The sequence below is a fragment of the Sarcophilus harrisii genome, chromosome 6 (genome assembly GCF_902635505.1).
Source record: "Sarcophilus harrisii chromosome 6, mSarHar1.11, whole genome shotgun sequence".
In the NCBI taxonomy this organism is placed as follows: domain Eukaryota; kingdom Metazoa; phylum Chordata; class Mammalia; order Dasyuromorphia; family Dasyuridae; genus Sarcophilus; species Sarcophilus harrisii.
This window is the reverse complement of record NC_045431.1, coordinates 33,406,116-33,550,294: the sequence shown is the minus strand read 5'-3', so window position 1 is coordinate 33,550,294 and position 144,179 is coordinate 33,406,116. Positions and strand designations below refer to the sequence as shown.

Below are 144,179 nucleotides of genomic sequence, written 5' to 3'. Positions count from 1 at the left end.
GTAGACCACACTTTAAGACTAAATGTTGACTTATGACTAAGACTAGATGTTGAGTTCTATTCACTTTCCCTTCATTTTGTTAAGTACTGACTTTATTTCATAGAGCTGCAAGGAGGAAACAGAGATGTTGTTTTGGGATGCCATAAACAAGCTCTTTACTGAGTTTATCCATAAACTTTTAAAAAATATTCTTTCACATTAGATAGATGAGACAAAAAGAACAATTAGTGAAAAGATAAAAGACAAATAAGAGGATCCATAATTATTAATAGGTCATAGTTGTTATAATATTCTGAGAACAAATAATATTATCTATTAACAGTACAAGATGTTTTGTTTCATTCTGCTTATAGAAAGCAAATATTATCATAGTCCAGAGTAGCAATATATATTCTACCCATAGTCCTTTGCAGTGATGTTCAACTATCTAAAAGCACAACAACATTATGCTTAAATGGACTTAGAGTGTGTCTGGCATAGGCTTTAGGAATTCAAGGTCACATTCATAAAATGACAAAGCATTGGAATAGAACATTAGAGGAGGAAAACCATGCACTTTGCAACAAAAAGGAGAAGCAACCGCAACAAATACACATGGGATGACAAACTGAGATTACCAAATTTGACAGCAGGAAGTTTGTCTCTTATTTTTATAAGCTTCTGGTGATCTGTCAGTGGTAGAAGTTCAATGCATACTTATTGATTTGATTGCAGTGGTTGATCTATCATATTAAATATCACCCTAAGAAAAAAGGTTTTAGAAGAGTTATTTAGTAAAAAGGAAAAAAAAGTGTCAATTCAACCCAATGTCACATTAGCCATGAAATAGAATGTGAGGGGATTTAAATAACAATTACTCTGTAAAAAGGTAAGCAGGATTACTGAATTCAAACCTAATGAGATGAGAAAAATACAAGGATTTAGTATTCCCTTACTGGGAAATAAATTTGGTAGCAGTCACACCACATTTGTGGGAAAACAGTTAAATAAGTGGATCAGTATTTCCTATCCTGCATCTAACCTTGAGCTTTCAGTAATCTTAAATCATCATTCTAGCAAGGTGACTTCCTTTTTATTGTGATAGTATTAACTCACAAAGGAAAAAGCTATCAAAAATATCTGTTAGAACAGCCTTAGATAAAAGAGAGTAGCAGATTCTGTCAGAGCAAGCATTCCAGATAAAGTCATGAGAGATTGCCTCATGTGAGAGAGTTGACTGACCCCAAATGCTTGAAAGAACAATAGGAGAAGAAGTTCTAAAGTTGGATGAATAAATTCATCTTGAAAGTACACGAAGAAGCTTCAAAACAGAGGCAGACTTCCAAGGACTCGGGGAATATTTCCAGAGTAATTGTATAAAGTGGAACCAGACATTTATCCTAATTTTCAGGCATATGGTGAGGGAAATGAGACCTCAAGTAGGGAGAGAAGAAAATATCTTTTCTAAGGCCTGCTTCATTTTGGGAAAGAAAGAGAGTCCTAGTGAGGACATTACCTCCAGCAATTCACTCTCTATGAATAACAGAATAGAGGTTGTGTAACATAAAGGATAGAGGCCTGGATGCAATAAGGAGAAAGCAGGTTCAAATCTTACTGTAATACATTTTAAGAGTATAGTAGACTCTTGGTTTAAGATAGGACGCATTAAATGGAAACCAAAACCAACATATTTTCTCAGATCAGTTTTGAGGAATGGAACAAAAGGCTTTAAGGTGAACATGGAGAAAGAACAACATAACTAGTTGAATAAAACTATTAAGCCATATAATATAAAAAGCAGAAATTTTGACATTAGTAAAATGGAGATGACAATTTTTAAGGAAGATGATCAATAATAATAGCTCTAATAAAACTTTGTCCCTTGTGCACCCATGCCAAAGGACACAGAATACAGATGGATGAGATCTGGAAATAAGATTTTTTAAAATCATTCTTGCTGCAGATTCTTGGTACCCTGGTGACCTTGGACAAATTACATGGACTTTAGTTTTCTCATTTGTAAAATGGAAAAGTACTAAACAATCTCTAAGATCTCTTAATGTTCTAAATCTAAAATTGTATGTTTCTAGGAAACTCAGAGAATCCAAACAAAAGTAGATGGAGAATTTTCTCCCTTTCTGCCTTGAGGAGAAGAATCTATCTATTTTAGGAAATCACACTTTTGAAAATGGATATCAAATTTAATTATTACAATGCCCAGAATTCCATTGCAGAGGTAGAAAACAGCATAAAATTGTTACACATTTTATTGGCTTTTAATAAAATCTTGAACCTGGTACTTCAATTCCCGTGAAATTTGTTCTTGGCTAATGTTTCCTGGGAAACTTTCTCTGCATATTTATTTTATTCCATTGGTTACCACGTTTTTTCATCCTGTGTGACTAGCCTCTAGCAGAATCTATCCCAACTTTGGTTATGCGATTCAATTATATAGGCAATCTTTATCTCTAATTTTGCAACATTACAGAGAAAGGCCATAAACATTTCTAATTTTGAAATATTATAGACCATTTCCCCCTTCCCCTTTCATTCTCTCTTTTATCACATGCCAACTGAATAAGGAAGGGGAAATAAATTCATTTTTAAAAGAAAGAGAGAACAATCTATGAATATAGGCCAATGGATTTCACTTGATTACAGACAAAATTATCCAACATTTTATCAAAAGGATAGTTTATAAGCCTAAAAGAAAGAAAGGTGGAAACCATGAAGATCATCAGTCTGGCATCAAACAGAATGACAGGTTCTGGGCAACTTACCTCAATTTCTTTTTAATCAGATTAGTTGAGATTGGAAATATTTTCTTGGAATTAGTTTCTCTCTGTCTCTCTTTCTCTTTCTAATAAAATGGAAGGTGATAAAAAGTGGCAGAGGTTTGCACAGGATCCATGGCTGACTGAAGGACTAGTCCTGAAGTATGTCTTAATCCAAAAATAAAAAAGAGATAATAACTGGAATATTTCAATAAGAAGTTAAGTTTATAAGACATGACTTAAATGGGGCAAAAGTAAAGTTTTACACTGAGGTTAATAAAATTGATTTCATGAGAATATAATGGGGGAAGAATGAGTAGACAATAGTATATTGTTTTATTGTTTCCTCCCCTTTTTATTAGTTATTTTCAACAAAAAATCAATATGTTTCTCAGATTCCATCAATCTTCTTTTGTGACTCAATGGTTCCAGGCCATGTATTCTTCAGATGGCCAACATACTTCCCTTTCCTCTGCAACAATAATGCTAGAATTCCTAAATCCACAATCAACATCCATTAAATGCAAGACTCGAGATAGGGGAAAAATAGAATGCAATAGGTTCTGGAACAAATTTTATTGGCATATTCATTTTGTTTCTGGCTCTATTTTACATTTTAAATTATCTTGGAAATGAAAATATAAAAATGATTAAGATATTGGTGGAGGCATAAATATAAGCTTTGTAGCTTTCTAATCCACTTCTATTACCACATTTGAGGTCATTGACACTTCACTACCAGATGTTGCAACAGTCTTTTAATAGATTTTTTTTGTCTCCAGTCATTTCTGTCTCAGATAAATATATGTACATACATACATAGCATTATCCTGTATTTATTCTCTTCTCTCATTTCCCTTATTATACTGCAGATCAAAACTCATCAGTGACTTCCAAATTTCTTTTCAGACATTCAAAGCTAATCTATAATCTGTTACCAATCCACCTTTCCAACATGATCTTCTTCAATTATTCTTCACATACATAGCTTCCAACCAAACTGTGACACTTCAAAGGCATTAAAGGGCAATGGAAAGAGTGCTACATTAATTCTAAAATACCACTTCATCTCTGTGGCCCCATGCTCTTTTTTGCTGAGTTTTCCTTGGAACATCTATTTTGAAGAAATAACCAGGTAAAATCATGTGCATTTCTTTACTCATCTCACTGATGTGCTCCTGATACTCACACTTCTCCTTTGTGTTTTCTCATAGCTATATTATCTTCCTTCCTTCTTTTTTTGTATATGTATATCCAGCCCTTATCATAATATTTGAAATATAAGAAGTAGCTAATAAGGATTCTTTTGATTTATTGTTAACTAGACTTGGAATGAAGAAACTAATTTCACTCTCAAAAGAGTAATTTTCTTTGTCACATATCTATTTATTTAATTTATGAATAATAATATTATATCTTTGACAGTCAGTTTCTTTAATTGTAAAATGGAGGACCTGGACTAGACTTATTGTAGACTTCTCCTGGAATTATATTTCTTGTTATCTTAAATGAGATAATATATTTACAACTCTTAAAATAAAAGTGAGTATTATTATGCTATTTTTTTATTATTTGTCATTCCTTGAGCATGTTATCCTAAACATTCCTTTCTTTTCATACTTAATCTATGTTACTACCTCTGCCTAGAAAGTATTTACTTACTCTGTGGTTATTCCTTCCAAAATAATACTTTACGTCTCTAACTTTTCTCCTTTTGTGTATATCTTCTCCCAAGTCCTCCAGAAATGATTTATCCGATCTACAATTATATTGAGGTATGTCCTATACTATTTTGAGCAGCTAGAGGCTGCATTAGATAGAGTGCTGGGCCTAGAGTCAGGAAGATTATCCATTTGATACAATAGAGTATAAATAAGCTCCACAAAGCTAGTTGGTAATGAATATATCAGGCCTGCAATCAGAAAGATTTCTTTTTCTGAATTCAAATTTGTTCTTAAGACACTAGCTGTGTGATCCATTTTAAGTCACTTAATATTGCTTAAGTTTCCTCATTAATAAAATAAACTGGAAAATTGCAAACTGCTCTATTTCTTTAATAAGAAAACCCCAGATGGGATCTTGAAGAGTTGGACATAACTAAAATTCATTGATAACAACAAATAGTATATTATATAAAATCTGGAGCTTCTCTTGGATCTCTCTGAAATTCGAAAACAACCTGTGTTCTTTGTTGTTGGATCTTTGCAGTTTCATTTGTTTGTTTTTTGCCTTTCGTTGTATACCCAGTCAAACATAGTATATTATTAACAAAAACGATTAAAAATTAGACAAAGAGTAATTGATTTATTTCACAGAAGGAAAGTTCTTTCTGCTCAGTGAATTGTTTTCTTCATTAGATAAATGTTAAGTAAACATAATCTAAATAGAGTTATCATAGTGTTGTACAGGAGTATCAGAAGATATAAAAATATATGGCAAAAAAAATGGTGATAACAACCTCTCTTCAAGTCACTGAAGGGAGAGAAAGACTGAAAAGAAGCAGCATAGGAGAAGCAGAAAGAAGTCTACATCACGTTCCTGTTCATAACTTGGGAAAGTTCCCTTTGACAATATGATTTGGATAAATTGGTTTCTTTCCTATTTGCTATGTATATTCATTGTGGAACTGGTATTTGGTGGTAAGAAAATTCACTCTTGGATATGAAGCTTGGTACCATCCTTGGTACACGTTTATATATTCATATAAATTAGTAGCAAGCAAGAAGTTTTCTTGAACCTAAAAATTAAAATTCAACTAATAATATTGAAATCAGCAAATTGGTATAATTCCAGGCCAGAATCTTCACTCCAAGAAAATGATAAAAGAAGGAGAAATTAAAAATATCTGTTCTTGCTTCCATGTAAGCCAAACCTGACATACCAAACTACAATACTATATCTTATCTATCTATCCATCTGTCTGTCTGTCTGCCTGTCTATTTGTCTATCAGGTTTTTATATATGTGTATACACATACAAGCAAAAATTACATATAGTGTTTATTTATAAATTTGACTAAATACATATATTTATACAAATTCACATATGTATGCATTTGTATACACATCCATATTTGTATATTTGCATATGCACATGTCTCCCCACATACAAGCATACATGCACATACACACACGTGTGTGTGTGTGTGTCACAGAGATAGATAAGAAAAGTGGCATGAGAAATGGGAGTTTTTCGCCTCATTTTTTTCTTCTTCCTATAAAATCAATTAAGATTTTCTTGGGGACAACTCTAAGATACCACTACACACCTGTCAGATTGGCTAAGATGACAGGAAAAAATAATGATGATTGTTGGAGGGGATGTGGGAAAACTGGGACATTGATGCATTGTTGGTGGAGTTGTGAACGAATCCAACCATTTTGCAGAGTAGTTTGGAACTATGCTCAAAAAGTTATCAAACTGTGCATACCCTTTGATCCAGCAGTGTTACTACTGGGCTTATATCCCAAAGAGATTATAAAGAAGGGATAGGGACCTGTATGTGCACGAATGTTTGTGGCAGCCCTTTTTGTAGTGGCTAGAAACTGGAAACTGAGTGGATGTCCATCAGTTGGAGAATGGCTGAATAAATTGTGGTATATGAATATTATGGAATATTACTGTTCTGTAAGAAATGACCAACAGGATGATTTCAGAAAGGCCTGGAGAGACTTACACGAACTGATGCTGAGTGAAATGAGCAGGACCAGGAGATCATTTTATACTTCAACAACAATATTATATGATGACCAGTTCTGATGGACCTGGCCATCCTCAGCAACGAGATCAACCAAATCATTTCCAATGGAGCAGTAATGAACTGAACCAGCTACGCCCAGAGAAAGAACTCTGGGAGATGACTAAAAACCATTACATTGAATTCCCAATCCCTATATTTATGCCCACCTGCATTTTTGATTTCCTTCACAAGCTAATTGTACAATATTTCAAAGTCTGATTCTTTTTGTACAGCAAAATAACGTTTTGGTCATGTATATTTATTGTGTATCTAATTTATAGTTTAATGTATTTAACATCTACTGGTCATCCTGCCATCTAGGGGAAGGGGTGGGGGGGTAAGAGGTGAAAAATTGGAACAAGAGGTTTGGCAATTGTTAATGCTGTAAAGTTACCCATGCATATAACCTGTAAATAAAAGGCTATTAAATTAAAAAAAAAAAAAGATTTTCTTGGGGTTGTGAGAAGACATAGTTAGTTGATCTATATGCTTAGTAATTCATTTGAGCCATCCTAATAGGTTCGTTAGTTAATTATTTTCCTTCATTCTTGAAGAGAACCAAAATGACATGACTATTTTAGGGTTACATTACAGTGTGTCTGACTATGGCTGATCAGATCTACACAAGCTCAGGATGCTAAACTACAAGTTGGAAATGCATTGTCCCCATTACCATTTGGGGTGTGCTATCTAACTTGGTGCATCTCACATTTTTTCTGAGCTACTTCAATTCTGCTTTGCTCACAGAGCACAACACTTTCTCTGATGAGGGCATGCCGGGCTGGGTGGTCCCATGCCAGTGTGTCTCATGTCATGCTAAAGTTCTTAAGAGATAGCTTGAGGGTGTCTTTGTATCACTTTTTCTGACCACCTTGTGAGCACTTGCCTTGCATGAGTTCTCCATAAAATAGTCATGCTTAGGAATTCATTTGAACTGCTCTAAAAGGTAATGGCATATTGACTATCTTGATGAGAGAAAGCTAACATTTTGTGCCCAGGATAAGTCCTGTGGGAGAGATGCTATGATCATGCTCTTAGACATGTGAACTTGGTCATTAACTTTTTGGGCTCTCTGTTTTCTCTTCATTAAAATGAGAGGGGTTGGTGGCCTGGATTATAATATGTATTGTTTTCTTCCAGCTTTGAATTGTATAACCTTAGGCAAATTTACTAGCCTTAATGATCCTAAGTTTTGTTTTTTTTTCCAACTAAAAATGTGGGAAGTATAACTATGAAAATCTCCCTGTCTTATTATTTTTCTGTCAATAATAATAAATTAAGTAAATTATTTATAAATCATAATAGGAATTATAATAGGAGTCCTTCTGACGTATTGGTGTGCCTGTATACACACACACACACACACACACACATATATAGATATAGATATATATACATATGTATGTATGTATATATACCCAGAGATACATATGTATATATGTATTTGCCCAATAAGGAAGCATTTCAATTCCTACCTGCATTGAAAATTGAAATTATAAAAATCATAAAAAACACTTTGATTGGCAGTAATCCTCCCAACTTTTCTTTCTCTGTGTTTTTGCTCATACTATTTCTTCTGCCTGGAAAAGCACTTATGGCCTATGGTCACTCAGCACTTAATTGCCTATCACCCTGTGACAGTTTTTAAGAGGTTTCTAAACTACTAATTAAGCCTTATACTATGTGTGAAAAAGAATACTAGACTCAATGTCTGACCTGGAATCCCTCCATGACTCTAGCACTTAACTAGTTATGCGACCCTAGGCAACTCAATTCATTCCTCTGGACTACAGAGTATTCATTATTAAGAGGAAAATAATGTTACTTTCCTACCAATAATAAAGAGTTTTTTGCAATGAAAGCATTTTTATATCTTACAGTGCTAATAGAAAGATGTTATCATTATTCTTCTCATCATCTTCATTTAACATTTTACATCTTGTTCAGATGATAAGCTCCTTAGGGATAGGTTTATCCTGGCTCTATACTTCTTGATATCCTTCCAGTGAGGTCGAGTAAAGTATCATGCACAAAGAAAGGATTCAATTAAGATTTGTGTCCCATTAACACAATCATTCAATTACCTGTCCCCATGTTTTTGCAAAACCCATGCCCTCTTGCCTGAAAGTGATTCCTCATTTCTAGCTCTTACAACTTCTGTCTTTAGAGATCATAAAATAAAGAAAAGTGCCTACATGTACAAAAATATTTTAGTGGCAAAATTTAGTGGAAATTGAGGGTAAGCTCATCAATTGGGGAAGATTGAAAAAGATGTGGTATATGAATTTAATGGAATAATATTGTGCAATAAAAAATGATGACCAGGTGGATTTCAGAAAAACTTGAACAAACTTATATAAATTGATGTTGAATGAAGTGAACAGAACAGAAGAACATTGTACAGCAATAGCAACATTGTGCGATGATTACCAATAAATGGCTTAGTTTTTCTCAGCAATACAATAATCCAAAGGACTCATGATGAAAATGGTGTCCACATTCAGAAAATTAGCTGATGCAGTCTGTATACAGATTGAAATTTGCTAGTTTACTCTATATTTTGTTTTGGTCTGTTTCTTCTTTTACAATATGACTAATATGAAAATATATTTGACATGATTGCACGTATTTAATCTGTATCAATTGATTACCATTTTCAGAAGGGGTAAGGAAAGGAGGTATCTATTTTTTATATGAATGCTAGGACTTTTCTTAACAGATAATTGGAAAAGAAAATTTACTATTACAATCTTCCTTCAAATCTTACTTTAAGAGTTACTGCCAACATGAAGCCTGCCCTGATCTCCTCTGTTGCTAGTGTCTCTTCCACAAAAAAAAAAAAAAAAAAAAAAAAAAAAAAAAAAAAAACAATCATATAAACAAAAACTTCATGGTAGATTAAGAGCTAGCTTCAAATCAAGAAAGATGATTTCTAGTCCTGCCTCTGATCTATGATGAATTTGTGCCCTTGGGAAAATTCAGTGTTGCACTCAACCATATTATATATGGCGGAGAAAGTTTCTATATAAATGGGAGTAACTTAACTTGAGATTTTATATACCAAAAAAGTCACAGTTGCTTATAATCATATTCTATGCATTTTGATGATATATGTAGATGTTTTTAATAATGAAATATAAGATTCTTGAGGGCATGGGATTGACTATTTTATGTTTTATCTTTGTATCTTGGACATAACATAGTGCCTGACATGTATAGTACTAGGCACTCAACATATGCTTGATTAATTTAATGCTATCCTTGAGGATATAGAAATCAGGCAAAGATGTTTGAGTGTTTAGAACCCAGAGAACTTCTCCTCTCCTTTTAAACATCAGGCCCTACTTCTATTTAATTAGAACATTGTCCAAGTAAATTTTTGAAAGCCTGAAAAGAATAAAATTCTAAGAGATGTTGGATTTGTAGTATAATTAAGAGTTGGCTAATATGTCACTGTTTCTCTTTTTGTTTATATTACTAAGTTCTTCATTTTCTCAGGCTACCCTTTGGAATAATTGATAACAGTTAAAATGTGGGTGCATCCTCCCACTTAGAATATAGGTCTCAAGATATTGGAGAGCCTGACCAACATCCCAGGACAGTACATGCATACCATATTCTATAAATGAATCATAGAGTTGGAAAAAACCTTGAAGTCATATGTTTAAACCAATATGTGAATAGTCTTGTCTTCTATAGCTTTGATGACAGGTGCTCACCCAGCTTTAGCTTGATAAAATTATAAGCAGTGATTATTACCCACCCATGTAGCTCTTTGCATTTTGAGATTGTTATAATTGATACAGTAGGAAATATTTTCTTTTTGTTTATTTAATAGCCTTTTATTTACAGGATATATACATGGGTAACTTTGCAGCATTAACAATTGCCAAATCTCTTGTTCCAATTTTAAACCTCTTACCCCCCCCACCCCCTCCCCTAGATGGCAGGATGACCAGTAGATGTTAAATATATTAAAATATAAATTAGATACACAATAAGTATACCTGACCAAAATGTTATTTTGCTGTAGAAAAAGAATCAGACTCTGAAATATTGTACAATTAGCTTGTGAAGGAAATCAAAAATGCAGGTGTGCATAAATATAGGGATTGGGAATTCAATGTAATGGTTTTTAGTCATCTCCCAGAGTTCTTTTTCTGGGCATAGCTAGTTCAGTTCATTACTGCTCCATTAGAAATGATTTGGTTGATCTCATTGCTGAGGATGGCCTGGTCCATCAGAACTGGTCATCATATAGTATTGTTGTTGAAGTATATAATGATCTCCTGGTCCTGCTCATTTCACTCAGCATCAGTTCGTGTAAGTCTCTCCAGGCCTTTCTGAAATCATCCTGTTGGTCATTTCTTACAGAACAGTAATATTCCATAATATTCATATACCACAATTTATTCAGCCATTCTCCAACTGATGGACATCCATTCAGTTTCCAGTTTCTAGCCACTACAAAAAGGGCTGCCACAAACATTCGTGCACATACAGGTCCCTTTCCCTTCTTTATAATCTCTTTGGGATATAATCCCAGTAGTAACACTGCTGGATCAAAGGGTATGCACAGTTTGATAACTTTTTGAGCATAGTTCCAAACTACTCTCCAAAATGGTTGGATTCGTTCACAACTCCACCAACAATGCATCAATGTCCCAGTTTTCCCGCATCCCCTCCAACAATCATCATTATTTTTTCCTGTCATCTTAGCCAATCTGACAGGTGTGTAGTGGTATCTTAGAGTTGTCTTAATTTGCATTTCTCTGATTAATAATGACTTGGAGAATCTTTCATATGACTAGAAATAGTTTCAATTTCTTCATCTGAGAATTGTCTGTTCATATCCTTTGACCATTTTTCAATTGGAGAATGGCTTGATTTTTTATAAATTAGAGTTAATTCTCTATATATTTTGGAAATGAGGCCTTTATCAGAACCTTTAACTGTAAAAATATTTTCCCAGTTTATTGCTTCCCTTCTAATCTTGTCTGCATTAGTTTTGTTTGTACAAAAACTTTCCAGTTTGGTATAATCGAAATTTTCTATTTTGTGATCAGTAATGATCTCTAGTTCTGCTTTGGTCATAAAGACCTTCCCTTCCACAGGTCTGAGAGGTAAACTATCCTATGTTCCTCTAATTTATTAATAATTTCATTCTTAATGCCTAGGTCATGAACCCATTTTGACCTTATCTTGGTGTACAGCTTTAAGTATGGATCAATGCCTAGTTTCTGCCATATTAGTTTCCAATTTTCCCAGCAATTTTTATCAAACAGTAAGTTCTTATCCCAAAAGCTGGGATCTTTGGGTTTGTCAAAGACTAGGTTGCTATATTTATTGACTGTTTTATCCCTTGAACCTAATCTATTCCACTGATCAACTAATCTATTCCTTAGCCAATACCAAATAGTTTTGGTAACTGCTGCTCTATAATATAATTTTAGATCTGGTACAGCTAAGCACCATCATTTGATTTTTTTTTCATTAATTCCTTGAAATTTTGACCTTTTGTTTTCCATATGAACTTTGTTGTTATTTTTTCTAGGTCATTAAAATAGTTTTTGGGAAGTCTAATTGGTATTGTACTAAATAATAGATTAGTTTAGGTAATATTGTCATCTTTATTATATTTGCTCGCCCTATCCAAGAGAATTTAATATTTTTCCAATTGGTTAGAACAGACTTAAATTGTTATGAAAAATGGTCTGCAATTTTGCTCATAAAGTTTCTGATTTTCCCTTGGCAGATAGATTCCTAAATATTTTCTATTATCAGTACTTACTTTAAATGGAATTTCTCTTTGTAACTCTTACTGTTGGATTTTGTTAGTGATATATAAAGAATGCTGATGACTTATGTGGGTTTATTTTATAACCAGCAACTTTGCTAAAGTTGTGGATTATTTCTAATAACTTTTAGCAGAGATCTCTGGGGTTCTCTAAGTATACTATCATGTCATCGGCAAAGAGTGATAATTTGGCTTCCTCATTGCCTATTCTTATTCCTTTAATCTCTTTCTCAGCTCTTATTGCTATAGCTAGCATTTCTAATACAATATTAAATAGTAACGGTGATAGTGGGCAACCTTGTTTCACTCCAGATCTTATTGGGAATGGTTGCAGTTTGTCTCCATTACATATGATGCTTACTGATGGTTTTAAATAGATGCTGCTGATTATTTTAAGGTAAAGTCCATTTATTCCTATACTCTCAAGTGTTTTTAATAGGAATGGATGTTGGATTTTATCAAATGCTTTTTCTGCATCTATTGAGATGATCATATGGTTTTTGTTAATTTGGTTATTAACATGGCCAATTATATTGATAGTTTTCCTAATATTGAACCAGCCCTGCATTCCTGGTATAAATCCTACTTGATCATAGTGTATTATCTTGGAGATGATTTTCTGTAGTCTTTTTGCTAATATCTTATTTAAGATTTTAGCATCATATTCATTAGGAGATTGGTCTATAATTTTCTTTCTCTGTTTTCAAGCCTACCTGGTTTAGGTATCAGTACCATGTCTGTGTCATAGAAGGAATTTGGTAGGACTCCTTCATTCCCTATTTTATCAAATAATTTATATAGCATTGGGGCCAATTGTTCTTTAAATGTTTGGTAAAATTCACATGTAAATCCATCTGGTCCTGGGGATTTTTCTTAGGGAGTTGTTTAATTGCCTGTTCTATTTTTTTCTGAAATGGGACTATTCAAGCAATTTACTTCTTCCTCTGTTAGTCTGGGAAGTCTGTATTTTTGGAGGTAGTTATCCATTTCACTTAGGTTATCAAATTTATTGGCATAAAGTTGAGCAAAATAACTCCTATTATTTCTCAATTTCCTCTTCATTGGTGGAAAGTTCTCCTTTTCATTTTTAAGACTACTAATTTCATTTTCCTCCCTCCTTTTTCTAATCAGATTTACCAAAGGCTTATCTATTTTATTGGCTTTTTCATAGAACCAACTCTTAGTTTTATTAATTAGTTCAATAATTTTTTACTTTCAGTATTTTTAATTTCTCCTTTTAATTTTAGAATTTCCAATTTAGTATTTGATTGGGGTTTTTAATTTGGTCTTTTTAGTTTTTTAGTTGCAAGCCCAATTCATTAATCTTTTCTTTCTCTGTTTTATTCAAGAAGCCTCTAAGGATATAAAATTCCTCTTATTACCGCTTTGGCTGCATCCCACAAATTTTGGTATGATGTCTCATCATTGTCATTATCTTGAGTGAAATTATTAATTGTATCTATAATTTGCTAGCTTCACCCAATCATTCTTTAAGATGAGATTGTTTAGTTTCAATTACTTTTTGGCCTATTTCCCCTAACTTTTTGTTGAGTGTAGTTTTTATTGCATCATGATCTGAAAAGAAAGCATTTACTATTTCTGCTTTCTTGCATTTAATTAGAGGTCTTTATGTCCTAATATAGGTCAATTTTTGAATAGGTTCCATGAACTGCTGAGAAGAAAGTATATTCTCTTCTATCTCCATTCAATTTTCTCCAAAGATCCAACATACCTAATTTTTCTAATATTGTATTTACTTCTTTAATTTCTTTCTTATTTGTTTTGTGGTTTGATTTGTCTAATTCTGAGAGTGCAAGGTTGAGATCTCCTACTATTACAGTTTTGTTTTCTATTTCTTTCTGCAACTCTCTTTACTTCTCCTTTAGGAAGTTGAGTGCCATACCACTTGGTATATATGTTTTAATATTGATATTGCTTCGTTGTTTATGCTACCTTTAGCAGGATGTAGTTACCTTCCTTATCTCTTTTAATTAGATCATTTTAGCTTTTTGCTTGATCTGAGATAAGGATGGCTTACCTTTTTTTGACTTCACCTGAGCATAATAGATTTTGCTCCAGCCTTTTACTTTTACTCTATATGCATCCCTGCTTTAAATGTGTTTCTTGTAAACAACTTTGTTAGGGTTCTGACTTTTTGATCCAGTCTGCTATCTGCCTCCTCTTTATGGGGGAGTTCATCCCATTTACATTTACGGTTAGAATTACTAAATCTGTATTTCCTGCCATCCTAATAACCCCAGATTGTGCTTTGACTTGTTCTTGTCTCCCCAACCCTCTTCTCCCTTTTAAACTTATGTACCCTCTTGTAACATCGAGTGCTTACCCTCTTTATAATCCCTCCCTCCCCTTTGAGTCTTTCCCTTCCTTCCCTTATTACTCTTTTCTTTTCTCTTTTCCTCTCCTTTTAAGTGAGCAGAGAAATTTTCTCTAAAACAAATGTCAATTTATTTTTCTTTGAGCCAACTCTGATGAGAGTAAGATTGCACTGTTCTCCCTCTCTCTAAAATTCCCTCAGATATGATAAGTTTCCTTAGCCTCTTTGTGGGATGTGGTTTCCCTCTTTTATCCCTCCTTCCCACCTTATTCTGCTATCATCCCTTTTCCATATCTACTTCCTTTTTATGTTATATCAGTACAATCAAATTATACATGTATTCTTTTGTATATCACAACAGAAATACAATTCTCAAGAGTTATTTTACCTTTTCTGCATCTCTTGAGTTCTATTCTTGGAGATCAAATTTTTGTTTACTTTCTGTTTTTCTTCAGAAACAAATGGAATTCATTTGTTTCATTAAATGTCCATCTTCTTCCCTTGAAGAAAATGCTCAGCTTAGCTGGGTAGTTTATTCTTGGCTGCATCTCAAGTTCTTGTGCCTTTAGGAATATCATATTCCAGGCCCTTCTTTCCTTTACTATAGAGGCAGCCAGATCTTGGGTGATCCTTATTGTGGCACCTCGGTATTTAAATGGTTTTTTTTGGCTGCTTGTAAAATTTTTTCCTTAATCTGATAGTTCTGAAATTTTGCCACAATATTCTTGGGGTTTTTATTTTAGGGTTTCTTTCTAGAGGTGTTCAATGAATTCTTTTCAATGCCTATTTTCCCTTCTGATTCTATTACATCTGGCAGTTCTCTTTGATGATTTCTTGTAAAATAGTATCTAGGCTCTTTTTTTCATCATAGTTTTCAGAAAGTCCAATAATCCTCAGATTATCTCTCCTCGATCTATTTTCCAAGTCTGTCGTTTTTGCAAGTCAATAATTCATGGTTTTTTCCAGTTTGTCATTTTTTTGTTTTTGCTTGACTGATTCTTGCTGTCTCAATGAATCATTAGTTTCAATTTGTTCAGTTCTAATTTTTAAAGAATTATTTTCTTCATTAGCTTTTTTTACTTCTTTTTGTATATGTCCAATTGAGTTTTTGAATGTATTGTTTTGGTCTGTAGATTTTTTCCATTTCACTAATTTTTTTTAGTGAGATTATTTTCTTTTTCCAATTCAGATCCTACTTTCTTGCGTGTGTTCTTTGTCTTTTCCAATTCACAAATCCTACTTTCTAGTGAATTCTTTATTTTTCCAATTCTATTTCAGGAAGTTGTTGCTCTCTTGTAAGGCTTCTTTCCTTTCCCCATTTATCTTCTAACTCTCTTTTGAGACTTTTAATGGCCTCTTCTGGAGAGGCATTATGTAAGAGGAGGACAGTCTGATGCATTTTTGCTGTTTGAGGTCTCTTCAGGTTTGCTGACCTGCTCTTTTTCTGCATAGAAGCTGTCGATCGTTCTTTTCATCTTTTTATTCATGTTTTAAAGCCTTTAGGGTAGGTCTCCTAGGCAAGGGGTTACCAGCTTCCTCTGCAGGCAGGGAAGATTTAAACCGATTTCCGGCTCCGAGGTATGGGAGTGCTCTGGTGAGTGTTTCCTTCCCCAATCAGGAAGTGGATTCAGCACTGGCTGAGCTATCAAACTGCTTAGTAGGGCTGAGTGGATTAGCGATTACCCTGGGCTAGAGACTAAGGTGAAAGTGTCACTGCCCCAGGCCGGAGCCTCTTGTGGGACTGTGAGTTGGCAGCTGACCACACAGACACAGACCGCAGACCGCCATCAAACTCTGCCCAGTGTCTCTGCCTGATGCAAATCGCCCTCAGAAAAGCTCTATGGCCCCAAGCCAGGCTCTCCCACTGTGCAGATTGGAGTGCTAACCTGGGCTGCGTCCTCCTGCCGTGCAGGATCACAACTGCCCCAAGGAAAAGCCCGTACTGGGGTTGGGGCTGCGCCTTGTGCTGAGATCTGTGCCTTCACCCTCAGGTTTGAGACTCCTCAGAACCTAATTTCTCTCCTGTCTACGCTGACTCCCCTGGCCCGGAACCAACCTTTTTGGCGAGGACTGCAGATTTTCTTCGGCCGGTGAGTTGTTCTACTTCTTATCTTTACGAATTGTAGCATTCAAGACTATTTTTGAGGCTCGATATAATATTGATAAAGAGGGTAAGAGAAGAGCTTAGAAAGTCGCGTGTGTCTTCTCCGCCATCTTGGCTCCGCCCCCCGGAAATATTTTCTTATAAGAAATAAATCTTGCCTCTCTGAAATTTCTTCTGATGACCCCTAATTTTGCCCTTAAACACAAAGAAGAAAAATTATATTCCTTCTTTCATATCATATCTTTTCAAAAATGTAAAGCAAGCTATTAAGTCTCCTATTAAATCTTTTCTTCTCTAAGCTAAACATCCTCAGTTCTTTCAGTTGATCTTCACATGGCATTGCCTCAAACACTCTACCAATATGGCGGTGCTTGTCTGGCATAATCTATTTTGTCATATTACTTTCTAAATGATGGTATTTACAACAGAACATGATGCCCTGGATATCTAATGCATAGAACAGAATAGCAGTACTTTGGCTTCCCTGGGCCTGATTTTCTCAGTGGAGCCAGGAAACCATTAGAGATTTTGGCTGCCATACTTAGACTGAGCTTGTAATTTGTGACAAAACCCACAGAATATTTTATGTGAAACTATGCTTCAGTGATTCTATACTTGGAAGTTGATCTTTTTTAACCCAAGTTTAATACTGCACGTTTATCAGTATTAGATTTCTCCTTGATAAAAACTCAATGATTTGGCTCATCGTTGTTGCCTCTTCATCATTTGGGTTCATGACCCTGTTCTGCAATACATTTACTATCCCTCACAGATTTGCATCACTAGAAAATTTGACACTAATTCATTTATTTCATTGATTAAAATGTTGAACAGTAAGAATCTGACAGATTCCTGGAGGCACTTCAATAGAGATAGTTCTCCAAAATTACATCACTAATCCATAATTGCATTCTGGGGCTGACCATTCAATCAATGTTGAATCGACATGACTACAGGATCAGGTAATTCCCATTTCTCCAATTGTGTCAACAAGCAAAATGTTAAAAAAAAAAAAAAAGTTTTTATTAATCAAATGATTTTCTAAGAAAGGAGCCTCATGGATGGCCTTATCGGTTAGTCCCCCAGAGAGAGCCATTTATGGAGAAGGGACATTGTAGAAATGATTTTTTTCTTAGTGGTGAAAATAACATGAACAAAGAATCAGCCATGAAATCTGATTACTAAAAATCATTGGTTTTTATGTACTAATCTATTGCTTGAATATCAAATATTTGTAATTCATGTGGATATTCTCTCTTGATACTAATATTAACACCTCTGTCCTATAAGAATTTTCTTCATGAGTTTTTATGATGATAGCATCAACGACAATAATGATAATGAGAATCATCATTAGCTCAATTTCAGACTTCTAAAGATAAATATTCTCAAGGTTTTTCTTTGCTAGTTATACAACACAGATACACAGTATATTGTGAGGTTTATATCAGAAAATTTTCCACCTGGTTAGTATCCACCAGAGTGTGCTTGTACACTGCTAACATAGTCTTTGAGAAAACAAGATCATCTCTATACAAAGACAATATCAGAGAGTGATATCAGAGCAATTAATAATCAAAATTAGAGAGTGATTAACAATCAATGTACTATTTATTTTACAAGTTAACTCGGTAATTTCATAGTTACACATTTTAAACAGAGTTTTCAAAATAGAGATTTAGTTTTTCATCACTACTTATGAATAACTTCTGAAGAATGCTAACCTTTCATTCTGTGTATAATAGTACAATGACCTTTTGAAGCATACTTATCTAAATCCATCAGTAATATTGTTATAAAGGGCACAGAGAGATAACATAAATGGCAAGGTTTCAGCTAAAATCCAAGCATGTAAAACAATAATCATGTTTAGCCTGAGTCAATATTTTTGACAGTAATTTTACCAGCTATAGATATTTTAAAAAGCCTACCTCATTAAGGTTTTTTACACAAAACATTTATTGTACAACTTTATCCTTCACTCATTAAAATTATTACTGGCAGCTTGAGCCTGGCAATGTTTAATTAAATAAAGAAGCCTGTCTTCATAGAGCAATTGAAGAGTAAAATATGAATCTGAATAAATTTGCAAAAACCAAGAGATAGCCTTTAATATTTCATCTATATATCTTCTCATGTACACTATCTAAATAATCATAATTAGAGGGAAGAAAGGAGAAAGCACTGAAAGAAGGGATATATTAATGTGGGAAGAGAAAATAAGAATAGAATATATAGAAAATCATTATTCTGAACATATTTAGCAATTTAATTGGTTTTTAAGGGCCATAAAATCATATATTATTAGACTTAAAAGAGATCTTGGAAATCACGTAGTTGAACTTCCTTTCCTATGGAAGAAAATAGATAGATTTTAGAAAATCTGATATATGTGGCAAGCAAATCTTCATTAGATTGGTTTACAGAAGAGTCATCAGAAAGCTCATAGTATTTTAGACTTAGAAGAGTATCCTCTTGGAAATAGGGTCTAACTTTCTTCAACCCTCCCACCTCCTACTCTCCTCACATATATTGCTGCAATTTTAAAATTTTGAGCTAAATAGAATTATATTCCTAAAGTCTTATTACATTATTGTTAGGTTATATGTCCCCATTTTGTATTACTTTTTGATTTTTTGAATCTAAATATAGAACTTTACATTTATTTTCATTAAATTATCATCTTAGTTTGTGATAATCATTCCTTGGTTGTAAAAAGATTTCTGTATCAGGCTTTCTGTTGTTCACTGTTTTCATCATCTTCCCAAGTTTCACATAAATGAGAATTTTAGAAAGTTTCTGTTTAGCAAATGATTGATTTCAAAAATATATATAATTATTGAATTAGATAAGCTCCACTGATTTTTATTACTGATTCTCTTGGACTTGAATCAAATCTAGATTTGGGTATTACTTAATTAATATTCACATTCTCTAATTAGGACTATGAAGAAATATTGCAGACATGTTGCTAAAAAAGATTTCTGTATCAGGCTTTCTGTTGTTCACTGTTTTCATCATCTTCCCAAGTTTCACATAACAAGAGGAAACAAGAAAGTCTTCTGTTTTCAGCCAAATTGCTGATTTAAAAAATATATATATATTAATTGAATTCAGAAAAGACTCCACTGATTTTTCATTGCTGACTTCTCTTGGACTTGATGCTCTAGATTTGGGTATTACTCTCTAATAATATTCTACATTCTCTAATCAGGACTATGAAGAAATTATGACAGACACTTTGCTAAAATACAGTTTTCTCCCCTTCCTCTCACCTGTTCTTTTTCCCCTACTACTTTCTTTCCCTCTTCTGTCATTTCCTCTCTTTTTCTTTACTTCCCTTCCCTTCCTTCTCATTTTCCCATCCCCTTTTCTTCCTTCTCTCCTTCTTCCTTTTCCTCTTTTTTTTCCAGTACCCTTCCTTCTCCTCTCTTTCCTTCTCTCCTTTATTTCACTCCCCCCATATTCATCTTTTTTTCCTTCTTGAATTCCTCCTTGATTTAATATGCATCTGGTCTTTCTAAAATTTTATTGACAGGTCCATGACAATTTTAATATATTATTGGTTATGTGACTTTTCATGTTTGTATTGCATTTGTCCTTTAAATCTTGCTCATTGAAAAGTTTCCTTAAAATCACATTTCTTTGCCAGCAAATAATCTGTGATAATGTTGCACAAATTTTATTTATAGAAACTACAACGTTTCTATTTCTTGAACTTTTAAGTTCAACTTTTAAAACAATTATATGAGAAACTCCACCAACTGTTTCTATTCTTGGCCACGATGAAATCTCAGATGACATGATCACTTTATCATAACATTCTAATTACTTCTGCTTCATTGTTTAACGATTCATTTCTGGTGAGAATAAAATCACAAAACTAATTCCCTTAGTAAAAATAAAAATAAATTAGCATGTAAAGTAAGTAAAGATGTAGATTTTCTGAATAATTTTCTCACTGTTCCCTGTATAAGTAATGGTAATATTTCTTGAAATGATTTTAATATTTAATCACATCAACAAATATTTATTATGTACTTATTATGTGCCAGGAACTGTGCTAAGCACTGGGAATACTATTACTATTACTACTATACTACATATTAATAAATAATAATAATAATAACAATAACAAATAGATATTCTCTGTCCTGACACATGTATTCCCATGGCAGAAGATATGTGAAAAGGACAACCAAAAAGGCAGTGACCTGATATTGGAATGAAGAAGAACTTACATAAGGGTATATTGGTAAAACTTAAAAAATAAGGGATGTCTGGTTTGTGACTGTCTTAAAAATGAATATTTCAGAAACTACTTTTCAATGACAGAAAGAGAAACTGGAATAAAGAGAAAAGCCGTTATTGTTGTTTGTCCTTAATTCTTGAAGAGGACCATGACATCAGGGAGAAGATACCATGACATGCAAAGGGATTGGATTTAAGTGAAGGAGGATTGGATAAGGTCACTTGTCTTATTTTCCCCTCTGGAGCCATCTGGGATCAGTTACAAGATATAGATCAAGACAAGTGAAGATGGCACTGGGTAAAATGGAAAACTGGACTTTTTAAGCTAAGATCTTCACACAGGTCCTAGTTTAAGGTCACATTCATCCAGTGATTAAGGTTAGGTAACGATAAGGACTGAGGCAAAGAATCTTCTCTTTCACCTAATCCCTCCCTCTGAAAAATCTAAATAAATAAATCTCAGGGTTTCTGGCCAAGGCAGAACTGATTGCCTTTTCATTCTATTTGAATCATTTGGAACCCAAACAATGACTAAATGAGTCTTGGCTTAGAATCTATTGGTAGCTAATGAAAATCAGATTGGTTTGGGTTGAAGGTATGGCCCTTAAGAAATCCAGCCAGTAAACCCCAAGGGAGTGTTTTTTGGTTGAAAAAGAAAACTGCTTTTAAAAGTATCTGTAGATAAGGGCATGATACCTTCTGTGAAAGGAGGAGAAAAAGGGAAGAAGGAAGGAGGGAAGGAAGCAACAGAGGCATAGTGGCCAAATCCAGAGAATCATGGATGATTATTTGGAGACCTTCCTCAAAAATGGAGTTTTCAATTAGAATAACTTGCCATAATGATGAAATTATTTTAATAAAATTGAGATGTATTAGAATCATCTAATATTTTAAAATAGCATTAGAAAATTAGCATTGTCTTTGGAGTCAGAAATTAGGAATTTAAGATCTTGGTGTGCCATTTACTCTTTGTGACACTGAGTAAATCATGTTTACTCTCTTGACACTAGTTTCTAGTCTGTAAAATGAGAAGACTGGGCAAGTTGACCTCCAATATTTCTTCCAATTCTAAATCTATATTAAAAAAAACTCATTTTAAGCATTCAGAAACAGAAGCCCTGAAAATTTTCATTATTTTCTTAAAGTCATGGAGCTGCTTAAGAGAAGTGATAGGGTACTATATGGTTCCCTGATTTTGAAATCAAAAATGCCTTTCACTGCTTCAAATCTCTTTCTTGTTCTATTGTCTTGTAACATTTATTATTCATTTTCTCATCCTAATGTAAATCATCAAATTTTCTCTAAGGACACAATGCATAGCTATATTTGAAAAATCCATTTACATCTACTAAATATCTATTTTATTAACTGGGAAGTGATTAAGACTGAGGAAAAGTAGATTTAATTTTTTATATAGGGAAGTTTTTCTTGTCTATTTTTTCTGAATAGCTCCCCACACAACTGATTCTTTTTTTGCCTGACATATTTTCAGTGTCTTTACATTATTCCTCCCTTCATTTGCTTATAATAATTAGATTTTGCCCTTATTTAGTGGAAAATAAGAAAAATGATCCATCCATGAAACTACATACATGGTCACATGACTTCTATGTGTCACTGATGGGACATAATCTTAGGTCTGTCTGACTCCAGTGTTACTATTTCATACTGAATAATTAAAAAAAACAAACCTTTAAAGAATATTGCCAAAGTGCACATTCAGTTTTAAAAGATTGCAGGAAATATTAACAATGTCAGAGTAAATGACAGACTGGTGGCTTTGAGTTCAGAAAGTCTTACCTCCAGCATATTCTACCTCTATGATGACAAAAATCTTGCTTCTATTAGTTGTTGAAGGGAATATACTCAACAGATGTCTCCATACCAAGATTATTTCAGTTTCAGATGAAGCAGAAAGGAAAGAGATGAACTAATAGAAGGAACTATAAAGACCTTTTAGGAGAATATATTGGGGGGGGAAGGCAATAGAGAAATTTTGTGATAGTTTAGTGACTTTTAATTTCATATTTCTTACTGCTTAAGGAAACCATCAGATTTGATACTTTATGCTTTGTCATTTTTTAAACCAAGAAACTGTTATTTACAATCATGCTTTTAGTTTAAGAATCTTGTTATACTTCATACTGAGCTATAGTTATATACCCAGCTTTAATCCCCTAATATTTGTGAACTCATTACATAGTTGCAGGTAATAGTTATTTTTATTAAAAATAGTTTGTTTCTTCCTGTTAAGAAAAAAAAAACTCATTACTATATTAGGCCTATGGAATTAAATACAATTATTTCATGAAATATATTATTTTAAATAAGTTTTGTTCTTTGAATTTTTCTTTACATCATCTAGTTAGAGAACATATCCAGGGCTTAGCATAGCATAGAACACACATTTTAAATGCCAAGTGACTGATTTGTCTTCTCTTCCCCTACTCCCATTAAATTGCACCTGCCTTGATAACACAGAAAGTAAGCAAGCAAATCATTTTTATAAAATGACCCTATATGAAAATGTACATGACATCTCTTGCCTTTTTGACTGAAAGGAGAGATATTTCATTATCTTATCTATTTTCCAGAGACATCATTACCTTTCCAGTTACTCAATGTTCACCATCCTTTTTATTGATCCTTTAATTTACATTGTCACAGTCAATATATATATGCTGTTCTTTTGGTTGTGCTTATTTTATCTCACTTTGGGTCACAACTCTTCACATTTTTAAAAATTCTTATGTGGCATTGCATACAGAATGAAATCTCATATGGTATGCATTCAAATGTTGCAGCTTTTAGACATTTTCCAATCAGTTGGTGTCTACTTTGCTTTCCAGGTTTATAGTATGGTAGGATTGTTCCTTTGGGAGGTGATGGTGGTAATGATTATTCTAAGCTTATTTTTTCTGTCATTGTTGTTGTATATTATGTTTTATTTTCCCACACAATGAGGGCTACTGGAATATTTTATTGAAGCTATTGTATTTTTCTGTTTTGTCACTGGAGTAATGAAGTTTGTAACGTTACTTTTCTTGTATAATTCAAAAATGTTATCTTTTAAAAACATTTCACTGCTTTATTTATTTTAATACACATTGCTTTATGATCATGTTGGGAGAGAAAAATCAGAACAAAAGGGAAAAACCATGAGAGAAAAAAAAACAGAAAAAGAAATGAATATAAAATATGTTAATTTACATTCAATCTCTATAGTTCTTTTTCTGGATGCAGATGCCATTTTCTATCCAAAATCTATTGCAATTGCATTCATTCACTGAACCACTAAGAAGAAACAAATTTTTCATAGTGGATCATTGGCCATTCTTGCTGTTATTGTACACAATGTATTCCTGGTTCTGCTTGCCTTACTGAGTGTCAGTTCATGTAAATCTTTCTAGGCCTTTATAAAATCATCTAATTTATTTTTTTTATAAAACAGTAATAACCCATTACCATAATATCCCATAAATTATTCAGCCATTCCGCATCTACTCATTTTTCAATTCTTTGCCACCACAAAAAAAGAGCTGCTCCAAATATTTTTGGATATGTGGGTCATTTTCCCTACTTTATGATTGCCATAGGCTACAGACCCAGTAGTGGCACAATTGGGTTAAAGAATATGCACAGTTTCATAGCCCTTTGGACATAGATCCAAATTGCTCTTCCGAATGGCCGGGTCATGTTACAACTCCACCCATCAATGCATCAGTATCCCAGTTTTCTCCACTCCATCACTTTGCCCATTATTTTAGTCAATCTAAGAGGTATGAGGTGGTACTTTAGAATTGTTTTCATTTGCATTTCTCTAAACGAATAGGTATATTCCTTTTAGTTCCTATTCATTTTTTTCCAGATGTCTATCATATTTAGATTTTCTTGGATCCTATTAATCTTCCTAGCTACTTGGTTGTTTAATTTGTAGTTAGATTTGTCTGATTCTTAGAGGGGAGGCTTGAGTTCTCCCTTAATATAGTTTTGCTATCTATTTCTTCTTGTAACTAGTTTAATATCTTTAGTAATTTGTTGTGCTACTACTTGATGCATATAGATTTAGTACCTTCACTACTTTACTATTTACTGTATCCTTTAACAAGATATACTTTCCTTCTTTATCTCTTTTTATTAGATCTATTTTTACTTTTGCTTTATTTGATATTTGAATTGCTACTCCTGCTTTTTTTTTATTTCAGTTGAAGCATAATATATTCTGTTCCAATCTTTCACATTTACTCTGTTTGCCTATGTCAAATATGTTTCTTGTGAACAACATATTATAAGATCCTTGTTTTTTATCCACTCTGCTATTCTTTTTCATTTCATCAAGTGTTCATCCCATCCTCATTCACAGTTATGATTAGCAATTCTGTGTTTCCCTCCATCCTATTTTCTCCCCTCTATATACTTATGTTCTCTCTTTCCACCCTATTCTTCCTTGTGTTTATTTATTTTTTTTAATATAATCCTACCCAATATTTTATCTTGTATCCTCTCTTCTCCCTTCTCTTACTTTTTTCCTAGTATTTCTGCCCTCCATTCTATCCAGGCACTCATTTTTCTTTCCTCTTTTTCTTCACACTTTTACATAGGGTGAGATATTTTTTATATGCAGCTGAATGGTTAGATTATTCCCTCTTTGAATCAAAATTGATGAAATCAAGCTCATCTCTCTCCCTCCCTCCTTTCCCTTAAATGTAATAGTCTTTCCTATCTCTTCATGTGATCTAATTTGTCCTATCATACCTTCACTTTCCTCTTCTACAAGCAAAAGTGATTTTTTTCAGCCCTTAATGTATTTTTCTTTGTCATCATATCAGAGTCCATTCACAACAACACACAGAGTCCATTCACAACCCCATTATCATGATGCCCCCCATTATCTACCCCAATAACACAAACATTTCTCACAAATGACAGATATCATTTTCCTATCTAGGGATGTAAAGAGTTTAACTTTTAAGTAATATGTGTGTGTGTATATTTTCCCTCTGTTTATCTTTCTATGCTTCTCTTTAGTCCTGTGTTTGAAGATTAAAATTTCTATTCCTCCTCCTCCTCCTCCTCTCCTTCTCCTTCTCCTTCTCTTCTTCTTCCTCCTCCTCCTTTTCCTCCTCTTTCTTCTTCTTAATCTTCATCTTCATCTCTTCTTCATCATCTTCTTTTCATTTTTACACACATTTTAATTCATTGTAATAGATACTGTAAGTTGTTAATCTAAAACTATAATATTTTTTTTCCATTTCACTTTCTTTCACATGCAGTGATTACTAAAAAGTGAGTTTGGTTATTTAATTTACTGAAGAACAAGAAGTAGAACAAAAAGTTCTTCTCATTATTTATTTTGCTGGATTTATCAACCACTTAACTCCTGTTTTCCATTACTTCCATTTAATGCTTTCCTATTCTGTATCATGGTTTTTGCATTTACTTTTATCTAGAATTGACTAATTCTGGTGACTAGTGCTTTGTAATATAGTATGAGGTTTGTTTATGTTATATACATTTTCATTCACACATTTTCACATTTTGTTTTTCTAGTGATTTTTGATATTTTCTTCCAAATTACTTTTGTTTTTGTGTTTATTTTTTTTATTTCATCTTATTCTATGAAGTATATCATTGTTCATTTAATTACTACAATATTAAATCTATAACTTAAATTATATTTTCATTTTTTATAATCCAATCATTTTATTAACTATTAAATTAGTATACATTTCAAATGCTTATCTTTCTGGAGGGGAAATGGCAAGAGAAATATTCTGTTACAGAAATCCTTTGGACTGAATTTTCTAAAAATAGGCTAAAATATCTATAAAAATTTTTGTCTTTTAAGTAGTTTTATATCACATTAATTTGGCACTCAGTAGAAAAGGAAGCATATTTTTATCTAGTGATCATAGTATAATTGCAACCCTTTTTTATAAACTATAATGTTGTTCATTTGGTAGCAAAAGCTTTCTACTTATATTTTTCATACTTTAATCTACCATAAGTATAGTTATGATTTACTGTGTAAAAGTCACATCAAATTTCATTTTAACAAAAGGCACTGTTAGGGATTTAAAATATAATTTTTTTTTGAAAAGGTTTTTCTTGTTAATTTTTTTCAAGTAAAACCTGAAATATTAATTCTTGCCAAAATGTATGCCTTATATAATACTTTTTATTGGTACTTTTGTCCTTTCTAATCATATTCAAGTCCCAATAGCTTAAAAAATGAAATTTACTAACGCTGTATGAGATAATCTTTATTCTTGAGTTCCACATTTAAAAATAAATAAATAAATGCCAAGCTATTCGTTTTCAAGGTCATATTAAAATCCAATATTTTCCACTGATTATACTGACAGAAGTTTCTAAGAGGCTTTTTTTTTCTGGATAGGTTTAGATTGCTTAAAAAGAAATGGCATCAATAAGCAACAATATAAAAATAAGATACCCATAATTATCCAAGTGCTTCCCCAAGAATAACTAAGTAGTGTCCTTAAGTGTCAGCTTAATGACATGCTATTTAGAATCAGTTCTAAAATTAATGGAATGTGATAGTACAATTAGAAGTAAATTTGTTACAATATTGAAATAACATAATAAATATTTTTAAATAACTCTACACAATGCAAAATTGTGCTTTGAATTGTCCAAACACAAAAGGATCACGAAAGATTGTGCTTTTCAAGAAGCAGTAAAGTAAGTCTGGAAGATGTAGTTGCTTGTAATTTTGGGTGCATGCCCTCCATATGTATTTATGCAAGGATGCTATGGTACATATATGCACACATGTATAAAGAAATTGCATCTTGTTAGTTTCAATTCATTGTTGTTATTTTGAATCTTAATTTTTTCTCTTGCTTATACTTGCTATTTCTCTCTGATTTCTATTATCTATAAACACAGACATTTTGCTGGAGTTCTTTTCTCCAAATCATCGATAAAATAGGTTTATCAGAAAAGGGTGGTGGACAGAGTCTTGAACTAAGCTAGTATTTCTTTGCAAATTGATGTGATACCCCCTTCTAGCAGAATGTGAACTTGCTGAGAGCAGGACATGTCTCACTTTCATATTTGTATTGTCAGCATGAAGCATGGTTCTTGACACATATTATTTAATAATCATTGTTATAGTATTAATAATACAATATAACATTAAGTATAATTTTATTTATTATAATATATTAATTTAATTAATTGTAATAATATAATAGTAATGATATTATTCAATGATATTTAATAATACTGATTTTTGAAAAAAGTGAATGTAATACCACATTTTAAATAAGAATATCCAATTATTAATTAATGAACATTTATTAGTTCCCTACTATGTGTCAGGTACTATGTTAAGTGCTGGGGATAAAAAGAAAAAAAAAAATAGATAGTTCCTGAACTCAAAGTGTTTATGATTTAATGGGGGAAGACAACAAGAAAGCTAAAAATGGAAGGGACACTAGGCAGGTTCTAATGAAAGGCCCAATATTCATGGAATCAAAACCAAGTAGAGCAACCAATGGAAATAGAGGGTTACCTGGAAAGTTCTGAGCCCTCTTTGAAAGGAAGCTTTGGGAAGAATTTATGATTATATCTTCCAACCTTCGATTCAGACTGGGAGCTACATTTGAAAGTGCTGAGGTGCTGAGTATCAAAGCTGAATCAATCTGCATGATAATGAGATTTTAGGTGATGTACTAGTCCTGAGGGAGGCATGATACTGATGGAGTAGAGACCAAGCAGAGCAGCAGAAGGAAAATGAACTGTGTATAAATTGATTAGAGTCAAGAAAACTGGGTTTTGTAGACTTCAAAACTGTTGTCTTGGAGTGAATTTCTAGGCTTTATGCTCTCTGGTTATGACCAAAAGACCTAAGTAGAAAGAAATTGAAAAGGATTTCATTAGTTTCCTTTATAACATGAAACAAAAGAGAACTTGATTTCTATTATGAAAATAGCTGCAAAATATAACATCTGAAGCAATCCTATAACTAAATTAGCATTCTAAAATGTATTTACCTCTATAGTTCTCAGTACTTAAGTCTTCATTTCTTTGGTGGGGGAAGGGACAGGTTGTCCAAAGTTCATATAATTGTTATTTTTTTAATCCATTCTCAACTGAGTTCTCAATGCAATCCTTTTTTTCATTTTCATTTCAAGGATTTTACTCTCCATACAAGTTATTTCAAAATATTTTCTCAAGTTTCCCATATCTTTTCAAACCACTCTCAGCAAAGGACATAATAGTAATGCTTTTTGAATTTTTTTTTAATTTCACTTAATGTTATTTTTTTACAATTACATGTAAAGATTCTTTTCAACATTTATTTTTGAGAGATTTGAGTTATATATTTTTCTCCCTCCTACCTCTGTCTCTCCCCTCCCTAAACCAATTAAGAAATCTGATATAGGTTATACATGTACAATTATGGGAAACATATTTCCATATTATTCTTATTGAACAAGAAAAATCAGAACAGAAGAGAAAAAACATGAAAAAAGGAAAGATGAAATAGTTTTCTTTGATCAATATTCAGTTTCCACAATTATTTTTTCTTGATGTGGATGCCATTTTCTCTGACATGTGTAGTGGAATTGTCTTGAATCAGTGCACTGTGAGAAGAAATAAGTCTATCAAAGTAGACCATATACCCAATGTTGTTACCATGTATAAAATTCTCCTGGTTCTGATCATTTCACACAGGATCAACTCATGTAAAGCTTTGCGGATTTCTCTGAAATGTGCTACTCATCATTTCATATAAAGCAGTAGTAGGATCTATTACATCCATATACTACAATTTCATTTCTTAATTCATGCTCAGCCACTACATTTCCAATTCTTGCCATCACACAAAAAACTTCTACAAATATTTTTGTATGTAAGAGTACTTTATTCTTTCTTTTTTAATGCTTTCTTTGGGATACAGACACCACTGTGGATCAAAAATGACAAAACTATTTATAGAGAAAATATTGTGTTTGCCACAAGCTATTTTTCTTTCCATTTCCTTTATCTTAAAACTCCTTGGCAGTCCTCCCTCACTATCTTCCTCTATTTTTCCAGCATTTGATAAATATATAACCCTTCTTCACAAGTTCAAGGACTTTACCTATACCCTCAATCCCATTTCATCCTTTCTTCTCCAGCATATTGCTCCCTCCCTCATCCTTTTTCACTGTCAACATCTATATTCTAGTTTATTCTTTGTTATCTTCAAGCATTTCTACTTTGCCTCATTCTTTAAAAAAAATCAGTAAACTTTATCACCCTTTAAGGCTATGGTCTGCTAACTCTCCATCCTTTCTTAGAACAACTCCTAGAAAAAGTTGCTTCCATTCACAATTGCTATTCCTTTTCTTCTCACTCTGACTTCAACCTATTGCTATCTAGTTTCTGATGTCATTACTGAAATGAAACTGTTCTATCCAAAATTACTAGTTATCTCTAAATTACTAAAGCTAATGGTCTTTTCTAAGACTTCGTATGTTTTTATTTCCTCTCTATTTGGCTCCATTGACCCAGGTTTTCTCCTGAATACTCTTTTCCCCCTGAATTTTTGTTAGCCTGCTCTCTTCTAATCAGCCTCCGACCTTCCAGACTCTTCCTTGTTACTCTCCTTTGCTTTTTTATCATACATATCATATTCCCCTAACTATGAGTATTTCTGCAGAAAACGAAATTGGACTTCTTCAGTTCTGTCTCTATTCGCTCTATCTCTTTCTCTCTGTCTCTTTCTTGGTGTTTCTTTGTCTCTTGGTCTCTTTTTTAGCTTTGTCTTTTTCTTTCTACCCATCTCTTTTTTCTCATAAGTTTAAGTATCAACTCTATGCAGATTCAATTCAGTCATTCTCACCTAGGGTATTTTCCCACATCACCACCATCCTATTAAACATTTTAGATCCAGAGATATCTGAAACTCAATATATCTACAAAGTCATTATCTCCCCTTTTTTTGCTTCATACACTATTTATTTGTTTTTTAATACACATTGCTTTCTGAATAATGTTGGGACAGAAAAAATCAAAACAAAAAGGCAAAAAATCTCGGGAGAGACAAAAAAAAAACAAATAGAAAAAAGAAGTGAACATGACATGTATTGATTTATATTCAGTTTGAATATAATTTTTTTTTCCTGGATGCAGATGGTATTTTCTATCCAAATTACTTTGGATCACTGAATCACTGAGAAGAATCAAGTCTTTCATAGTTGATCATCACACATTCTTGTTGTTATTTTAGATAATATATTCCTGCATCTGCTTGTTTTGCTCAGCATTGGTTCATGTAAATTCAGGCCTTTCTAAAATCAGTTTGTTAACCATTTTTATGGAACAATAATATCCCACTATCTTCAAATTCCAGAAATTATTCATTCAATTCAACTCAATTCATGGGTATCTACTCAATTCTTGGCTATGACAAAAAGTGCAGTTACAAACATTTTTGTACAAAAATCGGTCCTTTTCCCTCCTTTGTTTTCATTGGGACATAAATCCATTAGTGACACAGTTGGGTCAAAAGATATGCACAGTTTTATAGTCCTTTTGGCATAGTTCCAAATTGCTCTCCAAAATGGTTGAATCTATCCACAACTTCACCAACAATGCACTAGTGTTCCAGTTTTACCATATCATCTCCAATATCTATCATTTTTTTTTCCTGTCATCATAGCCGATCTATGAATTGTGAGTTGGAACCTCAGAGTTGCTTTAATTTGCTTTCTCAATCAATATCAATATCAAAATCAATAGTGATTTAGTGCATTTTTATTACATGACTAGAGATGGCTTTAATTTCATCATTTGAAAATTGTCTGTTCATATCGTTTCACTATTGATTAATTAGGGAATGACTTGTATTCTTATAAATTAGAAACAATTCTTTACATATTTTAGAAATGAAACACTTTTGCTCTAAATCACTATTGATCAGAGAAATGCAAATTAAGAACTCTGAGGTAGCACTACACACCTCTCAGATTGGCTAAGATGATTGGAAAAGATAATGATGAATGTTGGATTCAGAAAAACTGGAACACTAATACATTGTTGATTGAGATTTGAATTCATTCAATCATTGGAACTATACCCAAAGGGTTATCAAACTGCTTACTCTTTGATCTAACAGTGATTTTACAGTGTTTTCATCTCATAGAGATCATAAAGGAGAGAAAGGGATCCACATGTGCAAAAATATTGTGGTAGCCTTTTTTGTAATGGCAAGAAACTGGAAACTGAGTGGATAACCATCAGTTGCATAGTGGCTGAATAAGTTATGGTCTATGAATATTATGGGATATTATTGTTCTATAAGAAATGATCAGGAGGATGATTTCAGAGAGGCCTGGAGACATTTCCTTGAAATTATAATAAGTGAAGTGATCAGAACCAAGAAATCATTGTACATGGAACAACAAAATTTTTGATGATCAATTCTGATAGACATGGCTTTTTTTTTCAACAGTGTGGTGATTCAGGCCAATTCCAATGGTCTTATGATAAAGAGAGCTATTTGCACCCAAAAAGAGAACTGTGGGAACTGAGTCTGGAGCATAACATAATATTTTCACTTTTTTGTTGTTGTGTGCTTGCATTTTGTTTTCTTTCTCATTTTTTTTCCTTTTTAATCTGATATTTATTGTACAGCACAATAATTGTGGAAATATATAGAGAATTATTTCAGATGTTTAACATATTTTGAATTACTTGTCATCTAGAGAGGGGGTGAAGTGAAAGGAGGGAAAAAATGGGAAAAAAGGTTTTGCAAGGATGTATACTGAACATTATCCATGTATAATGTTTTGAAAATAAAAAGCATTAATTTTCAAAAAAGATAAAAAAAAACTTTATCAAATGTGCAGAAAACTAAGAAAAATAATTACTAAAAATAAAAATGAAACCTTTATCAGAACTATTGCCTGTAAAACAATTTCTTTCATCTTTCTGTTAGTTTTATTTATGCAAAAAACTTTTTTAATTTAATGAAATTGAACTTCTCCCTTTTGCCTTTCATAATGTTCTCTAGTTCTTGTTTGGTCATATATTTATCCCTGCTCCAAAGATTTGATAGGTAAACTATCCCAATTTGTTTATGGTATCACTTTTATGCCCAAATCATGTACCCAGTTTGAATTTATTTTGTTATGGGGTGTGAGATGTAGGTCTATAACAAGTTTCTGACATAATTTTCCTAGGAAATTTTGTGAAATCTTAGAAGGGATTTAGGAGGGTTATAAAATATTATATTACTATAGGCATTGATTTTTGTGTCTTGTGTATTTAACCTATTCCAATGATCCCCTCTATTTTTTAGCCAAAACCAAATAGTTTTGATGACTGCTGCTTTATAATATAGTTTTTGGTTTGGTACTACAAAGGCACCATACTTTGTATTTTTTTTTCATTAATCTCCTTGATATTTTTTACCTTTTGTTCTTCCAGATAAATTTTGTTGCTTTTTGTCTGGTTCTATAAAATGTTTTTGGTAGTTTGATTAATATGGCACTGAACAAATAGACTAATTAAGGCAGAATTGTCAAACATTATATTAGTTTGTCCTACCTATGAACAATGGATATTTTCCCAATTGTTTGGGTTTGACTTTATTTGTGGGAGAAGTGTTTTGTAATTATATAGTTCCTGGGGTTTTGTGAGAAAGTAGGTCCCCAAATATTTTATTTTGTCTACAGTTATTTTAAATGAAATTTCTCTTTCTATCTGTTGCTACTTGTCAGTAATATATAGAAGTGCTGATAATTTATGTGGAGTTATTTTATATCCTGCAACTTTGCTAATACTAATAATTTTTCCAGGAGTTATTTGAATGATTTTCTTGGACTCTCTAAGTATATCATCATATCATCTGCAAAGAGGGATAATTTAATTTCTACATGTCTTATTCTAATTCTTTTAATTTCTTTTTCTTTTCTTATTATTAAAGACAGCATTTTAGTAAAATATTAAATAATAGTGGTGATAATAGACATCCTTGTTTCACCCCTGATCTTACTCGCAATATGTCCAGTTTCTCTCCATTATAAATAATGCTTGCTATTGGTTTTAGATAGATTCTGTTTATTATTGTAAGTAAAGCTCCCATTATGCCTATGCTGTCTCATGTTTTTAATAGGAATGAGTGTCATATTTTGTCAAAAGCTTTTTTTGCATTTATTGAGATTATCATATCATTTCTGTTGGTTTTGTTATTGATCAGGTTGATTATGTAATAGTTTTCTTGAAATTGAAACAACCCTTCATTCCTGGTAAAAGTCCATATTCCTGGTAATATATTATCCTGTTTTTAACTTATAGTTATCTCTTTCCTCATATTTTATTTAAAATTTTTTCCTAAATGTTCATTAGGGAAATTGGTCAGTGATTTTCTTTTTCAGTTTTAGATCTTCCTGGTTTAGGTATTATTTCCATATTTGTGTCATAGAAAAAATTTGGCAAGACTCCTTGACAGGTTTTTTTTTCAAATAGTTTACTTAGTATTAGAATTACTTGTTCTTTAAATATTTGTTAGAATTAATCTGTTAATCCATCTGACCCTAGAGATTTTTTCTTAGGGAGTTTATTGATGTATTGTTGAATTTCTTTTTCTTAAATGAGAATATTTAAGTAATTTATTTCCTCTTCTGTTGTTTTGTAATTTATTTTTTGTAAATATTCATTCATTTCAGTTAAATTTTCATATTTGGTGCCATTCAGTTGGGCAAAATAGTTGATAATTTTTGCTTCATTTTTTTTCATTGGTGACAAGTTCACCCTTTTCACTTTTGATGCTGGTGATTTGGATTTTTTCTTTCCTTTTTCAAATAACATTAACCAAAAGTTCATCTATTTTATTCTTTTTTTCATAAAATCAATTCTTAGTTTTATTATTTTGTTCAATAGCTATTTTCATTTCAATTTTGTTAATCTCTGCTTTGATTTTCAGAATTTCTAATTTGGGATTCAACTGGGGGTTTTTAATTTGTTCTTTTTCTGGGTTTCTTGTTTGAATGCCCAAGTTATTGATCTCTTTTTCTCCATTTTATTCATGTACCTATTTAGAAATATAAAATTTCCCTGAAGACCGACTTTGGCAACATCCTATAGGTTTTGGCATGTTGTCTCATTATTGTCATTATTTTGAATGAAATTATGAATTATTTCTGCGACTTATTGTTTGACCCTGATTCTTTGGAATTGGATTATTTAATTTCCAATTGGTTTTTAGTCTATGTTTCTATGGACCTTTACTGAATATAATTTTTATTGTATCATGATCTGAAATAAAAAAAACATTTACTATTTCTTCCATTCTGCATTTGACTGTGAGGTTTCTGTGCCCTAATATATGTTGAATTTTTGTGTAGGTACCATGTACTTCCAAGAAAAAGGTGTATTCCTTTACCTCACTATTCGGTTTTCTCCAGAAGTTTATCATATCTAGGTTTCCTAGGATCCTATTAATCTCCCCAATTTCTTGCTTGATTATTTTGTGGTTAGATTTGTCTGGATCTTAGAGGGAAAGGTTGAGGTTCTCCATTAATATAGTTTTGCTGTATATTTCTTCCTGTAACTGGCTTAATATTTTCTCTAGGATTTTGTATGCTCTATCGCTTGGTACATATGCATTTAGTATTGTTACTACTTCACAGGTTATGGTACCCATTATCATGGTACCATTATCATTACCTTTATCTCTTTTAGTTAGGTATATATATATATATATATTATTTTTGCTTTATTTAGACACAGAATTGACACTCCTGCTTTTTTTAATTTGGTTTAAGTATAATAAATTCTGTTCCAGATTTTTATCTTTGCTCTATTTGTGTTTCTGTGGCAAATGTGTTTCTTCTAGTCAACATATGATAGAATTGTTTTTTAACCCACTCTGCTATTGACTTTTGTGTTATCAATAGTTCATCCCCTTCATATTCAGAGTTACGGTTAACAGCTCTGTATTTCCCTGCATACTATTTTCTCTCCTCTATATGCATTTGTTCTCTTTCCACTCACTCCTTAGTAGAATTTCCTTTTTTTTTTTTTGATCCATTCTACCAACTATCTTATCTTCTATAATCCCTCCCCCCTTCTCTTACCTTTTGTTCCTAGTGCTTCTGCCCTCCCTTCTATCCAGCCACTACCTATTCTTTTCTCTTTCTCCTTCTATTTCTTTACAGGGCTAATAAAAATTAAATATCCAACTGAATAAATTATTCCTTCTTTGAACCAAAACTGATAAGATCAAGTTTCAGACAATGCTCATCTTCCTCCCTTCTTTCCCTGAATTATAATAGGTCTTTTATTCCTCTTCATATGATCTTATTTGTCCCATTTACCTCCCCTTTCCTTTTTTCCCAGTACAATTCTTTCCCCAACCCTCATTATTTTCTTTTTTTTGAGATCATCACATCAAGATCCCTTCACAATTGCTTCTCTGTTCATATGATTCACACATTGTTCCCAATAATAGAGTTCCCAGAAGTTATAGATATCATTTCTTATCTAGATTTGTAAACAATTTAAACTTTAGATAATATTTATTTTCCCCTTTTCCTTTCTATGCTTTCTCTTGGGTACTGTCTTTGAAGATTAAATTTTCTATTTAGATGTGGGTTATTCAGTGAAAATGATTGAAGTCTTTTATTTCACTGAAGATCTATCACCTCCCCTGAAAGATAATGCTCAGTTTCATTGGATAGTTAGTTCTTGGCTGTAATCAGAGATCCTTTGTCTTCTGGAATGTGGTACTCCAAGCTGTCTGAGTCTTTATGTAAAAGCTGCCATACCCTGAGTTATCCTTACTGTTGCTCTTTTATATTTGAATTTTGTTTTTATGGCAGCTTGCAGTATTTTTTTCCTGAGGAATTTGTTCTAAAGTTTCACAACAATGTTCCTTGGTTTTTTCCTTGGAGGATTTCTTTCTGAATATAATTGATGGATTCTTTCAAAGATTATTAGATTAGAATATTTAAAGCAATTTTCCTTGATGATCTCTTTAGAAATGCTATCTAGTCCCTCAGCGCTCTCTCTCTCTCTCTCTCTCTCTCTCTCTCTCTCTCTCTCTCTCTCTCTTTCTCTGCCAATGGTCTTCAGATAAATCAGTGATTTTTAAACTATCTCTTATGGATCTGTTTTCCAGGTTGGTTGTTTTTTTTTTTTTTTTTTCCAGTGAGGTATTTCACATTTTCTTCCATTTTTTTATTCTTTGTAATCTGTTTGTCTGATTCATAGTGTTTTGTAGCTTCCTTAGCTTCCATTTTCTCTGTTCTAGTTTTTAATGTATGGTTTTCTTCAATTAGCTTTTATACTTCTTTTCCCACTTGGTTAGTTCTACTTTTGAAGGTGTTTTCTACAGTGGAACTTTTTTTTTTTTACATTTGTCCAATTGTAGTTTTTAAAGAATGGCTTTCTTTTACCAAGCTGTTGACTTTACCTTTCATTCCTCTCATTTTTTTTTCTTCTACCACTCTTATTTGCCTTTTAAAGTCTTATGAGCATTTCCAAGAAGACTATTTGGGCTTGAGATCAATTCATTTCACAATTTAAGATTTCCCCTGTGAACATTTTGTTCTTGTCTGAGTTGGTGTTTTGGTCTTTCCTGATATCATAGTTACTTTCTATGATCTTTTCTATGGTTCTTTTAGTTTCTTGCTCATTTTCTTTGGGTATTTCCTCTGTTTGACTTTTATGGTCAGGCTCTGCTCCTGGGGTAAAGTGAATGTTGTCCCAAGATTTCTATGCAGCTGTGATCTTTGTCTTTCAGCAAAGGGACCCCTTGTGTTTGCAGAAAGTAGCTTTATCTGCTCTTTCCAGGAAACAAGATGGTTTACCAGAATTTCCTTCTGAGTTGGGACTGGGACAGCCCACTCCTCTGCTACTTATCTAGGACCAAGCATCTCAGTTGCTGACCTGCTGTGATTAAGACCCTCTCATTGCCTTTTCCAGACTCTCTCTGAGCTGGTCTGAACATCCCTGTCATCCAAATAAAACTGACTTTTCTTGAAGTTTTTCCAATCTATCTTGAGCTAGAGAATGATTTCATTCCATCAGACACTGTTCAGAAGCTTGTTTTCATATGATTTTTGAGAAAAAACTGGGAAAACTTGAGTAACCTCCTGACTTTACTCTGCCCATCTTGGCTCCACTGGTAGGCTAAATCTGAAAAGAATTTCCAAGATTTATTTTTGAATATTTCAAATGGTAGAACTTCTTTATTGGTGAATCTCTAACATAAGACATGTTTTGTATGCTTTCTGAAACATTTTCAAGTCAAAACAATGAGAGAGAACTGCTGCCTTTCTCATCAAAAGTAAGATTTCCCCAAAGAGCATATTTCCCCTAAAAAGAATGTCTTCTATATTTCTTTATTAAACTATCTTTGAAACTTTTCTTATTGTCATGATTTTCACTCTGTAAAGTCTCTTTAGGGAAATTCTTCTGAAGATTACTTACAAAATTTCATGTCCATTTTTTCAAGTTAGATTAGATAATCATTAATAATACCCCCTACCCTTTATTTTTCAAAACATATTTCTACATTAGTTATGCTTTAAAAGAAGAATCAGAAGGGAAAGGGGAAAACCAAGAGGAAGGAAACATAATGAAAAGAGTATGTTTCCACCTGCATTCAGACTACATTGTTCCTTCTCTACATGTGGATAGTATTTTCCATCATGAGTCCTTTAGAAATGACTTAGATCATTGTATTGATGAAAACCAAAACCTATCAAAGTAGATTTTTTATAGTATTACTGTTCTTATGAAAAATGTTCTCCTGATTCTGTTCACTTCATTTAGTATCAGTTCATGCCTTTTTAAATTTTTCATGAAATTAACCTGCTCATCATTTATTATAAAACAATAGTTTTCTGTGATACTGATATACCACAATTTGTTCAGCCATTCTCCACTTGATGAACATTCCCTCGATTTCTAATTCTTTGTCATCACAAATAGAGATGCTTTAAATATTTTTTGTACAAGTGGGTCCTTTTCCATTTTTATGATTTCTTTAGGATGAAGATATAGAAGAGATATTTCTGGGTCAAAGGATATGCACTGTTTCTTACCCACTTGGGCATAGTTCCAAATTGCTCTCCATAATCATAGAATTAGTTCAGAACTCCACAACAATGTATATTTCCAGGGCCTCTACATTTATCATTTTCATTCAATCATATCTATTTTCCTATCTTAGCCAATCTGAGATGTGTAAAGAGACACCTCAGAATTGTTTTAATTTTCATTTTTCTAATTAATAGTAAGAATCTTTCAAATTCTTATGGAACAGATGAAGATATAAATTAGACACTAGATTACATGGATTCAGATCTGCTTAAATGGCTAAAACAAAAGGATGTCTCCAGGCTAACACTACAAAGATTGGGGCCTTGTCCTGTCATTTGTGATTGTCTACACTGGGAGTTAATTTTTTTTTTCTTTTTGCCTGAAAAATTTTTGTGTGACCTCAGGTATGTAAGTATATAGGTATATATAGGTATTCATATATATATATATATATATAGTATATATAGGTATATATAGGTATTCAAACCAAACAGTTACTGATACTAAATCATAATTTGTTGATCCTAATATTTAATTTCATGAGTCATGAATTTTCATGAGTCATGGGGTCATGACTCACAGTTAAAAAGCTTTAGTATACATGAACTAAAAATATTCAAAAAGAAAATATAAAATTTAAAATGGTGAGGAAAATATACTGTCTTTAAGTATTTGAAGGGATATCTAGGTCTATAGTGTTGTTATTGTTGTTTGTCGATTGTTTCCAAAGAGAACCAATAATTGATGTTGAGATCAGAGTGCAGTGTATTCAGCTGTGACATCATCCAACAGAAGCTTGAAAGCATTTACCACAAGTTGGGCATAATTGGCTTATTAGAATATTTGGAATAGAGATTTCTCTGGATTTGAGTAACATATTTCTTTTGTGTTACTTCAATTCTACTTCCCTTGTACAATGCCTTCTTTGATGCTGGCACATCAGACTTGGTAGTTCTGTGCCAACAATTCTCATATCTTGCCAGTGATACTAGATTTCTTTAGAGAGGCCTTGAACTTGTCTCTCAGTAGTACACTTTGAATGTTTGGTAGTTCACTTAAAAAAGAACTTCAATATCCCAGTCTTATCCTCAAAATCTTCCTAAAACAATTCAAGTAGAAGTGATTTGGTTTTATATTGTGGTGCTGATAAACTGTCCAGAATTCATAGACACACAACTATGAAATCAGCAGACACCTTCATTGTAATAACTAGTCTAATAGCTCTTTTTCTCCTATACTTTCTTGTGGCACTTCCTGAGTGCTAAACTGGATCTGCCAACATATGCCCCAGCTTTATCATTTATGGGGACATGCCTCAAATGTATAAAGCCAAGGTAAGTGAACTTAGCAACGACACTCAAAATTTCTCCATTTACTCTGACCAGTAATCCCAAGAATGGATGGATTGTTCCTGGATGCTGGTGAAACTGTTTTATTGTTGCTGTATACCTCACAGGTTGGCAGTCTTGAAAACAGAGGCTAAATGTCTATTTTGGAAGTATAAAACAGTAGGACTTCCTATCATATATTAGTTGAACTTGAGGTTCCTTTCAGCTCTAAACATTCTATAATTTTGACTCTCTTAGAGCAAGTTCTTTTTTCAAAGAGGAACTACATGTTCACCTAGTTCCTTTAAAACTAAGCTCTGAAAATGATTCTGGGTACCTTCCAAAGTCAAAATTGAGGCATTAGTGAGGCAGTACTGGAAGAAACAGTCCAGGTTGTTCTACTTCCCCTGAGTTTTTGTCTTTTTCTTTTAAAGTATGATTGATTTATTTGATTTTATATTTCAAGATTTACAAATTACTCCCAACATGTGGGGACTCTCTTATAAAAAAGTAGAACAATTATGTATATTTACAGTGACTATGTATGAAAGTCAATGAAGCATTCCATGTACATAGTTTCCCTAAACTTATTTCTTAAAGTATCATTTTATTTGTAACCTTAGTCCGTTGATGTTGAAAAGAATCATAAGCAACCGACTTTGAAAGCAGGGTTATATAAATAACAGAAATTCATTTCCCATTGGAAAAAATAGAAAAGAAACATAAATTCCTTATTATAAATATGAAAATTCATATACAAAGGATTTTTCAAGTGTTGAAATATTTTTAAACACTACCTATTATCAGTCAAGATAATTCCCTCATTGGATATATTCAAACATATATACATACACACACATACACACACATTATATATATATATATATATATATATATATTATTCTGTGCTCTAAATTTATCACCTCTCTGTAAGGAGGTAGAGAGAATATTTTATCATTGGTCTTTTAGAATCATGGATATACATCATATTGATCATTTTTCTTATATGTTAAAAGTTACCTTTCTGTACAATGTACAAAAAAAATTTATTTGATATGATATTTCCTACCTTATAACCCCAAGAGAAATGCAGAAATAGAATATACAGAGGTCTGTATACCACACGGATCTGCCCAAGGTCTTTGATACTGTCACTTGTGAGGACTTATAGAAAACTGTTTCAAAATTTGGTTGCCCAGAAAAGTTCATTAATACAAAACATCAGTTTCATGATAGCATGTTTGCTCAGACACTGGACAATGGACAATAACAAATGGACAAAATTGAGGAATGATTGAATAAGTTGTAATACGTGAAAGTAATGGAATATTGTTATTCTATAAAAAAGGATAAACAAGTTGATTGTAGAAATGCCTGGAAAAATTTACATGAATTGATGCTGAACCAGGAATACACTATAAAAAAAATAATAGCAAGATGGTGTTATGATCAACTATGGTTCAGAGATCTAAGGCAATCCCAATGAATTCTGGATAGAAAATGCCGTCTGTATCTTGAAAAAACTATGGAGATTTTATGTAAATCAACACATAGTAGTTTTACTTCTTTTTTTTTCTTTTGCTTTTAATATCTCTTGTGTTTTTTCTCTTTTGTTCTGATTTTTCTCTCCCAACATGATTCATAAAGAAATATATATTTCAAAAATTAAAAAGATGTATGATGAGAACAAAATAAAGTAATAAAAAAATGAAGAGACACATGGTGTCAAAGTTAGTTACTGTGCTGATGGTAAATTCTCTATCTTGAAAACTAAAGTGGAGGGAATATTGGAGCATGATTTTTCATGTGCAAATGAATGCAATGAAGCCTCCAAAGCTAAGATGCAACACAGTTTGCATCAGTTATCTGCTATTTGTGCTAATTCTGGCCTAACAATTAACACCAAGAAAATGTAAGTATTCCATCAGCCAGCACTACACATCCATATGTGATACCATCAGTTTAAGCAAATGGTAAAGGTTTGAATGCTCTCCATAGATTTTCATTTACTTCAGCAGTGTACTTCCCAGGGATGCCCACATGGATAATGAGATTGACACATGCATTGAGAGAGCTAGCTCATCATTTGAGAGGCTCCAAAGGAAAATGGGGGAGAGGAAAGGTATTATAATGACTACCAAACTGAAGGTTTACAGAGCCATTGGGCTGACCTCATTGCTGTATATTTGTGAAACCTGAACAGTATTGCAGTGCCATGCCAGGAAACTGAATCACTTCCATTTGAATTGTCTTAGGAAGATACTGAAGATCTCTTGTCAAGATAAGATACTAGACTCTGAAGGTCCTTTTTCAAACTAAAGTACCAGGCATTCACACTCTACTGCAGATAGCACAACTCCATTAGGGTGGCCACATTGTTCAATATACGCTTGCCAAAAGGATTATTTTGTGGAGAACTCACAAAGAGCAAGTGATTACAAGATAGTCAAAAAAGTGATAAAAGAACACCCTCAAGGTCTTTCTTAAGAAATTTAGAATTGATTGTATGACATAGGAGAGACTGGCACACCCACCATGGCATGCCCTCATCAGAGAAAATGCTGTGTTCTATGAGCAAAGCAAATTCAAAGTTACTCAGATTAAACAGTAGAGCACAAAGTCAGAGAAGCCATCCCATATGTTCATATTTGTGTCGGACCTGTGGCAGAACATTCCAAGCTTCTATTGATCTGATCATGCCATTTTGGTCCTCTGATTAAAAAGGATAACAACCAAACACCAACTCCAAAATTATTTCACAATTTTTTTTCTGATTTTATTGTGGACTTCATTCTTTATCATTTTATAAAGGCTTTCAACATTATTTGTTTTCATGATATTGGTGTTATAATAAAAACTGAAATTATGGTTCTGTTTACTTCACTCTGCATCATCTCATTCCAATTTAATGGGAAAAGAAACCTATTAGAAACTATTGGTATGCTTATCAACTAAATTAATTTTATATATCAATACTGTAGGATACAATTGGACTGTAAGAAATGAAGAAATAAATATGGACAGTGCTAACATCCAAGATTAAATACAGAGGCTGTCTCAAATTCCCTTCTAAACAATATTAAAATAATGTTGCAAACCAAATTCTGTAATGGCAGAATCATGAAAAGAAACATTTTATTCAGCCCAAGGCAGTTTAAAAGATCAGCAGGAAAGGGCTATCTCAATAGGCCAGGCCAGGCCAAGCCAAGCCATCACAGACCTTGCCCAGAAAGTCAGCAGCAGGCCTTTATGATTTTTGAAAGCAGAGAGGTAAAAGTGAGCTTCTGGAGCTTTCAGTGAGAAATGATAAAAAAAGGTTACATAATTTATCAGAAAGAGAATAAGAAGACCCTTTGCTGTCAGTGGCAGTAGGACACTGTTGCATTGTTTATACATGGTTTTGAGTTGTATTCTTAGGGTAAGAAGGAAAATTACAGTAGTGAAGAACCTGCTAACAGTTTCACAATTGAAAAAAAAAAAGAACATGCTTGTGGTCATTCACAGAGCAGAGCACATGTCTAGGAAATCTCTATTTTAATCATACTACCTTGGTAGAATTGAAAACTCACAGTTCCTCAGAACTACTTTTGAAAACATCACCATGAAAATCTTGAAGCTGGTCAAGTGCCCCCTCCAACCAGAGAGCAGAACCAAACCTAAACATAAATATAAAATTCAAGAAATATGTTGAAAAAATTAGTAAAAAAAAAACAAGCAAAAAAAGAACTTGACTATACAGAATTACCATGGAGAGAGGAAGGTCTGAATCACAAAGTCAAAAAACAATGAATTCAAAGTAGCTATAATAAAAGCTTCAAAGCAAATAGTAAATTCATCTCAGGCCCTGGAAAAATTCAAAGGAGATGTTAAAAATAAAAAGTGAGGTAGAGGAAAAATTGAGGAGAAATTAGACAGATGCACAAAAACCAAGAAAAAAAGAGTGAATAGCTTTGTAAAGGGGATGCACGCACGCACACACACACACACACACAGAGACACATGAAAATAACACCCTAATTTAGAGAATGGACCAATGGTAAAAGAGAGGGGAAATTTACTGATAAAGATGCTTACAAAATAGAATTGGCCAAATGGAAAAGTGGTACAAAATTTCACTGAAGAAAGTTCATTTAAAATTAAAATCAATTAAAATAACTTTAAGAGACACCAAGAAAAAAAACAAATAAAATCAAAAGAATGTAAAAAAAAAAAAACTCACTTGGAAAATAGATTGAATAGAGATAATTTAAGATTAATTCAGACTATCTGAAAGCCAAGATCAAATAAAGAGTATAGAAATCATTTTTCAAGAAACAAGGAAAACTGCCCTTATATCGCAGAACTAGAGAGAAAAATAGAAAATGAAGGAATCCACTAATCACTTCCTTAAAGAGCTCCCCAAAGAAAAACTCTTAGGAATGTTCTGTTTAAATTCCAGGGCTTCCAATTTAAGAAGAAAATACTGTAATTAGCCAGAAGTGAACAATTTATATCATGGAGCCACAATCAAGATAATTTAAAGTTTAGCAGTTTCTTCACTAAAGGATTGGAGGACTTGAAACCTGACATTTTGGTGGGGAAAAAGCTTGGATTGCAAGTAAGAATCACCCATCCAGCAAAACTAAGTAAAATCTTTCAGAGGAAAAATGGATATTCAATGCAACAGGGCTTTAAGCATGCATACACCAGAACTAAATAGAAAATTTGACTTAAAAACACAATATTCAAGTGAAGCATAGAAAGCTAAACAGGAAAAAGAAACAATAAGGGAATCAATAATTAAAAAAAAAAACTGTTTACATTCCTACATGGGAAGATGGTATTTGTAATATCTAAGGATTTTAGCATCATTAGAGTAGGAACAAGTGTACACAGAAAGAGAACATGCATGTGAATTGACTATAGTGGGATGATATCTAAAAGCTTAAATAAAATTAAAGGATGAATAGAGATTCACTGGGAGAAGAGGAAAGGGAGAGGTATAATGCTCAAAATTATCTCAGATTAAAAAATGCCCAAAATACATTTGGATGTCCAAGGACATTGGACTCTCCTTATTTTCAAGAGGAAGATGGGTGGTGGTAGGTAATGTAGGAACATAGTCTCATCAGCATTTGATTTAAACAGACAATAGAATACATACTATTTTCCCACAGGGAATTAATGATGTGAGAGGATAATACAAGTTGGAGGTGATAGAAGAAAAGACAGATAGGGGAGTTAGTGGTTAGAAGTACAATATTTTTTGAGGAGGGACAGAGTGAAAGGAGAGAGAAATATATAGAGGGACAAAGAGCCAGAAAGAAGATTCAATGGAAAAAATAAGCATGATGGAAGGAAAAACACAATTAGTAATCAGTAATAAATGTTGATATGAGTGAGATGAGCTCACCCTTAAAACAAAGGAGAGTGGATTGAAATTTGGAATTCTACAATATGTGTTGCAAGAAACAATCTTGAAGCAGAAATAAATACCCAGGTTAAAGGTAAGGGGCCACAACAGAATCTATTATATTTCAGCTGAAATTAAAGTAAAGTGGAGAAGGAAGGAATAAACATAATCTTAAGGAAATCAAAAAGCAAAAATAGATCTAATTAAAAGAAAAATCAGATATTAAAGAGATGGATAAAAATTTATAAAATTTAAATATGATAAATCTCTAAGAAAATTGAATAGGAATAAAAAAAAAAAATATATATATATATATATATATATACACACACACATACATATATATTTTTTTCCTCAGCAATACATGGCACTTTCACAAGAATTAATCATGGATTAGGGCATTTTACAACAAAAAGCAGAAAAGCAGAAATATTAAATGCATTATTTTCAGATCATAAGGTAATAAAATCATTTTTTACTTCAGCTGAAGCATAATAAATTCTGTTTCAGGCCTTTACTTTTACTCTGTATGTATCTCTCTATTTCCAATGATTTTCTTATAAATAACATATTGTAAGATTCTGTCTTTTAATTCACTCTGCAGTTCACTTCCCTTTAATTAAAGAGTTCATATTCACATTCACAGGTATTAATACAAGTTCTGTATTTCCCTCCATCCTATTTTCTGCCCTGTGTATATTTTTGTTCTCTCTTTACATCCTGTCCTTTGTCATTTGTTTTTTTTTTACTCAACACATACACTACTTATCTCCTATCACCCCACCCCTTCTCTTGTTTTTTTTTAAATCCACTCCACCCATAACTTTATCTTCTATCTACCCTTCCTCCCTTCTCTTATCTTCTTCCCTTATGTTTCTGCCCTATTTTCTATCCTGTCTCTCCCTTTTTTCCTAATTCTTTATAGCGTTAGATAAATTTCTATACCCAACTGAATGATTAAGTTATTCCCTCTTAGAGTCAAAACTAATGAAACCAAGCTTCAGACAATGATCACCTCCCTTCTTTCTTTCTTTCCACTGTAATAGGTCTTTTGCATCTCTTCATGTGAACTAATTTTCCCATTATACCTCTCCTCTCCCCCTTTTCCAGTACAGACCCCATTCCATCCCTTAATGTTTTTCTTTGATATCATCACACTAGAATCCATTCATCACCACACCCTCCATACATGTGATACCTCCTTTTGTCTGCCTCAGTGACAGATACAGTTCTCAAGAGTTACAGATATTGTTTTCCCCATCTAGACATATAAACAGTTTAACCTTTAAATAATATATATTTGTCCCATTTACCTTTCTATCCTTCTCTTTAGTCTTGTTATAGGTTAAATTATCTGTTAATTGTTTTTTTTTTTTTCCCCAATATAAATGATTGAAAGTCTCTTCATTGTAGTTCAATTGAATCCTCTGAAAGATGATGCACTGTCTCACTGGGGTGAAAAGGGGGTTCAACCCAGCTCATATAGATTCTGGGAAAGTTTGTCTTAATCACAGCAAATCAGCAACTAAGACTCTCAGTCTTGGCTTAGTAGAAGAGCAGATCAGTGGGACAGCCCTCAGTCCCAGCTCAGAAGACAAATTCTGGAAACCAGGTTGTTTTCTGAAAAGAGCACACAAGGCTACTCCCTGAAAATACAAAAGAGCTGTACATGTTTAGAGCTGTACAGGAAGTTTGGGTCAGCATTCCTTATACCCCTAGGCTATACCCTAGGAGTAGAACTCTACCTTAAAAATAAAAAAAGAGGAAATACCAAAAGAAAAAGGAAAGAAAATGAGCAAGAAACATTAAAAAAAAAAAAAAAAAAAAAAAAAAAAAAAAAAACTTTAAAAAAGCTACTATGGTGACAGGGTAGACCAAAACACAAACTCAGACAAGGACAGAATATCCACAGAGGACATCTCAAAGAGTGACATAAATTGGTATCAAGCCCAAACAAGCTTCTTGGAAATGCTCATAAAAGACTTGAAAAGGCAAATAAAAGAGATAAAAGAAAGAAAATGAGAAAGAAAATGATAGGTATGCATAAAAGCCTCAACTGCTTGGAAAAGAAAAAACTGTCTGAAAGAAAGCAACTCCTAAAACAATGGAATGAACCAAATGGAAAAAGATATACCAAAACTAATTGAAGAAAATCAAAAATTAAAATCTAGAATAGGGCAAATGGAAGCTATGCATAAGAGCCTCAACTGCTTGGAAAAGAAAAGGGAAAAAAAAATTGTCCAAAAAAAAAAAAAAAAAAAAAAAAAAACTCCTAAAACAATGGAATGAACCAAATGGAAAAAGATATACCAAAACTAACTGAAGAAAATCAAAAATTAAAATCTAGAATAGGGCAAATGGAAGCTAATGACTTTGTGAAACAGCAAGGAGCAGTCAAATAAACTAAAAAGAATGAAAAAAATAGAAGAAAATGTGAAATACTTCACTGCAAAACAACTGATCTGGGAAAAAACAATCCAGAAGACAATTTAAAAATCATTGGCTTACCTGAATTCATGACCCAAAAAAAGAGCCTGGATAGCATTCTCCAAGAAATCATTTTTAAAAATTTGCTCCAGTATTATAGAAACAGTAGGGAAATTACTGATTGAAAGAATCCATTGATCACTTTTGGAAAGAGATCCCACAAGGAAAACCCCAAGAAATATTGTTGTGAAATTCCAAAACTATAATCTTGAGGAAAAAATACTGCAAAATGCCAAATAAAAACAGTTCAGATACCAAAAAGCAACAGTCAGGATTACCCAAAATGTGGCAAATTCTACAATAAAGGATCTGTGAGCTTGGAATACCATATTCCAGAAGGCAAAGGACCTACGGTTACAACCAAGAATTAACTAGAGAGTGAGATTCAGTATCATCTTTCAGGGGAGACCTAATATGAACCCCATCTAAATATTGCTTATAATTATTTTAAATGGAATTTCTCTATCTTCTGTTGTTAAAAATTGGTTATAATATATAAGGATGTTGGTGATTTAGAAGGGGTTTATTTTATATCCTGTAATTTTACTAACATACTTAATTATTTAATTATTTCAACTAGTTTTTTAATTGCTTCTCTATTATTTTCCAACTATACCATTATATTTTCTGCAATGATAGTATTTTCCTCTGTTGCCCATTCCAATTCTTTCAATTTCTTTTTCATCTGTTATTGCTATTGCTAACATATCTACTACAATATTGAATAACAGTGGAGATAATGGGCATCTTGGCTAGATTTCTAATTTTACTAAAAAGACTTCTGAAGTTCCATTGCCTCCCCTGAAAAATGATACTGAATCTCACTAGTAACCCTAGGTTGTAACCCTGGGTCCTTTGCCTTCTGGAATATAGTATTCCAAGCCCACAGATCCTTTATTGCCACATTTTGGGTAAACCTGACTGTTGCTTCTTGGTATCTGAATTGTTTTTATTTGGCATCTTGCAGTATTATCCCCTCAAGATTGTAGTTTTGGAGTTTCACAACAATATTCCTTGGGGTTTACCTTGTGGGATCTCTTTCCAAAGGTGATCAATGGATTCTTTCAATCTGTATCTTCCCCACTGTTTCTATAATATTGGAGCAATTTTTAAAATTTCTTGTACAATGCTATTCAGGCTCTTTTTTTGGATCATGGCTTCAGGTAGGCCAATAATTTTTAAATTGTCTTTTGAATTCTTTTTTTCCAGGTCGGCTGTTTTCCAATGAGGTGTTTCACATTTTCTTCTATTTTTTTCACTGTTTGACCAAAAACAAGCAAAGAAAAATTTTGGCAAAAATTGGAAAGCAGTTTAGTTGAAATAAGGTATAGGGCATTTCATAGTATATAACAAGATAAGGACAAATAGTGATATGAGCAAATTAGAAAAGTATGAAATAGGTTATCTTTTATATCTATGGATAAGGAAAATATATTATTATAAAGAGATAGAGAACATTACAGGATGCAAAATGGATAATTCAAGTTATATCAAATTTTAAAAAGGTTTGTACAAAGAAAACTAATACAGCCAAGGTTAGAAGTAAAGCAGAAAACTGAAAAAATTAGAAGTATATAGAGAATTGAGTCAAATTTATACATTATAACTCATTCCCCTAATGATAGTAAAACTATATAAAGAGACGATTTTCTGATGAATAAATCAAAGCAATCTAAAGTCATAGGAAAAATTAACTAAAATGCAATTCATTAAAGAAATGCAATATTTCTTTAATGCTGATATACTACTTATACTACCTTATGCTTATCAAATTGACTAATAGGACAGAAAAAGAAAATCATAAATGTTGGAGAGGATGTGGGAAAATTGTACCACTCGTGCATCATTGATAGAGTTGTGATCTAATCCAACTATTCTCAAGAGAATTTTGGAACTATGTTAAAAAGTCATAAATCTGTGCATATACTTTGAACCAGCAATACTATGTACAAAAATATTTATAGCAGCTCTTTTCTGTGGTAGGCAGTGAAAAAGAATTGGAAATTGGAGAATACTCATCAATTGAGGAATAGCTGAATAACTTGTCTTATATGATGGTGATACAATACTAATGTTATAAATAATGATGAGAAGGTTGCTAAAAAAAATGAGAAAAATGTACATAAACTGAAAAAAGTGGAGCCAGCAGTACCCAGAGAACACTATACATGTAAAAACAATATTGTAAGAGGATCAATTGTGAATTTCTTTGCTAGTCTCTACAGTATGATCATCTGAGGTAATTCTGAAGGACTCATGAGGAAAAATTCTATCCATCTTCTGAAAAAGAACTGGTACAGTTGGAATGAAGATTGATTAATACTATTTTTCTTTTTCTTTCTTTTCTTTTCTTTCTTTCTTTTTTTTTTTTTTTTTTTTTTTTTTTTTTTTTTTTTTTTTTTTTTTTTTTTTTTTTTTTTTTTGCTTTTTTTTGGTCTTTGTTTTCTTTCACAAGTGACTAATGAGGAAATTTGTTTTGCATAACTGCACATATATAACCTATATCAAATTACTTTCCTTCTCAAAGAGAACAGGAGGGAAAAAGAAAATTTGGAATCTAAAATTTAGGAAATCAAATGATAAAAATTGTTTTTATATGTAACTTTAAAAATCTTTAAAAAGAAATGAGGATACAGATAATTTCAAAGTGACTTAAAAAGATTTAAAAATTTCAATGAAATTACAAATAGATGTAGCCAACTATTCAGAAGTTTTGTCTTAGAGACTCTTGGCAGTTATTCTATGATGGTGTGAGAATGGAGTACAAAGTCCTGAGTATGAGATACTGCATGTGAACAGCAGGCATAATCGAGGTCTTTGAGCGACATATTTTGAGTTGACCTTGATCATCATGAAGGCACTGAATTAACAAAACTTATAATCATAGATTGTAATGTGATTAAATTTAAAATTATCAATCTATAAAATCATTTTGGCAAAAATTGGTTCTTTCTAGTTCAATATTCTACCAAATTCCACTGGAGGAGATATTGAAAAAAAATTCTTTAATGACTTATTTCTTCACCTAATCTGATTTAACCCATTTTCAACTCAACAATTTGATTCCATAAATATCATTTATTTAAAAAAAAAAAAAAAAAAAACTTACTATGTACAAGGTACTCTGCTAGGCATTGCTCCATAAGGAATGTTCCCACTAAGAATGAACATCAGGTAAATAGCTATTTGTGTTGTAGCCAAGAACATTTGGAAAGGTAAAAGCCTGAAGAAGCCAAACATGGACCAAGGCCATGGCTCAGAGAGACTGCAAAGCTGTCATCTGAGCCATGCTGAGGATATATTTTCCACAACACAACTCGGCACATCACATCTCGGGAGAAAACGTCTAATCACAGTTGTCATAATTTTGGCCTTTGCTAATACTGATGTTAAGGCCAGAAAGGGGAGACTGTGAAGAATTTAGATGGTGGCAGAAGGCAGTAAGCAAAAGCTCCGGAAGCAGAGTATTTCTCTACTTTATCCAGAGCAAAAGGTAAAGCAGCTTTCTTCTAGCATCATCTTCAGCACAACATGTCCTTCCACTTGTACATAAGGAATAAACATCTTAATTTCTCCATGAAGGGATTACTTTGATTAATTTCTTGACAACCAGAAGGGCTGTGGGACCCATGCAAAATATAGACTATGGTTAATTCTCATTTCAGCAAGTTTATAGATTAAATGAGACAGGCAGTTGAAATGTCAAGACATGGCTGGTATTGAAAAATATCATTATTTTGATCCTGTAGTGTTAAGACTGCAATCACATTCTTTCAGAGAACTCTTTCTTAACTATGACAGTGGGAGGTGATCTGCTTCCCACAAGAGTTATGTTTTAAAGAAAGATTGGATGAAAGGATATAGTTTAAAAGGTCCAGATAAAGAGTCATTGTGTAAAAGGAAGGGACTATGGAGCAAGAAATGAACATTGTTATCTGAACTATAAACCCAGGAGCAATAGTCAGAGGATAGTCACCTTCTTATTGGAAATCTTGCATCTGTTGCTTAAAGAGACATATAATTTGTAACCATGGGGATAGAAATCCTGCACTTTTTCTTGGTCTCCAATTTTCTTTAAGTCCATATCTTAAAAGGCTTAATAAATGAATGGTTAGATGATGGCAGGACTTAATGAGAAGAAAATTATGACTTATTGATTATAGGATTACATTCATATTAAAGTGAAAATAGCCTTATCTTGATTTGGCAAGATATGCTAGTGAAAACTTAGTCACAATACATTTCTACTGAATCGTGTCAGAAAACGGATCAGATTAGTGTATTCCCTTTGTGTTTCTTACATGTAGCTCAAATATTTGTGCAAAATACATTTTCTACTGCATGTCTTTCTGTTTAATTAACTAACCAGACTTAGTTAACTCGGATCCCTCAGAATCTATTAGGATGAAAAGGTATTTTATTCAAACTCTTTAGTACAGATGTCATTTTAACAGAATTTACAGAACAGAGTGATAAAGGTAGCGACAAGAAAAACAGCCTTTTTGAGAAGATCTGAACTGAATGGAGAATCAATGATCAGAAAAACATCCACGCACACACATAGACCCAGCAGCGTAGCCTCCAATTATTAAGAACAAGAAGCAGAAACTTGAAATTGGTCAATTTGAGTAGAAAATGTGGCTCTGTGACCTATTCACTATACCGCCGTCTTCGTTTGGGGGACTTCCGCTGGTCCGGAGGAGAGGGTCACCTTATCTCTTCCACAGAACCACAGACTCCTGCCTCCCCTAGTCTACGTGAGCCCAATTAGCTAATGCGATCCAGCTCCAAACGAGAGCAATTCCAGGTGGTTGGGGAATGATTGATGAGACCGACAGCAATCCCAGCCCCGCGCAGTGACGCTTGGATGTGGGGATTTAAGGAAAAGCAGAGGGGCAGACGGAACGCCAGCACCGAGCCCAGTCAGCCCGAACCTACACAGTTGTTCCAGCTGCCGCCGCAAGGCTTTCTCGTTCTCATGGCAACCCAGGGCTCAGCTGCAAACTCAACTCCCGTTATGGCTCTGAAGTTAGATAGCAGTCCCCTTTCTCCGCTTCTTCCCCCCCCTCCTCCCCGCCCAGTTTAGCAAATGCAAAAGGAAAGAAGCTTCAGGGGTTAAGAGAGCGGACGCTAGGACAGTTTGTGCCTAGGGAGGCAAACTAGGAGCTAAGAGGGGGAGAGGGAGGGAAGGGCTGAACAGCGGCGATGGGCTGCTGGGGTTCAGGGGGAAAAAGAATTTCGATCATTTTAGCTTTTTTTTTTTCCTTTTTCTTTTGAGACCCTTTCCTGGCTGGCGCTCGGTGCCATTGCGATTCTCCTGTAGAAGATGGTACCTGCAGGTCCCCTCCCTCCATAGGCCGGAGGGAGAAGGCTACAAAGGCCACGCAGCACAGGTTGCTCACCAACCTCCCCAAAGTGCGCTCAGGTGCCCTAGTTATTCAGCTGTGTCTGGGGAAGATTAACCGCGGCTCGGCCTTCCTCTGACCAGCTACATCACATGGCTCTCTTCCTGAAGAGAAATTCTGAATCCAAGATGAGTTAGGGAGGAAAAAAGCAGCCAGCCCTGAAGTCGAGCTGGGCTCTCGGGGGATGCGGAGCCAGTGGAAAGGGTGAGGAGAGGGGGCAGGAAGAGTGCTCTCTCCTGCGCTCGCTGTCTCTGTCTGTCTCTGTCTGTCTCTCTGTGTGTCTCGCTCTGTCTCTGTCTTTCTCTCTGTCTCTGTCTTTCTCTCTGTCTCTGTCTTTCTCTCTGTCTCTGTCTTTCTCTCTGTCTCTGTCTCTCTGGGTTAGGGATATTCATCAAACCCGAAGCACTCGGTTCTCTACTTCTGAACCCCCTCCTCTTCCCCCCAAAAAAGGCTTTATTTTTCTTTTCCTTAAAACCCAATCCATTCCAGACCACCAGACCGGACTCCCTTTCTAGTAAAGAAAGCCCCACCTCTCTGAGCCTCTGATTCGCTGGACACTTTTAAAGCTAATTTATGCAAAGATTTTTGCTGATCTTATTGGCCACGCTGGCTCCAGTGCTCTCAGCATCTGATGCTACCTGTTTGGGGGCGTTTTTCAGTCCTCACACTCTTCCTTTCTCACCCTGGTACTGCTGAGATGGCAGAATAAGTATTCTGTTTGGAGATTTAAACTAGCCCCCTCAGAACCACAAGAAGAAACTCAATGGATTCTTGGAAAAGTCCTTTTCTTTTCCCTTTATTTTTATGGAGTCACTGCGGTGGGGTGAGGCTTCTGCTCCTGTTGCTGATTCTGCGTTTGGGGACTTGGTGAGTACAAGTAGGAGAACCCTGAACCTCTCCCCCTTTTTTCTTGGCTTTGATTGATCATTCTGGGTTCACTGATGAGCATTTCATGGGCAAACGTGTTACACGTTTCCATCCTTGGACGTTCTAATTAGATCTGATTACTTGGGAGTTTGACTTTGCCTTGCAGCCTAATCATTTTACTTTGTAAAGTGCTACCCAATCTTCTTTTAATGTGGCAACCGTTACCTTTGAAAGTAAAAATCTGCTGGGATGGTTCTGGAAAATGCATTGATGATATCAAACCCCCCTTAATGATTCTTGATTATAAAACAAAAGTTTTTTTGTTTGTTTTGTTTGTTTTTTTGGTTTTTTTGCAGAGACCTGTTACACTTTTATTATTCATTTGAGTACTGCTCCTCTACCTACTTCCCCTCCCTTTCCCCTTTCTTTTAAATTCATTTTTCTTATAACTTAATCTTAAGTGTTGTCTATTACAGGGGATTGTTTAGTCCAGTTTATTTAAAATCTAGTGGGGAAAACATTTTCTGTTTGGGAAGAAAGCAAGGAAGATTTAAAGTCAGTTACTAGTCGTATGCCCCTTATTGAACCAGTGGCAAGAGAACATTTTGAAATCAATTTATTGAGGAGATTGTAGTTAATTTTACAATAATATGATCATCCTGTAATTGGAAAAGTATTTTACTTCTTTTTAGTATTTGTTTAGTAGTTCTAAGGAATATCATCAAAAATAAATGAATACATCCAAAAAGACATATATGCTACTTCCTACTCTTCTTTTCCCACGATGAAAACAGTTTGTCTTTCAGTAGAACTCTCATATCATTTTGGAAGCACAGTAAAATGAACAGAGATTTCTATTGGGTGGCTGCTTAAGGGGGAAAAAACACAGTTGTGAATGAAATGAATGTTTATTGTCAAGATTTTAAAACCATTTTTATAACATATGATTTTGGCTTTTAATAAGTGTCTTTTTAATCCAAGAGTAAATATATGACCATTCTGCTGGGGAAGGCATACTTTTATACACTGCACTTTCATCATTGATAAAATCAAATGTTATTTGATGATTTGGGAATCTCAACAGGACAAATTGGTATCATTCATGGGACATAATGCACCTGCTTTTTTTTTTTTTTTACTCCTAAGAAATCAAATAATATGTCAAAATGATTTTGTGTCTCCATTCTTATTAGAGTATTCTGATTTGAGTTTGTTTTCCAAATTGATCATGCTGCTATTTAAACTCAGAAATGTTTTATGTTAACCATTTTAAAGATAAAAACTATCTCTTAGAGCTTACTTACAAAAAAAGATGCTTGATGAGTTATGAAGATATTTTAAGACGAATTAAAAAGCAATGGTACCAGTTCAGATATTTAACTTTATATTATTCATTAGGCACCAATAATATCAGAAATATGGAGAAAATCATCCCCAATGGCTTCATGAAAAAATAATCTGAATGCTCCTTAGGCAAAAGCATTGGCTTTTCTTCAATATATTATGCATAATATCAGGCAAATGAAACTTTAATTCATAGCAAAGACAAAATAGACTCTTTATCCATAAATAAGTACCTCTTTTCTGTTAAAAATTGCTCTGACTTTGCCTATATATGTGTATATGTATCCATGTACTTCCCAGCCTATAATTTGAAGGCAGTATTATATACAAGTTCTTTTTAGAGGCAAAGGATTTGATTTGTGAAACACTGAACAAATTAAAGTGTTGACTGGGTGGATGTGTAGTCATTTTTCTGGTGAGAAATTCCTAATTAGTAGTTAATTGGATTTACAAATCTTTAAAGGGAGAACACACTGAGGTTGGGTCTATACACAGGAAAAGAAGACTGGGGCTGTTTCTAGTGAATTGAGAAAATGTTGATAGTCTCCATGTATAATTCCATCCCAAAAGATACTTTTCATGTTCTCTTAACAGATCTTTTGACACCAATTTTATGCATATTAGCTTAGAGTTGTCTACTTCACTTGGGCAGATTTAGTCTCACTATTTTAAAAAATGTTCTCCTTTTCATTGTAGGCAAATTTAAGTATTGAACTTAAATGTATGTGTGGGTACTCCTTCCAACACCCCCCACAACTTGCTTGAGTCTTGTTTTGGGGAAACTTTCCTAAAGCAGTCACAAACAGGCCTGTTCATCAAAGTTCTATTCATTAACACTGATTTCACTTTTAGGAGGTTCTATTTTTAGGTTTAAAGATTAGAAAGCCATTGCTCCCTGAATCTGATAAGAACTATTGGCTCTTTCATTGCTTTACATTAAGAAGGTAGAGGAGAAGGAATGTTGATTTCAATATTGTTGAATTATGAAACATTGTCTTGCCTTTTTTTTTTTTTTTCTTCTCTAACATTTGGAATTAAGATGAATCAACTGTTTTCTGTGTTTTGGTTTAGCCATCTATATCAAAGATCTTTTATTTCTTGGAAATAACACATTAATTTGTTTCTCTTAAGTTTCAATTTATCAGTTTTTGATATGGATTCAAGAACTTTTTGTTAAGACCAGGTCTTTGATATTGGAGGAACATTTTGAGGAGCTAATGGAAGACATTGGACTATGTACTATATTTTTTTAAATGATACCTTGTTTTCCAGTCACTAGTAACACTTATTTTAATATTACCTCAAGGGAAAGGAAAGATCCAAAATGAGGGGAAAGGGAGGAATTTAAATCTTTATATAAAGGTGAAAGAAAACTTTGTACCAGCTATGTTACAGTCAGAATGAAAATGTTGAAACATATTCCTTTATTTTCAAGCTTAGTATTTGAATAGATTTTATCATTACTATTAGTGAGAGAAGGGAAATAATAAACGAATTTTCTCTGGTTGCTTTCAAGTTGGATTGATAATCACCCAGATGTTTACTTATAATATTTTATGGCAAAAAATAGCCAAATGATGTTTATTGAATAATATTTTATGGAAAAATTGTTTATTACTCAAGTCCACATGTTGTTGATTTTAAAAAATGCTACAATAAAAATAAAATAAATATCAGAAGAAACTAGGTTTTTCTCTTCAGAAGAAACAAATAGAATAGATAAGCATATACTGAGAACTTCTTGTGTGAACAACTGTACATTTAGGCTAATCAAGTCAACATTCATTACCTTGTCCTTCTAGACTTCATCTTGTGATTAACAGTTCCTCAAAGTCTAGAAGAGCAATTAGGAAGGACCAGCAACAAATAATAATAATATACATCTTTGCCAAACATGAAAGTTAATACTTTACCAGATTTTGACCAAGAGGTGAGGTTAAGGATTTAAATATCTAGATATGAATATAGGACTGACCAGATGAGTAAAAGAAGGAAAGAGGGATAAAGTAGAGAACAGAACTGAAGCACTTCATATGAAAAGTAATGAAGATGAAAAAAGATCATAGTTAATTATTTTCATTTAATTTGATAGATTTTAGTTAATAAGTTGAAATTTCTCATATTTAGTCATTACAACTATGGTCAACTTTTTATAAGAAGTTCTAAAAGTAGTATTTGAGTAAAAAAAATAATATAAATAAAATTTGATTTCATAACTACAAATGATTTTCACTCTTTTAAAACAGTTAAAGTGGTTTTAAGTGCCACAGAGGGTACATGGGGAACATTCAACAGAGTACAAAGAATTTGCCTTGGATATTAAACAAAGTAAGAATATATGAAAATGGCATTGAAACTGATAAAAGATTAAACTTTTTGTCTCTCTACTATGTCTCTGTTCTCTGACTCAGATTCACCTCATTGAAGTTTGAGACTCTATCCTTGAGTCCTCAGGAATTGGATAAGTGAGTTTGGTCATTTATCTGACCAAGACTTGGCCCTTTGCACCACTTCTTTCGAGCTCTTGCGGTTGTCCTTATTCACATATATTCCTACTTGACCCATCTTCCCACCCCTTTTTACCTGTTATCTTTTATTCCATTAGAATGTAAGCTCTTTGAGAGTAGGGAATATTTTGATTCCTTGTATGTGTATCTCTCTCACAGCACAATGACTATCATGTCACTTCTCAGTGAATGTTGTCTTTCTGTCTAGCTGTCTGTGTCTATGTCTACCTCTAAGGAGGAGAAAAAAGAATATCAGATATGACCCCTCACAAGGGAAAAGTGACTGGTTAAAAAAAGAAATCAATAATTTATTGGAGTTTCTCTGATGTGATCATTGAAAATTGCTGATATTTCTCCATGTGAAATAGCTGATCAATCTTTCTTTGTCTTGCTTGGTTAGAGGCCTGGGTCAAGAGTTCTCCTACAACTTCTCACTAGATAGGAAGGGAGAGAGAAGTCCTAGAAAAAGAGTTGGTGGACTAATGGACCAAAAGTTAAAGTATTCTTAAAATATAAAGGGCATTTGGGGATAGCTTTTTTCAGTGCTGAAATGAAGGGAAGAAATTCCAAACTCCACAGGAAGATTCCAGCATCACAGACTAAGAGCTGCTAAAAATGTTCCATGATATATCATAAAAGGCACCTCATAAAGACTGTGCTTCTTGCTATCGGAAAACAGTGACTGACAGGGATTTTGGTTTGTGGGGGTATTATTTCTATTAGTTGTCATTGTTATTTTCCCTATATCTAGAATTTGCACATAAGATACTCTCAGGCCAGGATTTAATTTTCTGCCTGAGATAAATGGAATATTTTAGGCATATAATCACATGCTTAAAAAACAGGAGCTTATCACTCCAAAACAAATACCACTGGGCTGATGGGAACATATAAAATCATTTTCAAAGATCATGATTAAAACTGTTGTAATATGAGGCTGGTCAGTGGGAGTTCAGCCTTAAGCCATTCAACTATAGTATAGATTCTAGTTCATTTTTGCCAAAAATAAAGCTTTTCTGTAAGATACAGTGAGTGTTAGCAAACATGTTTATTAAAGCTCCAAATTACAGATGCATATATTGTACATCATCATGTACTTTCAGAAGCAATATCATGTTAATTGGCAGTAGGTAGAGACTTTTACTCTGTTCTGCTCTGAAGACCGAACTCTGCTTTGTCAATCCTCAAATAACTAGGTATAAACAATTATCTCTAAAAACCAATCTGACAACATTGTTAGGGAAGTTGACAATTTTTATTTTTTCTTTGTTTTTGAAATGGTGTTTGAACTAATGTCCAGAGAATAGTTAGCAGGAACAATTGGAAGGCAATTTTCCCTCCCACTTATTAATATTTTTTTTCAATTACATATAAAGATTGCTTTCAATACTCATTTTTGTAAGAATTTGAAATCTATTTTTTTTCTCCTTTCCTCCCTTCTCTCCCTGCTTCCCAAAACAACATTCAGTTAAATAAGGTTATACTAGTACAATTATAATAAAGATTTCCATATTAGTTATGTTGCAAAAAAAGAATCAGAGCAAACCACAAGAAAGGAAAAACTACAACAACAAACAAGCAAAAAAGGTGAAAATAGTATGCTTTGTTCCGCATTCAGACTCCATCATTCCTTTTTCTGAATGTGAATATTACTTTCCATTATAAGCTTTTTGACAATGTTTTTGACCACTACATTGCTGAAAAGTTGATCAAGGTACAGTGTTGCTCTTATTTTATACAGTGTTCTCCTGGTACTGCTCTCTTCACTCAGTATCGGGTCACGTAAGTCTAGGTTTTTTCCTGAAATATGCCAGATCCTTATTTTACATAGCACAATAGTATCCCTTTAGATTTGTGTACCACAGCTTATTCATCTATTCTCCAAGTGATGGGTATCCCCTCAGTTTTCAGCATTTTAATGTCACAAAAAGACCTGTTATCAATGTTTTATATATGTGGGTCTTTTACCCTTTTTAATGGTATCTTTGGGATTGAACTAAAAATGATATTATGGAAGGCAATTTCTGAGACTGACATTTCTGCAGGTGTTTGCATCCTAGGCATGAGGAAAGTGGATAGAAGCAATGAAGCTTGTATTCTTAAAAATAGGGTCAGCTTATTAACAACAAAAAACAGCACTTACAATTTCTGTATTGTGATAATACTAAATATTGTAGTCAGACTATTCCTTCTTCTAAGGCAAGATGAATAGATAGATGGATGGATAGATGAATTTCCATCTATCTACCTCCCTATGCATATGCTTAAACTTATGAAAATATCATTACATAACTGTTTTACTGGATATCTTGTGTGTCTTGATACTTTCTCCTTTTTCATTCCCATTTCTTAGCTTCCATATTTTTTTTTCAAGATTCAGCTAAAGTGGGATCTTTTGCAAGAAATGAGAATGAATGTGAAAAAATATTATGGAAGGAAATTCAAGAAGACATGGCAATTGATAGAATTTGTGGGATGAAGGAGAGTGAGCAAAGTTAAGAATTACCATGAGTTCGTATAACTTAATAACTGGAAGGATGGTGATACTATGAACAAAAATAGGGCTGCTTTAAATCATAGGCAGCAGGATATAGCAGTAGGGAATAATAAAAATAATGAGATCTCTTTTGAACTGAATTTGAGATTTCATTGGGAGAAATAGTTTCAAATGTTCAGTATTTAGTTGATTTGTGACAGGAACTCAGAAGAAATAAAGACTGGATATAGACATCTGGGAGTCATTATAGAGATTTTACCTCAGTCCCTGATAGCTGGTAACCTCACTGAGAGAATGTATACAAATAACACAATTCAGAATAGACCCTTGGGATATGCTCACAACAAGGAATTGCTTATAAGTAAGGAATAAGTAAGAAAGAGTAACCAGAGTCATGTTGGTGTTGGGAAAAACTTGGTCCAGTTCCTACCACTATTTCCACAAACTGTATGACCAGAGACCTTTGTGGTATACTTTTTGACCTCTTCCAGTCAAATATCTACCACTCTCCATAAAAGTGCACTGGGAGAAAGTTACCAAAAAACTACCAATTTTGTTTATTATTATTATTATTATTATTTGCTTCAAGTATCCTCTTTCAGCTCTGGGAGCTTCTCCTATGGTTCTCTGTCTTTGGTGCTCTCAATTTGAACTATGTAGAGATATTCTAGGTAAAAATCTCTGTACAAAGTCCAGTGGCTCCACTCACTGTCACTGCAAACATATAACAAAGTCCTTGCTGTGTCTTGATGGGAATTAAAATTACCATTACAGTTTGGACCTCAGGCTATTCCATTCTTGGACAACTGTAATTAATTTGTCTTTATCTAAAATATGCTTATAATTAAAGATAGTATATTAGATAAAGAGCTAGAATTTTATTTTGCAAGACTTGAGTTTGAATCTTTCATCAGATGCTAGTTTTATGCCCCTGGTCATATAGGCCCTCTCAACTTTAGTCTCTTCAATTGTAATATGGGGAGGGAAATGGGGTGGCTTTACTGGTCCCAAAGGTTACTTCCAGCTTTAAATTTGTAATTTACTTCTATCTATAAGTTCTAACTTTGACTTCAAGAGAAAACCAGATCCCAGACCTAATCTACAAATCAATCGATCAAAAATTATTTATTAAGCATTTGCTATATGTCAGGCATTATGCTAAGAACTAGGTATCTAACAAATGATGTCTATCCTAAAGGGGCTAACAAATAAATATTGATAACTTTCATACACACACACATACCATATCTTCTCTTATTAGACATCATTCGTTCTCTTTTTTTGCAATTATCCCATATTAAATAAAGGAATCAATTCTTTTATTTCTTTAGTAATTTACAATTTCCAGTATACTTTTACATTTAAAAGTATTCTGCCAAGAACTGAAATCAAAATAAATTATGATTATTCTCTTTTGTTTTTAGTTGTTATGCTCTGTAACTGCATCAAATACAGATAGATCCCCATTACTGGGAACAATGAATCCAATAAAGTTGTTGCATATATTCAAATCTATACCAATCAGAAGTTTTTATCATATAAAGTATGGTAATTGCATCCAACTCAATTTATTCTCACTAATGGAGATCTTGCAACTAATTGCACTAGCTTCTTTAGCATTTATAGCATATTGTTATTTTATATTGTATTTTAAAACTATTAGGTCTTATGTTAAATACTAAAAAGTAAGCTTCCAATTCTTCCCATTCTTGTTAAATTTAATTTTAATAGTTTCACTCTGATGAGATATTTTCAAATCCTGATTTGTCATCCAGTACATTTGCTATACTTCCCCATTTGTGTTTTCACAAATATAAAAGCATCCAAGTTGTTGATTAAAATTTTCATTGGACAAAACTATCATAGAGATCTCAATATGAATCAATCCATTAATCAAACCACTTTCAGTATAGCTACTCAAACAACTATAAATCTACTTAACTGTACAATCAAATCCATATTTATTTACCCATTCCACAAAGATATGAGAAAATGTTCCCCCCAATACAGTAGGGAAGCCTTGAAATATTTGGCTTATGGCATTCAACTGATATACTGTCTATGAATCTTGTTGGGGAGAAGAAGGAAATCACATTATTTTAAGAAAACTTATTAAATCATGATGGGTCCTAATGATCCCTGTTTTCCTTTATAAGTGTTTTTTTTTTTTTTTTTTTAAATCTGCTTAATTATCCCTTTTGGAATTTTCCAGAAAGCAGGCAATATGATATTTTTAAAATCAATCTTCAACCGTACTTTTGGAAACTGAGATATCATGCCCTTTTCCCATCATTATATTTCTTTTGTCTTTTTCTTAATTCTTCAAAGATCATCAGTGGTATTTTTGCAACAATATTAGCACATTCTTGCAATTGAGCCTAAAGATGTAATTTGTATGACCTTGAGATGTGAATGTATTTAAAAGATCTAGGTACTCTTTTCCTGTCTCCTCATTCATTATGAGTTTTAATTTCTGTTTTACAATTGACACAGATCTTAAAGAGAAACTAAAAGAAAAATAGATCTTTAGATAGTCTGCAATCCCCTTTTCATCTTTTTAAACAATACCATCTGCTCGCAAACAATGGGACAATATTTTTTCAAGGTTCTTATTTGCAATATGTTTAAAAAAAAACATCCATTTTGTTGTCCTTGTGACATTTTCCTAAGTCTCAGTTTTATTCTATGTATTTGTGTATTCCTGATAGCATTCTTATTATTTGTGTACTTGATAATATGTGTCCTTGGTTAATGACCTATCAATTTATCTGCTCTATGTGTCTTTCAAAAAATGTGAAAGCATTAGAAATGAAGGTAACATGGCTTGATATATCTTGTCATTTGCTTTCTCATCAAGATCAAATTCCTTGTTGGACTATATTTTTAGATATCCCCATCTCTCTTTGAATATCTTTGATTTTAGAGTGTCAAACCTAGAGATCATAGGTAATGTTTTTCTATTAAAAAGCAAAACAAAACAAGAAAAACTTTTCAAGATCTACTGTGTATATCAGATTTTATTCAGTGTTACCCTGGCCATTACAAAACATCAAATACTCCCCTAGTTACTTCTTCATAAAGTTCCTTAGTTCACTATTTCATGAATTTTTTATTTAGATCAGTATGAATATTGCTGCCATTGACTGGATGAAAACAAATAATAAGTTATCATAGCAGAGAGAAAGTCTTGCCCCTGTAGCGTCTCAGAAGTCTAGACTTGACTTCGTTACATTTATTAAAGATTTAGATGAAAACATAAATGGCACTTCTGAAATTTACTGAAGATCTAAAACTGGAAAGATTAGTTAGCACGTTGAGTGACAGAATCCAGACCCCAAAAGTCTTCATAAGAACCCAACATTAAAACACATTTAAAAAAATAAAATAGAATCCAATTATGAAATTCTATGTGTGGATTCAAATACAGAATTGTTGAGATGGGGATAGCAATATTTAACTCATAAGTCTGGGGACTTTCTTTGACTATAAAGCTAATAGATATCAATATTGCAACATAAAAAATAGGGAAAGGGACTTGCTTGTGTTTTCACTGGAATTAGGAATTCACAGGGAAAAAATACCCTATGCTAATGCAGATCTGTCCTTTCTCTGTACCTTGTCATCTTATTACCTTGAGTTCAAAGGCTGAATGACTTTCCTAATATGTATCAGAAGAATGACTCAAATAGTGATTCTCAGTTTCACAGATGGCTCTATATCCATCACACTAAGACATATAAACTGGAAGAAAAAAATATTTTTTCCTTGTCTGAATTGATAGACATATAGTCTAGAATGAATGAGGGGAATAGTAATATGTTTAAATTACTGAAGATCTAGTATGTTTATAGAAGGGAGACAAGAATGATTAAGGAGTGAAAATAAAGTAATGGTAGAATCAAGTTAAGGGGTTGGTAAAGTTTAGTCTAGAAAGGAAAAGACCTGGAGGGAAGTGATCTTTGTTTTACTAGAGGTAGCTAGCAGTGCAGAGGAGTGCTGTATGACTACTAGTAAATCACTACTAGAAAATTACTTTTTCCCTCAATATCCACAGCTATAAAACGTGGGTAATAATAGAATCTCCCTTGCAATATCTATTTCTACAAATGAGAATATTTGCAAAACATGTAGTACAGTGGCTGCCACATAGCTTTAAAGCTTCCTTTAGCCCCTGTTCCAATATTTCAAGAACTTTAATTAATACAGAAGGGAAATAAAACTTTTTCCATTTGCATCAGGGCATAACTCGAAATATGTGCTCATTTCTGAAGCAAATTCCAGCTTCATTAAAGGAAAATAATCTCAGTCATTCCAATTCTGCCAAAGTAGAAAAGGCTGCTTTGAGAGTTAGAAGCCTTTTCTTCAACTGCGACCTTTTTTTGATACCATCCTTTAGTTGTGGTCTGTGAGGAAATATCCTTTTGTTGGCTAACTTCTGGAAAGACTTCATTTTTTTTATTTCATTAGACTTTAGGAATAATTATTTAGCAAATTAATTGTGAAAATGGAATTCCAATGGAGTTATGAGTTTTTCAATGTGTGTGTTATATCCAATAATTTAGATTGCAACCTATCCATGCCTTCTCATTCAGATGACTTTCATCTATATTGTGCCACAGGTTCATTTAATGAATACCAATAGACCATACTACAGATCCCAATAAATTCCAAAGATCAATTGATGGATCTGTTGCTATACTTAGGTACCTGCTCTTAATGACCTCTAAACTGTTTATATTTTGTCTTTTTAGGATGTCATTTCTAACTTTAATAATTATTGTTCTTGATCATGAAAAAAATGATGGGGGAAAAATACTATTAAAAAATCAGAAACTCTTGCTTCCATTGATTGGCCTTAAAACATGTGAAGCTTGATTGACATTTAAATGAACTGTATTTTCAGTTCCTAGATTCTTTTTACAGATTCCATCTCCAGAACGGAGGCCTAACAGCCATATTCCTGGGAAGTTTAAAAATGAGGAAATTTGATAATACAGTAAAAACAACAAAAGCTTTCACAAAAGAAAAAGAAAGTGCCTTTAAAGAGAATTCAGATTGGGAAAGGCATTTGTAAGGGATATCACTTGAAATCTATCCATCTATCTATCTGTTGGGTCTGTCTCTCTGTTAATCTACCTGTCTATATTTATTTCTGTTTTTATATATATTTAAATACACTGTTAGCTGTTATGACCAGGGCCCATGCAAAGGAGAATATGGAAAAAATAAACAGCCTCATTATGTGTGAAGCTAAAGGTGTTGAGAGAAAAGAGAACCATTATGACTGTCAAGAGATTCTTACTCAAAGTTAAAGAGAGGGGAAAGAATAAAGGACTAAGAGCATCCATAAATTATAGGAAAGTCTTATCTATGGCTTGACATTAATTGATAAAGGATCAAAAGTCAGTCTACAATAAATTCTACTACCTCTGTTCTGCTAGTATGATTTTATTTCTCTTAGCTGCTTGAGAAAAGATCATTTTGCAAACTAAACCATCTTCCCTGTGAAATAAAAGGGAAAATGACTCTTTTTCACTTTTTAAAAAAATATTGGCATTGCCAACCTAGTTTCAAATGATGTCCTAAAATACGCTAAAATGTTATCCTACTTTGAATTCATTTTGTAAAGTCTATACCTTTTTTATCTCATATTCTCTTTATTTTTTAGCCCTGTAGACACATGGTTTTATTAAAAAATCTAATATCCTATAAAACAAGAAACCAGTTTCAAGCCTTTTCTCCAGCCTATATCTGAGTTACTAACGTTATATCTTTTATCTAATAGCAATGCACTTCAGAGATCTGGCAGTAATACCAGGGTTCAGGTTTATGTTCCCAATATTGCTTACAATTTGATTCTTTTCCATGCAGCCTAAGTTCAATCAGGTCCTATTTATGTTGACCTATAGTAAGATGCGTTAGGGGCCTTTTGGGAATTTTCGGTGCTGATTTGCATTCCAGCTAATTTAAAATGGATGCCACCAAATCATCTAAGTTGCTACAAAGGAAAAATACATGATTTTACTCATTTATTCAATGAACTTCTATGTTTTAAGTTCTAAGAAAAGAAAGAAAGATACAGAGAAAGGGCAGGAGAGGCAGAGGAAGAGACTGGGACCTTGTTTAAAAGAAGTTGAAACCATGATTCTTTTGAGAGTTGTAGAGATCACTATAAATATAAAAAAAAAAAAAAAAAACACAGACAATTAGAAAAGGGCAAAGTCAAAAACTTAGAAGTTCATTGAATAAATGGTTGAAACAATGTCTCTTTCCTTGAATGGTTTAGTGGCATCCATTTGAAATTAGCTGGAATCCAAATGAACACAGAATCTTCCTTCTATGTCTCCCAGGAATGATCTTCCTTTTCTAGCATAGATTTAGGAAATGTAGATTGTACTTGGAGTCAGAAAAACCTGAGTTAAAATTCTACCTCAAATACTTACTGGTTATATAATCCTGGGCCAATAACTTAATGTTTCTCATTCTAAATCCCCTTATATAGAAAATGTAGAGTTTAGTCTAAATGGCCTCTAATACATCTTCCAGACCTCAATCTATAATCTTACTTTCTTATGTCATTAATAGGGCAGCATTCATAATTAAAGAATTTTCTTGTTTTATCATTTTTCATTATGGCAATATCTATTTTTGCTTCTTTCCAATTCCCTTGAATGTTGCCTTACTAAGGAATGTACCAGAATATTGCCATAGATATTTTTAAATATCTTATTTCTTCTTTTTTATTTTGAGCTCCAAATTGTTCCTTTTTTCTCTCCCTCTCATTTATTGAGGAAGAAATTTGATATACGATATCCACATGCAGTCACATAAAACATTTTCATATTAATAATGTTGTGTTTTCTTTCACATAGGGGAAAACTTTTTTTAATTTGATATAATGAAAATTATTCATTTTATATCCTGTAATGCTTTCTATCTCTTTGAGCTTAAATTTGTTCATTATCCAAAGATCTGACAGGTAAACCTTTTTGTTTCCCCTTAGCTTATGATATCCATTGTCATAGAAATTAATAACTTACTTGTGTTCTGCTATATTTTAATAAGAATTCAAATTCTTATAGTCTTTCATAGTTTGCAAGTAATTTATTTTGATAATAATGTGATGCATTCAGTGCAAGTATTCTCATTTCTTCTTAAACAATGAAGAAACTGAAATTCAAAGAGATTATTTGCCTAAAATAATATAACTTATAAGGATTTATGACTTAAATATATTTATGCTAGTGCAAAGTCCAGTATACTTTCTGCTGTACTTATGTGCTTATATTTGTGACTCAGTGGTTTATTTGTGACATAATATGTCAGATATTATCATGTGTACCAACTTAATTCTAATCTATAGATTTAAACTATATTTGATTATTTAAGATGCGTCAGACTGAAAAAGTTCCTGGCTATTCAAGCCTTTGTTTCTTTTATCATCTTCTTCTTTTCATAGAAAATCAAGGTTGGAAGTTTATCAATGGCTATCAAATACAATATATACTGAAACTAGTAAAAATTCACCCATCTTTCTCTCTAAATCATTTCTCCAGGATAAACTTTGCTCAGTCCTGTAATTAGTGTCCCTATTGCATAATGCTGGGATTATTCACCATTTTAGGTGATCTCTCCTAGATGCCTTCTCACCCATCAATATTTTTCCTAAATGTAATGTTTACAAAATAAATTAAATAGCTACCTAATATCAATAGAACACTTAAGATTTGCCAAGTGCTTAGAAATATCTCATATTCATGATCATGGAAGATAAGTTGAATTATTATTTTGCATCTTACAGAACAGGAAAGGGACAGTGAGTTAACATAACTTTCCTAGAGTCAAACATCTCTAAAGTGTCTAAAACCACATTGGAACTCATGGCTTTATCCATGAAGCATAGAAGTTGCCCTACTGCCTACAGAGTAGAGGAGGATTCTGTGAGGTTTTTTTTTAGCTGCCATATCACAATATTCATGTAACTTGCACTGAAACCCCAAGATGATTTTCTTTTCAACAAAATGCTGATGTCCAGCTGTTGTCTATGCATTGTGTCTAAATTATCTTTAAACCTATCACATGCATAATTTAGTTTCCAAAATTGGGTAGTTCAGGAGTAATCCAAAGAGGATGCTTGGGGGATGTGTATTTGATATTTCAAATTAACATCAAAAAGAAAAAAAAAATAATTCCTGCCCTTTCTGAGACAGAAATCTACAAGGAAGAGATCATAGATGCTACTTACAAGGAGAGTCTTGATTTTCTTTTTTACTGTCAAATGTTTCTTAAGTCCACACAGAATATTTTTCCTTGTATTCTATGATATATATTGAATATATTAAGAAAAATAGATACTTAGTTCAATTTATTCAAGTAAGTGCTGGATTTGGAGTCAGGAGGATCTGAATTCCAATTTGCCCTCAGACATGTACTAGTCATGTCCAGAGATATATTAATTGGGCAAGTCAATGAAACTCCTGTTTTTTCATCTGAAAAAATGGACATAATAATAGCAACTAACTTCCAGGATTCTTATGAGGATGATGAAATAATATTTTGAAAGTGCTTTACAAACCTTATGGCTGTATATGAATATGAATACTTGATGTTACAAAACACTTCCAGTTAGTTATTTGGGCACTTCATCCTTCAATTCCAGTCTACCAAAGAGAAAATGATCTTCCTGTAACATTTCCATTTTTAAGAATAAAATGTTCACCAATCTTAATGCTACTTGCTATAAATGTTTGAATATTTTATGGATATTTGAGATGTGTTAGGAACCTTATTGATTCACCTTCCCATTAATATTTTAGAATTATCTCTCTTCTAATAATTATTTATCTACCAAACAGCTCAGATAATTGATCTACTTTAAATAGTTATAACTATGATTGAGTCTACAAAAATTGAGTTACTTTAGTACTTTAAATATAGAAATGGCAGGACTAGCCCACAGGAAAGGTTTTAGGGCATAAATGGCTTTATAAAAAGCATTGAAATTTAAATATCCTATTATATAGGAAGCTGAAACACATTTAATATTAATTCAAAACTTTGTAACATAAAGTTTGATTGGATTTAGAGAAATAAATACTTTTTGAGTACCAGATGTTCCTTATATTGCATATTTAAAGAATTTGGGTGTTATGTTAATAAGAGTGTTAGAAGGTTAGTTTATATTTAACATCTCAGATGTATAAATTTTCTGAATAGCCAGGTTATTGTTAAGATTATATATCTCTGGAATATCAATGTGATATTTCCATGTGGAAAAATAATAGTAATTATCATAATGATATTTAAAGACATGTTAAATAATGATAAGTAACAAATATATTTATCCCATTTGCTCAGGAAGATTACTCAAAGAACTTCAATAAATCCATGCTATAATTGATTTATTGTTTCCACTGATACAGATGCATCTTATTCACACCTTTTTATCTTCTTGATTATATCCTCCTCAACTCCTAATTTCATCTTAGAGTATTTCTCCTTTTATGTCCTTGGTTATTTAACATATATTAGTCTGATTCCTAAGCTCTCTAACTTTATTCCCTTCCTGTCAAATAAATATTTGAATGTTTATTCAAATATTCTTCATAAAATAAGAGGATTCATGCTTGGGAAAAATCCTCTATAGAAATCTGGTTCAAACTATAAGTTAAAGAAATCCTCTCTAAATTGTCATCTAGTTTCCAATAAACAGCACTGAAGTAGGGGAACACATATCCTTTGTAGACAACTAATTCCATTTTTGTAATAGTTTGAATTCTTAGGACTTTTGTTTTCCTTATCCTGTCATTAAGTCTGTATTTCCTCATTGCAACTTCTACTTATTAGTCCTGATTCTTCTATTTGGGACTCTCAATTCATATAAATTAAGTCTAATTTCTCCTTTCAAATTCTTGAAGTTTGACATAATGTACACCATATATATATATATATATATATATATATATACATACATACACACATATACATGTAGGTACAGATATAAATACATAATAAATCCATATAAGATCACAGAAAGATAAAATACATACATATATATATATATATGCTCAATTCATGTATATGCATACTTTTTATGTTTATGTAGTGTGCATGTTCAATGCATACATCTATTTAAATTTAAATCATTTGTTCATTTTTTGCATCAATTACAATGTAGGAAATGGCAAAAATTCTTGATTTTTGCCATCACTGAAAGGGTTTCCCTTTGGGTCAATAGAATTTCTTTTTTTTTTTTTTATCATCTCCCACTCTTTCCACAGTCACTTCCCTTAATCATTTTGTTGAGATTCAAAAGGATACCCCAAAAGGTTGAGGTTGCAGACAGGTGTCAAGAGGTGTCTCAAAAGAATTTTTAGGCTTAAACCCAACTCCAAGGCAAGGAGTAAAATTTATTATAATTTTAATGTCTATTGAAGAGAGCTTGGTCTCAAAAGGATTTAGCTAAGACCCAGGAGAAAGAACATAAATTAATTGGGCAAAGTTAGAGACCAGAGCTTCATATTTTTGCTTATCTGCTAATTTCATGGTTTACAGATAGATTCGCGGGATGGTTATTGTTCCAGGAACTTTGTTGTCACTAATAAACAGATTGACAGTCAACAATGTTTGTTGGATTATAGTATAGTATTCCTAAGGCCAGGTGACTTTAGAATCAATCATAGACAGATCATTAGAATGAGGTCAGGGAACCTCAGGATTACTGCTACTTTTCCCCTAGAAGTTACATCATATTACTACTGGCTCATGTCTAGGATCATATTTCCAATGAATTCCTGGTCCTTCAGCTGCAATTCTTCTTTGTGATTGTTCTTTATTTTAACTAACTTAGGGGATATATTTAGGTAATTTTCTCCCACCCCCACCCCTCTTAGTTCAAAATCTTTTAAATATTCGATTAAAAAGACAGTAGGAAAATACATTCTTACTACTCTTAATTGATCTCTGGACAGGAAACCGAAATATAAACCATGATCCAGAAATCTAAATTCCAACTTCATAATATTAGACAAAACATTCTTGGGCAAATATCCACTTTCCAGGTTTTTAAAATGCTTCAACAATTCCTTAACCACTGCTATAGCCACCTCCTTTCTCTGTGCATGCATTTCCTATCTGTTTAATCAGTTTGCTCCTCCCAATCCAAAATAGCAATTTGCCTAATGTTCTGTTTCTCTACTTACCTTTTCTTACTTACCTTGTCCTACCAGTTACTTTCTTATTTGTCTTAAATCTACCTTTTCAGCTTTTACTCCCAATTCCCTAGTTCTTCTGTTATGTCCTTCATTTTTTTTTTTTATGACTTAAAAGTATAACCTCAAGCAGTATCTTGACGTGGAATTTGTTTTCCAAATTGATAAAATTAGGAATAAATTAAGTAAAATTTCAAATTTTACTTAATTTATTCCTAATTTTATCAAGTTTTTTCCACCCACTTTCAAATTTTGATCTATTTAACTAGTTGGAAATCCTCCAAATTTTTTACACATTTTTCTTCATATTTCTGTTCAGCTTCTTATATCTGTTCTCCTGTTTTTCTTTTTCTCTTTCCCCACAATCTTCTTCCATGAAACTTGAAACATTCTCTTCCAAATAATTTCTAATCCTCAACTATCTCAAGATGTATTACTGGGGAAAACAATAACAGTAACAACAACAATAGCAACAATAACAACAATTAAACAAATTGAACTTATTTATGCACAGGTTCACAAAAATACATTTGAAATTTTGCTGGATTAGAGTGCCGACCCTGAAGTCAGGAGCACCTGAGTTCAAATCTGCCCTCAGGCACTTAATATTTCCTAGCTCTATGACCCTGGACAAGTCACTTAACCCTGATTGCTTCAAATAAATAAAATAATATTTAAAACTTTTTTTTTGCTAGAAAACTACACAAAAGTTAGATCAGGATTAACATGACTTGTGAAAGGTAATCATAGGATAAAAAGCGATCAATAACATACAATGTAATAATATTGAATTTGACATGCATTTATTAGGCAAATATTATATGTAAATTACCATCTTAGTTACTAGGAATACAATGATAAAGTTGACATTGTCAAAAGTGATATAAAATTTGACTTTATGTGCATATGTGGACTTATAAGATGTCAACTTCATGATATCATTGTTTCTCTTAAAGATAAAAGAATGAACAACAAGATATATATATATATATATATATATACACACATTTTATAGATGTATGTGTGTGGATACATGTATATATGATTATACAATATAAGATTTGACTTTACATGTACATATACTTGTATCTATGCAATATATATCTAACAAAATTTTACAGCACTACTTGTCAGCTATGATTATTATGCTGCACATATTTGTATACAGCTATAATTATTTTACATGTGCATATCTATAAATATACAGATAAATCAAATTCATCATGAATGTGTGGATATATATGTGTATATACACATGTGTGTATGTGTCTATATTTGTGAAAAATTCCTACCCAGAAAGAACTTTAAAGGAAGATATCATTCTGAGTTTAATATAGACATATGTTAAATAGTCTTCCCATTTTTATTTTTCTAAGCAGCATCATGCTACATCCAGAACCATAATTTAGAATTCTATCAAATTTTTAAAAGTATTCATTGATCCAAATGAATACTCCAGTGTCTATAAATGGTGACTCCCTTCTTTTCTTACAATCTAGGATAAGTCACAATGGGATGGATTAACTAAAGAAAAGAACCTTAGAGGACAATGTAATTAACAATTACTAAACTTAAAATGTTAGTTTTCCCTGAGCTTAATGCAATTGAAACCCATAGGAAACCCTCTTATGTTCAAGCACTAAGACTTTCTGGAAATTGGAAGACAAAATAGAAGGACTACATAAGACAAAGTATTGGAGTTACAGTGTAATTTTCAGGTAAACAAAACTGTCTGTGTGATTTTCTTATCGGTTATGTCTGACTTCTCTGTGGGAAATAATGGAAACAGGAAATTAATATACCGGCCTACATGTTCATAGACTTCAAAGTTGATGTGGACATAAGTTTGTCTCTCTCATATGTGACTATGTCCTAACCTACTTTGAGAAGAAATAAACAGTAGAAAAGTTTGTTTATCCCTTCCTTTTTCGTCTTCATTATCTATTGTCCATGTTTGTTTATATTATAAGAACTAGGAAGGGACTTAATAGCCATTTTGGCAAGAAAGGGGGACAGATAATAGGGCCTGTTATTATCATAGGGGGACTAGAGCTGCTTGACAATATTTGTCTTGCCAAAAATGAAGAAATTCATTCTGTGGACCTTAACAAGCTACTGTTTATCCCTACTCAGACTATTACAGTTATACTTTAAGATACTGGACTATAGGGCAATTCAGCTAAGTGTTTGTTTTTATTGTGGTGGTATTGGTGGTTGCATTCAAAAGATTGCTTTTCATACACCTCCTGGTATATGAGATGGAGGGCAAAAATACAGAATCATAGATGTAGATCTAGAAAGGATCTTTGTGATTTTAATGCAAGTCTTCCATTTTAAAGATAAGAAAATAAAAGATCAGAGTGGTCCATCAATTTGTTTAATGTGATACTGATTAAAAATGGCTACTTTTTTTAAGAGTATGACTTCATTCAGGTGGAAGAAGATGAAAAATAATCTGAGGGTTAGCTCATTATGTTTCTTCCTTCCTTCCTTCCTTCCTTCCTTCCGGGTAAAAGAAAATTGGACATGTTTGTAGTCTGAGGAGAGAGCACCTGATCTTAAAGGGGAGATTGAAATTGAAATGAAATTCAAATGAATCCATTGCTGGAGTAAAGAGAATTTGAATTCAGGTCCTCTGAGTATAGGTCCAAATGATTTTTCATTACCCATGCTGCACTATCAGAAATTTCTGTTTGTGCTATAAGTAATTATTAGGTAAATATTAATAATTATACATTGAATTTGATATTTTTATAATTTGACTAATTAGATAAATATTTGATTCTTATAGGTGAATTTCATAATTATTAGAGAAAGTAAAGGTAAATATCTTACAGTAGCTAATTGGTTAGAGGAATCATGCATGCAATTTTAGGTCTATGGGAGGATTAGACTTAAGTTCCATCTTTAGCATGTTCTTGCTGTTCTCCATTTAATTTTTTAATTCTCTCAGCAAACTATACATGATTGAAATTACAGATGATTTACAAATCTATATTAGAAGAGAGTCATCACAATGGAAGGTTCATACACCAATGGACTTATGAGTCTCAAACAAACAGGTGGTAGTAAAAAGATGATTGTATCATTCATTTAATCTTTGGAGATAAAAAAAGCATGTTTTAAAAATAATAAACAATTGTTTTAAAACAATTCATACTTTAAAAGGAATGAGAGAATTGGTCAGCTCAGCTATAACATTAGCACTTTTTTAGGTCAGGTTTGGTTTTGGGATGAAATGAAATACCCAAAAGCCAATGAAATATCTACAAAAGGATCTTAACTTTCCTAACACTGCAATGACATGTGACAGTAATACAGTACCTTCTCTTTTATTGAGTTTCTCTGGATGTTATCCTCCTCATGTATGTATAGAATTATAGTCTGATCAATATAGGTTATCACAATATCATGACTTGAATAGTTTTAGCTACCCCAAAAAGTCTGACAAGTCCGGACTTCATGTGACTGTGTTTTTTTTTATTCTATAGATCACTAGAAAGATGAGGTCAATCAGGTCCCATAGGTAGCATTGTTTCTTTTACAGGTATTCTCATGTTGTGTGTATGAGGAAAGAAGCTGTATCAGGGATATTCTGCCTGTATAACACTTCTTAAACTTGTTTAACTCGCAACCACTTTTCACGAGAGAAATTTTTCTGTGACCTCAATATATTGATATGTAAAATAGGTATAAATTCAAGCATTTATTGATAATAAATCATAAAGGAATTTATTTTAAAACAATTTTGATACACACATGTATGCATTATATAATTTTACCCTTTATTAAAGATGAAACAAATATGTAATGAATAATGTGGAATGTGCTCAAATTTAGAATGAAATAGATGTGCTTGTTTATTTGTACATAAAGAATTAACTCTTGGTACAATTTCTAATAGCTTTTATGATTAACAAAATTTTACTGGCCCCCACATTCACTTATGTTATCCACAATTTAAGAAGCTTTCCCATACTACAAATAATAGGATCTCCCCTAATTATTGTTTTCTGCCTCCTCCTCCATTAGATGGTAAAACTTCTGCTTCTTTACTCATTTTAAATAACATTAACTTGTTGTCCTTAATCAAATCTTGCTATCTCCTAAGTCTTGACATTAATATGACTTAACTTATGAAAAATACAGGTTTTGTTTCTGGTTTTGGTAGTAAACTGTCATATTGCTGTTCTGAGTTGAAGATAAGTGAGAAGTTAAATTTAAATTGACTTTAAAATGGTAAATTCAGATTTACTTTTTTTTACCAAGTACTAGAGTGATGTGGTAATTCTGAAGTTTAGGCAGCTGTGGAATTATACTGAAAAAAACATTTTGCCCAATGCATCTTTCTAGCTTCTTTTTTTTGTGGAAGTAGCAATGGTGTTGAATTCTCTCCAGCAATATGTACAACATGAGTTCAAATTTTAAAAGAACAAATACAAAAAATAGAACAAAGCAGAGGTAGGTAACAAAAGATGAATACAAAAATGTAGCATGACCTATAAGAAGAATGACAGTTAGGTAAAAGCATGGAATGAGCCAAAGCTTTCAAAACAAGCTGCAAAGGACCAGAGAAAGCACATCTTAACTTATGTCTAGAATGATATGAAAATCACAAGCCAATGGACACATTAATGACCAAGAGAGAAAACTGGGATTATGGGGTTTTTTTTTGTTTTGTTTTTTTTTTACACATATTCTGCAGTCTGCTTCTGTCTCATGTCAAAGAGAATGATTGGATTTTCAAAGCACAGGACTAAAACACTGATGAGGGAATCAGAGGGCAAGAGAGATAAAGAAATGATTTGAGAACACTAACTTTATTTTTAATTTATTATTTTATTTTTAAAGGCAATTTTAGCATATTTTAAAATTTTGAGTTTTGTATTTTTCTCCATTCCCTCTTCACATTTTCCCCCTGAAACAGTAAGCAATTTTTTATCATTTTTATATGTGTAAGCATGTAAAACATATTTCACATCTGTCTTGTTGTGAAAGAAGACCAAACCAAAAGAAGACACAAACTATGAAAAAAATAAGAAAAGTGAAAAATAGTGTACTTCAATCTATATTCAAAACCCATCAGTTCTTTCTGTCTGGGTAACTATTTTTCCATGAGTTTTATCCAATGTCTTGGATCCTTTTATTGCTGAAAATAGCTAAGTCATGCACAGTTGATTATTGTGCAATATTGCTGTTATTGTATACAATACTTTACTTGTTTAACTCGCAACCCCTTTTCACGAGAGAAATTTTTATGTGATCTCAAATATATTGATATGTAAAATAGGTATAAAATCAAGCATTTATTGATAATAAATCATAAAGGAATTTACTTAGGTTAAATGAATTTGTCATTTTTCATGTAAAAATTATGCCTCAGAGCACTAAAATTATTTTATGTGCAACCGTTGAACCAATCAATGAACTTCGAGGAATCATAAAAAATGAAAGGATTGGATTTTTTCCTGCTTCTTAACAATCAGATTCTGAAAATTATAAACAATGAACTGGATAGTATTATCCTGTCAGGTTTGAGGTCAGCATTTTAAGCAGATATTTTGTGACCATTTATAAAGGCTATCGGAAAAGAGAAGATTGGTTGAATTCGCTGGCAGAATTCAATGTAGTTCGGTTCAATTCAATTTCATTCAATTTAATATCAGTTTCATTTAATTTAATAGCAATCAATTGCCAGATTTGGGAAATATAGACAAGAATATCTAGGTTTAAGGCAAATATTTAGGAAAGCTTCAAAATATTCAAGTGGACAAGTTATAGAATTGTTAATTAGCCATTTTGAATTCAAAAAATGCCTACAGCTTGTTAAGAGAGCAAGCAAATGAAATATTATTAAGAGACCAATAAGGGTGGTCCAGCTAGGTCATGCAGGGGATAGAGCACTGGCTCTGAACTAAGGAAGATCTGAGTTCAAATTCATCCTGAAACACTTATTAATTTTGTGCCCATGGGGAAATATCTTAACCCTGATTTGAAAAAAGAGTGTTAGACTTTATGAAGGAAAGACAAAATGTAAGTACCATATTTTGGCAATATCTCAGTGATTTCTGTCTTCAATTCAGCACTGTTCATCATTGAAGTAAAAACAAGACAAAGAAAAATTTCAATGAACACACGAGTGAAGTTGTTATGCTTTTGAATAATGTGATGCTAAGAAGGATAGCTAATATTTAAGAAGGAAGAATTGGAATCTTAAAAAAAAGTCTTCAATGAGCTACAATACAAAGTTGAATCTGTTGATACAAAATTCAATGAGGACATGTTTATATACCTACATAGATAGATGCATAGATAGAGTTATGAAGTTCTAAATCTGGTTTCAAAAAAATTAGGAAACAATCCAGCCAAAGATCTAAGGGTTTTCTGTAGACTATAAACTCATGTGAACCAACAGTTCACTGTGGTAGGAAAAAGAAAATAAAATCTAGAATGATCCTCAATGAATAAAAAGAAGCATTTTATCCTGAAAGAAGGAGCATTTAAGCAAGTTCAAGGCTCCTTTTGAAGAGGAGTATTTTAGAAGAAGCCTCTTCTAACTCTGTCTCCTCATCTTGTATATTTTTCCTAGCTGGCCTTCTTTCATAGGATTCTGCCCTATCACCTCTGCTGACTGGTTTCCTAGATTTCCTTAAAGTCATCCAAATCATGTAGGGATTTCACCTATCATCTTAACTTTGTTTATATGAAACAAGAGGGCTGTCTCAATAAGTAGCCTGTCCCCCATTTCTACCCTGTGCCCCAGAAGTTCAAGATTATTTGTGGTGCTATTCAAAGTACATGGAGGAGATTGTTTAAGAAGACCAGAAATATAAGAAGCAAAATTAAGACTTTGTCTTTCTGTGCAATGTTACTGTAGTTTAATCCAATAGTTGGTTCAATGGCTGGGGAAAACTATTTGCACTTAAGTATATTTTTTGATTGGCTCACTAATTGAGTTATGTTCTGAGGTGATGAATGAATCAAGGAAATAGAGGTGGAGGAATTTTGATGATAAACAGGCACACATGAGAAGGTATATGAGCATAGATTTAAAACATGGATGTATATATGTATATGTGCATAAACACATGCATTTTGTATACATGTATGTTTATCATATGTGTTATGCACATATATTTGAAATGAAACACAAAACAAAATTATTATTTTAATCTATGTTATATAACAAGAATGGACTGGATAATAAAATTTTCAATCTCTCATTCAGTATTTATTTTTCTTTTTGAGAATAAAATAAATACAACTTTCCAAAATTTCCCGATTGTGATTTTTTCTGGATCATTTTAATTTTCTTCTTGTTTTGTTTTGGAATCCTATCCTGAAATTCTTTCTCATTCCTCTCTAAGTTAAATAAAAACAAAATCCTTATTAAATGAATATTCAAGTAAAACAAATTTCCATATTACCCATGTCCACAAAGAAATACCTTATTCAAGATTTTTGGACCATAACAATTCTGCCAGAATGTGACTTGCCTGCTTGAACTTCAGGGTCCTAGGATCAAGGACGGTAAATACTTTTATTTAAGTATTTAAAATTTGTGTATTTTTCCAGTATTGTTTTCACATACCCAGGAGAATAATTAATATATAATAAAATTATTTTGTTAATTACATGAGATCAAATATACCGACACTTCATATAAAACTCCTTTATTATTCATTGTAAACATTCTTTTGGGTATCTGGACCATAAATAAGCTAGCCTCTTTCAATATTTCCACTCTTTTATACCTTACCTCCTTCTTGTATTCTATGATTTTATGTATCAGCCTCCTTGTTCCTTTCTGTTCTCACACAATATATTCTGTCTCTTAAACTTGTGTATTTTTCTTAGTTGTCTTTCTTGTATGAGATTTTCTCCCTTATGTCCTCTGCTGCCTGGTTTCCTGGATTTCCTTAAAGTAATTCAATGCATCCTGGGAAAATTACTAGTCATCTTAACTTTAATTAAATGAGAAAATAAGGGTGTCTCAATATGTTGTGGGCCCCTCTTTTCTACCCCTAGGTCCCAGGAGGTTCACCATTTTGTTGCCTGACAGTGAAGTCATTGAATCAACTTTACCTCAAAACTAGGTTTATAATTCATAAATTCAAGTTATCTGATGGGCTTTGCCTCCGCAGCATCAAGGAGAATTCATGTGCACTGCCACACACATTCAAGAAGCCTTTGCTAACATGTACGTGTATGTGCATAATATTTTAACACACCATTTCCTTTAGCTCATTCACTTAAAACCCAAGCTAGGTTCTTTACATGTATCTGCTACTTTGCCTGTCTAAGGAAATAATCACAATGTTGAAGACTAAAAAATTTTGAAGACCATTATAATAATAAATAAATAATAAAATTCATATTCTCTCTTAAATTGACAAGAAATCACATGATTTTTGAAGTTGCTGAAATTAAAATATTCAGAAAACTACAATATAAAATAATAATGATCCTTTCTTTTTTTTTCCTGAGGCAATTAGGGTCAAGTGACTTGCCCAGGATCCCACAGCTAGAATGTGTTAAGTGTCTGAGGTCAGATTGGAACTCAGATCCTCCTGATTTCAGGGTTAGTATTCTATCCACTGTACCACCTAGGTGTCCTGAAAATAATTACCCTAAATTTTCATACATTTATATATCCCAAATATTTATACCAACAGCCATAGAAAGGGAATGATAGAACTAGATAAAAAGTATGATTATTTTACTTTATCAATATATACATTTTATATACTGATTATATTATGATTATATCGTTATATATGATGTTACTATATTGAGTATTATAGCATCATGTGTGCATAAAATTTATGATTTGTAGATCTCCCATGGTAGACTATATATGCATAGTTGATTCTAATTGGTCAAAGCATTAAAACCTTGCCTGAGGAAACCAGATAATTCACCCTGAATTAAATAATGAAAACAACAACAACAACAACAAAATCTTGGCCTTCAGAGCAGAAGAGCTGCTGAAATCTCAGGTGAACTTGAACTTTGCAGTCCAATTAGATGGGAAAGTTCCCTAAAGAAACTACCAGGAAGAATTGTCAATATTTTGGTAGTTTCAGTGCTTTGAATTTAAGAAGATTGAGAGAGAAATAAGTAGGAAATTAGGATGAAATATTATAATTTTTTTCAATAAGAGAAAACTGGAACTAAGAAAATTTTATAATGTAAATTAGTTACAGCTTTCTGTAGCAGGATGATTATTTGACATAACTTAATTGAAATCTATTTTCCATGTAATTCAGGAAAAGCAGCTAAAAAAAGATGGACAAATAAGAGATACCCTAGGGGATACCACGTCCCAACACACCAAATAGTACAAATAAATTTAAAATAGCCATTTTCCTACTTACCAATTTTATAACACTGGGATTTTTCCAGAATATTTGCTTGAAATGTAAAAAAACAAGTATAAAAGAACAGATTGAAAGGAAGTCTGAAAGCACCATCAGAGAGTCTTCTACAAAGAAAGAAAAGCTATGAACTTGATTCCCAAAGAACAACAAATCCCGTATCTTAAGTTCTTAATCCTTTAGACAAACATTTCAGAAAAGAGCCCTTTTTCAAATTGCAAAATAAATAGATTTTTATGGATGATAGTACATGTTGAATATCTGAGAAAATGTTCCTGTAAGAAAAAAAGTTTTTTCAGGCTCCTATGTAAAAATAAGAAATGAGTTCAGTGATAGTTATTTAATTTTCAATTTATATTTCTTTATGAATGACTTGTTTAGGGCAATATAATTGAATGGCTTTGATGCAGTTTTTGTGACTTTGGAGCCAGAGGGACATGGTGATGTATGATGGATGAATAATGGAGTTAGAAATTTTTATCCCTGGAGGAGTATTTAAGTCCAGACACATTTTACTGTGATGGAAAGAAAATTACTTGTGGGTATTTTTTGACCTTTTTACAATTATAGATATGATTTCCGGATCAACACCTAAACTATTGTCTTTTTTGTAACAAACTAAAAATAAGTAGAATGTTTATTAGAAGTTATTATTTTTCAGTGGTTTGAAAGTCTGACAGAAAGTCTACTAATGAATCATATTCAGTTGTTCAAGTCAGGTAATCTCTCTGAACTCTAATTTATTCATTCGCAAAATAAATTAGGAATCTAGAACATCATTTAATAGTTCTAAGCTATTGCAGCTTGAAGAATCCATCTTTTAGATCAAATCAAACTTAAGCAACAGGGATCATTTATAATTGTATAGTATATGTCTATCTCTATCTACTGTGATAGTTTTTTGCAGTCATTCTTCTGACATGAAATTGATATATATGTATTATTTCAGGCAATTATGTTAAACTTTTAAAATCAACTCTTAGTTGTCCTCTGCTCTATATTTTTTGTTGGTAGTTAACTTTAGGATAATGTGTGTAAAGCTTTCTTCTCTCATACCTTATTTTCCTTTTATTGGAAGTTGTTTATGAGTTATTTTTATTGATTCCGCATTTTACTTTATTGAGTTTCACATGTTGAATGCTAAATTGAATGGCACATAAAGAGATTGCATTAGAAGACAATAATTCATTGTATTACTTGACAGAAATTCCTAAGATAGAATTATCTTGAAAAATTCCCTATTACATAAAATGGTTAATTTCATCTTTCTTATTTTTTAAAATTCCATTTTTAGTGTGGACAAAGCAGATGATGAAGATGACGAGGATTTAACAGTGAACAAAACTTGGGTATTAGCACCAAAGATACATGAAGGTGATGTCACACACATCCTGAACTCTTTACTTCAAGGCTACGATAACAAACTTCGGCCTGATATAGGAGGTGAGCTTATTTTATTGCTATAGTATTTTAATTATTTTAAGGAAAAATGAAACCATGTATAAAATGGTTGGCTTTCTAGATTAAATCACAATGGCTTAAAGTAATACATATATGTATATGTTCATGTATATATATATATGTAGGGATGTGTATATACATATGTGATGCATGTGTGTATATATATATATATATATATATATATATATATATATACACACTATGTACTTTATATAGAATTAAGTTCTAAACTGCCTCAATAATTAGTAATTATTTTTCCTTTAATAAAATCATCCCATTAAATGGAAAGGTATACCACTTAAGGTCTGGGTAAATTATTTAATTTGTTCATTTTATTCTTCCCTGTCAAAATAAGAATTTCAACTTATAGAGTTAATTATTTTTAATTATCAGAATAAATGAGAAAATTTGATTTTGTCAAATTCAGACCACAAGATTCTTCTAATAATCCATTTCTAGAAGAAAGATTAGCCTTGGATCTAAGGTCTCAATAAAAAGGCAAGAACTGCAAAGTGGAATGTAGGATCCTCTTAGATATAATTGCTCTTTTGCTTTGTTTTTTCTTAAACAATTTTCTTGCTTACAAAGAATAGTTTGATGTGAGATCATACTCAGAAATTATGATGTAAAAAAGGCCAATAACTTTTTTAATGGCAGAGATGAACATTATTTTACAAATTTCCTTTTAGGAAAATGAAATTTTTGGTATCTTACTGATGAGTCAGAACTGAATTGTTTTGCTATAAAGCTTCAAATCCAATTATGTAATTAATTTACTGAAGTAAAGAGTGATCTTCTGGCAGTGGATTCTAACAGTGGAATCGGGTTGAATGGCCTGGCACTTGGGAGAGATGTTGTTTCAATAGACAGGTGAATTTAATAAAAATCCTAAACTTGAGATAAGGACTTGTTATTAATATTATAGCAAAAAAAAAATACCAAACCACCAGGAAAAATAGCCTAAAATTTTAAACTTTTATTTTTAGACAGATAAAACTCTACTCATATTATAATTGAAAACATTAATATTTCATATTTAAATATTAAAAGAAAATTCCCAGAGGGTTTTTCACTGCATATATGTATTTTATGGTTAGATAGATATGTAGATATAGATTTTTATATGTATATTCATATATTATGTTTGCATTTGAGTATATATGATTAAGATATAATTTTCAATATTTCATATATGATATTTAATGAACACATGTCATCTTTTTATGTATTTATAAGTTCATATACATATGTATATATGTACAGACGTATAAAGAGAAATGTGTGTGTATAAATATGTGTATATGTATGTATATACACACACATTGAAGAAGTCAGATCTACAGATCTACATAGCCATCATCTAGCTACGTCTCTGATTCTCTCTTACTCTTTTTCTGTCTCTCTGTGTCTCTTCCTCTCCCCCATTTATATCTTTATATCTGAAGCATTATATAGATGTAAAAAAGAAAAAGAACTGACTGACCTCAAAAACAGGAAGATGATTTCAAGTCCTGACCCTGTCACATTCCAACTGTAACTAATCAATGTTCTAGGTCAGATTTATAAAACACACAGCATATGGGCCACATGTAAGCCACAAGTCTTCTGAATGTGTCCCAAACCACATTAAAATACAAATGGAAAATATTTGACAAAATACATAAAAACACAAGAAAACAAATATCACAATTTAAACAAAGAAAATATGTGTTCCTTATGTATTGATTTCTGTTCTAACAGTAGCAGTTCTAGGTTACCCTTTAAAACTACACAATATAAAGAAGGTGTCAATCTACATTTGTAGAGAGATTTTCCTCACCACAGAATTTCTTTTTTCATGAAGTTACACATTTGTGTATATAATTTGTTCTTAATATATACATCCAGGGATAGGACCTACTATTTTAACTATATGATAGTGATTTTGAAATTGAAAGTAGATTTCATATTGTCATATTTGGGAAATTCTGGCTCTATAAAAGAGCCTGATCTATGACAGTGGGAATTAAATTGACTTTGAAAATGGATTTTTTTCTTTCTATATGATTTCCTTCCTAAACCAGAGATTAGTATTCTCCCCAGTCACATGAGATCCAAGTGCATGAGTTTCAATTTCTTTAATTATGACTTCCTTATGTATCATGTTCTTTTCATTCAAGCTGCCTACAGTAAGTATTGTTTATTCCTAAACTCCCTGGTTTCTTTCTTTCCTTCTTCCCTTTTCCCCTTCTTCTTTCCTGCCTTCCTTTCTTTCTCCCTTCCTTCTTTCCTTCCTTCCCTCCTTCCTTCCTTCCTTCCTTTTTGCTTTCCTTCCTGCTTTCCTTCCTTTTTTTCTTTTTCCTTCTTTCCCTTTTTTTCCTGACTGAAAAACCAATAAAAAACCCAAACAAAACAGCGAACCTTTGGGTTATTTGAAAAAAATATTCTCAATGTCTATACTAGAAGGGATGGGGAAATCCTTTTTTTTTCACATCACTGAAAAATCTTTAATGATTTACTTAATTCTCTTTTGCTATATTGATGGACATAAAATCACTAAAGTTCCTAAAATATTTCTTTCAGTTCATTCATTTTCTGAGCTATTTCACACTTTCTTGAAATAGCCTTTAAGCTGCTATGGTTTTCTCAGATATTAAAAAAATAACTAATTGTTACTAGAAAGCTAGCTGCTCATATTGGCAAGTCCTTAGACAATCAGTCAGAAAACATACAGTGACCCTGAGCTGAGTTTTCCTGAAATCATTTACCAATGCCACCAGTTCTTTTTAATCATCTTGTTAAACATTCACCAGTTCTACACTTTTGAAAAACAACCTATCATTACAAAGTCATGCAAAATGGATATCTGTGATATTCTGGGGATATTTTCAAATAAACTCTAGCATATATCCCTACTTTCCAGAGACATGAAAAATAGCTTCATTTATTTTCCATTTCATTTTGTTTTAGCTTTAAGTATTAAGGATAGCTAGATATATATACATTGTATGCAAACATTATATATTAGATAAATATATAATATACATACCTTATATACATTTATACATGATAAAGTAGCTAGTTATATACATATACACACAAACACACACACACATACATTGCAATTTGACTCGACAAGATTTTGGTACTGATCTTTATTCAAATGATTACAATTACTGAAATATTAAAAGAATTTTTATCATAAGGAAATTTCACCTATAAATTGATTCTATAGAAGAGAAGCTAAGATTAAATATTATAACAATTTCAAAAACATTTGATGATTTTCAGGAGCCCAAACTCATAGAACACAACTGATAAAGACTTAGAAGACATCTAGTAAGATCATTCATCTTATATATGTCTTTCCGTGACAATACCATTAACAAATGATCAAGCATCTTGACCACTATATCCAGTAATTTATTCAGTGCTGGGAAATCTATTATTTCCTAAAGAAGTCCTTCCAATCTTAGAATTCTAATTATGAGAAATGTCTTAGCAGAAAACCAATATCTGCTTTCCTACAACATGCCCATTTGTTTTATTTATTATTTACCACTCAGACTAAGCTTTATTTTCCTCATGTTTTAGAAATCCAAATACTTAAGAAAATTTTTGATTCTTTACATGGTTCCTATTGTCCAGACAGGATAAACATCCCAAGTTTCCTCAGTTATTCTTCATGTGGCATGGACAACAGCATCATTGTCATCTTTTTTATCTTCTTTTGATTATCTAGACATTGCTAATATCTATGTTGAAATGAGGAAACCATAGCTAAATAGAATGTGTAAGAGAAGGCTATAATGGATTATAATATAAAGGAAGTCTATTATGCCTGATTTTGTAAATTATTTTTTCAATTATTGAACCTAAGTTCATAAATGTTTATTATATTTTAAAACATATTTTGTTTTGTCGTTAATAACTGATATCAACACTGAGAAAGTAATTTTTCACAACAATTCTCTTGTTAAATCTTTGTAATAGTTATTTTTTTAATGAAATGGGGGACTTCACGTTTAATTCATCACTATAACAATAGAGATCTTGGATCCAAATTTTCTAATTCAGTATATTTTCTATTCATTCTGGAAAATCTGATAAACATGTCATTTATGCTTTTATCCAGAATAGAATAAAACTTAATCTTTAAAGCATTTCTTAAAAAACCTCATCAAAACATGACAGCAATCCATTAATAATGGAATTCTCTTTTGGGGTTGGGTTGTCCATTCCTTTCAGGAAATAGCTTATTGTCGTAGTAGTGGAATAATAATGATGATTGATTTTGATTTGGAAGATTTTCTATTTAATCCCACCCATAACTAAAATATACTAAATATGTTGTACAAGTCACATTACGTTTATATGCATCAGAAAAATAAGAGGAATTAGTTAAATGATTCTAGGTGCCCTTTCTAGCTCCCAAGCAATTGTCCCAAGATTTTATGACTTGTTCATAAAGGATTTTATCAAATACACTGCAGGATACTATCTGTACTATGTTTTCAGTATTCTTTGATCTCTCATCTAATAACCTTGATGAAATGAGTTTTCTTTATCACAAAAGTAATGACTTGTAATGAATTATAAACACTGAGCAATTATATATTTTTCTGTCCACTCATACTGTCATACATTAAAGTTCAATAGTTTTTAAATCTATCTAGCAAGATAAATTCAAATTTCAGTTTTATTATTCTCATAGTAATGTTTGTTTTCCCACTCTCTAAAGCACAAGTACTTTTTTTGTAAAAATGTATATTTATTTATCTTTTATCATTTTCTTAATTTTGAAAGCCAAATTTCCTCCCTCCATCACCCATTGAGTTTAGCAATTTGATCACATGTATAATCAATATCAAATGAAGTGATTCAAAGGATTTCCATATTATCCATATTGCAAGAGAAAGTTAGAAAAAAATAAAAAATATGATTAGATTTTGCATCATTAATTCTTTGGAATTGCCTTGTGTCATTTGCTGTTTATATCATTTGATCAATTTCATAATTAGAGAATGACTCTTATTTTTCTAAATTTGGATCAGTTCCCTCCAAATTTGAGAAATGAGGTCTTTCATGGATGGTGGAGTTCTTAATCTGAAATCTGTTTAAATACGCACACACACAAATATACACATATACCAGTTATAATCGCATATGTTGTGTATATATATATGTATACATATGCACATATATATGTGAAGCTAATTCAGTACAACCGATTTCTTATGTTTTTATTTTATGCACTCAAAAACATTATTATAAGAAGAAGTCTATAGTCATTACCACACTGCTGGAATTTCATTACAGTAAAACAAAAGAACAAGAACAACTTAAAGGACAAACGTCCCTGAACTAGGCTATAGCACCAAACCCCATATATTGTATTACTCATTCTATGCAAATGTACAAACATACTTATAAGCTATAAAATAAATCTGGCTAGGTGAGTAGTTCATATAAAATGAGGGCTAACTCTATAAATAAAATCCCATGAAATTGCATTTCAAATTATATTGTAGAATATGAAATATTATTCATATATGTAATTATATATAGTAAAGCTCTCTCTCTGTAGCATGGACAAGGACCATCAGAATTACAAAAGATCTACTTTACATTATTTATTGGAGAAAAGAAAATTACATATACAATATAGTTTCCATATAATGATGATGTAAGAAAAATCAGAATACTATCTATAACTAAACACTTGAAAATATGTACTATAACTTAATTTGTGGGTTAATGTGAATTGAATGGAATAACTTGACCTTTATTACAACAAAATGTATGGCTTATAAAACATATATCCATATTTGCGAGATTTATATGTAAAATATACACAATACATAAACACATACAGAAATGTATATACTTATGCTATGTGAAAATGTTTTATATATAACATAAATATATTTGTATGTTAGTTATTCTTAGCAATATTATAATTACAAAAGTATAGTACAATTTGTACATTAAACTAGCAAACTTTAAGTGAACTTCATACTGACTAATCAGAAAATATACATCTTGGAACTACTGTGACTGGACTAGAATTTGCACTGTGCTAAAATCTATATTCGCAAGTAATAGATAGTAAGCATCTATTCTTTAAAGATCATATAAGCAATACTTGGTATTGATTGATTATCAAAAACCAAACGATTCTCTCTGATTGAGAAGTCTCATAATTTTAAATTAATAGTCCTTTTATATCTTTTTACCTATCAAGAAATGTCATTTTATAATTACAATTTTATCCCAATAACTAACTAATAATTACAAACATATTAATTGCATATTAAAATCTCTATAAATTTAGTCACCTATTATTCTTGGGAAAAACTGAGAACAGTTGGACAAAAGAGTTGTTACCTTAAAACTGACACATTATCTCCTTCAAAAAACTCTACATCTCATTAATTTTTACCTAGAACATTTTTCATTATTTTAGAAATGAAGAAACTGAGGGATAAAAAAGCTAATTCGTTTATGATATTTAGTGTTTTAATATAAAAGAAGAGAATGCTTAGAGAAGATGAAACATTATTTCAAAGATCTTGTCTCATTTGATGCCTCCCAATCTCTAGTTGTTGATAAATATTTTAGGCAGAATTGATATGAAAATCAGAAAATGGACAAATATGAGAAATTCTTTTCCCAAGATTTTTCTTCCATTTTCTATCTTATTGCCTAGGCTTTTCCTATAGGTATTAATTTATTTGTTTGTTTAATCTTTTAGTCTTATGTAACAATGTCTAAATCCCAAGAAGGATTAATATAGACTAAATTTCCTGATCTGTGAAATTATTTTTAAAAAATATTCACACTACTTAAATCAAGGGTTATGAAGAAAATTATTTAATATTAAACTGCTCTAGAAATGTGAAAATCATCACCTTGAATCTTGGGACCTCTTCTCCAGTCCTGGGTCATCAATGAACCTATTATGGTAGGTTTGGCAATTTGGGGGACGGAAGACTTGCCACCATATCTTAAGTGCATCTTACTGTTTTCTTCCTCCATCACTGCCTTCCCAGCCTGGATACTCCCTAAATGTAACTCTAGTATGAGAAGAGCTGACCCAAAGAAGAAATCTTACTCAACTCCTCCTTAGGTCAGACTACTTGATTGCTCATAAGGATTGGATAATATAGGAATCAATACCTCCATTCCTTCCAAAGCGATAAAGGACCTTCATCTCTTCTATTTGCCTTGTAAGGAACTTCATGCTTTACCAGATATTCTGCCCCTGAAGTCTGCCCACATTGCCATCTAGCTCTATATTTCTTTTTATGTGCCTATTATTTAGCACAATGTTTGACAGAAGTGAACATTTAATAAATGTTTTTTCATCCTTCATTAGTTTTACAAATGGGTGAAAGTGAGGAACAGAGAATAGAAATGACTTGGGTATGGTTACACACATACTTTGAAAGTCATTATAGAATCCTAGTTACCAGATTATCCTGTTCAACTAGATTAGAAGTTCCTCAAGGAGGCTCTTTTCTCATATCCTGTTATATTCTCTCTTTTTTTTTTAACATTATATTTACTTCAAGCACCTACATATGAATTCATGGTCTTCAGCACATTTGATGATTTTTCATGAGAATATATTTACTAGCACTAAATAAGACTTGGACTTAAAAATAAAACAGTTCATAATTTTAAGAACACCCACTTTTAGAAAAGTCCTTCAAATGTAAAGCAGTTTGATAATACGATTGTGTTTATGTATGTACATATACCCATATACAAACATACATATATACACATATATGCATACATGCATCTGAGATCCATTGCAATCCTATAAACATTAAGTATATACTATGTGTCAAGCATTGTTAAAAACTGGATATAGAATTAATAAAAAAAAAAAAGTCCCTATCATTATGTAGCTTACAATCTATAACAGTGACTATACTGGCTTTCACTGTCTGAAGACCACATTTTATCTCTTCCCCAGAGGTTTTTCATATAGGATTTGAGGATGTCTCTCATTTCAGCAATTGGTTCAAGCCTCTACCACTTTTGTTCCCCCCAGCTTTAGGGTTACAAGTACCTTAGTTTTATTTACCACTTAGCAGTCATATTAGGCATATTTTTTGCTTATTTGTTTGTTTTTCTTTCTTTTTTTAAATGAAGGAATATTTATTCCAATGGCACAGTGAGAGAAAACATATAAATATTTTCCTCAACATGTAAGGGATATATATCTTAGTCTCTGGGAAGGAAGGGGTAGAGATTCACAGTGTAATTCTATTCTATATGCCATTGGTTCCAATAACTTTCAAGTCCCAAACACTCATAGACTTGCATAACAGGACTTCTTAAGCTCTCTCTGCTGGAATGACAAAGATAAGTCATGATTCACAACTTCAAGGTCACAATGACTTGAACACTAGAGCCCGGATTCCATTCCCAGAACTTAAAACTGAAAAGGACAAAAATAAGAAAACAGAACTCCAATCCTACTTTTCAGAGCCCCAGGGCATAAAGAGAATAGGAAAATGGTCTTTTCCCCTTATTTCACTCAATTTAGGATATGATTCCCAGATTTCAGATGAAAAAGAGCTCCACTCCCTCTATGACATCTGAAAGAGTCACAATGACTCCCTCAGAGAGATTTACAGATACAGTTCCGACTAAACAGCCAATTGAAAGAGACTACTCCAACCTACAGTGTAGGACAAACCATATCTTTTTTCCAGAATCTGATCTCTGTCATCCCTTACATATATTAGACTGCATATGACTCAATCAAATGTGACTCATTTCACATCCAAACATATATATTTGTAGATTAGGTGATTTCCACAAAGTCACACAGCTTTTATGTATTGGAGGCTTAAATTTGAACTCAATTCTTTCTAACTCCACAATCCTATCCACTTGGCCACACACTTGTGTGTGTACACCCCCACACACACACACTCCTATATATATATATATATATATATATATATATATATATATATACATACTCCTATATATAAATATATATATACTCATATATAATTTATATATAATATATATATATATAACCTGAGAAAGAGCTGAATTAAATTCCATTCAATAAACTTATAATGTAGATACTATGTGCCAGACATTAACCTCTGTTTATCTCAATTTTCGCAAATGTAAAAATAGGGATAATACTGAATCCTAGGGTCATTTTGAAGATCTTGCAAAGCACTTAGGGCAGTTCCTCACATATAGTTGGCACTATATCACATACACACATTTATTTCTCTCATCAATATGAAAATAACTCAGAAGAGCCAAAGTATTTATATTGCTTCGGGGGCTATTAGTGCACTTATTGAATGTATTGATTTAAAAAATACAATAATAGATTAATTTAGATAAGATATCTTTTATATATTGCACAAAAGTATCTAGGTCAGAGGTAATACATGAACATTTCATAGAAATGGTCCTTGAGGCTCCCAAAGCTTTGTGTCATCTAGTAAGGGTGACTTTTACAGAAAACAAATCTGACCTTTTGATGTTAAATACTAAAGTGGTATTCAGTACTTTGTAAGATTCTTAAGGTTGAAAAACTGGTACACATAAAGGTTATTTCTTTTAAAAATCTGTAATAAAAAATGGATTAGCTCTGGGATTTGTCTTCAATTATTGCTTTTCATGCTTACTTTGTAGACCAACTAAATATGTTTGTACTGTGATCTTTTTTGGATAAATATACTTATTATTTAATAAAAATTAATATAGGGAGAAAATATTACTTTTTCTTTAAAAATAAATAATCAAAAAGAATTTTTAAATGAAAATAACAGGACAATAATGTATTTTTATTGTCACTAGTAGAAGCACATTTATAATTGTATATCTTAATAAAATGAATTAAGTAAATTGATATAAAATATTTTAAATCAAAGAATTACATAATAAAATACACAGAATTTTTTATAAATACAAAATAAAAATGCAAATCAGGGAATCACAGTTTATAAAATCAAATTCAGCTGAAAACAAAAATATTTTGTCAATCAATAAGCTTTTTCCCCATCACACCAAATACTCAAATTTGACACAATATTTTTTTGCATTGAATAGATGTATCCAAGTTCCCCATTGTAGACTTAATCTATATCAAGGAGAGGTCCTGAACAATAAATTCACAAATAACTGTTGAATTTAAATGACTTCAGAAGTAATAATTATTTTAACACAAAATCTTTCACTATATCAGGATTTTGCCTAATGTTTATATATTGGTTTACATCTGTGAGCACAAGAAAGTAGTAGCTAATAAGAAAGACAAAATTTAGGACAAATCAAAAGGGTGTTTTGGTCTGGGAAATAAGTAAGATGGAGGTAGAAGGGTAAGAAAGTCTATGGATAAATCCATTTCAAAAGCAAAGACTATGATGGTTTGATAATAGATTGTAATAACAGGAGTTGGGAATAGAGGAATAATCATACATGGGTGGAGCTGGAACATCTCTGAGGTGAAGATGATGATTCATGGTCTTACCAAAGTAAAGAAAAAAAAATGCTTAGCTCTTCCCAGACTGGGCTTCTGGTCTGCTTTGGAGAATGGAAGAATAACATTTGTAGCCATTGTATGAGAAGTGGACAAAGTAAAGATGAAATAGTCCTTCCTCATTTGGAGAGAGAAGGCAGTATTTTCAATTCTTCAACAGTTTTATATGTAGTCTAGGTGGGTATTCTCTCTATGAACACATGTCATAATTCATTCACTGTCTTTCTGCACATAGCTTCCCATAAATTCTGCATAGTTGAGGGATTCTACTATAAATGTCAAGAACTTTCAAAAGGAAAACTTAGGTTGTTTATTAATTATCCCTCATTCTTGGTACACGGCTACTCAATCTTTTCTGGCAATTGTGAACATCTAATGACATACTTTTTGTGACTTTTCTAATGCAAATCTTGATAAGCACTACAATATAGCTTACTTACATCTACCTTAAATATCTCTATTATCCTTTAGATAACTGAATTAATTCAAAAATATTTATTAAACACCTACTGTGCTAAATATTCAGCTTATAAATCACACCCTCAGGGAGTTTATAAATTACTGGGAGAAGAAAATACTCAAAACAATTTTAAAAAGGTGATGGAAAGATAATAAAAAAGAAAGAGGAAGAATTTTACTTTGAATTATCTTAGAGGGGGGAAAAGGCTTTTAATGATGCCAACCCTAAAATAGTGAAACAAAATCTAATTTTTAGACTCTTTTCCATGTTATCCCATTACTCTTAATGATATTAGCCACTAGATATGTGATTTTTGTTTCATTATTATAATTAAAATTCTTCCTCTTTCTTTTCTATTAAGACCCAATCTCCATTTGAGAGTAGATGTGCCCCTCTTTTTCAGCTCCTAGATATTTATAATCAGTCATCCAATAAAATTGTCTTTCACATTTTTAAAGCAAATAATTATAATTTTGATATATGTACATATAATATTGAAGAGGTCCCTTTAAGTCAACTCGGTAAATCTAATACTTCTTTTTGTAATGGGCTGAGGCTTGAGTTGATGCACTGAGGTCCCAAGCACATGAGGCTAAATAGTAATTGGACTATACTCTATTAATATACATGCTTGGATAAAGAATGGCCCCCACCCACTCTCTGTGCAAGTCCTGATGTGTTGTATAGGAATTGACAATTTTGGTGGGTGGAGGCAGAGAGACAGGAAGAGAGGCTGGGAGCAATTGGCCTGGGTTCCATGCTAGCAGCTGCTGGTCCTGTGGTTTCTGGTCTAGCTAGCTTCTTGACTCAGCTGCACACATTGCTATTGCCCATTCTTTTCCACCTCCGATCTTTCTTCACTGAGAATAAAGATTGACGATTTTCCCCTAACCTGAATTCCTGACTCTGGCTGATTTTAAAATACGTGGTCTTCACATCTTTTAACTGCCAGAAAAAAAATCAATCATTCTCATGGCTTTTAGTTTCTATATTTTTTTAGTAAACGTATGATTATAAAGGTGAGGTTTATTTTTTTAAATTAATTTGCAAAAGTCTTCAATCTAGTTCATTCATTATATACACACACATACACACACACACATTTCAATTCATGGAAGACTTCTTGTTTCATAATTCTCTCCACAAAGATCATAACTCAATTGATTTGGAATAAATATGGAACTTGGGTGACGTGCAAGGTCATATAGCTAATGAGTTTACAATATAGAGTGTGACTAAACTCTTCTTACATCACAGCCCTATATTCTACCTCTGCCATTTTACTTCTAAAGTCCTGAATAATTCTCTTTCTCTTTTAAACACAGGGATGGGAAAGCATATTTATTGGTCAATAAGCGTGAATATCACCAGTAACTTTTTTTCCCCAGTAACAATAAATTCTGGGTTTTTGAAGTTTGTTTGCTTTTCCCAAGCCTATGACATCTTTTCCTTTTTTAGCCACATTTAAAGGGAATTGATTCCTCAATCTCATTACAGAGTTGTTACCTCTAGTCTGGATCTTTTCTCTGTAGGTCACCTGTCAAGTCCATTTGAGATTTCTGTGTTTGTTTCCGTTTGTGTCATTTCTACTTCTTTAAGAAAAAAAAGCATAGCACTGCCACATTTGAATCCAAATGTTCTGGCTATGTTTAGTTGATGGAGAAAATTGTTTCACAGACATTTTCCTATTTTCACATAATGAACAATTGAAGAAAACAAGAATGTGTTAGTCCAAAGACAAGAAAGGTTATCCAAATATCAATTAGTATTTGAAGACTTGTTATGAAGAAATAGAATTAGGCTTACTCTTTTTATTTTTTTCTCTCATGGGGCCAGAACTAGCACCAATGAGTTAGAGATTTCAGCTCCACAGAAGAAAGGATATTCTAATAGCTGTCTAGCATTAAGATGGGTTGACTTGAAGCAAACAACTCCTGTCATTAGATGCATTCAAGCAGATCCTAGACTATCTCTTGTCAGGAAGATTGGAATAGAGGTTTCTACATTAAATATGTATTGAAATAAATCACCTACAGGGTCTCTTTTCAATTGCATTGTTCTACAAATCCAATCCATGCAACAATTGCATTCTTAAATGTTCTCATTTTAATTTTTAATTTTTCTCTTCCCTTCTTTCTCAATTTTTTTTCCCTTCCTTCCAACCTTTCACTTTTTTCTCCTTGATTCTTTCCATTTCTTTCTTTCTTTGCTTTCCTCCCACTATCAGGTTGGATAAATTTGTAAGTTAGGCTGTAGAACTGACAGTAAGTTGAAAGATGTTGTATGATTCCAAAACTAAAGTTTATTTTTATGACCTAAAAGACTAATTTTAATTAAATAATAATAATTGAATAATATTATGTCATTATTTTGAATTTTGTCTTTTTACCTTGCAAAGCTGATCATATCTGTGACTATTTTTGGTGTTATTATTTTTCAGTGAGACCCACAATAATTGAAACTGATGTTTATGTTAACAGTATTGGACCTGTTGATCCAATCAATATGGTAAGTCACAAATTAATATTAACAGTGAGAAAAAGCTTTCAAGGAAAGAATTCTTGAGTGAAGATCATAAAGTAACATATTGTTAATTAAATGTTGACTTGCCTTGGGATGTTATGATTAATTGCAAGGAAAAACAACTAAGTAAAGTTCTTTTTTATAAATGTTTTTAGTCTCTCGATTGTAAGAGAAAAGCCAGATTGCTACATTGATTTGGATGAACATCTTTTTGTAAATATATTATATATATATATATATATATATATATATATATATATATTTCATTTTCTCCCCATTTACATGGTAAAACAATTTTTAACATTAAAAAAAAAAAAACTTTTGAGTTTCAAATTCAATCTTTCTGTCACTCCTCCCCTGTCCACAGAGGGCAACAATCTGATCATGTAAAACATTTCCATATTAGTTATTTTGTACACATAGACTCAAATCCAAAAAGTGGGAAAAAAAAAAAAGGAAGAAAGAAATCGAAAATTACTGTTTCAGTCTGTATTTGTTAAATAAGTATTTATAGTTGGAAGGAACCTGAGTGATTATCTAAACTAACATAATCATCTTCCTGGCAACATCATGGAGGTATGCATGTGTACATGTGTGTGCTGAATCTTCGTTTATGCATGTATTTGTTTTTAAAACAAAAACAATTTGCTTAATATCAAAGGGCAAAGAAAATCAATAATGTCCAATTATCTATCATTCAAGACTAGAGATAGAAAGAATGGTCTAAAATGGAAAGGAAGAAGAAATCTCTACTACTGGAATGTGTGTGTGTGTGTGGGTGGGGGGAGAGAGAGAGAGAGAGCTAAAATGAAAGATGAGAGAGCTAAAAAGAAAGATAAGACCAATTCATTTGCATTTTAGACATCCATAGTGATGATACCATTTTCAAATATATATTTATTGCTATTATATTTCTGATTGTTCCCAAGCAAATTTTTGAAGGAGACAAAATTAACCTTCAGTATTCCCATCTTCCCTGTGTTTAATGATTTAAATTATCTAATTTCCATTTCTTTTATAAAATAAAGGAGGCAAAGTCAATAACCTCTAAATGTCCTTCCATTTCTAATCTAATATATCCTCCTTTTTTCATTTTTTTTCTCTTTTCCTTTTCTTAGATGGGGTACTGCCTATTTTTGATTAAATTGTTTCAAATACTTACCTACTACTGTAATACTGAAAATGTGATATTCATCAAGGTGATATTATCCCTAAAAATAAAAATAAAGGGACAATTGACAGAGGCCATCAGTTAATTCAAAGACATTAGAGTTTAACAGGGAGCTCATTTCATGTTAAGGTCTTATTGAAATAGTCCCAGACTCCCTGAAATCTTTATAAAGCATTTTGCAAAAATTATGCAAACATTATTATTTACACACATATTTTCATCACACAGTATTTTCATAGTCTACTATGATAACAGTTGTAGTCTTTTATACTATGTAAATGACTATATATTCTACATTTTATAAGACTGGTTCAGGTAGCCCTATGGTATTTGTGGAAGGATAATTAAATCATTATAGACAAATAGTCTAGTACCAACTACTAGTATATATCACTTTGCACATAGTAGGTGAAATACTTGTTTAATTGAAACAAATGGAATTTTCCAAGAGCTCGATTCTTAAGATAATGATAGAAATATTATCTTCTTTGTTTGGTCATTATATTCTTTCTATGAAAGGATTGCATTTTAATCTGAGTTTCTGTGGTTAATGTTTTTATATTATATATATATATATATATAATAAGATTGATAGTAATTCCACAAATTTATAACTATCTTATCATTAATGGGGTAAGTAGTACATATATTTTTAATGTGTAACTAATTTTATTAAAAATTGTACTATATCACAGAACACAAATATCTTTATCTCTCTATTTTCAATATAAATATTATTCTAATATTTTATATTGGGCACAGAAAGGGGAAAATTATAAATGTTTCTCTTATAACTATGCACAAAATACCACCATGACTAATATTATATTTAATAGGTAATATAAAAAAGAAATTCCTTTATATTTTTCTTCAAATTCCCAACTATAACATTGTTTTAACTAATACCACCATTCCTAGTCACTCTCAATAAACCTAGTTATTTTCTGTTCTTCTCTATGTCCTGTACATATCATCCATTACTCAGCCATACTGTAGTGTTTTTGAATTGGCTCTTTGTTTCTGAAGTCTGAGCTCAGACCTTCTCTTGAATGCCCTGGATGGTATTTTATTTTTATCTTTATCTTCTTGGTCCATCAATATCCCCACCATTCCACCTTTGTTTTTTTTTCCTTTTCCAAAGTATGCATTTGATGTCTTGGGTTTATAATGATGGCCAGTGCATGTAAGGATTAATTTGAATATGTGATTATTTCTTTGATTGATAACTGACATCTTTGATGTCTTATTAACTTTGCTAAACCCTAACCCATATGTGTGTATGTGCATGTGTGTGTATTTGCATATATGCATATAAGTGCATAAATTTATACTCTGTATACACATATATTTATACACATGTGTATATTTATATATGCACATACATATTGGTGCTTGTTCAAGAATAAAATAATTTAATAATTATTTGAATAATATAATAATAGTTTAATTATTTGTTGATTTAATCTGAAATCACAAGTTTTCCCAGTGAACCTAAGTACATATTGATGTTCATAATTGCTATAGAATATCCCTCCAGATTATCCCACTGGCAGCTAAAACTTACCCAAACTAACATAATTATCTATCATCTTTCTCCCTAAACCTTTTCCTCATGACCTCCCTTTTTCTGTCTGTGACATCATCAATATCCACCCAGTTCCCTTCATGATTTTAACTTTAAGTTGTCTTGTGAATAATCTACATTTGTTTCACCTTTATAACATTGGTGTTTTCTTCTTTCACATTCCTTTTTCTCTACCGAGGTCCTCATCACCACTTCTTGTAATGATTACAAATGTTTCTACTCAAAGTTTCCTTTAGTTTTCCTGTTTCTACTAGCTCTTACCTTACTTACCTATGCCATCCTTCATAAGAGTTTCAGAATAATCTTATTATGTATAAGTCTCATTATGCCAGTCCTCCTCTCTTCTGTTAAAGACTTTATTAGGTCCCTGTATCTTACTCCCCGCTATACACTCTTCGATTTAATTAGACTGGCCCAGATGATGTTCCTTGACCATCTTATCTTCCATTCCTATATCTTGGCACTAACCATCTCCCAAGCCTAAAATTCTCTCCCTACTAACTTTATCTTTTGGTTTCCTTCATCCCAACTTTCCTGGCTCCCAACCAGCCCTCTGTAATTGGTTTGAGCCTTGTCTTAGCAGATTTCCTTCTATCTTTTCTATGTATTTCTTGCATGTAATTGAAACTACCTAATATATGTACATACAATTGTATTAGACCTGTCTGTGGTATGTTACCCTTCCTTATTTGTGGATAAGCTCCTTAAGGAAACTGGGTTAGATCTTAACTAAAATTTATATCACAGTTTTGATCTGAACATGGCAGGTAGGTAATTTTGAATGTTTTTGTTTGTGATTTTAATTGGCATAAAATGAAAAGATAGCATTTCTTTTTCCCTTTAATTTGAACTAGTTCTTGAATTTCTACAGAATTGTTTTAAGAACTAATGGAAAGAATAATGGGGGTAGGATGGAAGGAGAAATGCAACTGAAACACTGAATTGTCAATTCTAAGGTTGTTAAAATGCTATTTACATTTGGTTAACTCCGGTGCAGATCAGATGTGATTTTGTAGCTGTCTAGTCAGGTTATATGCAGTTGTGGGGAAAACTAGTCAGATCAAGTGGAAAGAATCCTTCCCCAAGAGACAACAAACCTGGATCATACATCTGGCTCTGACACTAAATGATGCCATGACTGTTTTCAAATCTACATAACTTCTTGGTAGTTCTATTTTCTTATCTGTAAAGTGGATTGCTGGGATAGTTGAAAGTAAATTTAATCTCTAACTATTATTATTCTATAATTCCCTTTACTTATTTCATAATTTTCTTCCATGAATACCTTGAATGAGTATGGGAAACCATTTAGAAACATATATATGGAAAGGGCTTGCTTTTTCTATTAGAAAAATAATGTGTCTAAAACATAAATTTATCTATTTTAATTTTATGATAATATTTTTTATTAATTAGCAGATGCTGGCCTTTATTCAATTTTAGTTCATAATCTACTTCTCTAAACTTCCTTCATCTTCTTTCAAGCTTTTGTTTCTCAGAAATTATAGTACACTACATTTATGGACTACTGAATACTTTTAAAGTTGTTACATGCATTAACCAAAGGGCAGTATAATCCTTTAATACTAAAAAGATGGTGGTTGATTTTTTAAAAATTAAAAATCATTTATAATGCTAACAGAACTTTGACAGGAACAAGTGTAGATCACTTTTGTGTTTTAAGTTTGGCAAAACACTCATAACCCTCAGAGTAAGCTTATGTAGCTATTATTTTTCCCAATTAACAGAAGACAAAACTAGGTCTGAGAGAGATTAAGTGATTGTCAGAGAGATAATATGTATCTAAGAGAGAATTTGAATCTAAATCTCCCAATTGCAATCTCAGCATCCTATCCACTATATCACTTTGCCCTACATGTGACTTTCAGGAAGTTTCAAAATTTACAATACCAGATGAAAGCATTAGCCAGTTGAATTTCTTTCCCTCTAGGGGAAATTTCTACTTATTCTTCAAATTCTACACTTATCATTAATTAAAGATAATTTTAAAAAATCTAATTAATTAAAATGCAATTAAAGATAAACAGTAAAATTAAAGTAGCATGGAAAAGTCATCAATATTTTACAGATTATTTTAATGCCTCCCATAGGCAATTAATGGGAACCAAAAAGCATAGAAGATCATGTAACCATCAAGTTATGATCAAATAGGAATTTAATTTCAGTAATATAAAATTTTGCTAAGATCAGACATTAAGGTCAATGATTAACCAAATCCTAAGGTACCTCAAGCTATTTTAGAATTAAAGGCTTCTTACAGCCTTTCCATGCTATTGTCATTAAGAGATTTAACAAAGATTATAAAAATTGATATTTCTACTCAAGAGAGTCTAAAATAATTGACAACTATTTCTTATAGAAAAAGACAATTTACCTAATTATAGAAAGAGTGAGATATAATTATCTGAATTGTGTCTTAGATACTATGTAACCCTGGGCAAATCGCTTAATTTCTTTCAGCCTCAGTTTCTTTATGTATAAAATGGGAACAACAAAACCTGTAGATTTTAAAAGATAATATTGTTGGAGGAATAATCAAATGAGATGATGTATATAAAATTTATTCCTAGCCTTAATGTTTCCCAATAAATGTTTTGTAGAAGCATCTGTGAAACTTGGGGCAATATATCTTTGAAGAACCAATATGTATAATATGTACAATATGTTATATGTTACAATAGCCTTGGGGTATAGTGATACCCCGGAGTAGATAGCTTTCTTATACAAGGAATTCTTCCTGGAGTAATAACTTATATTCATGGCTTACAAATAACTTTCATTCCTCACACAAATGTTCTTTTTTCTTCTAATTACTACCTGGTTCAAAGTATGGGTCAATAATATTCCCACGTAAGTGACTGTATAATTCAAAGAACCTGAAGCTCTGGGTAACGATAGTTACCCAGTTCTAGGGGAGTTGTAACAACATAAACTTGGATTTTCAGCCCTAGAATTTTCAAATCAGTGGCATTTACTATGGTTCTTCAAGGCTTACTGACAAGCAGACAATCTTAGCCCTGGTTAAAAGATTTCAGTCTTGCTAATAGGATGATATGAGAGAGAATGGATCTATATGTATATTAGATCTATATGTATTTTTAATTTTTTTATTATTTTTTAAAGTAGGATTATTTAGATCATAGAGATTAAATATGTACATACATACATATGTATATTAGATAGCTATTCCTGTATTATTAGGCTTTTGCCAACTCTTAGTTCAAATCCTACTTTCCACAAGAAGCCTTTCTGTATTCTCCTTGATATTAATGAAATCCATTTGAGTTGATCTCCAATTTGTCCTACATGATCTTATTTGTACAACATTATTTTCCTCGGGAGCTCCTTGAAAGCTGTATTGCTTTTGCCTTTCATTGTATCTCTAGCACTTAAAAGGATTTCTACTCTTCCCTCTCTGTTTTGGGACTGAGGAATATTTTGTTTCTCTGGAATGTTCTATTAAAATGGAAATGTGTTGGAGGAAGGTGATAGGAAGCTCTTTAAGGCCTTAGTTCATATTATTTTTATCATTATCATTATAATTTAGCATTTCTACCTTGCCTACCATGGGTCAAGTAGAATACTAAATGCATTACAAATATATGCAAAAAATCTAACTCTTTTAAAAATACTGAGAAGTTGTTACTTTTATTACCTCCATTTTGTGATTGAGAAAACTAGAGGTATTGAACCCTGCATTTCTGGGAGTCCAATGGCTAGTAAACTTCTGAGGACTGATTTGAACTCAGGTTTTCCTGGCTCTAGACCCAGTGCTCTATTCACTCTCTCACTTAACTGGATCTAACAAGATGTATAAATAGATAAATGGGTGGATGAATAAATGATGGATGTATGAATGGATAGATAGGCAAGCAGGCTTTCAGAGAGAGAGAGAGAGACAGACAGAGAAGTCAGAGAATAAAGGCAGAAACAAAGAGAAAGACAAAGAGGGAGAGTCAGAAAGAGATAGAAAGGGAGAGAGAAAAATGGGAGGTAAAAGAGGGAACAAGAAAGAGGGGGAAGGAAGAGAAAGGGAGGTAAGAGAGAGACAAAGTGAGAAAAGCAGATACACACACAAACACACATACACACACACACACACACACACAGAAAGAGAGAGAGACAGAACTTTTTAGTGTTAACTGTGTCAGGCTATATAGATCATCAAAAAACAAATAAAAGTTCTGTAAATATGTAGACTGGAAGTTCATTATGATTTCACAATGTGATAGGATAGTCAAAAATAAATAAAGGAAGCTATAATTATTAGCTTAAGTCCAATGTTAGCAAGCCAATGATTTCATTATAATTTTTACAGGACAGATATTATCTAGAATACTGTGGGCTCATATTTTGGGGCTCATATTTGAGAAAATGATTTACAAGGTTAAAGAGTGCTTGGGGCAAGAAAATCAGGATGGTTTAGTGTCTGAAAGATCATGTATTATGAGGATAGATTGAAAGAACTAGTAATGATCATCCTGCAAAAAAGAATACTTAGAAGAGTCCATAGTAGTTGTCTTCTAATTTTTTGAAAAATGATTTATTGCTTAACATTTTCCCAGTTGGCAGACAAGGGACAGTGAGTACCAATTTCACAGAGGCTAATTTGGTGTTACTTTGAAGAGCAGATGAACTTTTTAATAAGGAGAGCAGTGTTAAAATAGAAAAGTATGCTTTAGGTTTTCTCATTATTATAGGTCTATAGGAAAAACTTGATAACTTCTTGGCAAATATTTGGGAAGGGAAAATTTTCTTTCAAGTACAGATTGGGGTAGATGAATAATGAGATCTTTTTAACTTAGGAAGCTTGATTTCTATGTTTCTCTGAGATTGGATGGCAACTAAAGGAGGAAAAATGTGTACCTAGAGGCATGGGTATATGGGCAATGGAGGCTAGGGATGGGGAATTGAAGACAAATTTTGTCTACTTTGTACTCTTTTTTTTCTAATGACTGATCCTGTTCCTGCATATAACATTAAAAATAAATTCATTCCCTAGCCAGTGATACTATAACACCATTCCCCTGCATAAAACATTTAAAACTTGGTCACATGAAAATTTAAAGAATGTCAAATAAGATTGGTGTTTTAGTAAGTCTTCCATGAAAGTACGCATTTTCAAGGCCTCTTATACTCTTATTTATGTTACTTGCTCCTTAAGACCACTCAGTTCCATATTAAACTCATAAGTTTTGTAGATTAATTAAATGTTTTTAATGTAGCATTTTGATTTCCTTCATGGTGAATTTAAACTGATATCTTTACTTTGGTAATTAAATGAATTTTTGGGCAGCCATTTTTGAATGAGGAAAATATGTCTGTTTGGAAATAATTTTTAAAGTATTGTAATAACGTAAATGGTGTAGTAATCCTGGGAGTTTTTTACTTAAGAAAACACACATCAAGGACTGTGTTTGTGGATTTAGAAGTCAACTTAGTCATGTACAATTATGATATGAACACTCCTCAAAGGAATGCATATGTTACCCTTCTAATAGCCCAATGAAAGCATTTTATGATTGAAAACACCTTAATTTTCTGCATGAGGAAGATGGATAGCGGTGCATTTTTCCCATAAGATTTTAATAATATAAATAAATACAAACATCAGACCATGCAATGTAGACTCTACTGCCAATTTTTTTTTTTTTTTTTCAGATAGAGCTTTATCAAGCTTCAATAGTCAGTCTAATTGAGCCAACAAGGATTGCACTCGAATATATCACAGATACACAGAACTATCTGGACAAACTTCTTTTGAAATGTAATCTAGTTATATTTAGACAAATTCAGAAATTATAAAGGTCACATCCAGAAATGTAAAATGCTTAGTTCTTGGTGGCTCACATTAGATTGTCTTATATCACAAACTTCTATGGGTAGAGATTTTTTCCCTGTTAATTACAGAAAGTTTTAAAAGTAAATAAGTGGGATTATTAATATGTAACATGCTTTTGTGCTTTGGTCTCATGTAAGTACGTAAATTTGTATTTCATAATACTATGCATATTGAAAAGGCATGATAAATAATTTCAGCTATGTAAAAATTGTTTCCTTAAGAAGTATAATAATTTTACCTCTAAATGTTGGGAAACTAATATGATCCGAACTTATATCTAAAGGGTATCTTGGAATCAACCAATTATAGCTATAAGAAATGCCAAAGGAGTAAGCTCCATTTGCCACCTTCATTCCTCTGGACAAAGAACATGAGCATAGTTTTGTGGTGGTGAAGGTGATAGTTTTTTGGGTATATGTAATTTATTCAACGAGATATCCATTTAAGCATTTTTGTTTGTTTTGTGTTGCATTATGTTATACTTTGGTCCAGAAGTGTAATTTCAATGGACTAGTTAATTCAGATGTATAACTCTTAAGTAGTTTTGAGATCACCTTTCTCATTCTGTGTTGCAAGTAGAAGGTGTGCTAAGCCTTATCTTTTATACTAGTCAGAATATGTCAAGTATATGACAGTCACTTCAGATCTTAGATTTACCTCTTTTGTTGGTATTTCAACCAATAGCAGAGAGGTTATAAAGTGAACCAAACAGCACATATCTGCTACTCACTTAGAAAACATGTAGTGGTCATTCTGTTTTCCATCAGCTTTTTAATCAGTGAAGCTGATGAGATACATCAAGTCAGGAAGGTGAGGAGTCATATGGAATTAATTCAGAAGCTCAAACCATCTCCAGGTCAAGGAGAAAGCTTTATTGTGAAGTTTTAATAGGTGAGCAAAAGTTTCTAATGAACTAGTAATCAACAAGAAAAAGGTGAGACCTTTTATGGGAAAGGACTTCAGAGAAGGTGAACTAATTATGTTATTATGAATGGCAGTAAGTTAACTGGTGGTCCTGGCTTCACTCCATCAACAAGACTTTCTTGATTCTATAGATTGGCATTTTCATAAATCAGGTCAGTAATTAAAGCTCTTATTTTAGGTCCCCCATGTGACATTTAAAAAGATTCCAGAGACATAGTTTCTGGGTAATCATTTTATCAATAAAGCAAGAAGCTTATTAATAAAAGGAGGGTAATTTGGTCATTTCTCTTAGACCAAAGAGAATCATGCTGGTGGACTCACAGTTTATATAACCTTGCAAAGAGTAGGCGCATCAAACAATTTTCAAATCTAATTGACTAATATGATTGGAGGTGGGCTTTATTAAAATGAAGGACTAAATATCTATGGGATAGGCAAAGTTATTATTGTTTCTCCTTAATTCTCATAGAGGATCATCATCTTGGAGGTGATGTCATGATATGCAAATCAGTTGTGTTTAAGTGAAGATGGACTAAGCAAAATTACCAGCTTCACTTTCTCCTCTAGATCCATCTGGGTCCCAGGCAAGATATAGATCCTGAAGCCTGGAGATGGCCCTAGGTGCAGAGGAAAAAACTGACCTTTTTAAGCTAAGGTCTTTAACTGGTTTCATTTTGACTAAGGTCAAGACCATTCAAGGATTAAGGCTAATAATTGTGGCAAAGAATTGTTTCTTTTATCTAATCTAAACCCTTAGGGTTTCTGGCCTTAACAGAAACCATTTGCTATTTGCATCTACTCTGAGTGGATTAAATCCCAAACAATAACCAGGTAGGGTTTGGCTTGAGATCTGTAATTGGTAAATCTATGGAGCTGGAGGGATTTGACTTTGTCTTAGTCTTTAAGAAAGAAATCTAACCAGTAAATCCCAACATATCTTGAGAGGGTCCAGTATTTAAAATAAATAAATGAACATTTAAAAATTATATTCCTTTGTACAGAGTACTTGCAAGTAAGGTTATGATACATTTTTACCAAGTAGTATATAGAACTTATCATTAGCCAGTAGAAAAGTAAAATATTTTATGGTCTAATTAGCTTATTCATTTTTGGCGATTGTCTTGAGATTGGGTTCTTCCACTGTCATATGGGGCTAATCACAAGAATTTCTTGAAAATAGTAGAAATTAATCTAACTAGATATAGTTAATATAGATATATAGATATAATATATACATATATATGTATATATTATTATGTCCTCAGAATAATTGGGCAGTATGAGGCAAGAAGCCCTAAGGATCTTGGATTCCATATGAGGGGGAAGGCGAGATTTCATCCTGGTTTTTACTTTTTATTTATTTTATTTATTATTATTATTATTTTGGATCAGTTCTATTCAGTCTTTCACTCAGAGACGCCTTTCTAGATCAACTTATTTCTTGGAGGTTCAGAATAATGATAAATGTTAGGTGTGCTTTCAACTACACATGATCTCAGTCCATATCTAACACACCTAGCCCACTTTAACACTGATCACCTGGTAAAATAAAGTAGGGAATAATGAGATCCTTTCTTGAACTGAATGGCTAAGCATTCAAATTCTACTACAGAGTATGACTCCAATGGGCTGGCCATGTTGTTCAAATGCCAAATACAATTCGCCCCAAATAATTTTTATGGAGAACAAGGAACGCACTTACATGGAAGACAGAAGAAGCATACAAGGATATTCTGAAGGATATCTCTGAAAACCTTTGATATCAATTGTGAAACATGAAAGACACGGATCCATGATGTCCCAAATTGTGTGCTCACAACAAAGAAGGGGCCATGGTCTCTGAGCAAAGCAGAATTGCAGGAGCTCAAAAGAAACATGATTTGGGCAGATTTAGAGATATGTCCAAACTCACTAAGGCATCATTGGTGGATGGATTGAACCATTCTAGAAAGCAGGCTGAAACTGTGCCCAAAGGGCTATAAAATTGTTCATACTTTGTGACCCAGAAATTCCATTACTGGGTCTGTATCCCAAGGAAATCATAAAGGAGGGGAAAGGATCCTCATGTGCAAAAGTGTTTGTATCAGTTCTTTTTGTGGTAGCAAGGAATTGGAAAAGGAGTAGTTGCCCAACAATTAGGGGATGGCTGATGAAGCTGTAGTATATGAAAATAATGAACTATTATTATTCTATTAAAAATGATGAACAAACTAATTTTAGAAAGTCCTGGAGAGATTTATATGAACTGATGCTGAGTGAAACAAGTAGAGCCAGGAACATCTTGTACACAATAACAACAGGAATATGTCATGATTGACTATGAAACACTTGGTTCTTCTTAGTGATTCAAAGCAATCCCAATAGACTTTGGACAGAAAATGCCATCTGCATCCAGAAAAAAAAAAAAAAAATTAAGGAGACTGAATGTAAATCAACACATGCTATGTTCACTTTTTTTTTTTTTCTATTTTTAAAAATCTCTTCCATGATTTTTTTTTCCTTTTGCTCTAATTTGTCCTTCCAACATGATTCATAAAATGTGTATTAAAAAATAAATTTACTAAAAAAAGAGATATGGCCATCCTAAAGGTTTATGTGGATTATCTGTACTCTGCCTGTAATTGAAGTTGAATAAGTTGAAGCAATTTCCCACCTACCCTAAAAAGGAGAAAGTGCTACCTAAATAAATCTCAAGCCAAGCACCATTTGGTCCTTGTTTGGGTATTGATTGACTCAGATTGAATGTAAATAGCAGTCATTTCTGCATTGGTCACAAACCCCAAAGTCTTTCCTTTTTCAGATTTATTTATTTAGATTTATTTTTGTTGGGGAAGGGGGAATTAGGTGAAAAAGGAGATTCTTTGCCTCAATAGGTCCCTAACCTTAATCATTGAATGGGTAAAAATTTAGTCAAACTGAAACCAGTTATAGACCTTAGTTTAAAAAGGCTAAGGTTTCTCATATTATACAGAGCCATATCCAGCCTTCTGGATCTATATCCTGCCACTGGACCCAGATGTCTCTGGAAGGGAAAGTGAGGCAAGCACGTCATGGCATCATCTCCCTGATAACATGATGATCTTTGAGAACAAAGGACAAACAACCTAATTATTTAATCTCTCTGTCAAAGAAGCTAGCAAGAAGAAAGGCTCAAACTACTAAAAAGAATATTTTGCAAATATCATTCCCTCCATTTAAAATCCATCCTATTAAAAAGAAACACTACTCCCTCCCTTGGGCCTTTTTCGTTAGCATATAACTTGACATACTCTTGTGCCACTTGCCCCCAGAGCTTTTTGTGGATGAGACAGAGATGCTGAATTTGCAACTGTCAACAAGGTATATTAGAAAGTTCTTTGCTGCTCTGATTTTCAGGCAGAGAGTGCTTCAGTTCAATGAAGCACTATATTATCTTTCTGTCTACTGGTCTTTAATATTCTCCTATCACAATATCTTTATTCACAAAATTCAGCCTGTTCTTTTTTTAATTTTTAATCAAACTGATCTCCACATCTGTAATAAAAATGTTTTACTTACCCCTTATTTTTACCCATTAACGTCTTTTTTATCTTAGTTTACGTGCTATTTTCTTCCATTGAATATATTTTAGTCCTTTATGGAGGACATAATTTCTTCGGATTTCCCTTCCTCTCCCCATTCCACACAATCTATTCTGTATAACTTCATGAAATATGTATTGTACTTACAGTTAACTTGTACTTCTAATCTTGTACAGTTATCTGGGTCCCCACATTATCTTAATTATGAAAACTACAAGCTTCTCTAGGGCAGGAACTCTGTTTTTTTTTTTTTTCTTTTAGTTCCTGGCACAAAGTAGAACTTTTAGAAATATTTATTGAATTGAGCACAATTTGGACATAGAATTAAAAAAAAAAAAACAAAAATTTCAAGATTGGAAATTCTTTCTGGGCCATTTACCAAAAACTTAAAAATTAGGCAACCATATTCTATTTTGCAAAACAAATTTAATAAATTAGAATGTGTCAAAATTTTAAGAATGGTTAACAATAGAAAATACAGAAGTAATGGAAATTGTTCTTTGCAAATATTTAAAGGTGTATTTGTTATTATTGATGTGGACTTAATTTCTTTCCCCTATCTGGAAAAAACAAATCCAGCTATTATCAGACAAAACCAACTCCTAGACTATCTGGTTTGTATAGAGTGACTTGTAAGAATGGAACTCTTTATCATCCTCCACTGTCTATCCCTCAAATTTCTGGGCATCATTAAACAATCTTTGAGATAATGATTAGTATAGCTTTTAGACAAGTCTAGGATCCGCTCTGCCAGGTGTATTTCATCTGGTCCTTCCTGATCCCTCCCTCTGAGCTCTTTTTTTTCCTGGCATTTCCTTTCCTCCCCTGAAAAAGCCCCAAGGTTGTATTTTCCCTCTAAAAGATATGGCCATGATGATCTTAGCTAAGTTTGCTTCAGGGCTAAGCTCACTGTGATGTATACTTTCCTCATAATGTCTTTTCTTTCATGACATCTTCCTCCTTATTTTAGCTAACTGGTTAATCTGCTGAACACCTCTATGGATTTAGACCACCAATCAATGGCATACACAGGTCTCATGGCAATGCCCTTAATAGATTCTTGCAAACTCCTTTCCTTGGTAACTTTATTGCTCTCCTAACTCTATTTCACATTTTCCACCCCTGGTGCCTATTTTACCTCTTATTTTGGCTTTAATCTCTTCTCCTATATAAATTTATATTTTGGCAAAGAGAATGGCCACTGAATTTTCACATGTTCATTTCAAACTAGGAATTGCGACATCAATTGTTATTATAGCTCATGCAGTATACAATTAATATACACCTACTAGGTACCAGGAGCTTTATTAAGCAGTGTGGGTCAAGCAATTTTCTTTGCTTTCTTAGAGGCAGTTAGGTGACCCAGTGGAGAAATTGCTGAATCTAGAGCCAGGAAAGCCCGAGTTCATACTTGATCAAAGACACTTTCTCACTTTCTAGTTTTATGACCTGGGAAAGAGATTATGTCCGCTTTAATTTCCTATATTATAAAACAAGTATAAAATAGCATCTACTTCCTGAAGTAGTTGTGAAGAACATACAAAATCATATTTATAAACCATCCACCATAGTGTTGGGCACATAGTTTTTTTTTTTTTTTTTTTTCCTTCTCCCCTTACAATTTGGTCAAGAAAAAAATAAGATCCAAAAGTAATGCACTATAAAAAGAATTGCAGTATAAAAGAAAATTGCTAATATAGAAAATAATACATCTAAATCTTTCAACATAGATTGAGGATCTAAAGATATAATTTTTTATGTAAATATGTTAAATATATTAAAACATATTAAACATATTAAAATATGTCATGAGTACATGAATGATACAGTGTCTTAAATGGCATCCACATTGAGTTTATCCCTAGACTCTGAGAACCTTGAAATGTTTTTGCATAGACTTACAGTTAATATGAATTAGGGCGGAGACAGATAGGCAGAGACAGAGACAAAGACACAGTCAGTGTCAGAGACAGACACATATACTCATGCACATGCACACACAAGCAGAAATGGAAACATAGACATACTGGGGGGCTCCCGATACCACAGGAACTAGAGTTTCTGGAAGAAAATTCCACGTACTTTAGGAGACCATGATCTACCAACAGGAAGCTTTCATGTAGTAGAAAGGACCCTGGATTTATAATCCAAAGACCAGAATTTGAATCCTATGTTACCATTTCCTACCTCTGACAACAGGAAATTCATATAGCCTAAAGAACTCATTTTCTGAGTCTAATTTTCCTCACCATCAACCCTCCCCACCAAAAAAAAACTGTGAGGATTAAATGGACCAATGCATAAAATAGTTCTTCCCCCACAAAAAAGTGCATACTAATTAAAAAACATATACAATTATCGTTAATAGCTTAATGATCTTTATTATTACTATCATTGTCATCATCATCATTGCTGTGTTCTAGGCACTGGTGAAGAATACATGGCACAGCCACATTTTATCAGTGTAAATGAAGAACCAGAATCTGAGGAAAATTGACATAATCCATCCTGTAAGATCTTTTCCTGCCAGGGAAGCAATTTCTACCTCCTGAATAATAAACAGAATAGTATATACATTGAGTATAACCATATTCTTATTGGAATATGAAATTGATAGTAAATTATCTTTGGGGGAAAAGAATGAAGGAATTATGTTAATACCAGAATCGAGTGAAGGGGGTGGGAAGCTATGGGAGGGGGAGTGTGTGATGGGGGAAAAAGTCAGTGTGGTCTATTTGTTACAAAGCAGATTGCTGCAATAGATAAAGTAAATGAGAATGGTGTGAGTGGGATTGCTTTTTGCTTCATCAGCTTCAGATGAAGAAATCCTTAATGTACATTTGAATTGAATTACATAAAGGCTAAGGGGAAAAAAAGCAATCCTATTTTGTTATCACAAGAGGTGGTCCCTCAGTAGATGCACTACATATGTACAGTTCTGATTATGAATTTCTTGTGCCTTATAAAATGATCACATCTGAATATGATAATTTTTTTTCATGTGTCATTTTTATCAACATAACTGTTCCACTGGTTTGTGCATTTTAATTTAAAAATATATTTTCTCAACTACTTTCTGAAGTCTGGTCACAAGTCACTATTATTTGGACAAATTAATTTAATCCAACATTAAATTTTTGGCAAGGGACAAATAATAGGTCTAAAATAGTAAGATCTGATAAGTGAATATTTATTTGACTAAAAAATAAAAATAATTCAATCAGATTAGATACTTAATATGTTCCTTGTTTTATATGTCTTTCTTCTGTGTGTATGGGTGTATTTGTGTAGTTTGTGTGTGTGTGTGTGTGTGTGTGTGTTTAGGGAAAAGGATAAAGAGTAGACCTGAGATTTCATTGTTGTAGTAAACTCAAAGATAAAGAAGAAGCTTCCTTTAATGAGTTAGTGTGGTACCTTCTTTACAATTTGTTTTAGAAGTGGCTTATGTCCTTGAGAGCTTGAAAGATTTGCTCATGATTATGAAACCAGTATTTATATGACAGGGGTGGGAGGGGAGGAGAATGGGACCTCTGCAATCCAGTTCATCCTCATTCCAAAGTCACCTATCTAGTACATAATATTGCTATTCATACATACAGGCATAGTACATATAGTTATTTGTAAATAAATCATTTCTCTACTATACATACTTAGATGAGAAGTAGCATGGCTGGCTGGATATAGAGGTGACTTTGGGATCAAGAATACTGATGTTGATGGGATCTATACCTAAATATAAAACATACTGGACTGGTAAAGCTGGACAAAGTATTTTAACATCTTAGAGCCTTAGATCTACTATTTAAGTGTGTTAGATAAGTATAAATCCAAGATTAGATTCAGGTAAATTAAGGGCTTTAATCCTGGTATTGTCATATGCCTTCTAGATTACTTTGGATAATTCACTTCACTTTCCATGAAATTGTAGGGATTTCAAGTAAATCCTCTCCACTCCCCACCCCTTTTTAATCTTATTTTGGTTTGTTGTTTTCCTTCATGCTCTAAGAGGAACACAATGACATCACTATATTAGAGTGTGTTAGTGTGTCTATGACTGATCAGACCAATACGTGCTCACAATGCTCTATCCCAGGTGAGTCACAGATAGTCCCTATGAACATCTGAGATGACTTCTCTAACTTTGTGCATCTCACTTTTCTTCTGAGTTAATTCAATTCTGCTTTGCCCACAGAACAGCATCTTTTCTGATGAGGGCACACCATACTGGGTAGTCCTGTGGCAATGTGTCCCCAGACATGAATCAATTCATTCTGAGAATGTTGTTATATTGTTTTTTTCTGACTAGTATGTGAATATTTTGTGTGAGTTCTCCATTGAATAATCTCTTAGGAAAGTATATCTTTGACATTCAAGTGCTGTGTTTGGCTCTGTGGAGTTGCTCTTGCTCCAGTAAAGTTTGAATGCTTGGGGAATTTAGTTTGAGAAAGGACCTCAGGGTTTGGTTTCTATGGTAAGAAAAAAATATAATCCTATGTAGACAGTGCAAAATGAGGTGTACAGAAGAAGGGAAGAAATTTGAGACAGACTTTAAAGAATAACTAAGAGTTCATTAAGGAAAACTGGGGAATTAGGATAAACCTGGCACAGGAAAGGGCATGGAGCAGATGTAGATGAATGAAAACAGAAGGCTTGATTAGAGGATAATGGGTAGCCTAGTTTACTTGAGTAGTCACTTTGTGATTGAGTTGTCACTTTCAGAACCTTCCTTTTTTTTGGATCATTACCAGAAAAAAAAAAAAAAAGGAGGGGGGCTTATTAGTCTTATAGTTCTAAAATATAAGGTATGTAAATTATATAATTATATTACATGTAATTATTATTATAATTATATGACTTTATGATTCACTGTTTTGGGTGTAGCCCTTTCTGATTTTCATATAATAATTAAATACACACACACACACACACACACATATAGGCACATGTGGTTTTTCTAAGTCAATATGTAAATACTTACTGATTCTGATATAGTAGTTAAATATATAGATATGCACGTGTGGCTGTTCTAAGTCAATATGTAACTTCCAGGGATCCTTATGCATGCTTTAGTGGACCGCAATTCTATTTGAATTTGATTTATAAAGAATATTATTGTCATGTTTATGTCTATTAGGAAAAAATATCACAGAATAGCATCTCAGTGTTGTAAGAGATCCCAGAGATTAGCAAATCAAAATCAAACTTTAGCATCTGTCACAAATACTGGCCTGACAAGTGACCATTCAACTTTTAGTCAAAGATTTCCAATGTGGAAAAACATACTAGATACTAAGTTATCCCATTAATGCCTCTTATACATTCGTTCAGGCACAATAACAAAACACAAGATGTCTCTTTTCCTGTTATCGTTACTTAATTCTTTGAAGACATAAGAGCCTCTAAAAGATACTTTAAAGAGCATTATACTTCAGTATTTAAAGAATCCATGATTTTCATAAAGTGGAATTTCCTTCCACTGATTTTCAGTGCAGTTGTTCCTGTCTTAGTAGTTTTTTTCAAGTTACCTTGAGTGTGTGTGGGGGGAGGAGGCGATTATATAATGTAGGGTAGAGCAGTAGGGAAGGAATCACCCTTTAGTGAACCTGGTAATGAGAATCCTTAGATGACAGATTTACAGCCATCACAAGGGCTCTTCTTCAAGTCTTTCTAGTTACAGAGATGCTACCAAAGCCAGCAATTTGTCCCCTAGCTTTTATGAATACCGAGTCATCACCATGTCTTGATAAAGCATCCAAGTAGGAATTCAGTGGAGGAAGTAGGAACACAGAATATAAGGATTTTATTATCATGTTAATAAATTGTGCCTAATAAAGAAGATAACTTAATATTTTCTTCTATTACATTTGAAATTGAACAAACTAGCCTCCTTAATTCAATGAACCATTAAATAGGGAATAGTAATTTGAGTCCAAAGAATATGTCCTATTGCAGAAATTGTCTGTGGCCAAAACTTCTTAAAATGTACTTAACACTGTTTAAAATCATACAGATTCATCATGGTTAAATATTTTTCTTTTCCATTGTAATTACAATTATTCCTGAGAGGAAGCTTGGAGGCCTAGTGAAGGTAATGTTGGGTTTGGAGTCAGGAGCATAGAATTAAAATCCCACCTCCCAGTAATACTAGTTCTGTGGTACTTAACAGATAACTTCTATAGTTCATGTAATTCCCTGGGACGTTTATTATATCATAAAGAAATTTTTTGTATTAGGTATTCCCACCCTGGAAATTCCTCATACATATGTGTGTGTGGGGAGGAGAGAAATTAGTAAGTGTTGAGCATCTTTACCTGAAGCAAAAATAATAGCAAGTGGTAATGGAGACTTAGATTCAATAATTATTAGATAATATGCAAATTAACTGCTACAAAAATTGACAAAATCTGAACATTAAATTAAACATGATTGACTGAATGAAAATCAAGGATTTTAGTCCTAAATTAACTCTCTAATTTTTTTCATGAAAAGCATTTATTTATAATAAAAATGTTTTAATTGGAAAAAGTGAAAGAATGGTATTCATAATATTATTTGTAAAAACTTTGAGATATTATAATGGAATGGAAAATATTCTGCTTTAATTTATAATCTTGTAAGGTTACTATTGAATGCAAAGTATATTAGACTAGGAACTGAAACTAGATTCACTGTGATATTTGTTTGTTTATGTTATTGCCTTAATGTTGATAATATTTCAGTATAGTTTTTTTCTTTGTAATGTTTTAAATATAGTATATATAATTCATAAGTATTATTTCTGGGAACCCATATGCTTAAAGAGATTTTAAGGAGTCCATGACTCAAAAAATAGATAATAATCCTAGGTTCTTAACAAGTTAGAAATATTTAATAAGCTTCAGTCAATAATTAATCAATAAATATTAAGTGCCTACTATATGCCAGGCACTGTACTAGGCATTGAGGATATTGGCCTTATTGAGGTAGTTTACAACTTGGAAGAAGAGCTTGATATCCATAGAATTTAAAGAAATGCAAGATATAACTATCAAATAATAATAAAAAAAAACTTAACACACCTTTATATTTTTTATTTTCTTTTCAGGAATATACCATAGATATAATTTTTGCCCAAACTTGGTTTGATAGTCGCTTAAAATTTAATAGCACGATGAAAGTCTTGATGCTTAACAGCAACATGGTTGGAAAAATTTGGATCCCTGATACTTTCTTCAGAAACTCAAGAAAATCAGATGCTCATTGGATAACAACTCCCAACAGACTGCTTCGAATATGGAGTGATGGAAGAGTTCTCTATACCTTAAGGTAATTTTTTTGTTGTTATTTTAATTTGGAAAAAAAAATTTACCTTAATCCCTTTATCCATAGTAATGTTCTACAATCTATTAAATATTTTTCTTGTTTTTTTTTTTTAAATGGCAAATGCAGAAATTATATTTCTATATATCAGGTTTACAGTCAAGTTTCTAAACAAACAAGTTTCACAAAAGAAAAAGATTACATAATGTTTTAAAATATATTTATATTTCAAGGATGGTTATATCTTTACAAATGATGGACAGAAAGAAAGCTGTTCTGCAGATACAGTCCTCTTCATTTCCCAAGCTCTCCCTCAATCAATACTTTGTTATATCATTGTTTAACCATTTCAATCATGTCTGACTCTTCATGATTCCATCTGTGGTTTTCTTGGCAAAAATCCACAGTGATTTTTCATTTCTTTTACCAGCTCATTTTACAAATGAGGAACTGAGGCAAACAGGGTTAAGTGTCTGAATCTAATCTTCCTAATTCCAGATCATGCTCTCTATGCACTGCGTCATCTACCTCTCCAAACAATATGTATTTTTGTCTTTAAAAGTCATCTAAGTATATTTGCCACTCCAATTTTACTCTGCTGTCCTTGGAATATTGAAGCTTTCTCACAATGATACCTTATCAAAACCTACTCTTCTGCTCAGCTTCCTGTCAAATATTTTTTTCTCCTTTCTTCTCTTTCCCCAAAGTCCCCATCAAAATATAGCTGACCTAGATGCCACTTCCTTAAATCCCTTTCTTTTCTAGCTAAACTGATAAATTAATTCATGTTCCTCTAACATATTAATGGACATAATGAGAATTCTTTGTAGAATGAAAGTTGTAAGTGGCACAAAGAAAAATGGGAAAATAGATGGTAAGTGCAAGAGGTCTGCAGAATTTTATCCAATATGACTTTCTCATAAGTTTCATAAAGAATGATGAATAACCCAAAATGTGGTTAATCATTTACTAAGTATGAGTGAGAATTAATAGATAGACAACCTCTCTTCTCCAGCTATTAGTGCTTCCCCCCCACCCCCATATATTTCAAAGGATTGTTTTCTGATAGATTAATTTGCACCTTCATTGTCTCTATTCTGTTATGCGTAATCTGTATTCAGATTGTGTTCACCACCTCCAATAGTGTATATGTTATTTAAGAGGAGGGACAATTTTATTTTTGTCTTTTTTGTTACAAATGATCGCTAGCACAGGGCCTTGCACATCATAAGTTATTAATAAATAATTATTGGATAGAATTATATCTACAGTGGTTGACAAGAAGAGCCATACCACAGAGATCATCATTTTGCCGCATTATTAAAGTAATGGGCCAATGTATTATTCTCCATAGAGAGCTTACTTATATTTTAATAGGAGCTTATTAGTACTCAAGGAAAAGCAAAAACTCACAGGGAAAATTTCAGGTACTAAAGGAAGACACATAAGGGAGACACATGGGGAAAGATGCATCTCTCCAGAGAATCCTCAATAATTTCACATCAGTTCCAGCCTCTTATACAGACAGACCTGCCAATATACTGATGTTTGGGTTATTTAATACAGGAAGTATCATTAATGATCAAAGGAATTTAATAATTTAAAGTCTTGTAAAATTGTTTTAAATCATTATTAATTAGAGAAATCCTGATTAAATCAAACTTGAGATATCATTTCAAACCTACTAGATTAGTTAAAATGATTGAAGGGGAAAAAGAGAAATATTGGAGGGATTGTAGAAAAATTGGGACATGGATTTATTGTTGGTGGAACTGTGAACTGAACCAACCATTTTAGAGAGTAATTTGGAATTATGGAAATATTCTCTACTTTTAAGAAAAATTCTGTTTCTAACCTCACTATTACTGGATTTGGAAAATAATTTGACTTCTTTCTTCTACCACATTCAACTATTATATGTCTAGCTGTCTAGTCGATGTCCTTCCTGATCTTGTCCTTCCTGATCTCCCCCCATTTCTATTTACCCATTCCAAAAATGCCCTTCTCCCACTCTCTAGATAACCCTTAACACTTCTGGGGTTCTTTGATTCATATATCTTTAAAGAAACCCTTAAAGTATTTGAAAATGTCACAACGAAAATGATCCTATGATGAATTTTCATTCTATTCATTAGGAAAGTTGTTCAATGGACCTTTATAACCAAGTAACAAAAGCTTTAAATAGGATAATATTTTTCTATTAAATCAAAATAAATGGCTACATTTTGGAAATTCTGGTTGAACTAAAAATGATAATTGTATTTTGGCAAGTAATTTATCATAGATATCTGAAAGTTTTGCTTTAAATTTAATTGAACTGCTTTCTACATGTGTGCTTTTAAAAACATCATCCATAAGTAGGGTTAAAAGAAATGATTTTAAGAGGGACAGCAGTAATTCCTGGATATATTTTCTAGTTTACCATTAGATAGATATAAGTGGCTGATAATTATAAGCTTCTGAAACATTTTTGCAGTGATTAATTTGTGAAATATATTAAATCTCAAATGTCAAAATAATGTCACTGGTATCTATATTATCAAGTTCCTAAAAGCTTGCATTGAACACAAAACCCATTTTGAAATCTATCTTTCCTAAGAACTTTTTAATCTTTTAAAAATTATAACATCTCTTCTAAAGTACTTTCTGCCTATTTGCACCTTGGCTTGTTATAGAAAATGACTGCAGGATGCCAGTGATTTAAATTTCTTATCTTCTGTTGTACACAGTAGAGATGATACCAGCATGGAATTTCTATTTATTTTAATGGAAACGTGGTGTTATTATTATTTCCTCAGGATAGAGTAAGATAAGAAATAGTTCTAAAATGTACAAGATCTGAGGAAATAGGGAAATAAGCTACCTACAAAAGCTAACTAGATATTCCATTAGGATTATTGGCTGATTCACAAACCTACTGGTAGCCTGGAGACTTTTTATTCAGAACACAGGGTTTGAATCTCTTCCAGGTTCAGTTATGTGAATTCTGACAGAGGATACAGGGGAGTGTACAATTGCCTCCAGACAATCCACTAAGTTCTTTGGATGTTTGAATAACTACCAATTATAATTTTCATATTTTTTGTTTCTCAAACCTCACTCATTCCTTCCCAAAAGCAATTGGTTTAGACAATGGTGATATTACTAGTATTTTTGACCTATAAAGCAACTCATTTCATAAAATAATACTTTCATATTTAATAACTCTAATACCTATAATAATTACCTTGTGTTTTTCATGGTATCAATTAAAAAAAAGATTTGATATTTCAATAGATGTATGATTATTAACAACATGGAAATGGTTACTCATGATGAATAACCCATCAGTGACTACTCATTCATTCTCTTATTTTTATCTCTTCAAATATTTGCAAAGTCTAACTTGGGGCCTTCTTCTATGTTCTTTGATATTCTTTGATATTGTCTAGATGCTAAGGGAACATGAATACTGTTTGTCAATTGTCCTATACATAATCACTACCACCCCCTAGGCATATGATTCTTTGATCATATGTATACTTATTTGTACTTCTGTGCAATATTTTTGTTGGTAATATGTAGTAGCCAGCTCCCATCCGTCACATAGCTCTCTATTATTCTTTGGGTTCATGAAATTTTATGTATGCAAACTGTAATTTATGTATGTTAAAAACATTTTCCAAAGTACAAATAATTGTAGAGGTGTTGAATTATCATCATAATCAAAACCACCACTAGCACTACCAATCTTCCTCCTCCTTCTTCCTTATTTCTACATAATCATTGTCCTAATGTCCAATTCTGTGGCACCCCATTTGGGGTTTTCTTGGCAAAGATATTGGATGGGTTTGCTATTTCCTTCTCTAGTTCATTTTATAGATGAGGAAACTGAGGCAAACAGTCTCAAGTTACTTGCTTAAGGTCAAATATCTAGTAAATATCTAAGAACAGAGTTGAACTAGGGAAGATCAGTCTTCCTGACTTCAGACCCAGCAGTCTATTAATTGCACTACCTACCTTGTCTTGCAGTATCATCGATTATATCAATTTCAGATGACTATTTCCTGGAGATGTTAAGATGGAAAACAAATACATTCATTGTCATATCATAGTTAGAGAAACCAAGGCACAGAACTGTTTCATGACTTATCTATTGGCAGAACAGGGATGGGAATTCTGAGTCTCTAAAAGTACAACCTCCAGTATTCTCCATTAGAACATTCACCCACTAATTGAGCTCTCTTAGGTGGAAGTTAATACCTAAAACATTAAAATGCTGAACTTTAAAAAAGATTGTTTTCTTTCTTCCGTGAGCCCTAGAAAACAATGGGTAGTATTCACTTCCTAAATTTATAAAAATGAGAATTTTGAATAATATGATCTTGAAGGTACCTTGTTGATTTTGAAATTTCATGATTACATGATTTTCAGTGGTGTGACTGGGTTATCTAAAGAGAGTTCCAAATATAAATATGATTCAAAGACCTAACTTTCCTAAATGCACTGTTTTGGGTTCCTAACTTTGCTTTACCAGGCATTTTCTTTTCTACTGTGCTTCTTTAAAATCTATTTTTAATTTTTTTAAAGCATAAGAATTTTACCTCAAAAAAAAATACTGGTAATATAAATTTATGAAGTCTAGCTCTACAGAAAATTTCTGGTTATTATGTAACAATTTGCCACATATAAAATTTGTTGAGCTTATTGATGATGTGTTGTAATCTGAAATTTTGATGTTCTGTAAAAATATACAGCTGCCTCTTTGGTGTTAATTTTGGTATGAAAATATTATATCTTATAAATATCCAAATATATCATATTTGTTTCTTAGCAGATCTTTGTTTCTTTGAATTAGGTTGACAATTAATGCTGAATGCTATCTTCAGCTACATAACTTCCCTATGGATGAACATTCCTGCCCACTGGAGTTTTCCAGCTGTAGGTGGTAAAATACTTCATAATTTTATCTCATTTGAAATTCAGATATTGTTTATTTACTGATTGAAAAGGAGGAAATGATGTTCTTTGATTTTCCTAGATGCATGTTAGGGTTATCTACTATAGACTGGACTATATAAAATGCATTCACAATTTAGACCTCTCCTTTTAATCTTAAAAATAAATGACAAGACTCAAAGCTAAATTGGACATCTCAGTCATCATACTTCATAAGCATTAAAATTATCGAAGCAGCAACTATTTATTCTGATATAGTTGAAAAATGTTACAGAGCTTGTCATGGGAGATCTCAATAATATAAGTGGGTACAAATGTCAAATGCATGGTCAGCTTTCTTGCAGAGATTTTAGAAAACTTTATTAGAATTCTCTATACTTTGCAGAACCAATATTTGACTCATATTATCAAGATATTTATAATTAAATATAATTCAAATACCACTTTTAAGGTGGTTTATGTAAAACATCTTGTACTACAAGTGATTATAGGGATAAGAAATCTTGGATCTCAAAGAGTTTACATTCTAATGAATAGTATCAGTCCTTTTGTTAATAACTGTTTAATATAGGAAGAGAGTGTTGATTTTTTTTTTTTAGTTGAAACTGGATATGTTAGAATACCCTACATAGAAAATATTAGGGTTTTGGTTCTTGTTGATAAGAAAGAATGAGATTAAAATGAAATAACACAGCTATCGGTTTTTAAAAAATTATACATATAAGTGAACATAACTCATCCAGGAAACAACAAATTCCTTGAGGGTTTGTACTTTGTTGATTTTTTTTTCCTTTCATCATACAATATATAATGATTACTTAATAAACACACAGTTACAATTGTGAAAATGTAGCTCAATTATTTACCATATTTTTCTCAGGAATTCAGTATATATTTACATTTATTATCTCATTTATAATCATTTTAAATATAATTTTTTTTTCTTGGTGACTACCTAGTAATAAAGAATTCTTTAAAAAGACACATAAAATTACATGAAAAAAAATCATCTTTGCCCTCTCCACTATAGACTAAAAACAGTTTTCATGTTCAATGTGACTCTATTTTTTTTTAATTAAGCACATTTCGGGATCTTTTTTTTATTGCCAAACATTCATTGTTATGACTATCCAACCTATATTAAGGTCTGATAATTTAGCACTAAGTAAAATTTTCTAGAGATATTCAAGAAGGAATATATAAAAAGTGGTGAAAGTTATACTTTAATACAAGTTTATGGAACATTCTATGAAAAGCACTATGGTGCTTTTTTGTCCTTATTTGTGTTGGAAAGGAGGAAAGAGAGGGGGATAAAAAGGGTAAGAGAGAGGGCAGAGAGAAAAACAGAGTATCTCTTCTGCTTTTAAGTAGCTTTTTCTCTTGTAAAGGAAAGGGCACATATCCAAATGTGATTATATTACAAAATTAGGCAAGAATTTTATGAGGTAAGAATTAGGGAAAACTAGGGAGATTTCATGAAGAAGATAAATATTTTTCTGGATCTTAAAGGAAGGAAAGAATTTCAAAAGGTAGCCATTTGAAAGGGGGGAATGGTTGGATGGAGATAATAAAGGAGATAGCCAAAGCAAAAGCATATGTGCATGTATTTATATATATTTAGTATATATAGAATAGATGTCTCATAAACTTGCATTAAACATGATACTATCTAACGTGCTTGAAAAAAAATCATAAAACCATGCTGATTGGATCCACTAAAATTTTGGTTCACAAAGCCTCAAATAGAACCTCACTGAGGTAAGGAGATGCTTCTATGTCCAACTTTAATCACTTCACTCTCTCACTCATCATGATGACTTTTTCAATTCTTTTCATCTTCACTTCTCTCATAGCATCGCTTCCCTCACCATTTCAGCTGAGAATTCTGTCTTGTATTTCACCCCTTTCCTGCAAAAAGGCAATTTATTGAGAATTCATTGTAGGTTCCTTTTAATTTCAAAGCACAAACACATCTCCCCCCACTATCATCTTCTTCACTCCTGCTCTTTTTCTAACCAAGAAAATCCTTTCTACATGCATTCTTGTTTTTTTTTTTTCAATCCATCTTCTACAGCATATTGCCTCCTCCATCACCTTCATTGTTTCACTAATCCTGTTTCTCCCTTATTACTTGCTACTTCCCTTATATTTAAAAACATATTCGTGTCTCCTCCATCCTAGGCAACTAGTTGGGAAAGTAGATAACATAAAGAACTTGGAAGTCAGCAACTCTTGACTTCTAATCCATCCTGAAACATTCATTAGATATGTAACACTGGTCAAGTCACTTAATCTCTCTCAAGTTCAGCTTGCTCATCTCTAAAATGAGGATAATAATAGCATTTATCCCACAAGTTTGTTGTATCAAATGAATTAACATAAGGGAAATACTTCACAAATTTCAAATCACTATATGAATATTTAATTTTTATTAAATTTTCTATTATTATATTATTATTAAATTTTCTATTTAATTATTATTACCTTTTCTAAAGGGTAACAATCATTTGACATGAATTTTCACTAACTATCTGACTATATGTTTGAAAAATTGCCAGTCATCCATATTGGCTTTCACAGAATTAAGTATGTGATTGATAGTAATGTAGACTACAAGTCTACCCAATTGAGTTAATACCCATTTGTGAAGATCTTAAATACTGATATAATGGATTAAAGATTTATTGATTAGATAATAGAAAGTGATTTCAGGGAGTTTTTATTCCTTCTGCTTCCATTGGATTTTATTATCAGATTTGCATATTTGAAATGAGAATGCAGTAGATAGAGGGAGAATAGAAGCAGCAAGGTTTTTAAGGAGGCATTAAAATAGTTCAGGTGAAAAATTAATATGGGTTTATTCTTGGATTGGTCTTAGAGGAAAGAGAGAAGATGAGATAGATGTCAAGAATAAACAGAATATGTTTACTAATTGGATGTGAAAAGAGATAGGAATATGATATTGATGATGCAAAATGACAGAGATTTAAGGGGTTCATGTGATTTAAGCATCAGGAAAGTCTTTAAATGTTACTTTCTGGCCTAAGGCACCATTGGGGAAAAAAGGGAAAATCCAGAGGTGAGAAAAATAGTCTTGGTAGAAGAGAGCAGAATAGAAAACAGAGAGATAGAGACAGAGAGAAAGAGAGGAGAAAAATAGGTCACATTTCTGATATTGATTGTTCTCTTTCCCCCACAAACTTATGGGCTTTTGAGACATCTTAATCTCATATATTCCTATGATTTTTTTTCAGATGGGTATCCTAGAAATGAAATAGAATATAAATGGAAGAAAACCTCTGTGGAAGTAGCAGATCCTAAATATTGGAGATTGTACCAATTTGCATTTGTGGGATTACGGAACTCAACAGATATCTCACATACATTATCTGGTAAGAAAAATGACAATAACAACAATAAAACAGGACACCAGGCATTAATTATCTTTGAAATTTTCATAGATATGTATGTTTATGCAAATTTTAATTATGTAAATAAGAATGCTGCTTTAGGGGTGTATTACCTATGGAATTCTTGTGCAGGAATGGATTGGATTAGCCATTTCTGAGATCCCTCTGGACTCTGAGTTTTTGTGATACTGTGATTATAATATGCCTTTTTCATTCTTTTCTTTTAGGGGATTATATCATCATGACAATCTTTTTTGATCTGAGTAGACGTATGGGATATTTTACCATTCAGACATATATCCCATGCATATTAACAGTAGTTCTTTCCTGGGTGTCATTCTGGATTAACAAAGATGCAGTACCTGCAAGGACATCATTAGGTATGAAATATTAAAATATACTGTGCTGCAATATGTCCTTTTATGAGTGTACTACCAAATGTATTACAGTCTATGTTATTAGGACCTAAATCAATAACATCTCATAGGACTTCTTTGCAGTATCATGATTAGGGGGTACCAGGGAAAAAAGATTAGAGAGTGATTAAATTTTAAGTCAGTTTATTCTTATTTGATCAAATGAGGACACAGAAAAATAGAGCAAAGGAAAGATTAGGTAAATGAAATTCTCCCATTCCTAAACCTCATTTTATTTAATAATTTCTGTCATTTCTCCTACTAAACCTTTCACCATCATTATACTGACTGCGTTTATTGCCTCTATTTGCTTTTGGTGGAGGTTAAAATGAAAAACAAAGGGTCCAAGAGTCAGGGAACTGAAATAAGAAAGATGAGAAACCAGAGACTGAGTAATCTATAAATTGAGTAATCAGCCAAAAGGACATTTAGTGTCCCTGGACAGGAGCAATGATGAAGAATGGGAATTGTTATATACAATTAATATGTTTTTTTTAACCATTACTTTTTAAATTATATATTTACACTTTTTATTTTTATAAGATGGCCATTTCCCAATAAATACACATTTCCCACAAAGGACCTTCTCCCAAAAGAGTTATTTTAATTGATGACACATGTCATTTTGCAGTATGCATCCTTTCAACATTGATAACATTAAAACTACACCGTCTATTATATTTAACCTTATTTCTTTTTGGAGGCTGTTTATTTACAAAGCTATGGTTATTGCTATTTTTTTTTTACTTTTTGTTACTTTAAACAATTCTTCTCATGTTCTCAGAATTTCTATTCATCACTAATCATAGAACAATGAAATCCTTTTATATTCACATATCATACTTTCTTCAATACTACTGCAATCACTGGGCACACATTTTGATTCCCTTTTTTGTTGTCATAAAAATTCTAATTATGTAAATGTTTGTATATACTAGTCCCTTTCAATAAATTTCTTTTGCTGTGTATTTTGGACATTATAATAACATCTAATTATTTTGAAAATGAACCAATTACCATTTTAAGTCACATTAAAAACTACCTCCATTTGTACAATTCATTTAAAAAGATAGCCTATTGTTTAGTTGATTCAGTCCAATGGAAAGTGTAGCTTTCTGACTACTGATAATGATTTCATGAAAAAAACATAAAAAGCTAAGGGCAGAATTTCTATTTTTAATCACAAACGGCTCCTTCATGTGGTTGCTTGAGATGGCTGGTGAAGATCTCCTGTTAATAATGTATAGTAAAATGTAAATCACTTGGAATCATCAATATTAAAGCTCAAGACATCTAACTCTGGAGCTGGCAAAGAAATTGCCTTGGGAGTCTGACAAAGATGTTGATGTTGTTAATAGATATATTTTTTTATCTATCTTTACTTGGTCTTTTATGGTTATACTAATGTAAAATCCATTTAAGTTTCCAATATATGTACTATTTTGAATTATATGTATTATTGGGTTTCCAGTTCTTCCAAAGAAAATCTTGCCTACATGATTTTATGGATTTTAAATGATATTTGATAGATGAATTTTTGGGGCTCATTAAGAGAGATAATGTGTTACAGTGAACAGATATGGGACCTAGGAATTGGGATAACCAGGGTTCAAATCCTATTTTTAACAACTGCTATAATAGCTTTGTAACCATGAATAGGCAAGTCATTTAGCCTTGCTGAGCCTTAGTTTTGTCTTATGTAAAATAGGGAAATAATGCCAAATTTACATGGCTATTATGTGGAACAAATGAGATAATAGTTCCAAAGTCCTACTTTGTAAATCTTAAACTACTAAATGAGTGTGTTTTTGTGGTGGACTAGATACTGTCTTTGGAGCAATATCTAAGCCTTTGAAGTTCTTTTTGATAGATGAGTATAAAGATAAATAATTTTCCAGCATTCATGGTTATAAAGTATCCTTTGAAAACTGGCCCAGGGAGGGAAGTGGGAGTTAGATATCTAGCTTCAAATGGTTGAAGAAGAATCTCTTTCTGCCAGATGTGGCAGGATTCAGACTATATGCAAGGGATGAGATTCACCCCAAAAAAAGGAAATTCAGAGAACAGAATATGTAATTCTGTAGAAGCAGTATCTATCTGGAATGATGCAGGAAGAGACCCCCAGAATGATGTAGCCTCTGGACAATCTAAATGACAGAATAGCTTGTGGCCTGTCCTGGCAATGCAAAATGATGTCCAGGACAAGGTAAGAGGGCTCACTTTGTTGACGGAGTTGTAGATCCTTAACTGTAACTCTTTTTTGAGTAAATGATCCATTTATGAAGATAAACAGTGAATTACGTGAATGGGGAGAAAAAAAAAAGTTGCCTTTGCCTTGAGGCAGCCTGTGTGTAATGGAGAGAGGAAGAGTTGGTTTTGGAACTACCCTGCCAGAATGTAAGTCCTGCCTCACACATATATTGATTGATCCTGATGAAATCATTTAGTCTCCTGTTGCTATAGGCTACTCTGTAATAGGACCAGTAGCTGAGAAGGCACCAACTTACACTGGTGAAGACAGTTTCCTCATATAGAAGTTCACCAACGAAACAAAAAGATTTGCTAGGTGTCACAGTGGACAGATCACTGGTTGTGGAGTCACAAGGCTCCGAGTTCAAATTCTGCCTCAGATATTAGCTGTATAATCCTCGGTAAGTCACTTCACTGTGATTGTCTGCAAAGGAAAGAAAAATAAATGAAAAGATAGGACAAGTTCCTATTCCTATCTTTGCACTGGATCTGAAAGGAGGAGACATAAAACAAATGTAGTACTCTCTGCCTCCCTTAAACATGCCATGCTTTTTCATTAATAGGTTTATAACATAGGAAGGAAAAAAAAGCTAATGGAGACCTAGAAACAGAAAAGAACTAAGGTACTTAGGAAATTACACATCAAATGTTAATTTAGTCATGTGATTCATGAAGACTCAATTATTTTCAAGTTATTCCTAGCACCACAGGACCAACATGGAATGTCTCTGTCTCTCATCTCTAATCTCTTTCTTCTCTCTCTCTCTCTTCCTCCCTCATTCCTTTCCTCCTTCCCTCTTTCCTCCCTACCTTCCTCTCCTTCCTTCTCCCTCCCTCTCTCTCTTTCTGTCTCTCCCTCTCCCTGCATACATAGATATAGCTATAGATTGGCATATATGTTGATATTTGGATGACCCAGCTACCAAAAGTGTAAGCTACTTGAGAAGTGAATCTCCTGAGCTTTATTTTTTGGCTTTGTAATGCCATGGCTTAGTACCTGGAACATAGTAGATAATTAGTAAAAGTATTAGACAATACCTTTTGTCTCTTCCATGACTTGTATCATCCTTTATCTTTGTTATTTTCAAAAAGTCACATTTTGTTTTAAAAGGATGAAAAAAACTTGATTTTCATTATGAACTTATTCACATATTTCTTTTTGGGGAAAAAAATGTTAGGTTATTCCTATCATTAAGTTTACAAATCCCTATGCCAGTGTTTTATGAAATAGCAAATATGAATTATGTAAGCATCACATGTCTGCAAGTATTTAATATTTTTTAATATTTAGACAGAAATAGAATTTATCAAAATCAAAATGTGGCTATGATTGACTTATCCATTGGATCATTTGGAATGGAAAAACCAACAATTGAAATTTAAGGCTTTCAAAAAAAAAGGCAACATAATGTAGTGGATACTGATGTGGCGCCTGATCTGAACAATGTTTTGAGCCACATCTCCAATACATTCATTGTCTTATTCTGAGAAAACTGTTTTAATACTCAGTATCCCAGACCAGGCTATATATAAATAGCCTTACTGACTTTGCATTTCCCACATCAAATACAGTGTCTCAAAAATTAGAATTATATAAAAATACTTGTTGAAATAAATGAAACTGAAGATTTATCTTTCTAGATCTTATGATTCTTATGTGAATATCGGTCTTATGAATGTGAAGTTTGATGTTATCGCTGAATATCTTACCATTTAAATAACAGAAAATATGATGCAATGAAGAAAATCCTTGTGTTGAGAAAGACCTTTCTCTGAAAGATATTTGGCCATTCATTTAAATTTCCAGTGTCCTAAAACAACTTTAAAAAAATATCTTGCAGAAGAATTACTGATCTTTATTAGTAAATGGAGTTTCTTCATTGGGCAATCGAAATACCAATGGAATCACAGGTCCAAACAAAACAAAACAAAATCATACATGTTTTTTCATTTAATAGATGTAAGTTTGAAATTTCCTACTGCCAAAATCAGAACAAATAGTACTTTGTGATTTTGAAATGCAGACAGGATTTAACTAGAGTATAATTGACATAAGGGAAAGGACCTGAGCAATCTCTTTTCAACTATGTTGGGCGAATATGGAAAGGAAAGAAGGAGGTGGTATACATTATATAATATTTAAAACTTTAATATAAAAAAACATTTTTTTATTCTTGAGGATTATGGAAAGACAATATTCTGTTATGAGTAGTAGCAAAAGGAGATTTGGATATCTATCCAAATTTTTGAAAAATGTACTATAAAAATTATATTATTATTATAACTATTATATCATATACTTTTTATAATATAATGAGCATAATAATATAATAGTACTTACATTATAGATTATATAGGTGTTATATATGCTTCTTTGGTAAAAGTATAGATTTATCATGTTCAATAGCTTGCTTCTTAATAAAATCACAGTGCTAGCAATGTTATGCCATGATTATTCACTCCATCTTTTCTTTTTAAAATTTGTTTGTTTTGAATTAAAAATGAAAAGATTAGGTAGGATTATAGCATTACAGTGTGGTATGGTGAGGCAGAATCTTTAAAATTTTGATATTTATCTTAGAAAGAACTGAGTTCAAGTCTTGTCTGACAATCACAAGTTATCATAAGTAAGTCACCTAACTCTTCCTGGCAAAATTACTTGCTCGTGATATCTGATCCATTTTTTGTCCTTATTCGTTTGTTGTCGATGGATATTATGATACTGAATATTCAACTCTGTTGTAAAACATAAAGTTTTATATACGTACTAATTGTGAGATTCTGGGCAAGTCATTTAGCATTCTGACCTCAAAAAGTCACTAAAATTAACATTACAAATAATCTTCCTTAATGGAGGAAGTTTTCAAAATGAAAATACTCTCTCAGATCGAAATCAGAAATGAAATTAGATAGAGACAAATCATGTGTATATGTGTTTGTATGCTTATGAACACGCATACATATATGTCATATGTATATACATATAGGAGGAATGAACAATCATATATTAAGCACCCATTATTTTCTCAGCTCCATACTATGGGCTTTACAAATGTTATATCATTCAATCCTCACAACAACCATGGAAGCTAAGTACAATTAAGAATTTAAGTTTAAGTTATGTGCCCAGGGTCATACAGCTACACATAATGCTCCATGATTTGGGGTATTTCAGGTCTTTCTGACTGAGAATTATTAGCTTATATGCTATGACTCATTGCTTTTCAAAAATCAATGACCAAAAGTCAGTTCTTATTTTTTTCGAAGCTTTTGTGATATTAACAGTCATGACATAAATAACAAACTATTTAAATTATTTATAATAACATATAATCACACTTATCAGTAAGTACTCTTCAAAATGGCTAAAATCATAATGGTTTTATTATACTGTATATTAATTATTCTTATTTTTAAAAAAGCTTTTGCTGTATTAAAGAAAGAAAATTAAACACTTTTAAAGACTTTAGATTACCACTACAAAATTGGAACATGCTATGATTATAATTATCAATAATTATTCCTCTCCAAAAAGGATGATAATTAGAGTAATTTTACTGAATTGTTTATTTATTTACTCCTTCAAGATGTCTGTTTTATGCAAGAAGAGTGGTCCATAAAACCCTCCAGTCACTTTCCTTCTCTTCCTATTTGTATGAATGCAGGTATAACCACAGTGCTGACAATGACAACTCTGAGTACCATTGCCAGGAAATCCCTCCCTAAGGTTTCCTATGTGACAGCTATGGATCTCTTTGTTTCCGTTTGCTTCATTTTTGTTTTTGCGGCCTTGGTGGAATATGGAACCCTGCATTATTTCACTAGCAACAAAAAGGGGAAGAAGCCTAAAGACAGGAAATCCAAACAGAAGTCAAGGGTATGTTGAAGCTTATATTTCTGTCACTTCCATCTACCAACAGATAACAGTACTGGGAAGCATATGGAAATCATTTTGTTTATAATAAACTGATGCTTGAGGAATGGGCTATGAAAGAGGGTGAATGAAAAGGAAAGATTAAAAATAACACTAAGCATTTCTCCAATGGCAAAATCACTTCTAGGACCTTTGGAAGACTATTCCATATAAGCAGATTTCTCCTTTTAATTTAGCTCATCTGAAGTTCTGATTTTTTTTTTTATGCTAAGATTTTCTCTTTTCCATTTTAATTTAGTTTTGGGATTGTTTTGGGATTACCCTCCAGTAAAACGACTTTTCTAAAGAAACATGCTTTTAAAAGGCCTGATGCTACTTTTTCTTTGCAAAAAATCTCTAGAATTTTATTTACCCTTTGCACACCATCTCCCCTTCCTACATATATACTTTCTTTTCCTTGACATGAAATTGGAAAGTTGAAGTGGATAATATGATGTTGTAAATAACAGATATTAACATCATTCACCACCTTTGGTAACCATCTCCATTTCTCTCCCCACTCCTATTTTTTTTTTCCAAATACTTAAAGCAAATTCTAATAAATATTTTTAAAGCAAAAAATAAAGTATATTTAATGATAATTAAGTAGGTAGAAATAATTTATAGGAAAAATAGTGTAAGGTTCTCTCTGCACCTAGAAAGAGATCATCATCCTCTTTCCCTTAGAAAAAAATGCCTTTTTCAATTGTTTCTTTTCCTCACCTCATTTTACCTCATTCCTCCTTCACTTTTCATACCCATTCACTTCTGGGATATTTTTCTGTTCTTCTGAATTTATGTGAGTTTCAAGCACAGAAGTTTGATTATCTGATATACTTTCATGGACACAGTCATATACCCAGTTGTCTGCCTAATTCCTTTGGGGATCAGTGAGCTCTTCCCCCTGAAAATAAAAGATACATCCCAAGAGAATAGAACCCATTATCAGGGATATAGCCATGCAAATTTGCATTTGAGAATTAGCTTCTGACTCTGCTTTTACTTGAGATCATTTTAGTTTATCTTCATACAAACCATAGTGAATAAATGAAACAGTCCCTTAGGGACCATTCAAGGCAGATAGATAATTCCCAATTATTTTTTTGAATGGAAAAAAAGCAACTTTTCCACATTTCTATTTTAACTCTGTCTAAGCATCTCCTTCAATGTGAAGTTTCCTCAATTGTTCACCAATAGTCACATTCAATTTAACATGGTTCTTCTTAATAGAAAATTTTATATAATATTTCCTGATATTACATTTGGAAGAACTTAAAAATTATAAAGTACATCCTAAAGAGGTACCATCTGTTAATGAGACTGGCCTTATATGATTGGGAAAAACAAACACGATTATACCCTAAGACATGTTATCAAAGAGTTTACAAATGAGGGTCAGTGTTTAAGGGGAAAGATAGCTTAATGTAGTGACAGAGACCCGGCCTGAGAGTTTATAAGATGTTTCAACCCCATAAGGGACCCATATTGGCAACGGGCCTTTGGAGAAATCTCTTAATATCTTAGTGCCCTCAGGCAACTCTCTAAAACTATAAATTGTCATGCAGAAGCTGCTCTGCTTTGGTCTGGAGAGTTCCTCCTTTAGGAAATCAGAAAACAATGTGAAAAAGTGTTTGCCATAGGGCTAAAGGTTAATTCCAGAAAACCTGGATTCCACTTCTGCTCCTGAAACTTATTAATTTTAGGACCATGGATAGCTCTTTATCCTCATGGAGCATATAAAATTCTCAGAGGTAGCTTTTAAGATTAGAAGTTCTGGAAGGTCAAGATAGTAAGATTTATGAGTTAAAGGAACACTATTCCAGTTTTATTATTTTATCTTAAGGCTACGGACTTTGCAGTACTCTATTGCAACTGTTAACAAGTTGGTTCCTGAAACCAGGACTTTGTAATTACATATTGTACTCTTACTGAGGATTTAAAAAAAAAAAAGAATTTTCTTTAGCACCTGCTTTAAAAAAAAAAAAAAAAAAAAAAAAAAACCTGAGCCCCAAGAGACTACATAAGGAGTTCAAAACCATTTTTCCTTTCTTCTTAGTTTGGTTGCGCTGCCTTGCCAATTCTTTCAACCCTAGATGGCATGCTGAGTGGAAAACTGGGATCAGTGATCAAATTGGATTCTCCCCCATGGTTCAGTCTTCAGCCATATGGTCTTGTTAATCAGGTAGATTGTAGCACATTTTCATGATGTATAGACAGCTGTGCATACTGCTGTCTACAAACTATACACTTGAAGCCTTTATGGAATCTCTTTCTCCTTTTATTCCAGACTAAGCATCCACACAGTAAGCTCAGTGCCAGAAAAAATCTGCCTATTATCTGGCCACAACATCTGTTTATTCTGTTCTCTCTCATACATTTCCCCCAAAAAATATAAACTTTAAGTCATCTAAATTTCATGTGTGCTCACGCACATGTGTGTGTGTGGATGTGTGTCTGTACAGATAGACAGATAGATGGATGACTAGAGATAGAAAGATAAATAGATATCATTTTTGCTCATTTCTTCATAGCAGTCCTAGAGCCTGAGGCCACAGCTGCTGGGTCAGAGTAACTGAAAGGTCAGGACATTTTCCTTGAAGCCCAGAGAAAACACATTCCATAACACAGTTATTGGAAAAAAATCTCAACCCTCCAGTCCTTGGATCCTTTGCTTAAGGAACATCCAAACCTTCAAAATAATTAAATTGTAGGTGCACTGAGACCTGACAAGATAATTTTTTTCAATCTGTCAGTTTCTCAGAGTGCAGGAAAAGAATTGTTCAGTTGCAATAATTCTTTTGAGTCACTCATATTATTGTAGTGTCATTTTCAATGGTTTCTAATTGTATTTCTAAATGGCTGTCTCTTTTTTTTTTTTAAAGAAAAGCTATATAAATTAAGCAAAACATATTGAGTCTAAATAGAAAAATATCCATTTTGCATAGTCAAAAGCTTTTGGGGAATAACAGTAGTTATTCATTCATTGGGTTTCCTTAGCAGGAATTCTCATCTACAATCATCAGGTAAGTTAATCAAAATTTATATTATTTCTACACCATATAATATCCCCTAGTATGGTACATATACACATATGTGTATACATACATACATATTATATGTGTGTATATATTATGTATGTACAGAAAAGACCCAAATAAAATGGTCAATAAGAGTGTTGGGACCAGGAAACCTCTATGGAAGAGGTCACATTTTAGTTTGACTTTTTAAAAAAAATTAAAAATTCTGCCTGAAATTCAAGGAGAGCATAAAGAACAACTAATAAAAGCATAGAGATAGGAGAGTTCAGGAGTAGTTTGTGAAATAAGTAATATTATAGTTTGGGAGAAGAATAGAGTATACATAAGAGTACAACATGAACTAAGACCAGCAAGATAAAGCAGTGGTAAGTTATAGTTGCTTATGACTATATAATTTTTACTTGATTGATAGCCAATAAGCTGTCACTGTATGAGATGATGTTGAATAATCAATCATATGAATAATGAAGATTATTCTATAGAAATAAAAAAAAGATAGTTCAGAGAGAGAGAAAATAACAGGAAGATAAAATTATTTCAACACAAAGGGTAATAAGGGTCCATATAGTATGGTAGCAATAAGAACGATGAGGAGGTGATGAATGGAAGAGAAGTTATATTAGTACAGTTTTTAAGAGAAATGATTTAAGAAGGAAGGGAGAAAGAAAAATCCAGGAGAAAACCAAAGATTAAATGTAGGGAATTAAATAAAATGGTACCACTTGGGGAATTAGTTAAATTAAAAGCATAAGTAAGTCAATAGATAAATATAAGCTACACCTTGAATATATTGATTTTGAGGCTATTATGGAACACCCAGATGAAGACAACTCATAGTTATTTTGAAGGGGTGAATTCATACCTCAGAAAAGATAGCATGGAAGGAGCTTTTGACTTGGATGTCATCTTCATGGAATAAGTGAGTAATTTTAGCAACTTGTCTCGGACTCAGTTTCCATAACTATAAAACAAAGAGGTTGATTTAGATGAAATTAAAGATCTCTTTCATTTCTAAATTTTTTTAAACCTCTAAATCTGGGAACCTATGATTCAATGAGATTTTTTCTTTTAAAAAAATAATATTTTATTTCCCCAATTAGATTTAAAAACAATTTTTGACATCTATTTGTAAAAATGTTTGAGTTTCAAATTTTCTTGCTCTCTTCCTACCCTTTCCCCCTCATTGAAAGCAAACAATTTGATATAGGTCATACAAGGACAGTCATGCAAAACATATTTCTGTGTTAGTCATGCCGTGAAAGAAAACATAGACAAAAAATGATAAACCAGGAAAAATTAAATAAAGATAAATTATGATTCAATTTTCATTTAGACTCTATCAGTTCTTTCTCTGGAGGCAAATAAATAGCATTTTTTTCATTATAAATCCTTCAGAATTGTCTTGGATCATTGTATTGCTAGGAAGATCTAAGTCATTTACAACTGATCATTATACAACATTGCTGTTACTGTATAAAATATCTTCCCGGTTCTATACATTTCACTTTTTATTAGTTTATATAAATCTTTCCAAGTTCTTTTGAGAGTATCTTACTCATCATTTCTTATAGCACAAGGGTATTCTATCACAATCATATACCACATTACCCAGCTGATGGACATCTCTTTGTTTTTTCAGTTCTTTGCTACTACTATAAGAGCCACTACAAATATTTGTGTATATATTATTCTTTTCCTTTTTTAACATCTCTTTGGAATACAAACCTAGTTGTAGTATTGCTTGATTTAAAAGTACTATTCATGGTTTTATGGCCCTTTGGCCATTCTCCCAAATGATGTTTATAGGAGGGCCTTCTTTTTTCCACTCTCAACCTCCTTTTACCTGAGAAAATTTTTTCAAGACCACAGGCATATAGATATATAAAATATATATACAAATCAAACATTTACAACTAACAAATCATAACATTATGACCCCTACATTCAATTACATTATGTAGTATAAGATAGTGACCCACAGATTAACAAGCTGTGCTTTACAGAATAATTAGATCAGTTCACAATGCCAACAGTAGTATATTAGTCTCTTAATTTTCCCACATCTACTTCAACATATTTATCATATTCCTTTTCTATTTTATTACCCAATCTGCTAGTTATGAGGTGGTAACTCAGAGTTGCTTTAAATACTATGTCCTAATCAATATTTATTTAGAATATTTTTTTTCATGTGACCCTAGATAGATTTGATCATTTCATCTGAAAACTTTCTGCTCTTCTCTCTCCCTTTCCCTTTTCCCCTCTCCCTCCTCTTTCCTCTCCCTCCCTCTTTCTCTTCCACAAACACACACACACACATTTTCATCATTAATAGTTGTGACTGCGACTATGCTTAAGTGAATATTTAAAATTAATCTTTCTTGGTTTCAGCTTAGATAAGCAGACTTCTACTGGGCACCTTTCTCTGGCTAATCCTTCAGTAGTTTCCAGGATAAAAATCAATGTATCTCCAACACTCTGTTCCATTACTAGATACATTCATTCATGGATGTTCATTTGTTCAAATAAGCACAATTATTTGAATCCATACATTCTATTTTCCCTTTTCAAATTATTTATTATATATTATAATATATGCATGTATATATACATATCATAGCCATGTAAATACATTTTTGTAATTATTATGTAATATAATGTTAGTCATTTAAAAAATTATACATCTTCTAAGAAGATACTATATTAAAAAATTGACATTAATTAGGAGCAATCACAGAATGAGTTCTCACTTATGAGATTAGTAAAACACTTTACACATGACACTCTACCTGAGGTTTGTCACTGGTCATGCTTCATAACTGGAATTCACTTTTTCCTCACTTCTTCCTCATGTAGTCTCTCACCATCTTGAATTATATGTTGTTGCACCACTTTCTACAAGATGCTTTCCTAAATCTGAAAACTACTGGTTCTCTATCTCATTATCTTTTATTTAGTTATCATATCTATGTCATACTTTTTCTCTATATATTTATTCTATATAAAATTCTATGTGTGTATGCTGCCTTTCCCTATACAATAAAAGCTCCTTAAGAGAAGACATTGATTCATCTTTTGCCTTTGTACCTTTTAGCACTTTATATAGTGCCTGATATAAAAGGTTCTTAATGATTGTGGATTGGTTGATTTAAGCCTCATAGAAATCCCATGAGGTACTTACTGTTTATAAGACACTATTTCTAAAACTAAAAAGGACTGTGAATTGTGGGGTTTTTCCCATTAACTTATATGGATTCCAGTAGTAAGTTGTGAAAAAGAAAAAAAATAGATATGTACAAATGTAAAAAACACATTTTCACTATTTCATCAGTAAATATTTTTGAGGTATCAATGGGCAAGGAATAGGATAATATTTGTAGACCTCAAAACACTACATAAATATCAATTGTAATTATTATTATTAATTCAATGTGAAAAATCTAATATGTCCTTTTATTCAGAAATCACCTGCAGTTGCAGTTCGCCCTGGATCTACATTGATTCCAATGAACAGCATTTCTCATCCGCAACAACGAGATGATGATTATGGATATCAGTGCTTGGAAGGCAAAGACTGTGCCAGCTTTTTCTGTTGTTTTGAAGACTGCCGGACAGGATCTTGGAGGGAAGGAAGAATACACATCCGTGTTGCCAAAATTGACTCATATTCTCGTATATTTTTCCCAACAGCTTTTGCTCTATTTAATCTTGTTTATTGGATTGGCTACCTTTACTTATAAATTTCCATTGCTCCCAAATATTGACAGAGCAAAATTAAACATAGATATTGTTTGATGTAACTCAATAACATGAAGTTTATTTTTTTACCAAAGCAGAAAAAACAGCATTACTTTGAACATTCCATTGCTATCTTTCTGAGGTTCCTAGAGTTGTAGTATTTAGACCAAAGCTAATTAAGCACATATAAATTATTGTTGATGACAGAGCCCTTACTAACAATATCAAAATACTATTTATTTATATATCACTTAATTTTAAAAATTAATTTATTTTCTATAACCTTATTTCAAAGATGTAAGCACTATATTGTTTCTGATGTTATGCTGAAATATGTATTCCCTATGTTTGTCTAGAAAGTCAAATTCTAGAAATGGAAGATGGTCGTATTTTATCCTTACCTTTTTTTCAGGATAGAGAGATTATTGTTCTAAACTCATTGAATGAATATAGCAATTTTTTTTTCAATTCACACGATTTTAAGGGTTTTTTTCTTATATCTACCCCATTTACTGAAAAAAAAAAAGAAATCCTTATAACCAATATGCATAGTCAAACTTAAAAAAAAATGAATTGGGGGGGGAACCTCAGATGGGGAGAGAGATAATAAGGATGTGATTTCATTTTTCCTTTGAGCATTATATATGTAGATATTGTTTTTAAAAGACTTTAAGAAAACAAAACAAAATAAGATTATTCTTTATCATGGCCTTGAGGTAGACCTGGATTCTTAAATGTAAGTTAGCTGTGAATAATCTTGCAGGTCTTACTCAGTTCCAGGCTGGAAGAGTTTTTGGTATGGGACTGTTGACTCACTCTTCTCTGAATATCAGCCTAAGATTGTTTAGACAGATTTATCATCACCGGATTGGCTTCTTTAGTTATGATTGTAGTATATACACACGTGCATGTATATATACATATATGTTTGTGTGTATACATATATGTGTGTATATGTATATACATATGTATATATAAAACTCACAAATTAGGTACTGTGTGTATAGTGCTTTTGTAAACTGTGAAACACTGTATGTCTGTTATTGTTGCAATTAGGAAAAAGTTCATTTTGACTCACTATATATTATGTGATAGTCAAACTCTTCATAAGGAGAACACAAGTCAGTAAAGGAATAATTCTTGACCTTCTAAAGAATGACATGGAATTAGAACTTTGCGTTTGTAGGACACAAAGAATGATATTCTGACCTGAATACTGTCATATTATGCCTTTGGTCATTTGGGAATCTGGAGTAAATCTATTACAGGTTTTTATTTTTATTTAATTTTATTTTTTGGTACAAATAAGTTGAAATGGTGTGGTGTCTAAACCATAATCCTATAAAAATGAAGATATGGACAGATAAATATTGAAATCAGCTAACAGTGGAAATAAATGTAAAAAGGCAACACATATCTTTATATTACATAAACTTGATGTTGAATTTTATTCATAACTAAGGAGTAATATTTCTAACTTGTAAACTGTATCTACTTGTTCATATATTGATGTTCAAAAAGTGTCTGATATTCTGGGTGATTATTAAAATATCTTTTATTTGTATAGGTCATTTAGCTTATTAAAACAACCATGATAACATATCAAGAACAACCTTGTATGTGCTGTATTGTATTGTCACAATCCTGTGTGACAAAAAGCTATCCTTTTTTTAATAAATAAGGAAACCAAATCCCCGAGGTATTGAGTGAGTTGCCCAAAATTACTTAAGAAATTGAGGACTGAATTATTACCAATGTCTAGATTGTCTCATCTCCATAGATCAGTTAAGATGACAAAATGAGATCTTGAACATTAGAACTCTCAAGAACTACTTGTCTAACTTAAGTCAGTAAGATTTAGCTTAGTATCAATCTTTTTAATTTTTCTTTAGTCTATGCTTAATCTAATCTCTCCAATATTTAAATTCAGGGAAAGAATTTTTAGAATGATTGGGTGAATCCAGTTATATACTATAACCTTCTCTACTATTTGAGCTAGATCTAGACAGGAGACAGTATCAACAAGAAATTTTGTGAAAGGAAGTAGCAGAGTTTCATTTATATATCCCACAAACATTTATTAATCTCCTGTGATGTTCAAGGCTTTGTTGCTAGTGCATAAATTTTACTGACTGCATATATTTTTTAACTACTTCTGAAGTCTCCATGGATGATGATTTGTTATAGGACACCACAACCTTGAATGATGTTTATGTTCAATGGCACAATGCCATTTTTATGTCTCATAGCTGTGGGGACCCATTATCTTGATTTCTACTGTAGTAGGTCCTTCATGAACTGCATGTTACTGAAAGTAGTAACATTAAGTAGAAGAGTTTAATCAATTTCTAGATCACTAATTTCCCAATACAACAATGTCAGTGTTCCTTAAATCTTCAAAGATAGTGTTCTTAAAAATGGTGAATCTTGAAAACTAATTTATGGTTTTTCTTTTAACTTTTAAAAAAATCATTATTGATCCTGAAGGAAACATTCTACTTATGGATTAAAATTAAAAGTCTGGGAATTAATACTTTACAAAACAAATCTTTGGTAGCATTTATATTCAGGTACAAGCAGGAAAATAGTTATTTTTAAATGTTTAGTCTTTCAAAATAATCTCATATGTCAACTTCTTAAAATCATTCCACTTCTCTTTATATTCCCAAGATCCAGCATAGTGCATGGTACACACACACACACACACACACACACACACATATAGACATATATAATGTTGAGTAAATTTTTGTTGATTATGAGGAAAGGAAAAAATAAATGAAGCTCATGGGTTTCCATTACTGGCCAATGGGAACCAGGTGATAAGGAATATATTTCCCAGATGATTGCTATCATTTATAATCATTACTATCACAGAATTGAATTGGAATGGATCCCAAAGACCTTTTAGTCCCAAATCTTAATTTCACAGAAGATGAATGAAGAACCAGAAAGAATAAAAGATTTCTCAAGCTCACACAGGTTGTAAGTAGCAAACAGAATTTATACCAATGTCCTTTAAATATAAATCCAGAACTCATACTTCGATGTCTTTTTGCCTTTAAGAAGACCTTACTTATTGACACATACTTTAATAGTTAAGAGGACAGGTAACTAATTAGTCTGTGTAACCTTGAAACGTCCATATCCTAGATGACTCCTTAAGACATGATATAAGATTGGTACTAGTAGCAGAAGTAGAATGATACTGACCCTTTCACCAATTTACTTCTGAATTTACCAAATGAAACAATATAGATAAAATGCTTCATAAATAGTAAAGAAATTTATAAATGGTAGGTGTTATCACTGCCATTATTAATACCCCCATAAATGTCAAGGGATCATGTCAAAATCTAACTTTCTTCTTGCTTAACATATTCTATCTGCAATCTCAAATAAATCAGAAAGGTAAAGCTAACATTTCTATCAACCTATAAAATTATTTGAAATAGGAAAATCATCCTCTAAATCTTTTAAAATGCATAGTGTATTATAATTATTACTTGGTCAAGGCATAATAATTTATTGATGTGTATATAGATAGATCGATCTTTAAAAATTACCTTTGATATATAATAGAGTTGTCCTAAAATATATAAATTGGCACAGAGGTACTTAATGTGTTAAAGTAGCTGAATCGGCCAGGTATTATATGATTTGCACAATTGTTTAAGAATTTTTTTTTTAAATTGAGAAAGATTTTTCTATTATGATCTAAGCAGCCTGAGTCTATAAAAAAACTGTCCATGGAAGATGAATTGATTTTTTTTTCTATATATAAATTTCCCTTTAGCAAGCTTTCAGACTCTTTCCATTAGCATTAGTATTCTGCTCAGAGTACAGTATAGTAAGGGTCTAATAAAAATGTGATGTTCTTGATGGAATGACCCAAATTTTCTTTTCCTCCCTTTTTATAACTCCTTTATTCAAAACTAAAATTGCTTCATATCAGGCCAAATGAAAGCTAGTGGGAAATAAGTGGTGTTAAGTTGCTCCTCCCCCCCACCCCCACCAAATCCTTCACTTCTAAAGAGAGAATCTGACATTTTGTTGACTGCTATCAGAACAAGTCTAGCTTTACTGAAGAGCATAAGAAACAATTACCAAGTCATTAGCATGGCCTAAAAATCTCTTCTAAAGAGAGTTTACAAATGACTTTCTTTTTATCAAAACAAAACGATATCTTCTTGACTCTTTTTTTGTTTGTTTGTTTGTTTGTTTGTTTTTTGTTCTATTCTGTTTTGCTTTAACTTTTCTTTGACTAGATATTCAATTCAACCATAGAATATGGAGCATCTACAATGTGCCAAACATAGAGGGAACTTGTCATAATGGATCTAAATATAACTTCTAAGTCAGAAATATTGAGATTCAGACCCCTTCTAATAAGTAATGAGTGACTTTGACAAACCATTTTACCTTTCTGTGGCCATCCAAGTGACTCTCTATGAGATGCAGTATAGATACTAATGTAGATAATAGTTATAGTATCCTGTACCAATGAAATTACAGATTCAACTTTTTCAAATGTGTGAATAACTTTGCTAGTCATGGAGGATTCAAAAATGATTCAGCCTTTGCTCTTAAGGAGGTAACATTCTACTAGAGGAAAGCAAAATATAGCCAGACTAGACCCTGCAAATCTAGACCATAGAAAGAGTACTAATCCACCTAGAAGTGTTCTCCAGAGAAGAGAATCTATAGGTCCAAAACAGAACTTCAGATTTGAATGAAATATATTACTGTGAGAGATGAATTTCCTTTATCAAGTCAGGTAGTTTCTCTGCAACTGTAATCTTAGAGAGTAGTTGAGGGTACTGAGACGTTAAGGCTCAGGGAAGGCCATGCTGGCTGAATATTTTTGGTGGCAAGACTTGAATTCAGGTCTTTTCAGTCATATTTAAATACAAAGTACAAACGCAGTCATTGTGGAGAAGCAGTAACTTAGATAAATAGACAAAGTCCCCTTTGAGATGTAGTGCTTGAGTTGAACCTTGATAGGAGGCAGCATTCCAAGTAAGACAAGCTCTGCCTAGGCTTGGAGAAAGAAGTTGTATTATTATAAGCAAAAAATTATCAAAGAAGACAGTTTGGCCCGAGAATGGAATATATAGTTTAGATAAGGGGAGTTAACATAAAATAAAACTAGAAAATTCAGCAGGGTCCAGATTATGACAGACTTTAAGAGCCCTAAAGAAGAGTTTGGTTGAAACTGCCAATGAATGGGTAAAGACAAATGGAGGCACTAAAATAAGTTGTAATGAAAGGTCTGAATTACCTACTTAAATACGATGTATACGTACATGATATTGCTCCTGGGGAAAATAGTTTTCTAAGATGTTCAAAGGAGAAATGAGAAAAAAAAGAGTAAAAAGATTTTCTAATCTATTTTTGGAATGTCAGTAAAATAAAATTTAATGGATTTTTTTTTTTTTAAATTGTATTCATTCCTGGTGGCTATTAGCTACACTTGGGCAGGGAGCCAGAGAAGGAAAATCTTCAGAAGTGAAATCAGTCTTCTAGCTGTCTACCTATTATCCTATGTTTTTATAAATGTATGCTTATATGCATCTGTCCCTCATTGATGGAGGTGCTCCTCAAAGGGAGAAGCTCTGAATTCCAAGGTAAGACATCCAGGGAAATTAGTTGGACATAAAAAGG

The 144,179-nt window shown here is 32.3% G+C and overlaps 1 protein-coding gene across 1 annotated transcript; it reads left to right on the top strand.

Annotated features, from left to right (window-relative positions):
• The first annotated feature begins 53,988 nt into the window (after nt 1–53,988).
• On the top strand, nt 53,989–140,118 carry GABRG1 (gamma-aminobutyric acid type A receptor subunit gamma1). Its single transcript, XM_031941570.1, has 9 exons — nt 53,989–54,524; nt 82,754–82,902; nt 96,328–96,395; nt 116,598–116,818; nt 121,650–121,732; nt 125,005–125,142; nt 125,388–125,540; nt 131,492–131,703; nt 138,239–140,118. Exons 1-9 carry the CDS (start codon nt 54,421–54,423, stop codon nt 138,515–138,517), a joined length of 1,407 nt encoding a protein of 468 aa, XP_031797430.1. The 5' UTR covers nt 53,989–54,420; the 3' UTR covers nt 138,518–140,118.
• The last annotated feature ends 4,061 nt before the right edge of the window (nt 140,119–144,179 follow it).

Coding starts and splice junctions, on each gene's coding strand:
- GABRG1 (XM_031941570.1), top strand. CDS start 54,421: ATGGATTCTTGGAAAAGTCCTTTTCTTTTCCCTTTATTTTTATGGAGT. Junction 125,541..131,491: donor ACCTGCAAGGACATCATTAG/GTATGAAATATT, acceptor GTATGAATGCAG/GTATAACCACAGTGCTGACA. Junction 131,704..138,238: donor AATCCAAACAGAAGTCAAGG/GTATGTTGAAGC, acceptor CCTTTTATTCAG/AAATCACCTGCAGTTGCAGT.